Here is a 137,363-nt window from a genome sequence, read left to right as displayed (position 1 = left end):
GCGGTTGTCAAACGTCAGATCCTAAGTCAATCAGGTGCACCGCCTCAGGATACGGACTCCTTGGGTGTCAGGTATGGTTGTTCAGTTCAGCGGCCTGGAGACGAAGTGTTGGAGTGGTGTGCGAGGTGAAGTCTTGAGTTCGGGTAGAAGAGTGGCCCGAGCTACCCTAGGGTGGGCCAGTTCGGGTTGTCGGGGCTCCTTTTGGGAGAGTTCGGGCTCTTTTTGGGGAGCTTGGACCGCTGGTTCCTCCTCTCGGAGCTCGCGCCTTGAGCGTACTGCCGTGCCGAGTTGTTGCTTCTGCCAAGCCACCCTCGGTTGTTTCCATGTGTCGGGTTGTCAAGAAGTCGGGCCAAATCTCCTTCATCAGTTTCTGTGTTCTCTTGGGTCCAAATCCCATTTATTGGTGTGCTCAAAAGTAGAACACTGTTGATTGTTCCTCCACTGAGGCGGAGTATAGGTGTTTGGCCCATACTGCAACTGAGTTCTACTGGTAATGTTCCCTCTTTCGAGAGCTGTACATTCCTATCCTTGCACCACCAATAGGGGTGGCAATTTCTCATCCAACCTATTGAACCCACCCAGTATCTAATCCACCCAATACGTCTATTGATGTGGTGGGTTGAAAATGGGTTGATCACTCATTGAGTCAATTTAAATGGATTGGGTTGAGGTTGGGTTGTGGATACATTGGGTTAACCACTAAAGATACAAGTATGAATTCTTTAGCCTTTTTTTTATTTTTTTTTATTTGAGTGAAGTAATTTATAATTAATGCATTAATTTTCCATTAATTAATCATTAAAATTACTTTTGCCTCAAATCAACACACTTCACCCAAATTGACATGAATCCAAATCAACCCAATACGAGTTCGCATTAGTTCAATTTGGTTTGAATATGAACAGACTTGATCACCTTGGTTCAAGTCATTTGGGTCAACCAGCCCAGTCCAAAACCAACCAAATTCAGATGGGGCGATCTGGTCTGACCCGAATCCAAAATGGCACCAAACGAACTAGCTTGACCCAACCCCGGGATGATTTGACCCAAAATCTGACATGTATGCTTTAACCCTGGTTCGGATGAACCGACCCAATTTTGGACCGACCTGATCAGCTTCCCTTGACCCACTTTGGACAAGTCGGATTGGTTCCAAACTCGTGCACAATCCAATATGGCCGGTTCGAGTCAATCCACCATTGATTGAACCGGACCAGACCGATCTGAATCCAAACGGTTCAACCAATCTTGATGTGATTAGCTCGAAGACAATCCAATTAGATAGTTCAAGTTGGTCTACCGATTTATCATAATTGATTCAATCAAACCTAAAACCTGAACATACTCAAATGGCTTTGCTACTTATGTAAAAATAATATGGCATATAATGTGATTTGAACCTTTGCCACTTGTGTAAACAACAACTACTATTACCACCAAGCTATAACCATCTTATTTGCCAAGTGGGAGTTAATTTTTAGTTTTAACTACATAAATATAAGATTAATGGGTTTGGGTGGATTGAATTGGGTCAAAACGGATTTGGATTGAACTCCCATTTAATTTTATATAACTGAGTCATTAATGGGTTGGTAGGTTGGGTTGAGGCTCAACCCAACCCAACTCGCCCAATTGCCCCTACTAGACCACCAATAATTTAGTGTCACAATACAGTGGCCACTGCGCCAACATCCAATCCAGTGTTCCGTGCTCATTCAAAGCACATAGAAGTTGACTTCCATTTTGTCCGTGAAAAGGTAGTGCATAAGCAACTGGATGCATGTTTATCATGCTTTCTATGATCAAATTTCTGAACTCTTTACAAAAGGCCTCCCATTGTCACACTTGTTTCATCTATTGAGCAGGTTGAATGTTAGCCCTCCATGGCTCCACCATTAAGCTTGAGGGAGGATGGCAATGGTGATTCAAGACACGTACATGATCATCGAGGACCACAGCCATCCACGGCTATCACCAAGGACCGCGGATAACCAGTTCTCTATCACTAGGACTTGAGAGAGTCTAAGACTTGTACATCACCTTTGTAGCTTATCTCTTAACACAATAATCAAAACTTATCTTGTGTATTTATATAAATCATGTATTTCAACTCATAATATGAATATGATTTAATCAGCACCCTCATAATATAAAAAAATTGCATACTCTTATACTATCTGATCAGCACCCTCATGTTTCAGATATCAACCACATTTGATGCGATCCAGTTTCAAACACGTCTGATGCAATACAAAATGAGTTTGGGACAAATACACAGTTTTCACTTTTCAGCAACTTAGGGCCCATTTAGCAAGTCTTTTTGAGAAGATCTTCTTGTAGCTCTAACAGTCAATAGACGTATTGAGCTTTTGGCATAAGATTTGGGCAGCCCGAAGACCGTTTGGCAGACGTGCATCGTTTCGGGTCTTTCCACGCAAGATTAAAACGCAGAAGACGCGAGAAGCTTCATTTGGAGCTTCCCGAAATCAGCCCAAAATGGGCTTCCTACGTCTTTTAGGCGCCCTGCCCTGTCTTTTGGCGGCGAGATCTTCTGCGTGCCAAACGGGAATATACCGATTTTTGGTCTTCCCAGCTTGTAAGCAGCCAAATGACCGTGCGGAAAGACGCACCAAACGGGGCCTTAATAAAAATAAGGGTAAAATACAAAAACCTCCCCTGAAGTTTTTGATAATCATAAATACCTCTTATATAGTTTCATTTTAACAAATGCCTCCCTTAAACTTTTGAAAAACTTAACAAAAACCTCCCTTTTGTCACTGTTTAGATTGATGCACCAGTTTTTTTTTCCAAATACCCATTCTACCCTTTTATAAATTATTTTACATACAAAATTACTGAAATAACTCCATTTTAACTCAACAAAAAACATATTTCAGTAATTTTGTATGTAAAATTACTGAAATGATCGTTAAAATAGGTTTTTGTTGAGTTAAAATGGGGTTATTTCTGTAATTTTGTATGTAAATAATATATAAAAGGGTAGAATGGGTATTTGGAAAAAACCGGTGCATCAATCTAATGTTTTCCGTCTGGAACAGTGATGAAAGTGAGGTTTTTATTGAGTTTCTCAAAAGTTCATGGGAAGTATTTGTTAAAATGAAACTATAAGGAAGGTTTTTATGATTGTCAGAAACTTCACGGGAGGCTTTGTATTTTACCCTAAAAATAAAAAAGCAGCAGTAGTTAATGTTAAATATCTACCAAAATAGCGGAAAACAAATGTGATGGAATCCGATTTAAATGGCTTTATTTTCACCTTCCATTTTTGGGTAAAGTGATCACTTTTGGTGGAGCTACCAGAAACAACATGGCATATGCTGACTGTTTATACAGATGGAGAGAGTAGTCCAGTGTTAACTTTGGCTGTTAGGGCCCAACAACATTGGCTGTTGGGACAATTTATGGGTTGGGCACGTTCTGGGCAGTTTACCAATTCACGCCCATGCTTTGGTTTTTAGTTAAAATAAATTAAAATGTAATTACTAATTGGGAACACTTTCCTGTACTTCTCATGGGTAGATGTTTCCATTGGAATATGCTGTGGGGCATGCTCTATGGATTGTCAATGCAATGGGATTCGATTCCTGTACTTGTCATGGGTAGATGTTTCCATTGGAATATGCTGTGGGGCATGCTCTATGGATTGTCAATGCAACGGGATTCGATTCCATGTCAATGCTAGAACAAACCAGCTAACCAACCCTAATTCGTCTAATATGTCTATTAGGGAGGCTATGCAGCTGAGCATTTGAAATGCAAGTTACCCATGGTCTAATATATTAGTTACTCCAACTTCTGGCACTCAAACATGCAAGGTTAAGACTAGGGGTGCAAGTTAAATACTTGATTTGAAGAATTTACATTATGTCAGGTTTTTTGGGCAGAGCTCGTTCAAATCTTAACAATAGAAAATGGTTTCTAATTCCTTGAAATCGCTGGACTTCGGCTTCTATTTTCGGTGTAAGACCTTAAAAACTCTTAAAGTTTGTAAGCTTTTAGAGCCCATAGAACAAATCCCACATGTCAATATTAATGTTGCTACTACCACCACAAATCAAGATACGCTTTGATTAGAACATTTAAGTTTCAATAATTAAGCCAGCTAGCATATATGAGTGGGTTTCAAGAACCAATACGTATCATACCATTAGCACCAATACCTATGTTTGCTTTAAACCTAGCTACTAATAATATATCTTGTTTTAAATACAATATTTATAGTTTATATTTATAATAGCTTAACACAAGCTTTTTTCTTCTTCTTTTTTATTCTTTTATTATTTTTTTTTATTGTAAGTCTGTTGTAAGATAAAAAGCTTAACCCAAACTGATTGGAGATCGTAGACTCTCTCTAGCAAAATGAGATAGGCTTGAGGCTGAGGCTCAGCTCATTGATAGTCCTTCATTCCTTTATATGGGGGTTATATGGGTGGGTTTGGATTTTTGGTCTTTGGGCTGAATTTGGACAAAAAAATTCGGGTTATTTAATTATTTTTAGCTGATTTCAGGCCTAGGCCTTTATGTAACCCAAATCCAATCATGTCCAATTCAACCTTATTTCAATTCAAGCCTAGTCCGATTATATACATGTATATATGATTATATATATATATATATATATATATATATATATATATATGAATACATGTTGATATGCATGGTTTTTTAATAAATCATATATATATATATATACACATATATGTATTATCAATTTTTAGTGTGGGCTGATTTACCAACCCAAATGTATCAAATTTTGTGCAGGCCAGGCTTGGATTGGATGGTTTAGGCTTGAATTTTAGGCCCAATCTTAGGGATGGGCTTGGGTTAAGCTAAAACCGCCCCAGCCCACCCAACTTGCACCCTTACCTTCAGAGTTCGGATGTGGATGTAATAGCCTTCTCAAAATTGAGCCTGGAATATGAGTGGCAATGGGGCAGGAAGTTCCTATCGCTGCAAAAAACCCCATCCTGTCCCCATGGGGATCTCAGTGCCTGTGGGGATCCCCACTCCCTGCCATTTGTTTTTTTTTTCTTTTTATGATTTCATGTTCACTTTATTTTTATTTATATTTCATTCCATTTTTCAAATAAAATAGTTATAATTTATAATCATATTAAAACATATGCAATTATATTCAGTCATATTTCTAAAGATATTAATACAAATTCTTAACATAAATCCATAGGAATGCTCTCTTCATCCCCACTCCATCCGTGCCAATGGAAATGAAAATTTTCCCATCCCGATTCACATAAGAGAAAATCTTCCCACTTTTCTAGGAAACGGAGAAATGAGGAAAATTGCTATCCCTTGTCTGAATCTGCTACGTTTATATCACCTGTTAGAGAAAATCTATGATGTGGAAAAGATATGATATAAAAAGAGTTTTGACCAATCAAAACCCACTCATGAATTTTAATAAATAATACCTGATCGACTACCAATGATTCCAATTGATTGATCAAAAAATTTTCAGATATCATATCATTTCCATATCATAATCGAACCCCACTTGTTATCTGTTACCAATAACAATTTTATATATGCATAAAAAACATTATTGTTTACTCGTAATCGGTTATTTATCAAGTAATATACACAGCGGTGTGAGCAGTAAGATCTCTTAGTGTACAAAATCACCCTTTACCTTGAGCAGTATTACAGCCCTACTACTTTTTTTATTATCCACATTAATTCTAATTTCTATAGCTAAAACTCCAGCGCCACGCTCGGAGGATTTATCCATAAAATTAGAAAATTTCCGGTAAGTCTCCCTATTATCTTTTTTAGGCAAGGGTAAGTCTCCTTATCCAACCAACGTAAAAATTAAAACGTCATATTAATAATTCGTTCCTGTAAAGCCAATCAGTATAGATAGAGCAGATGAAAATGAGAGCCTTCATTGCAGTAACAGCAGAGCTCCGGGATGAGTAGGGGGTAAGGCCATTTCAGGCTTCTTGGTTTTCAAGTGTTAGGCCGGCCGGACGCCGGGAGTACTTAGGACCGGTGATGGGTCAATGCGCTTCGAGGCGATCGATGGACGGTGAAGGGTGGGACGAATCTCCGTTAGACAGACGTGGGTGTTGGGCGATGGCGAAGGAACGGCGAGCCAGATTTTACATTTTGAGGAAATGCGTGCTTATGCTTCTCTGCTGGCGTAATTACGACAAGTATGCCAAGTAATGACGTGTGTTTTGTTCTTACTATCTGGTTGTATATTAGAAGACTGAGTTAGCAAGATCTCGTGTATTTCCAATTTTCCATATGAAAAATGAAATTTACAATCTGTGATTTCTCCTTTTTCTCTGCCTTTCTGAGTTTTTCTTCATTTTTGAGTTGGTGTTTGAACCTTGAACCGAAGTATAAGTGGGAAAATCGACACACACCAGAGATGGTAAGGATTAATTAAGGTGCCGTTTGGCAAGTCTTTTAGGAAGATCTTCTATAAAGATCTAAATCGTTTGGTAAGTATCGTGGTCTGCCATGATCTGTTAAATGAAAAATTTTAGGTGCAGAAATATTATTCTGTGAGTTTTTTGGTTTCTTGTTTTTTTATTGCGAAATACAGAAAGGCCAAAGTTTGATCTTCCAACTTTGAAAATCTCAGAAGACCACACCAAAAGAATTATCAAAACGCCCCGTATCACTTTTTGAATACCTTGATTCAATAATTCATAAAAAAAAACAGAGATTTAAAGATGGATGCCACCCATTAAATCAAGGCAGGATGGACAAAGTGAAGGGTGTATGAATGTATACAGTCTCATGTGATAGTGTCAGCGCTCAACATTTTCACGTGCTTCTCTCAGGTTTCAGCTACTTGGGTTCTTGATAGGGACCGGCCACCGGGTGTGTATGGGCCCTAGGGTCAACGAAGCAGCGTATCAACTGTTAACCACGGCATAAACATTCGTTCTCAACGTCTTACTGTTGTATGGAAAATTTTGATTCAATCAAAATATAATGGGAGATGCAGATGAAAGTAAATCCTTTCTTGTCTCTACTGATTTTTACTTTGGCACTCGAAAGTCTTCAAAATTGGGTAATGGCCTATCAGAAGAAGCTCTCAGGCGTTCTATTACCGTCCCTCCTCAAATTGTCTTCACGAAAAATAACATATTATCATCAAATTCCAAGAGACGATTTCTCGCTTGCGCATTTCGCCTAACAGCTGATGCGCTTTAGCGAGCTCAGTGTCTTTGACGCATCCACCGATCATGGAGTTCCACGTAAAAGTGTTACGGTGCTGCATTTCGTAAAAAGTTCCCCTCGTTTCGTTGAGTCGAGCAGTTCGAATTCAATGGGAGATTGTCTACATCCATGGACGGAAATCTTGAATTTTCGGATTCCGAAGAAGTGACGAGATCTTATTAATTTTTACACGTCCATTCGTGTGAACGCATATAAAGAACGTTGAGAGCTGAGACATCTTATTTTCATGGTTGATTCACCACCGTGCCGACCCACCAGGGATGAACGAGTCACGACTGTCCACTGGAGTTTAGTGGACTCGGAGGAGTTAGGATTAGAGTACGTCCTATCATATCTCCTGTTTCTACGATTACTTTTACTTCTTCGTTGCTCATTCTACTGTCTACACGTACAAAACGTCATTGTAGCCCACGGCAACGCGCGAGTAGGAACGGTGGGTCCACCCAGAACTCGGTCATAATCTCGAGAGTCGAAACTCGAAACTCGAAACTCGAAAGAGAAATGAATAGTGAAAATGTCGCTTAGGTCGGTTGTTTTAAAATAGGGAGGGAAATACCGGAGAAGGAGGGAGACTTGAGAGTAGAAAGGGAGAATTGTGCTGGAATGTGGAGGGGCCATGGCGAACCTCTCCAGCCTCATTCACGAGCTACGCGAGCGCATCGCTGCTTCTTCCTCATCACCTCCAAACAACAATGGCGAGGATGATCCCTTGGAGAGCAGGTTCCGTGCAGTACTTCCAAATCTCCTCCAAGCCTACGTCATCCCTTCTTCCTCAGGTCTCTCTCTCTCTCTCTCTCTCTCTCTCTCTCTCTCTCCCTGAATTTCTAAGAGAAAAAGAAGAAAGTTCACTTCTGGTGTTTTGTTGCAGCCAAGGAGAGAGAGGTTATTGCAGTCCTGAAGCTCCTCTCTCAAACCGCGAAGAATTTCCCTGGAGTCTTTTTCTATGGCAAAGCCACTGCTGTCCTCCCAGTCGTTGGTCGTATCTTGCCCTTCTTTGCTGAACCTGCATTTCGGTAACCCATTTCTGGACATATTACCTTGTTTATCGGAAAATTTGACCGCATTTTCTTTTGTTGAGTTTGTGTTGGATGTATTGTGATAAAGAAATAGTATCATTCCGATAGATTCGAACTCTTTTTAAGTCCAAATTTAAATAATACAAATGATATCGGTGTTAATTGCGAGCACGCTTAATCCTATGGTCCGATGCAATTCCTTGAACATTCCATTCTAATATCATCTTTTACCCTGGAAAACTTTGGTTACTTTAGCTATTGCATGCTGAACGTTATTTGCAAGTTTAGGAGTTTTGTATAGCGAGATTTGACAATGTTAATGTATTTTATACAAATTAGACAACAGCCTAAAACTTACCTCAATGGGTCAATGTGTAGAGAATGAAGACCACTATTATGAATTTTGTTTATCACAAAGTAAATGTTAATTGACCTGATAAACTGCTTACCTAATTATTATGTAAGGTGTTTCGCCTTTTGATTTTCCATTCAGTTTAGTTGCTAATACTTTATGCAGAGGCTACTGGAATGATTAATTCCAACACTCTTTATTTTATTTGCTTTAGCAAGGACTGGCTGAAGATAAATGTTACTAATGAATCCATCAATAAACATAGCCTTCTCCTACCCATTTAGGGTCAGGTACAAAAATCCTGTTCCACACTTTGGCTCCATTCAGTGCAATATCTTATGTTAAAATGGCAGTTTGAATTGCATTTTAGAATCGAGATTCTGTCTAGAATCAGATTCTAGTAATGTGTCTGTTTTGAATTCTACATGTATATTCTATATCCAATTCTAACTTGGCATTATCCAGAATCCACCTGCAAGTCTGTAGTGCATTTCTGGGATTGTTTGGAAGTAGATTTTGGCAAATGATAAGAATCTAAAGAGTCCATGTCATATGGGATTTCTAATCAATCCAACCAGATTTTAGGATGTTATTAATATGCATAGTTGTCAAGACGTTGTCTTGGTGATTAGGCTTTCTTTTGGACTGCTTTGTGCCTTGCCTTGGTGTTTCCATATGGGAGGCGCAATATTTTAGGTACAGTGCAGCTAAACCATATCACGATACAACTAAGGTAGAAGGGTGTAAAAGGGCATTATAAAAGACATTTTCTTTTTCAATTTAGAGATACAAAATGGGCTTTGCCTTTTCTATTGTTCCTTTTTCTTTGTAAAATCCTTTGTAGTTACTTCTTGTCCTTTTCCTTGTGACTAGATTAGGGGCTCTGCCCCTTCATTTTCCCCCTTTTCTCTGCAATTGATGCATCCACATATTCTCTCCTTTATGTTGTTGCATTCAAAATGACAAGGTTCTGTCTCTTCATGTGTTTGTTTTCTTTAATTCTTTGATCTGACACATGCATATTCTCTCTGTATTATTCTCCTGTCTTACAGAACACAGAGCCATTCCCTAGTTCTTCGTAGGCTGTACTGTTGTTTTACACTTTTAGTTCTACTTTTAAATTTTCTCTTTACTATAAAAGATGTTTTGTCATTGCTACACAAACTAGGGAAACAAGCTAATTCATAAGAGAATAGGGAATCATCCAAACTTTATATATAAAAAAACGCCCAGTCACCTAAATCCTTTTTGGGTCTAGCCCTTGTCTTTGTCCACTACTGATTTTTTTTTTCTTGTGAGTCTCTTTTTGGATTTTTCTCACTATTAGGAGAGGGAAAAAGTTTTTCTCCTGGTACATGCAATCATGTATTTTCCTGTTATAAAATCATAACTTATAACTATGTTCTGCTTTATTATTCACCTTTTTATATTGCTACAATGTACAATAGAGAATATTTGTCTTTCTTAATCATCCTTTGAGGAATCATACAATTTGTTCTTCCAGCTCCCGCCATGGAGTGATTTTCGAGACAGTTGGTTCTCTTTTATCCTTACTCCGTACTGGAGAACGAGAAGCATATCGCCAGTTTTTCTTAGATGGGATGTCAGTGGTTGAAGGTATGACACCTTTGCAGTTATTCATCTAAAAAGACAGTAATCTTGTGTATTCTAATTCATTTCATAGTTGGTACACAGGCTCATGAAGGGCACAGTGTTGGAACTACCACATCATGAATTTCATGTGCTGATACTGTTCTATGAACCTAGATGGTTCTATCTTTCTGTGGCGTTTTTCTTGCAACCATGTTAATTGGGTTGGTTGCAGGCACCTGGTGCAGATATGTGTCAAGGAGTCAGATTTGTTTGTTCTCAAGTCTTGGAACATAAAGCTCTGCTATGTTAAGATTGGTCCACCAATGAATTCAAAAAACAAATGTGGTAAATGAATTTGTAACATGATAGTTCCAAACTATTGATAAAAAAAAACATGATAGTTCCAAACTAAACTATAATAAAGCATTTAGAGTATACCATCACATGACACTAACGGAGCCCTCCTGGTTGGGAATTGCATAGATCTAAATTTCAGTTTCTAATTCTGATATTCTTTTAACAATATGAATTAATAGTTAATACCAGATGGCAGTTGGCAGATGCATGCCAAATTAAGGTTTTACCTGCAGAATCTGTCAATTGTCAAACTTCACATTGGAAAAAAGGGTACAGATTTGGTGGTTTGAATACATATCCCATATCCACACTCACCTGTGTGCTTTGTTGTCCAGTATAGGTACTTGGGTAAAATGGAGTCAAAAGAGTGGGATTGGCTCAGAAGTTGTGCAATATGAATCTCATTAGGATTCATAACCATCCAAACTCCTAAATGGATGGTCATGATTGATGTGGCTTTTGGGTAGATGAACAACAGTTTGGGGGTCTAGAATATTTATTTTCTAGACCATCTGTATATAAAGGGCAGAAAAATATTTTTTGTCCAACCTTTAGCCTTGTTTCTCTTATTCATTTATTGCTATTTTTCTATTCCTTAAATGCTGGATAGTCATTAGTTAAGATTTTATGAAAAAAATTGTGTCCTTTACTCCTTGCTTGTGTGCAGATCTTTTATATGTAGCATCAGTGTGTGTTGACAAATCGAGTATCGCTGCTTCCACTAGAGTGTCTTTGAGGTGTTTCTGTGAGTCCCTTGCTAGAATTGCTAAAAATCCAGCTCTTTTTGGTGATCTTCCAACCTGTTGCAGACCTACAGATGGCCCTGGAATCTTAATTGATGTCACAGATAAACCAAGGTGGAAGCTTTTTGCCACATGGGCCATTAAGATTCTTAGCAAATGCCTGACTGATGGAACTCTATATGTGGAAGGACTCATCAATTCATCATTTGTTTCTGCTGCATGTGCCCTTTTATGTTATGGAGATGCTGATTTACATATGGTGGGTAGCATCTTAATTACAATTTAGGTGCTGGTTCTCTTTGTTATTTAATGGCTAATTTGTCATTTCACTTTTTTTTTTTCATATTTCTCTAATTTTATATCCTGTGTATCCTGTGGTAGGCTTGTTTTGATTTTGCCCGAATTGCAACAGCAGTGATGGATGTTGAGTTTGTTCCCTGTGAGAAATTTATTCGGTCAATCTCCACTATATTAGGTGAAAATGAGAAGGAGCTTTCAGAATTCAGGTATAGAATTAAAATGTAATCACTAATGTTTATAATCTCTCAAATTTGGATGTCATGCTGCTTAAAATCTAACTGGAACAAGTAAAGAATTAGAACCTTTGTCCCTTTCACTATCTCTGTCTGCCTGAGTTAGAGAGAGAGAACCCATTTTCTTTTGCAATCTGAAGCAACTTGCTTTTAGATCTTTGTGTCAAAGGTTGGTAAAAGAATTAACATCTGTATTTTCGTCAAGTCAGTAAAATTAGTATAGCTATTACGACGGGTAATTTATACTTAAAATTTAACAGTATTGTATATATTATCAATCAAAAATAATATTGTATATTTTGAAAACAAAATGGTTGGGATCTGCCATTCATTGCAACCAATTAGGAGATCTTGTAGTTCAAGTGAAAGTTGTGTTGTTGTACCATGTCCATGATTGCAATTTGTAGATCTTCACATTATTTTTGCTTTCACAAGATCTGGGAAATGGTCCAGGTAGACACATATGGTACATACTTTTTTTTGCTTATTTTCTTCTAGGAACTTATAATGGGCTTTAGTTGCAGAAGCACAGTTTATGATTCCTCCATGGGAGCATGCCTTCATGAACTATACTCTATTTGTTCGGATGATGTTGTTGAATGTACAGCTGGAGATATAATCAATATTTTTCCTCAATCATTGCAAAGCACTGAAAGTCCAGAACTTAAGGTTAAATTGATATCTCAATTGTGTTATTTTAGATAAACATTGTCTTTGTTTCTGTTCCATTCATTGGTAAATATATCTGTTGAAAGGAGTTAATTGATTGCTTTGACTTTCAGGTAGCCATGTGCAGTGCATACATTCGGATTGCTAAAACTTGCCCCATTCATGTATGGAGGCCAGAATCTCTTCTCAACATGCTTTGCTACTCAAATCCTTGTTTGCCATTGATAGATTGCATTTGTATAGTGGTAGATCTACTTGGGCCTGATCTTCTTGGAGAGGGAGCAACCAGTGATTGCAATATATCAGTTTCAAGTGGCAAAGCAAATAAAAGCTTGAAAACTGGAGAGAAGAGGCCTGGTCAGAACTTGGCCTCTATGAAGATTAAGCGCCAAAAAGTGGATAATGATATATTGGTTTCCAATCCTAATGCCCAAATGGGGTCGGCGCTTACTTGTAGATATACATGTGAAAGAGACAGAGATTATGCAGATTATATGCGGAGATTACTTTTTCTGTTTGTTGGCCTTCTAAAACCTCTTGAGGATAAAGCTGATTTGTTGAGACCAGAGGTTACCTTAAGGGCCCTTAGCATACTTTGCATTGTGTTTTGTAACTATCCGCAAACCAATTTGTCACTATGCATTTTTCAGCAGATGCACTTGTGGATGCCTTGGATATGTGAGCAGGTACACTGTGATTCCTAGAATAGATTCACTGGCTTGACTTTCACTTTTTTGCTAATGGAGAAATGCATTTTGTAGGCAAAGGAAAAAAGTTCGATCACATTTGACTTATCCATATATTTGGAAGCAGTTCACAGCATACTACTTTTGCAAAGTAAGAGAATAATCTAACCTTCATTTCATTCTGAGACATGATTTTATTAAAATTGAATTCACTAATGCCTCTGCTTGTTATATCATATTTTTTAAAGTCCTGTAAATCATATTTCACGGAAAAGGATTCAGACATAAGGTTCAGATTGAAACCCTTTGGATTTATGATTTGAATTGTTAATTGTATGGTGAAGTGTAACATTATGATATAGATGTATATGCACACACTCAACTAAGCCTTAATGCCAGTATGTCACCTATTTTGGGTTGGCTGCATGAATACTGTCCTGCCATTCTGCTCTACAAGAGCCATGTACCTTGCTCATTTATCCCATACTTTTTTCTGAGAAAGAAGGTAAAGTATTGTATTACTCGTAAAAACCACAGAAGTCAAATCTGCACAGAAAGGAGCTGTGCAGTGCCCAAGTTAATTCTGTTGATCTTCTATTTTGTGTATTCTGTGTGCATAGATACAAAAAAGAGAGCCAAAGTAGAAAAAAAGAGCTAAATGGCCTATTCCTGAAAAGTTTGTGTGTTCCTACCCAAGAATAGGGGTGTCAATTGGACTGGATTTGGTCCAATCTAATCCAATCCAATACTAGTCTATTACAGATGGATCAGTTTTAATCCAATCCGATGAATAGTCTGGACCATTTTGGACCAGTCCAATTCAATGTCTAGACCATCCAATCTGTTCAAATTGGTTCCAATCCAGACCTGGTCCATTGACACCTGTATTCTTATCTTCTATCAATGGACCAGATATTGATTCAACCCAACCCAATCGGCCAATCCAATATAAATCCATTACAGATGGACCAGGTCCAATCCAATCCAATAAATACTTTGGACCTTAAAGTCTGGACTGGTCTAATTAAATGTCTTATTGGTCTTTTCAATCTGTTCAAATTGATTTTGATTTGGATGGGGTCCAACCTAAAACTGATCCATTGACACACCTACCCAAGAATACAGCCTACCCAAAAAAAATTTCAGCAAATTTTCTTCTGTAATATATTTATTTTCAAACAATCTCTTAGTTTTTCCACCCAAATTGTCCAAACCACTGTAGCATGTCCTATCCCCCAAACAACCTTGTCTTCTTTTGATAGACCATTCAGCCTCCAACCCCATAACAATGCCATCAAATTTTCTAGAAAGCAAAACTGTACCTCAAACAGCCCCAGAAACTTTGCCCATAGACTCCTTGCAACTCTACAGTGAATAAACAATGATCTGAATCTTCTGAAGCTTCTTCATACATACATACCTACTGGGCAACCTTCTCAGACCTCTCCTTGTCAGAACATTCGCTGTTAAGCATTTTCCCAACACTGCAATCCATAACAGAAAAGCAACTTTTGGAGGTGCTACAGTGTTGCACATTTCAGCTTCTGGAAAGCCCTCCATCTCCACTTCAGCGAGTCTGTTGTAAATCTTCCTGCTTTGTCTCATTTCCAAATTTGTTTGTCCCTACTCAGATTATCAGTACAATGGCACCGATTTGCTGCATCAGCTCCAACCACTGCCCGACCTCCCAATCATTTAGGTTCCTACTAAATACAGGGCACCGAACTGCTACATCTCCTTCCCAAGAAACAGCCTCAGCTACCAAAAATTCCTTATTTTGTGCGATCTCAAAAAGGATGGGGAAACTCTCTTTATGCAGCTGATCTCCACTCCAAGTATCACACCAAAATTTTATCCTTGTACCATCTCCCACCACATACTTAATCCATTTATCCCATACCTGGTTGCTGATGCAGCATGTCATCATTTGGAGAGAAAGTCCTAGCATTTTCAAACATGAATCACGATTTGTATTCATATTGAATATGCTAAAGTTTTTTATTCTGGCTGGCATCCTGACACAAGCCTCTTTGATCCTGCTTGGGACTGTCGGTGTAAGACAAGCTAAAACTGGCAGAGTTATACATACATAATCTTTTAGATTAAATCTGCAACAATATTCCTTTAATTTTATTTTCTTGAAAAAAGCCTTATTTTCCATATTCCAATTTTGCAGTTTTCCTTTATAATTGTTCTGGGTTTTCCAGGTAGAATAAAAAAGAAAACACAACAACATCATCATAATCACTATTATCACCATAGCAATAGACAATGTTGTTGATCTTGATGACAAGATTTAAGACTGACCAAGTGTTGCAACCCTTTGAAATTGCCCTCTAATTAAACTTAGATCTTATACTCTTGAAACCTGTTATTTAAACTTACTTTTTATACGCTATGTTTTATGATTTATATTAAGAGCATTCTTTTTATTTAGGTTCCCTTCCTATGGAGAACAGAATTTTCAGAAATAAAGGTGATGATGCAGATCATATAATTTCAGTGCTAAAGCTTCCATGGACACATTCTCTTGCCATTCCTCAAGCTCATCCTCTTTGGAAGGCAAAATGTATCTCTATTCAAATTTTCTCCAAGATTGGCATTAGATTAAATACTGAAAATGACCTTGAGATTTTTGATTTGGCTCTTCATGATGGAGCTGAGGAAGTTAGAGTTGAAGCTGTTTTGTCTATTCCAATGATTGTCTTATGGTCTGGTTTTGACCTGCTAGTACATATTTTTGAAAAGCTAGAGTAAGTAAAATGGATTTCCACATGTTTATCCTTTATTTTGTAAGAGAAGCTACAATATTTAAGAGCAAAATATGTGAACATTTGGATGCTGATTATTTAAATACTTTATTCACAAATTACTAATATATAAACCTTATCTATGAGAAGTAATTTACAGTTAGTAATTCATTTTGTACATTCTATTTTCAAATGTTATATAAGAGCCAGTTGCTTCCCCACAGCTCCAGATAATGCTTCAGACTTAGTTGGATCATTCTGTCCAATATTATGTTGGTTTGTTGTCTTGTAAAATTTTCTTTTTAGTCTAATTTGGTTATTCCAGTCATATACCATACTAGGTACACCACTCTATTTAACCCCCCTAAACTAATTTTATGGGCAGTATCCTCTATAATGGAATTATGTTGGATTGGGTCGGGTAGAACAATTATCCAGTCCATGACAGAAGCTAAGGGTAGGGGTGTTGATGGATCAGGTTTGGGTTGGACACAATCTGAATTAAAACCAATTTGAACAGGTTTAATGGTCCAATAAGATATTGAATTGGACCAGTCCAATCCAAAATATTTATTGGATTGGATTGGACCACTATCCGGTTCATTGACAGTCTCATGTATATGAGTCATTTAAAATTTAATACAATACTTTACCATTTCTCAAAAAAAAAAAAAACAGAGATGTACTAGGGTTTCTATACTATGCTCAATATGAGAGGAAAGGAAAGGTTATATGAAAAAATCAAGAGTAAAGGAATGATATAATCTTTAGAGACAAAGCTCAGACCAAATAATTACTGATAGAAAGTGTTTCTGTGAAGGTAGCCCATTAGATGATGACATTGGAAGCCTTTGAGCCTTTCTCCACTGATGACATCATCCGGAATTGGCACATTATGACATTAGTTGTTGACTAGGGTGGTCACATTAAACTACCGGCTCTACCAAAACTAACTATTGAACTTTATTTCCTTGCCTTGTTCAATCGTCAGATGTCTATTTTGCTTTATTTGGATTTTAGTTAAACTATGTTATGATGGACGCATTTTCACATTATAATCTCAGACTCTAGGTGATATCTAGTGTGACATATAAGGGCATCTGGGTCCTGTCACCAGATGGTCTTCTAACTCATTCTTGTTCCTCCTTAAAGAGCAAACTCATTATTGTTCAATTTTGCAGGATCCTAGTGAAAGAAAAGCATGACCAAGTGAACAGAATTGTCCCATTTTCTATTGGGTTTTTGGCTTGTCTCTTTGGATCTTCTGATGCTATTGATGATCAAAATGGAGGAATGTGTAAATTGTTCTTAAGTGATGACAATGTGAGACATTATAAGACAGTTAATCACCTATTGCAAGGATTCTGGTGTCCAATGTGTGATAAAAGAATTGTACAGGATCATAAACAATGTCCTAAAGTCATTAAGTTGTCCAACATTCAAAGCTTGGAAAATGGTCTGGACTGTGATTTTGGTAACTTGCAGTCTCTATTTTTTGAACTTCTTCTAAATGAGTCATCAGAAGAGGTTCAAGTTGCATGTGTGGGAGTCATCCAAAGGATACTGATGCATGGGACCAAAGATATCCTGCTTAAAACAAGGTCTCAATGGATTCAATGCATTGAATTTCTACTCCTCAACAGGAAGAAGGCTGTAAGAGAAGCATTTTGCTCACAGATTAGTTGGTTCATTGAAGGCCCCATTTTGAATTGTTTGTTTGAGGATGGAGAGGCATCAAATAAAACAAAAGAACAGAAATTTCTGGACCAAATAAAGCATGCTTTGGCAGTGGCAGAAGATCCCCAGATCTTTGAAACTCTTTTGGAATCAACAGCTGAGATTATGAATGCAGTTGATATCCATGCACAACTTTTCTTTTTCTCACTTATTCTTTTGGTTGATCAACTTGATAATCCACATATTACAGTGCGGATAATTGCATCAAGGTTAATACATCGATCTTGCTATTTCCATCTAAAAGGAGGATTTGAGCTTCTTCTTTCTAGGGTTTTCCATATTCGCAATGAACTGTTTGATTATCTATGCATGAGGCTGGTGAACCGTCCTGCAATGGTAAGAGAGTTTGCAGAAGCTGTTCTTAGTGTTAAAATTGAGGAACTGGCCAAGAAAATGGTTCCTGTTGTTCTTCCAAAGCTTGTTGTCACTCAGCAGGATAATGATCAAGCACTTGTCGTACTGCATGAGCTGGCCATGCATTTGGACATGGATTTGGTGCCATTGGTAGTCAATTGGTTACCTAAAGTACTTGCCTTCGCTCTTCTTCAAGCTGATGGGCGAGAATTATCCTCTGCTTTACAGTTTTACCAAGCACAAACTGGCTCTAACAACCAAGAAATATTTGCAGCAGCATTACCAGCTCTTCTAGATGAACTTGTCTGCTTTCTGGGTGATGGTGATTCAGATGAGACCAACAGAAGGTAGGAGTACTCTGTATCAGTTTTCTTGTACTAGGTAATCTTAGACAGAACTTGGCAAACTTATATTCTGATCAGTTCTAAACCTATGCGGTGTCAGATCTGCCAAATCTATGCCCATTTTGAGTCCTATGTTCATTGAATTCGGTACATATCCGCTTAATTGGAATGTACCCAAAAATAAGTTATGCACTATTTGATTTTTAAATAAATATGCAATTCTCAATCAGTATTTTTTTCCAACTTAATGCAGTGGTTTTTTCTTTTCTTTTTTTGGTAGATATACAGTTTGATTTTCCTTTTAATTTGAATTTTCAAATATCATATTGGAAGTTTATTTATTTCATCTGAAATATAATAAATAACTTGTTAGCATGTTTGGCAATTAATATTGGTTATCCAATATACCATGTATTCATATATTCATATCAATTGGTGGATAATATATTGGTATAATGTCCTGGAAATCTAACCATTTTCATTAAATTTCTATTTGTAGGTTAGTGAGAGTTCCTCAGATGATACAACAAGTTGCAAGAGTCCTGACAGGTTCTGATGATCTTCCAGGTTTTTTGAGGAATCATTTTGTTGGTCTTCTTAACAGCATTGATAGAAAAATGCTTCATACAGAAGACCTATTTCTCCAGAAACAAGCCTTGAAACGCATAGAAATGCTGATTGAAATGATGGGTTCTCAACTTAGCACTTATGTGCCTAAAATTATGGTTCTTCTCATGCATGCCGTTCAGAAAGAAGCACTTCAAAGCAAGGGTCTCTCTGTCTTGCATTATTTCATCAAACAGTTGGCAAAGGTATCCCCATCCAGCACTAAGCATGTTGTCTCTCAAGTCTTCGCTGCTCTCATCCCCTTCCTGGAACGAAATAAAGACAACCCTTCTTTGCATTTGAATAAAGTTGTTGAAATCTTGGAAGAACTCGTGGTTGAGAACAGGGTTCTCCTAAAGCAGCATATCCGTGAGCTTCCTATGTTACCAAGCGTCCCTGTTCTAACTGAAGTAAATAAAGTGATACAAGAAGCAAGGGGATCAATGACTTTGAAGGATCAATTGCAGGATATGGTTGATGGTTTGAATCATGAGAGCTTGAATGTAAGGTACATGGTGGCCTGTGAGTTGTGTAAGCTGTTGAAATTAAGATGGCCGGATGTTGCAGCAGTGATTGCTGCAGAAACTAGCTCTGATCTGGATGTCTTAAGCTCTTTGGTTTCAACCTTGCTTAGAGGATGTGCAGAAGAATCAAGAACTGCAGTGGGACAGAGGTTGAAATTGGTGTGTGCAGATTGCCTTGGAGCACTTGGTGCAGTGGATCCTGCCAAGGTGAAGGGGATTTCGTGCCAGCGCTTCAAAATTGAATGCTCAGATGATGATCTTATCTTTGAATTAATCCACAAGCATCTGGCTAGGGCTTTTAGAGCCGCATCTGATACCATTGTCCAAGACTCGGCTGCATTGGCCATACAGGAATTGCTGAAGATTGCAGGTTGTGAGGCATCAATGGATGAGAATGTTTCAGCTTCTACCTCACAGGCACCAAAGGGAAAGGAAAATCTGATAATTGCCTCGTCTGGGAGTAGGAAAATAGATAATTGCAGTGAGATGAACAAGAGGGGCCAAAGATTATGGGGCCGTTTCTCTAATTATATTAAGGAGATAATTGCCCCGTGTCTTACCTCAAGATTCCAACTTCCCAAGGTTGCTGACTCCACATCTGTAGGCCCCATATACCGACCTTCTATGTCATTCAGAAGATGGATATTCTTTTGGATCAGGAAGTTGACTGTGCATGCAACAGGATCTCGTGTAAGTATTTTTAATGCATGTCGGGGTATTGTACGCCATGATATGCAAACAGCAATGTATTTGTTACCTTATTTAGTCCTTAACGCTGTTTGCCATGGCACTGAGGAAGCACGCCATGGCATAACAGAGGAGATACTATCTGTCCTCAATGCTGCAGCTTCAGAGAATAGCGAAGCTGCAGTCCATGGAATCACTGGTGGACAGAATGAAGTTTGCATGCAGGCTGTGTTCACTCTTCTTGATAATCTTGGACAATGGATGGATGATGTTAAACAAGAAATGACTCTTTCCCATTCTCTTCCTTATTCAGTTTCTAAACCACCCTCCAAGGCAAAAGTTCAAATTGCAGATCCTTCAATGGTTCCAGATCAACTCCTGGTGCAATGTAATAATGTGTTGGAGCTGTTGGCTGCTATTCCAAAGATTACCCTTTCCAGGGCTTCCTTTAGGTGTCAGGCTTATGCTAGATCTTTGCTATACTTTGAATCTCACGTTCAGGTGAAGTCAGGGTCCTTCAATCCAGCAGCTGAGAGGAGTGGGGTATTTGAAGATGATGATGTTTCATTTCTAATGGAGATATATAGTAACTTGGATGAGCCTGATGGCCTGTCTGGCTTGGCACATCTAAGGAAATCAGCCAACTTACACGATCAGCTCCTAATCAACAAGAAAGCAGGCAACTGGGCAGAAGTGTTAACTTCCTGTGAACAGGCTTTACAGATGGAACCTACTTCAATTCAGAGGCATTCAGATGTGCTCAATTGTTTACTAAACATGTGCCACCTTCAAGCTATGGTTACTCATGTAGATGGATTAATTTCTAGGATTCCTCAGTACAAGAAGACTTGGTGTATGCAAGGTGTCCAGGCAGCTTGGAGACTTGGTAGGTGGAACCTAATGGATGAATACCTTTCTGGAGCAGAGGAAGAAGGTCTACTTTGTAGCAGTGCTGAGAGTAATGCTTCCTTTGATATGGATGTGGCCAAGGTTCTCCAGGCAATGATGAAGAGAGACCAGTTCTGTGTTGCTGAGAAAATTGCCCAGTCTAAACAAGCTCTGCTTGCACATCTAGCTGCTGCTGGCATGGACTCCTATGAGAGGGCTTATCCTTTTGTTGTAAGACTTCACATGCTACATGAACTGGAAGACTTCCATAATCTCCTTGTTGATGATTCTTTCTTAGAGAGATCATTCCATCTTGACGACCCAGGATTCTCAAGAATAATAAAAGAATGGGATAATCGGCTTAGACTTACACAACCTTCGCTTTGGACAAGGGAGACACTATTGGCCTTCAGGAGGTTGGTATTCAATGCAAGTGGTCTTGATCCACATGCTGGGAATTGCTGGCTTCAATATGCAAAGCTTTGTCGTTCTGCTGGTCATTATGAGACAGCCAACCGAGCAATTTTGGAAGCCCATACTTTAGGCACACCAAATGTTCACATGGAGAAGGCTAAGCTCCTTTGGAGCACAAGACGATCTGATGGTGCCATCGCAGAACTGCAACAGTCTCTCCTCAATATGCCTGTAGATATTGTGGGTTCTGCAGCAATCTCATCAATTACTAGCCTCTCTCTGGTCCCTCTCAACCCACCGTCACTTTGTTTAACTCAAGTTTCAAATAAGAACCAAGATGTTGCCAAGACCCTCCTCCTATATTCCAGATGGATCCATTACACTGGACAGAAGCAGAAGGAAGATGTGATAAATCTTTATTCCAAGGTGAAGGAACTGCAACCCACATGGGAAAAAGTATACTTCTATATGGCAAAATATTTTGATGATGTGCTTGCTGATGCCAGAAAGCGGCAGGAAGAGAATCTTGAACCAGGAACTAGAATCACACCATCATCTTCTTTTGGTGCTAATATAAATACAAATACTGAGAGACCTTGGTGGTCTTACCTCCCTGATGTCATGTTAAATTATGCAAAAGGACTTCATAGGGGCCACAAGAATCTTTTTCAAGCTCTTCCAAGGTTGTTAACATTATGGTTTGATTTTGGGAGCAAATATCCTAGAGTTGATTCGTCATCCAATAAAGATTTGAGAAATGTCCATGGAAAGGTAGAAATGTCAGTGCCACAATGAATTTGATTCCTGATTTCACTGGTTTCTTTCTTTACTGTCTCGTTTATTCTTTTCTGATCCCTATTTTTTCAGGTCATGAGCATCATGAGAGGCTGCCTTAAGGATTTGCCAACATATCAATGGCTAACAGTCCTTTCACAGTTGGTCTCTAGAATTTGCCACCAAAATGATGAAATTGTCCGGTTAGTGAAACACATTATCACTTCTGTTCTCCGTGAATACCCACAGCAAGCTCTTTGGATGATGGCAGCAGTTTCGAAGTCTACAGTTTCTGCAAGACGTGAGGCAGCAGCTGAGATCATACAAGCTGCACACAAAGGGTCCCGTCAAGAAAATAGTAGTTTGTTTGTTCAATTCTGTAGCTTGATTGATCATCTAATCAAGCTGTGCTTCCATGGGGGACAGCAAAAGGCAAGGGCTCTCAACATCTCAACTGAATTCAGTGCTTTGAAACGGATGATGCCACTTGGAATCATAATGCCTACACAACAAGCACTTACTGTCGCCCTGCAAACATATGATACAAATCTGGCTGAACCACTTAAGATTGACATATTTTCAGCCACTGATCTTCCTACCATATCTGGAATAGCTGATGAGGCGGAGATCTTGTCTTCTCTTCAGCGACCTAAAAAAGTATTTCTTGCTACTATCATTATTAGTTTTCATTTTTATTAGTTTAGAGGTCTGGTTGTCATATACTTTTTATACCTTAATGGGTCCATCAAGGAGAGCTCTCTTTCTCTGCGTCAATATTTTAAAATGCGGAGGCATGACACAAGTCATTCCACTACTTGGAGGCCTGAGGCATAGTTCAGAATGTAAAAGCTGTAAGCCTCCTAATACCCCTAAACATAAGGAGGCTTACGCCTCCTTGTGGAGGGGGATGAGGATGGAGGGTGAGGAGGAAGAAGAGGAAGGAGGATCTCATCTCTCTCTCTCTCTCTTAATAAAGATCTTTCATATTAAGAAGAATGAAGATGTATAATACTTTCTTTCCCATTCTCTTTCCTTCCCTTCCCTTCCCTTTTCCTTCTTTCTTTTCTCTCTCTTTTTTTTTCTTTTCTTTTGTTTCTTTCTTTTTTCTTACCCTTCCTTTCATTCCTATTTTTCCTTTCTTTTGTCTTATTTTGTATGAGTGGGTGAGGAGACATAAGCCTCTTGCACCTGAGGGCGTTTTGGGGGTGCCTCACCTGGAGGTGTGCCTCTAGGCATATGCGGTATGCCTCCCACACCTTTTAGAACATTGCTCTGAATGTCTGTTTGCTTGGGTTGATGTATAACTAAATTGACCCATTCAGATGATTTTGCCCTTTCAGTCATACTTCTTAATTTCATTGTTTTTTTTTTTATTTTTAAGAACAAAAAAAAAATGAAGAAATATGTCAAATGTAGCTTCAATATTTTATTGAAGCCTTGGTGTATTTCAGCCAAACCGTTCAGCTTGAATTTTGATAGAACAAATAGAAAGATAAAAATTTTATATAAACATATTTATTTAAACCTTTTATAAAGGGTTTTTAAAAATTAGGATGAGAAGAAAATGGAATTTTGATTTTGTAACAAATGGTATAATGAAGTTATATAATATACATGTAGTAAAAATGTGCTGAAGCTTTCTTGAGATGTCTATCACACAAAATTTAAAGCAACTCTCTTTGTCAAAGTTCTGAAAAGCAAGACCATCACTACCAAGGTTTTATACAGATAGGAATGTAGAACTGATGGTACTAAGTCATGTCAGTTTTTTAGACCATTTTTATTTTTATTTCTTTTACCCTATTCTTTGATCTCCTTGGAGACCCTTATTGAATGGTTGGTTGTATCACCTATTAATCTTGGTAGATTGTTTTTATGGTCTATCAATTTGGTCCCAAGTTTCCTACGCATTAAAATGACTACTATTTTGGATTTTCAGGTGGTTTTTCTTGGTAGTGATGGTGTTGAACGTCCATTCCTCTGCAAACCAAAGGATGACCTTCGGAAAGATGCACGTATGATGGAATTCACTGCAATGATCAACCATCTATTATCTAAATACCCTGAAAGCCGTCGGAGGAAGCTCTACATACGCACCTTTGCAGTGATTCCACTAACAGAGGACTGTGGCATGGTAGAGTGGGTTCCCCACACCCGTGGGCTTAGACATATACTTCAGGACATCTATATAGCTTGTGGAAAATTTGATAGACAGAAGACAAATCCTCTGATTAAGCGAATATATGACCAGTGTCAGGGGAAAATCCCTGAAGATGAAATGCTGAAGACCAAGATTCTTCCCATGTTCCCTCCAGTCTTTCATAGATGGTTCTTAACCACATTTTCTGAGCCGGCTGCTTGGTTCAGGGCTCGGGTTGCTTATGCACACACGTCTGCTGTTTGGTCAATGGTTGGACATATAGTGGGACTTGGTGACAGGCATGGTGAGAATATCCTATTTGATTCCACAAGTGGTGATTGTGTTCATGTTGATTTCAGTTGCTTATTTGATAAGGGCCTGCAATTGGAGAAACCTGAGCTGGTACCATTCAGGCTAACGCAGGTAAATAGAAAAGCATATTTCCTGTGCCCATTCTGACTATAGAAGCATGAGTGATATGAGATTTTCATTAATATTATTTGATGGGGCATGCAGAATATGATTGACGGATTAGGTATTACGGGATACAAAGGGATTTTCTTGCGGGTTTGTGAAATCACACTTTCAGTACTAAGGACACACCGGGAGACTTTGATGAGTATCCTGGAAACTTTCATCCATGATCCTCTTGTAGAATGGACAAAGTCTCACAAGTCCAGCAGAGTAGAAGTCCAGAATCCCCATGCTCAGGTTTGAACCTTCATCCATGTGTTCTGGATTTAACCATACTTGGAAACATCATCTGGTCAATTTATGATATGTTTAGATTGACACTTAGGGGCTGTTCTTTTTTGAGATTTTGAGAGGGGGGAAAGTTGGTCAATGGGATTTTGGTTCCCATTGGCCAAGAACCCCATGTTCTTTTTTCAGATTTATGTGGGGACCAGGGAAAGCTTATTTTCCTGGGTACCATCCCCTAGGTGGGTAAATAACTTTTCCACCTAGAGGGAAAATTGCCAACACTTGAATGGGACAAATGCCCCTTTTAATAGTGGATTTTTATGGCTAAAATGGTCATTGCATTATTTACCTGGGAAATAAAAGAACATGGGTAAATGCACTTACCCGGGTAAATGTTTCCCAGAAAAAACTTACCCAGGTAATTGTATTTACCTGGGTAAATAACTTACTGAAAAGCGAACGAGGCCTTAGAAGACAAAATGGAATGGAAAGTGACTTGTTTAGGGTAAAAAAATTTGTCCCGATAAAGCTTCAGGGAGTTACTGCCTTGAATTAGGGTTGCCAACTCACTGAGTTGACAATGATAGTTCATGACTCGTACTTTTAGCATTTTTCGTTGCTTTTATGGAAAATGAAATAATGGTTAGCATTAGTTTGTATATTCTTCTTGGCAAGAATTGTTTTACATATATTTATTTCAACTGAATGAGATGGGAGTGCTAGAAGCAAATGCATGGAATGCACATTGATAACCCACATATATTGATTATATCATTCCATTCATATATGGTCATAATCCTTGTATTCCATTATCTGTGCTTAATGCACATTTTGTCAGCATTTCTGGATGGGATGTGTATCTACTCAATCTTTTTTTGGATCCTGTTTCCAACAGATTGAATTATAAGCAAAGCATTTATTGGGTTAATTAACTAGGAAGGTTGTGATGTTTGAACATTACAGAGGGCCATCAGCAACATTGAAGCACGGCTGCAGGGTGTTGTGGTTGGTGTTGGAGCAGCACCATCTTTGCCTCTAGCTGTAGAAGGCCAGGCTCAGCGCTTGATTGCTGAAGCAGTATCACACAAAAACCTTGGGAAGATGTATATATGGTGGATGCCCTGGTTTTAGGTCTTCATATACTAAGATATCCTGAATGTATCATCAGTGATTGGTATGTCGCATCATTCCATTGCCTTGGCATTTTCATGGCTGTGGTTGTGTTAGAAGAGCTTATGGTAGTCCATTTATGGAGGTGGCATTTTGGATTAACCATAGGATAGGTCTTCTCTTCTAATATGATGAACCAAAGCGTATATAATTTAAATATTGGTTGTTAGAAGCAACCTAACTAACTGATAATCCAAAAAAAAAGAAGCAACCTAACCAACTAATAATTCCAAAAAAGAAGGTTATCTTGTATGATAGAAGTCGAGGTGGAGTTTGCTGCCTACTTTAATACTAGTGTTGTGGATAGTTATTATGATCTAAAGCCAGTGAGCATTCAAATGTACATAGATATTGCTTTTGTGTTATTGAAACTTGACATGATCAATTTATCTAATCAGAAATTTAGTTTCCCTTTTTTTATCAGCAATTTTAGTTTCCTTTTAAATGCGTCTTTTTTATGTAATATTGCTATTTTCTTTTAATCAAATTTTAAACTGCACCATATCATTGAGTTATTGAACCTCCAATATTTGCTCATTTACCACAGTTTCTCTTCGATCTTGTAATTCCGAATCAGAAATTAGGTTTTCGAACACTCCTACCCAGTGATAGTCTGTTAACTGCCCCTCCGTTTTTTACCAGTCTTCCTCTTGTGCAAATCGTCAATATTTTGGTCAACAGGTTATCCTTTCGACTGGACATACTAGTTCACGGGCTACCCAATCGTATCAGGGGCTTCCCAATACGCCCCTACATGGGTGTTTCGGGTCAGACCATGGTTTCAGAGGGTAGCGGCCTTAAACTGACCCTCTGAATCAGATTGAACAAAAAAACTAAAAAAAAATGGACAAATGAGCCTTGATATATGGCCTATATTTTTTTTTATCAGTAACAGTGAAATTTTATTAATGATAAAAACACGATTACAACGGAATGGAGATAAAAAGTCTAAACTCCAGTTACCCAAGAACTTTCTGATCTTGTAGTGATTACAAAACAGCCAAGAATAATGTCTCTATTTACCCCTTTCCTAGCTAGACCGTTAGCCAATGCATTTTCACTTCTCTTAATCCAATCACATTGAATTTTCATGTCCTTGGTTAATCATTTATGTTTCCTCCTTTCATTATTGTATTTCCACATCATAGCACTGTTGTCTTCTGTTAGCCATTTCACCATCATTATAGAATCACCTTCTATAACCACCTTTTTGATATATGGCCTACATCGATATTTTGAGCATTGCTTGGATGGACTAGGGTCCAAAGTTAGTTCTCTTTTTTATTATTTATTTTTTGAGCAATAGAGTTTTGTTGATTGGGACTAGGGATGGCCAGGAGCGGAGCTTTTCACGAGTTATTCAAGCTCGATTTATGAGGCTCACAAGCTTAATTGAGCTTATATATATATAAAACGTTTGGCTCACAGTTGAGCTCAAGCTGAGCCAAGTTTGAACTTACACCTAATTAGGGCTGAAGATCATAATTCAATGTTAACCTGCAAAGCTGCAACGCCAAATCAACACTCAACTGCAATAAGGTCTTATCCCGTTCCCATCTATTTGTGATTGGCTACGTAAATCCTATGTTAGCATTTAACCTAATTGGTTACAATTAGACCTGGCAATTGGGTTGGGTGGGTCGGGTTTGGCTTGGGTCAAGACACTTCAGGTTGATTTCAGGTTGGGTTGCCAAATGCTAGACCCTAATCCTAAATTTTCAGGTTAGGGTTGACCCATGGGTCAATTCGGATCATCCTAAAAAATAATTAAAATTTATAAAATAAAGAATAAATATATGAAGAATGCCAAATTAAAGAAATTAATCTTAAAATTCCAAATATAAAATGAAAAAACTTGAGCATTTAACAATTCAAAGAGTAAAGACTAAATAGTAAAAATTAAAGAATGGAAACTTCTAACAATGCAAAAATAGTCCCAATTAGACCTAACAATTGGGTCAATGGGTTGATCCATGACCCAACCCAACCCAATCCAATTTTTTCCAAGTTGGGTTAGATTGGGTCATTCTCAAATTCAGGTAGTTCAATATGAGACCCTAACCTTATTTTTTCGAGTTGGGTTGGATCGGGTTCGTGGGTTGGGTCAACTTTTTGCTAAGTCTAATTACAATTGAAACTGAGACAATTCTTTCTTCACATGTAAGAAAAATATTATTTAATGGTAAATTAGTAATAAAAAGGGAAAATTCTCGATAGCTACTTTATACTTTAGGCGAAGTACCAATTTATTATCCAAATTTTAAAATGCGATAACCTAATACGCCTAACTTTCATTTTGTGACAATTTAGTACCTATCGTTATGTATATCACTTGACCTCACATGCAATTTACGACTTTTTAAAATGTCAAAATTACTCGTGAAAATAAAATACACTGTTCATCATTTGTTTCTCAAAAAATTAACAGAATCCAAAGAGCTTGCCGCTCTATTGTTGCGTATCGAATTTTTTATCTGCTCTATTGTTGCGTAGCAATATAAGTCTGCTAATGCTGCTTGGCGGCGTTTTTTCGCCTTCTCTTCGTTCTGGATAGGAGCACTAATGGACACGGGGAGGGAGCAGGCGAAGCGTGTCGTTCGTAATGGAAAGAAAGATATTTGCCTCTTTGTTGGACCACCAGCGCGAACACTGTGGTATCTGAAGGAAAAGAGAAGGAGTGCCGCCGCTGTTCAACGAAGGAGACGATGAACAGTCAGAAACCACGGGCGCAGGCGACCCCGACGAAACGAGAAGTGGCACCACTGTTCAACGAAGAGACGATGAACAGTGACGGTGAACATTTTAGAAACCATGGGCGCAGGCGACCCCGACGAAACGAGAAGGAGTGCCGCCGCTGTTCAATGAAAGAAACGATGAATAGTGGCGGTGAACAGTCCGGAAATCACAGGCGCACGACCCTGACGAAACAAGGAGTGCTGCCACTGTTCAACGAAGGAGACGATGAACAGTGGTGGTGAACAGTCAAGAAACTACGGGTGCAGACGACCCCGACGAAACGAGAAAGAGTGTCGCCGCTGTTCAACGAAGAAGACGATGAACAGTGGAGGTGAACAGTCCAGAAACCACAGGCGCAGGCGACCCCGACGAAACGAGAAGACGCCACGACGCCGGTGTTTTAAACCAAACAGCAGTTGATGTGATTTTTCCTTTTTTTTTTCTTTGAAACATTGGCGTAATCGCATTTTATTGAGGGGTGGTCTCTCTGAATTATCATCTAACGATCTTTTTGTTTTTTTTTGCATACTATTTTCCCTTGATTATCCAATAAATTTGAAGGCTTTTGTGGGTTAGGTCTACTTGGGAGTTGGGCTGAAATTAAGCCTAAAACGCAATTTTAAGGGCCGGATTTTGCATTTCGGCATGTTGAGAATCACACTGGGGAAAGGGAAATGCTTGACTTGAAGCCCTCCTACAACAGCAACTTAAAGTGTCTAAAACAGAAACAAAGCAAGAAAATGCAAAAAAAAACTAGCTTTGCTCTTCACAGTTCACACAATCGACGTACAACGGTCCAAGTTCTAGATTGTCTATCATGGAAGTTCCTTTAATAATTGAACAATTGATTTTTGTTTTTTTTTGTTTTTTTAGTAAATGAGCATTTTTCTTATTCTGTCATGGCTCAGAATATTCCCGATAATTCTGAACAGTGCATTTAGAGACGATGAACAGTGTCGTCTTCTCGTTTGAAGATGTTCATTGCCTTGAGGGGGAGTTGCTTACGGTGAAAGGCAATCTTATAGCCGGCCGTCGATTTTAATATCGTTGTGTACGTTTGATTGCTCATTTTGAAATTTGATAAAGAAAATTAGATAAAACTTAAGGGAAATTTGTGTCTTTTTTCATGACACTACCGTGAATTAAGTACTAGATTGTACCAAACTGAAAGTTCGGGTACTAAATTGTCGCATTTTAAAGTTCGGGTACTAAATTAGCATTCGGCCTAAAGTACAGGGTATCTAAGGGGAATTTTCCCTAATAAAAATGTTTCCAAGAGATTGAAATTCATAGGCAAGTAGCCTGGGGCGAAGCTAGGGGGGACCCAAGGGAGCCATGCCCCCCATGATCTAGAAATCTGCATACTGAATATATTTTTCTATGTAAGTTTCCTCCCTCCCCTCACTTCTCACCCAATGGTTGGCCCCCCATGGTCCATCCATAAGTTTTGGCCCCCCTCATAAAAAATTCCTAGCTCCGCCCCTACAAGTAGCCAATCATGTTGGTTTGGATCATACACAAGATCCCTCCACATGTAGGAAAATTATTTAAGAACCAGTAAGTATGCACGTGCGTTGGACATGACAATTTTTTTTTTTTTTTATTTATGATGAGGATAGTAAATGGTATGTTTCTAAAATTTTCTACATTTTTTTTATATTTTTATGTCTAAAAGTTTGATACATTTGTTTTTGCTTTTATTTAATGAATATATGATATTAAAGATGTGTCCAAATGTTTTCTATAAATTATTTTGTACTTTTTATGCTTTTGTGTGTTTTTATATATATATTTTTAATTTTTATTATTTAATTATAAATCAAGGGTTGACACATTTGGCCCAAAAGGTTAAATTCTTGACTTACCACCAAACAGAAAAACAACTCCCTTTTCGGGCCGGTTTTAAATTTGTATTTTATTTTCATCATCCATAAAATCAATTATTCTTTATCACACTTATTTTTCTTTAATATGGTTAATTAATATAAAATATTAGATATACCCAAATGTTTTTTCACATAATTTATATATTTTTTGTTTTCATCTTATTTTAATTTTTATTATTTAATTATGACATCATAGGTTGACACATTTGACCTAAAAGATTGAATTGTTGATCTACCATCAAATAGGAAAACAATTCCACTTGTGGGTTAGTTTTAAATTTTGTATTTCATTTCCATCGTTAAAAACAAGTTTTGTTTATTGTGTTTAATTTTTAATATGATTAATATAAAATATTAGAGATGTGTTCAAATGTTTTCTACAAAGTTTTTATATTTTTAATTTTTATTTAATTATGAGGTCATAGATAAAGGGTCGACACATGACCTGAAAGGCTAAACTATTGACCCACCACTCAAAAAATAATTCCATTTTTGGGTCATTTTAAATTTTATATTTTATATCCAACATCAATAAAATCAACTATCATTTATTACACTTATTTTTATTAATGTGATTAATTTAAATAGAATTTAAATTAATGAAAGTTAATTTAAAAATTAATAAATTTCTCGTAGAAAAATTAATTTTATTTATAAAACTAATTCTATTATAAATTAATTATATATATAATATTAGTAATTTAATGAGATTTTAAATTAATAAAAATTACTATAAATTATTATTATTAACAAATTTGAATTAATTTTTACAATTTTTGTAATTTTTAAATATGATTTAAATGAATGTTACCTGATTAAGTTAGTTAGGATTGTTTAACCACTTAAATAAGTTACCTAATTAAATAGGTAACTTAAAGCACGAGGTTGTTAAAAAATTTGCACTTAGAACTGTTGTATAAGATATGCATTAATTGGCATAAAACTAATGGACGCATATGTAGTATGGGTAAACTCAAAAAGGATCAATATCTAGGGGTGCAACTTGAGCGAGCCCAACCCCAATCCAGACCAACCCAACCTACAAATTTACACAGGTTGGGCTTGGATTTGGGGTCGTGGGACTAAATGTTTGGGCATTCTTAATTTTTGGGGCAGGCTTAGGCCTAGCCGTTGGGTAACATGAGCCCAACCCAACCTTATCCCAACTCGAGCCCAAGTATTTGAACATATAGACACATTATTTGCATGCATATACATATTTACATACATGCATACATATATGTTTAGGTTAAATTTTAGCATGCTTATTGACTAACCCAAGCCTGGTGGCCCAGGCACGAGCCCAACTTGAGTGCATCAAATTTTAGTGTGGGCTGGGCTCGGCTTAGACAGATCTAACTTGACCTTGAGCTCAGGCCTTAAGCCCAATTCTAAGGATAGGGCCTGGGTTAAGCTTAATTATTGTTATTTTAATTAATGTGAAATTATTTTAATTACTTTGATATTTTACTTAAATAATTCAGTGATTTACTTAACAAAATTATGGTAAATTCACTAATTTAATAGTATTTTACTATTAAATCATTGTCACCTTAATTACAAACGTTTTACTTAAATAATTCATTAAATGTGGTAATTTACTATTAAATTACTTTTTTAAACAGTTTGTTAACTAATTAAGTAATGTACATTTATATAAATTATGATAATTTTCAATAGTAATTACCATAATTATTAATTACATTTATACTTAACAATTTAAGTAATTGTCAATAAAAATTAAATTATAATTACTATTATTTTCATTACTATAAAGCAATTTCATAGTAATTTATAGTAAATAAAATAACAATAATTATAATTTACATAATTCATTAAATGTGATAATTTTCTGTTAATATTGTATTATGGTAATTGTCTGTTAATAATTCCTTTGCGGGTTAGGCCTAATTTAAGCTTAACCCAGACCCAATACTAAGAATTAAGCCTAATCAGTCCAATCTAGGCCTAATCACACCAGAATTTGATGCACTTGGATTGGGCTTGGGCCAGGGGTGGGCTCATGTTACTAAATCAGCCCATACTATAATTTGGCAGAAATGTATGCATTTATATGTGCATATACATATGTATATGCAAATATGTCTATATTTGTATATAGTTGGGTTGGACTCAAGCTACCTAAGGGCTAGGTTCAAGCCCAACCCAAAAAATAGAAAATGCCAAACTTTTGGGCCCACCGAATCAAAGGACTGAAAATCCAAGCCTAGGTTGTCTTAAATCGCAATTTAAGTCAATCCATGCTCGAGTTGGGTTCGCCTAAGTAGAACCCTATGGACTGTTGACCACTACTTAGGTGGAAAATAGTTTTCTTTACAAGTTAGTTTAACTTTCTATTCTATTTCCATCATTAAGAAAAATAACTTTATCTATCACACTTTTTTTGACATGATAAATTCATGTTCTTTTATTCAAATGTTTTCTTTACAAGTTAGTTTAACTTTCTATTCTATGCTTTTATCTTTTTTAAAAGTTAGGAAAATGGTATTTGATGATGCACAATCTGGCCGGTCTTAGCTGTTGATGATCTTGCCTCCGAAATGAGTAACAGGGACCTGAAACGGGAGGAGAAGAGAAGCTCCGGGGAGAACCCGGCGTAAGGGCTCCGAAGCTCAAGTTAGAATCCTTCAAAGGCAAGAATAACCAGATAGCGCGAAAGTTAGCATACCTCATCCCTGGGGGGTAGAAGCCTTTTATAACCACCTCGCGCACTCACTTCCAGGCCTCTGTCAGGTTGGACATGATTACTTCTGAACTCCTGCCAGTTCGGGTGTCATTTCCTCTGGTCGGACAGAACCGCCACTGTTCCTTTTGTCGGAGCCGTCTCTGCGGCTAGTGACGACGGTTGCAGGTGGCGGTGGCAGGAAGCCGTTTGAAATGCGGCTGTCAGGCGTCAGATCCCAAATCAGTCAGGTACGCCGCCCTTGGATAAAGACGTCTTTGGTATCGGGTACGTCTGGCTGGCCTGGTGCTTTGGAAGTGAAGTGTTGGAGTGGCGAGCGAGGTGCCTTGAGTTCGGTTTGGAGTGTTCCGAGTTGCCACGGGTCAGCTCGGGTCAGCTTTGTGAGGCTTGGGTCCCAGTACAGTTCGTGCTCCTCGCAGGGAGCTCGGGTTCTCAGGAGGGAGCTCGCTCTTATTAGGGAGCTCGGGATCCTAGTAGGGAGCTCGGATTTAGGAAGCTCAGGTTTTAGGGAGCTTGGACCTTTGATAGGGAGCTCGCTCTTATTAGGGAGCTTGGGCTCCTAGTAGGGAGCTCGGACTTAGGAAACTCAGGTTTTTTAGAGAGCTCGGGTTCTTTAGGGAGCTCGGGCTCCTAGTACCGAGCTAGGACTTGGGGAGCTCGGGTTTTAGGGAGCTCGGACCTTTAACAGGGAGTTCGCTCTTAACAAGGAGCTCGGACTAAGTACAGCACTCTGGAGTTCGGGCTCGGTAGTGAGTTTGGACTTGCTTTCGATGTTCGCTTTGGGTGCTCTACTGTCCCGAGCTACTTGCCTTTGCCACGTGTCGGGCGATTGCGAGGTCGGGCCAAATTTCCCTTCATCAATTGCCCCCCACTCCCTGTGACAACGGTTCCGTCTTGGCGCGGGGAGTTTGCAAGGTAGCGGGAGAGTTTTGGTCCGTGCTGAGCGCGCTTGCTCCAATTTGATTTTCAGAAAAGGGCGCGCGCGTTCCGAAGTCGTGACGGCAGTTATTCGGGAGTTGCGCTGCAGACGCTTTTATTGCGAGGGGACGTGCGCCGTTACCCCGTCAGTTTCGGGAAGACGCGTGCCGACACCTGTCCTCTGACAAGACGTGTGCAACGTTCCGTCAGTCTCTGAAAGACGTGCGCTGATTGGTCTTGGAAGACGTGCGGCTTAGCGCGACTGTGGGCCGTTGGATTGGCTTCGATCTGGGCCGTCGCTTTCCGTACGCTATGGATATAAATAGTGCGCCGGGGGGGGGCCGTCCTTGCTATCGTTGTATATCTTGAGCTCGCGCTTTAAGTTTCAGCTCGCGTCCAGGCTTTCCAGCTCGCGTCCCAGGTCTTGCTTTTTCGAGTTCTCACGGTCTGCTTCAATCTTCTTCCCGGGTGAGTGTTTTTTGGAATCCCGTTCCGTTTCACGATGTCTGGTTTGGAGGGTTCAGACTGTTCAAGCGGGTCTGATGTGGGTTCTACGAACCAGTTTGCGTCCCACGGTAGTTCAAGTGAGCCCGATGTAGGTCCTGAGGGAGGGGTCGGGCCTTCCACCCGAGGTGCTTCGGGTAGGTCGGCATCCACTTCCCGCCGTGGCCGGGTTGTAGATCAGTTCAGCCCTTCAGCCATGACGCTTGAGGAACTTCAAACCCTCGTAGACTACTATAATTTGCCCAGTGAGTACGGTTATTTTATCCCTACGGGGAGCTTTCCTTGGGAGCATGGTCCTGATGAGATGGTGATTTTCCGGGAACAGCTCGCCGTGGGGCTGCGACTGCCCTTCCACCCTCTTCTTGTTGAGGTCCTAAACCACTTCGGTGTGACGGTTGGCCAGCTTCACCCGAACTCTATTAGGAACTTAGTGGGAACGATCTCTTTATTTTGCGACGAGAACTTCCCTCTGGATCTGGAGATTTTTTCTTCTATCTTAATGTTGAAAAAGCAAGTGGGTCCCCTTCCTGGGCGTAGGCGGGCATACTACCTGTCCCCTCGCCCGGGCTTCAAGCTCTTACACGAACTCCCCAATAAGGTCCCGGCGTGGAAGCAGGACTATTTCGGGGTGCGAAGTGCGATGGGGTGGCCGTTTCAGACCGACTGGGGAGTGGCCGCTCTTGATTCCGGCATCACCCTTGATGAGGAGACGGCGAAGGGCCTCCGGCAATGGGCGCGGCTTGGGCTGGATTGCCAATGGTATCTGACGGAGGCCAAGCTTATTGCTGCGGGCCTGAGTTCGGGTAGGTTCTTTCCCTAGTGATCTTGTCTTGTTTTTCGCTTACGTCTTACTGATGCCGAACTCCTTTTCGCAGGTACAATGGATTCTCGAGGGTCACGAGGTGCGCACTTGTTCGAGGGGATGAAGAGGAGAAAGTGGGTGGCCAAGCGAGCTCGCGCCGAGCCATCCCGAGCTGCGGAGCCCGATGTGCCGGACTGTCCGGCAGAGGAGCCCGAGATGGTTCCTCCTATGCAGGGGCTGGCGGGGGCTCCTTATGCTGAAACCACACACACGGGGAGTCCCGCGTATTCCGAGTCCGCTCATATGCGAGCTGGGCCGTCGGGCTTGGAGGCCCCGGGGGACTTCAGGAGCGTGCTGTCGCCTGTGCATGCTCTTCAACGGAGTAAGGAGGCGATGTTTCCTGAGGAAGTTGCGGCGTGGACCGAGCTCCCTCTGCACCAAGTGGCCTGCTGTGTCGTTACTCATGCCATGGTGGTAAGTGATCCCTTCTTTAGAGCTCGGCTTCTATTTTTTCATTCATTTCCCTGACCTCGTTTTCCTTTGATAGGTGAACTCCTCCATTCACGCCTTGGCGAACTAGGTGGAGAAATGCTTGCGGCAGGCGCGAGCTGCCGAGAAGGCTGCTCGGACTGCCGAGGAGAATGCTCGTGCTGCTGGTGCTGCTGCTCGCCGTGCGCGGTCTAGGCAGGCGAGGTCTCAGAGGGATGCCGAGGCCATGGGGGTGGTGGTGCAGCGCATGGCGGAAATGAAGCTGGACCTGGAGCACCAGGTCGAGTATCTTCAGGAGGATATCAGGGAGAGGACTCAGATCTTCTCTCAAGGCATCGAAGATGCGAGGAAGAAGGCTGTCAGCGATTACATTGCTTCGCCGGATTTCGATGACCTGATGGTAGACTCCTACAGGAGGGGTTTCAAGCTAAGTCGGTGGATGATCCGGAATACGTACCCCGACCTCGATACCAGCGCCATATCCACTTCGCGCATCACTCCGGAAATGGCTAATGCCGCGGATGCCGAACCAGACTCCGAGGGGGAGGCAGGTCCTTCGGGCGTTGTCGGAGAGGCTTCTGATAACGATGAAGTAGCCCCGGGCTTGTGAAATGAAATGAAATGAAATGTACACATCTGTTTTGAAATGAAATGTCTTTTTGTTCATGTACTGGTGTCTTCGAGCTATATATATATATATATATATATATTTTTTTTTGTCGAACTGACCATTTCGGTCCGTCAGTTCGTTTTATGAAATGACTTCGGCGTACTTGCTTTGGTGGCCTATAGATAGTACCTTCTCAAGTTGACAACGTTCCATGCTCGGGGTACTTGTTTCCCTTCTAGGGTTCCGAGCTCGTACGCTCCCTCACCGAGTGTTTTCATTACTCTGTAGGGTCCTTCCCAGTTCGGTCTAAGTTTCCCTACGCCGGTTTCGGGCACCATGACCTTACGGAGAACCAGGTCGCCGACACGGAAGTTCCTCTTTTTTACTCGCACGTTGTAGTACCGAGCTACCTTTTGTTGGTAAGCCGCATTTCGGATGTGCGCGAGGTCTCTCACTTCGTCCAGTAGGTCGAGGTTGGTGCGCAACTCGCCCTCGTTTGTCCGTTCGTCGTACGCTTCTAGTCGTAACGTAGGCACTTCGATTTCCGCCGGGATCACTGCTTCGGTGCCATAGGTGAGGTTAAAGGGGGTCTCACCCGTGGCGGTCTTTTCCGTGGTTCGGTGTGCCCATAAAACACTTGGTAGTTCGTCTGCCCACAAACCTTTGGCTCGGTCCAATCGCGCTTTTAGTCCGCGGAGGATGGCTCTGTTCATTACTTCTGTTTGGCCATTTGCCTGCGGGTGTGCAACCGATGTGAAGTTCTGACTAATTCCCATACTTCGGCACCATTCTTGGAACTTGATGTCTTCGAACTGTTTGCCATTGTCGGAGATCAGTACCCGAGGTAGCCCGAAGCGACATACGATGTTTTTCCAAAAGAAGTTTTGTATGTTTCGGGCTGTAACTATTGCCAGGGGTTCGACTTCTATCCACTTTGTGAAATAATCTACTGCCACCACTAGGAATTTTCTCCCGCCTCAAACTGGTGGGAATGGCCCTAGGAGGTCGATGCCCCTTTGGGCGAAGGGCCATGGACTGGTGAGGTATTTGAGGTCGGCAGCGGGCTGATGGTGGATGCTGGCATGCTTCTGACACTTGCCGCATTTTCTGACGAGCTCGATTGCCTCTGTCTTCATCGTTGGCCAGCACTATCCTTGTCGAAGTGCCTTTTGGGCGAGGGCTCTGCCCCCCAGGTGTCCGCCACACAAGCCTTCGTGGATGTCGCGGAGTACCAGCTCGGCTTCGGCTGGGCGCAAGCATCGCAGATAGGGGAGCGTGTAGGATCGTCGGTACAACCGTTCGTCTATCATGACGTATTTGGCTGCCTGGCGCTGCACCCTCTTGGCTGTGTTGCGGTCCGCGGGGAGGGTTCCGTCTAACAGGAAGCTCGCGAGTGGGTCGATCCAGCTCGGCTCCGCTTCGGTGACGGGAGCGACCTCTCTTGCCCCACCGAGAATGCTGGGCCGAGGCAAGTCTTCTACGTACACGGTTCTCCTGGCGTTGTGGCTCGTGCTAGCCAGTCGGGACAGGGCGTCGGCCTCAGTATTCTCTGACCTCGGGATTTGCTTGATGAAGTGTGATTGGAAGTTGAGCAGAGCTTCCTTTACTTTTGCCAAGTACGCAATCATAGTGAGTTCGCGTGCTTCGTACTCGCCTGTAACTTGGTTGACCACGAGCTGGGAATCACTGCAGATAACCACGTGCTTTGCCCCGACCTTGCACGCTAGGTTTAGCCCGGCTATCAGTGCCTCGTACTCTGCCTCGTTGTTGGATGCCGCGAACTCAAAGCGTAGTGCGTATTCCAGTTTTGTTCCGCCCGGGCCGCGTAGCACTATTCCAGCCCCGCTGCCTTGTTGGTTCGAGGAGCCATCTACGTGAAGGATCCAGGGCTCCTCATCCCAGTTCGCGCTTGGTCTAACCAGGAGGGAAGCCACGCTGGCTGCTACTTCACGGGGCTCGGACTCGTTTGGCTTGAGAGCTCCGAGTTCACCCGAACTGGGGACCTCGGGCTCGACCAGTTCAGGGGGTCCGGGGTTGAATGTGCACTCTGCGATAAAATCTGCCAAGGATTGGGCCTTGATGGCAGTTCTTGGCTTGTACTGGAGATCGTACTCGCTGAGCTCGATGGACCACTTCGTCAGCCGGCCGGAAACCTCGGGTTTGAGTAAGACTTGCCTCAGAGGTTTGTCGGTTAGGACGATGACGGTGTGGGCCTGGAAGTACGGGCGGAGTTTCCGTGCTGCTATCACCAGGGCATACACTAGCTTTTCTATCTGCGGGTACCTTGTCTCTGCTCCCTGCAAGATTTTACTAACATAATATATGGGTCGTTGGACCCGGTCTGCCTCCTTTACTAGTACCGAACTGACCACCTCGTCGCTGGCCGAGAGGTATAGCTCTAAGACTTCGCCTTCCTCGGGCCGAGCTAAGGTTGGCACTTTGGCGAGGTAGCCTTTTAGCTCGTCAAACGCGAGCTGACAGTCTTGGGTCCATTCGAACCCTTTGCCTTTGATCGCTTTGAAGAAGGGTAGGCAGCGGTCTGCCGATTTGGACATGAAGCGGCTTAGGGCAGCTATGCGGCCGTTTAGCCTTTGGACTTCTTTTATTTTCCGAGGTGGTCTCATATCTAGGATGGCTTGTATTTTGTCTGGGTTGGCCTCGATGCCACGTCGACTGACAATGTAGCCCAGGAACTTGCCCGAGGTGACGCCAAAGACACATTTGTTGGGGTTTAATTTCATGTTATACTGACGCAGGATTTGGAAGACAGAATCTAAGTCTTGTATTAATTCTTGCGAAAACTGTGTTTTGACAACCATGTCGTCTACATAGCACTCTATCTTTGTGCCGATCAGGGGCCGAAACAGCCTATTTACAAGTCTTTGGAAGGTCGCCCCGGCGTTTTTTAACCCGAAGGGCATGACCTTGTAACAGTATATACCGAATTTGGTTATGAAGCTGGTTTTTTTCTCGTCGGACTGGTCCATCCGGATTTGGTTGTAGCCTGAGTAGGCATCCAGAAAACTTAGCAATTCGTGTCCCGAGGTCGCGTCCACTAGACGGTCGATCCTAGGAAGGGGGAAGCAGTCTTTCGGGCAAGCTCGGTTCAGGTCGGTGTAGTCGACGCACATGCGCCACTTGCCGTTCGCCTTTTTCACCAGCACAGGGTTGGCCACCCAGCTCGGGTAATGGACTTCCCTTATGAAGTCTGCCGCGAGGAGCTTTTCGACTTCCCCGTCGACCGCTTTCCAGCGCTCTGGGGCTAAGTTCCGTTTCTTCTGTCTAACGGGTCTGACTAAAGGGTTAGTGTTAAGTTTGTGAGTTATAAGACTAGGGTCAATACCGGGCATTTCGGCCGCGGACCATGCAAAAATATCTAAATTTTGGAGTAAAAAACTTACTAGTTCGGCCCGTAGGGGTTCCTTGACAGAAGCACCAATCTGGAGTGCGCGAGATGGGTCCGTAGGTAAGGTCGGGATCGCGACTGTCTCTTCTGTCGGCGAGGCTTGTTCTTCGCCTTGCTCCGTAGGCCGCTCCAGGTCGAGGTCACCGGCCGGCTTGGACTTGCCCTTTAGGGCGGCGACGTAGCACTTGCGGGACTCGAGCTGGTCGCCCCGCACTACCCCCACACCGAAGTCCGTAGGGAACTTCATTGCCAAATAATAGGTAGAGACCACCGCCCGCAGGATATGCGTGATTGGCCGTCCTATTATGGTGTTGTATGGGGAGGGGGTCGCGACCACCAGAAAATCGTGGTTGAGTCTGACCGCACAAGGCCACGTGCCGACTTCCACGGGCACCGTTATCTTTCCAAGGGGCCTGACTTCCTCCCCGCTGAAGCCCACCAGGGGAGTGCTTGCAGGTTTTAGTTCGCTCCTTGGCAGCTGTAGCCGATCAAATGCCGACTTGAATAGGATGTCCGCCGAGCTGCCTGAATCTACGAGTACGCACCTAACTTCGAAGTCGCTGATCCTGAGTTTAATGACGAGTGCGTCGTCGTGAGGGTAGCGAACTCCCCGCGCGTCGTCTTCTGTGAAGAGGATCGGCTCCTCGGTCTTCGGCCTCTTCGGGGGGTTCCGCTCCTCGAGGACTGCTTCGCGAACTGAGGTCCGAGCTGCCGCTGATGTGCACCCCGCCACCACTGAACCTCCCACAATTACATGGATGGTTCCCCGAACTGGCCTTTCTGCCGGAGGCTGTCGCTGCATCGGTTCGGCAAGCCTGCTACTAGTCTCCGGGGCGTCTTTTAAGTGTTCGCCCGGCTGATCCGCTTTATTGCTATTATTGTTGTGCTGTACAAAGTTTCTTAAGTATCACGATGGATGAGCCCCTTTATCTCGTCTTGGAGGTTATTACATAGCTCGGTGCTGTGACCGTGGTCCCTATGGAAACTACAATACAAATTCTTGTTTCTTTCGTTCGGATTTCCCTTTAGGCGAGGTGGCCATTTCACGAAGGGGGCATCCTTGATCGTCATTAGGATCTCGGTCCGCCTTGTGTTCAGTGGCGTGTAATCCGTCCGAGCTGGCAGGGGAGCTCGGAATGACTGGTTCGGTTTCGGGTCCCGGGCCGGGTTTTTCCGGTCGGCCGAGCTAGAGGGCTCGCCGTCCCTCTTTCTTTTCTCGTTTCCGCCCTCGGTTCTTTGGATGATTTCCTCCTCCGTCCTCATGAACTTGTCCGCGAGTTTGAGGAACTCGGCCACGGTCGCGGGCTGGTTAGCTACCATGTGCCACTTGAATTCCTTGTGCGTCACCCTTCTTTTTGCTGCGGCAAGCTGTACCGCGGGGTCTAACCGAGGTATCTGTAAGCATGCCTCGTTGAATCGTTTGATGTAGCCCCGTATGGGTTCTCCTTCCCTTTGGACTACTCCGAAGATGCTTTCCTCTGCTCTGGGGCACCGTTTGCTGGTAACAAAGTATGCAGTGAAGACCTGCACGAACTGAGCCCAACACTTTATCGATCCGGGGGCCAGGTTCCTGTACCAAGTGCGGGCTACCCCCTTGAGGGTGGTGGTGAAGGCCACGCACATGCATGATTCCCTGACCCTGGCGAGGTGCATTTGGGACTGGAAAGCGTCCACGTGATCGTTGGGGTCGAAGGATCCGTCGTACTTGTCTAGGGGCGGGAGCTTGAAATCTCTAGGCAAGGGCACTGTCAGGAGTTCTGGGGCGAGGGGGGAAGGAACTGAGAGAATCGGGGCGATTCCTACCTTGTCCGAGCTCATCTCGCCTTTGCCTCTTAGCTCGGATAAGACACGGGTGGCGGTTCGTCGACTTCGACGGCGTCTTCGCTGCTGAGTGGGCCTTGTGCTGGCGCTGCTAGCCTCCGTGTTGCCGAGCTCGATGGGTTCGGAGTTCTGGTAGTCCGCTGCTGCCAGTGCGCCGAATCGGTTTCCCACCAGTGGGGACTCCGGTTTTGAGACCCGAGGTGCTGACCTCGCGGGCGAGGTTCCTGATCCGCCTGCAAGCTGCGAGGCGGGGATGACCTTTCTTTCTCTCTGGCCTGGGGACGAGGCCTGGCTGTTTGGGGGATTCTGGGGCCTGGAGGCCTTTCCTTGGTGAAGGCGCCCATCCTGCGGAGAGGCCTTTACTGGCTTCGGGGCAGGGTGGCGAGGTGGAAGCAGTGGTTGCTTCGGTGTCAGTTGGGGAAACTGCTGCTGATAGTGGTATTGGGATAGGTTGTGCAACACTTGGTGTTGGTGAAGCTGGTGTTGCTGGAACTGCTGCATCTGGGCTTGCATTGCCTGCATGCATTGCATTAAATCGTCCAACCGATTTTGGCTAGCTGCCAGGGGGACGGCGGTCGGTTCAGTGAAGGTAGTCTCGATGGGAAGAGGGAAGGAGATGTTTGCGGAGGGCAGGCTTACAGGTGCCACTGCTTGTAGCGTAGTCAGACTGGGGATTCCATCTACCGTGAGGGGGATGGTGAACTGCCCAACACACACCACGGGAACTTGGAGTTGTTCCCCGGTGGTGTTTGTCTCTGTGCCGCGTCCGGCGTTGCTGGATGGGGCCATAAGTAATGAGTTTTTCAGAGAAGAAGGAAAGGGTATGAAAGTTTTGGAGGGAGGCTTTTTGAAGCGCTTTCCACAGACGGCGCCAATTGATGATGCACAATCTGGCCGGTCTTAGCTGTTGATGATCTTCCCTCCGAAATGAGTAACAGGGACCTAAAACGGGAGGAGAAGAGAAGCTCCAGGGAGACCCGGCGTAAGGGCTCCGAAGCTCAAGTTAGAATCCTTCAAAGGCAAGAATAACCAGATAGCGCAAAAGTTAGCATACCTCATCCCTGGGGGGTAGAAGCCTTTTATAACCACCTCGCGCACTCACTTCCAGGCCTCCGTCAGGTCGGACATGATTACTTCTGAACTCCTGCCAGTTCGGGTGTCATTTCCTCTGGTCGGACAGAACCGCCACTGTTCCTTTTGTCGGAGCCGTCTCTGCGGCTAGTGACGACGATTGCAGGTGGCGGTGGCAGGAAGCCGTTTGAAATGCGGCTGTCAGGCGTCAGATCCCAAATCAGTCAGGTACGCCGCCCTTGGATAAAGACGTCTTTGGTATCGGGTACGTCTGGCTGGCCTGGTGCTTTGGAAGTGAAGTGTTGGAGTGGCGAGCGAGGTGCCTTGAGTTCGGTTTGGAGTGTTCTGAGTTGCCACGGGTCAGCTCGGGTCAGCTTTGGGAGGCTTGGGTCCCAGTACAGTTCGTGCTCCTCGCAGGGAGCTCGGGTTCTCAGGAGGGAGCTCGCTCTTATCAGGAGCTCGGGATCCTAGTAGGGAGCTCGGATTTAGGAAGCTCAGGTTTTAGGGAGCTTGGACCTTTGATAGGGAGCTCGGGCTCCTAGTAGGGAGCTCGGACTTAGGAAGCTCAGATTTTTTAGAGAGCTCGGGTTCTTTAGGGAGCTCGGGCTCCTAGTACCGAGCTAGGACTTGGGGAGCTCGGGTTTTAGGGAGCTCGGACCTTTAACAGGGAGTTCGCTCTTAACAAGGAGCTCGGACTAAGTACAGCGTTCTGGAGTTCGGGCTCGGTAGTGAGTTTGGACTTGCTTCCGATGTTCGCTTTGGGTGCTCTACTTTCCCGAGCTGCTTGCCTTTGCAACGTGTCGGGCGATCGCGAGGTCGGGCCATCATCAGTATTTTTTGGGGGGCTATTTAAAATTTTGTATTTCATTTTGATCATTAATAAATTAATAAATTATTTTTCTTATTTATCATACTTCTTTTTAGTATGATAAATATATAATATTAGAAATGTGCTAAATTTTTTCACCTTTTTGTTTTTTATAATTTATAATTTATAATTTTATTTGTTTATTTTTTTATTATTTAACCATGACACCATGGGTTGATTCATTTAATCAGATGATTTAACTACTCAAGGGTGGAGCTAGGATTTTTTTATGAGGGGGGCCAAAATATAAAGTTGACTGGAAGATGGGGTAATAAATATTAATGGGGCCCATAGGGGGGGGGCAACCATTGGGTGGAGACCACTGGAGAGTAGGGGAGGATAAATTTTTACAAGACTATATTACAAATGGAGATTTCTAGACCATAGGGGGGCCATGGCTCCCCTGGATCCCCCTAGCTCCGCCCTTGTTACTACTTGCCATTTGAATTGAACAATGGTTTCATTTTCATGTAAATTTTAAATACATAAGTTTTGTATTGTTAAAATTATTGGATATTAATTTAATTAGTATAATTTATTAGTGGGAAATCAAAATACCTCAAATAAGGGTTATGATAATTGAGAACGAGAGTTAACACCTTAAATATTGGACTTGGAAAAATCCTTTATGCATTGGATTGGAGCTAATTTTTGATAGCCCTTTTATTTCAATCAATAGAGGCAATTTAAAAAGGGATGCCATGTTTAAGTGAAATTTCTCAAAAAAAATAAATGATATAATGATATATAATTTATCAAATTTAAATTTGGTTCCTTGAATTATTATTTGTTTTTGTAAATTTTGATCCCTTTGAGTGGGAGGAAAATTTAGATTTACAATGATGTATGTGAAGGTGGGGGTGTGTTTCTTTTTTATTGGGTGAATTTTAATGGGAGGATGAGGTGACATTTATTCACATAAATGACTTTTATGGTTCAAGAATGATTATTACAATATTAAATGTCTTAATTATGATGTTTTGTCAAAGTACACATTTTGTCCCCAAGAAATTCAGTGATTAAGGGGTAATTTATGTCCAATGAAAATTCCAGAAAATTACAATATTAACTATCTTAATTATGGTGTTTTTGTCAAAGTATACGTTTGTCCCCAAGAAATTCAGTGATTAAGGGGTAATTTATGTCCAATGAAAGTTCAAGAAAACTAGACCCTATTCGCACTTTCATAAGTAACTAGTAATTAAGCACATGCGCTGCACGTGAAAATGTTTTCTTCATATTAATTAATTGAATTTTAGATATATCATAGTTAAGATAGAAATTGAAAATTAACAAAAAAGTAACAATATGATTAAAAATAAACTTAAATGCTTATAGCAAATAACAATTATTATTATTATTATTATTATTATTATTATTATTATTATTATTATTATTATTATTATTATTATTATTATTATTATTATTATTATTATTATTATATTTTGTATTCCATTTCTATCATAAATAAAAATAGCTTTTATTTTAACAATTATTTTATTTAATACGATGAATATATAACAATAGAAATGTTCTCAAATGTTTTCGACAAAATTGTGTACATTTTCATTTTTGGTGTTCTATCTTTTTTTTTAATATTTATTATTCAATTATGACATCATTGTTTTTTTTTTTTTTGAAAAGTTTGATCATTGACCCACCATCTAGATAAGGAAATATCTTTGCTTTCGGATTAGTTTTAAATTAGGGAAATTATAGTCAGAGTTGTCTGTGCATTTAAAATTAGGCTACAGGTTGGTCTAGAAACCGACAAAACTCTGACAACCGGCTCTACATTTTCAAATTATAAAAACCCCCACCATGTCATCGGTGGCTTATGTGGCTATTGCCAACATGAGACTCTTAATTCATGTTAGACACAACAAAAAGCTTATACGGAAATTGCCCTTTAATGTTGGGTAATTGGAAAATATAAAAGGAGTTTTTAGTTTCTCTCCCACTTTCTCTCTCTCTATCTCCCTCCCACTCTCTCACTCTCATAGTCATCTCTCTCTGTTCAACGAATATGTGATTTGAAAATAAATAAAAATGGTTTTTAGTTTTTGTATTAATGTTCTCTCTATCAATTTCTCTTGTTCTCTTTCACTTTCTACCTATTGTTCTTCCTCAATCTCTCTCATTCTCTTTCTTGGTCGATCTCTCATTCTCCCTTAGGCTCCATTTGGTTTGTGGGAGGGGATGAGAAAAGGGGAATATTCCAAAAATATTCCTTTTTCTCTTATTTGTTTTGAGGGAAATAGAAGGATGGGATGTGAGATCCCAAAATCGTGGAATTGGGGTCGCACCAAAACAAAACGACCCCGGTGGAAAAACTCAAGTTTTCTTCATTTGCGGGATGGGCCTTCTTCTTCAACTATAGTAAGGTGACGAACCAATGACGACGAACGACAGAGGAACCATTGTTTTCTATTCTCCACTGTTTTCTTCAACTGGAGTAAGGCGATGAACCAGCGACGACGATGAATAGTGCGACCCGATCTATTCTCCTATGTTTTCTTCACCAGATACTGGCAAGGAACCACTATTCATTGCCTTCCCCATTCGAATAAAGGAGGCGGTGGTGGCAAGAGAACCAGTGCGAGGGGCAGCAATGATCTACTATCATCGAACAAAAGAGGCAGTGGCAGAGGACGCGACGGTGACAAGAGAACCAGTGCAAGGGGTACTGGCGATCTACTACCACCGAACAGAAGAGGCGATGGTGGCAAGAGAACCAGTGCGAGGGGCAGTGGCGATCTACTACCATCGAACAAAAGAGGCAACGACAAAGGAAGCGACGGTGGCAAGAGAACTAGTGCAAGGGGCAGCGGTGATCAGCTACCTTCTCTATTCGTTGTCTCTCCCTCCATTTTCCTCTTCTCTCTTCTCCCTCACCTTCTTCTTCCTATTCTTCTCATCTTCCTCCCTCACCTTCTTCTTCTTCTTCTTCTTCTTCTTCTTCTTCTTCTTCTTCTTCTTCTTCTTCTTCTTCATTTTACATGAATTCGGCGAAGAACCAGGTCGTGACAGTGCTTATTATTTTACCATATATAAAACCAAACACTGGAAAGTTAAATTTTTACACTTTCGCATCCCTTCCCACCCAAATCTTCTCACAAACCAAACAATGCCTTAATTTCTATCGTTCTCCATCAATTTCTCTCCCGCTCCCTTTCTCGTTCTTTTTTTTTTTCTTACACTCATATGGTATTAATCAGACCATATAAAAGAACATAAGACCAACTCGGTATGGTTCAAAAATCATTACGCCAATTTGATAAAAATTCACAAGAAACACTTGGTTGTGAAGTTTACACCAACTTGATAGAAATTTATAACTTGATTATACAAGTGGTTGGTCTCTTTAGTTCTTTTATACGGTCTAGTTAATATTATATATAAGTTTGTAAGAAAAATAAAAAAAGAATGAGAATAGAGTGAGAGAAAGACTAAGGGAGAACGATAGTGATTGAGGGAGAAGGAGATATTGATATATATATATATATATATATATATATATATATATATAGAGAGAGAGAGAGAGAGAGAGAGAGAGAGAGAAATAGAAGTATTGATTTGGCTACTGACCAAAGCTAAGAGAGTGGGAAAGATAGAGGGAGCGACAAATCGAGACATGACTGTGAGAGTGAGAGAGAAGGGATGGAGATTGAGAGACAGAGGGAGCGGGATAGAAACTAGAAACTTATTTTTGGTATAGGCTTTTTGCTGTGTCCAACATGCATTAAGCGTCTCATGTTGACAACAACCACATAAGCCTCCGATGACATGGTAGGGGGTTTTTATAATTTGAAATGTAGAGCTATTTGTCAAAGTTTTGTTCCCTTTAAACTATATATTTCATTTACATTATATAAATAATTTTACTTATTACACTTAATTTTTGTTTGTCTATGATATCATTTGACCCAAACCACTAACCATCATCCAAAAAGAAAAATAATTTAATTTCTAGGTAGATATTAAATTTTGTATTACATTTGCATAATTGATAAAATTATTTCTTATGTATAATACTTATTTTTGTTTAATATAATAAATGCATAATATTAGAGATGTACCCAAAATTTTATTGTATATATGTACCCAAATTTTTTCTATTTTTATTTTTGTGATTCTTTGTATTTTCTATTTTTAAAAATTTTATTATTTGACTATGAAGAGCCTTTCTATCCTAGTTATTTTTCCACAAGAAATCTCTCTACTTCTTTATGCACCCAAATTTTTTCTATTTTTATTTTTGTGATTCTTTGTATTTTCTATTTTTAAAAATTTTATTATTTGACTATGAAGAGCCTTTCTATCCTAGTTATTTTTCCACAAGAAATCTCTCTACTTCCTGTCTAATTCCTCAAGGGCACTTTTTGGGATTTTGAAAACCCTCATTATGTACTAAAGAACCATACTTGTTGATGCTTTTATGAGGGTGATTTTGCCAGCAAGGGACGGAGAGGTTTTCTTCCAACCAGCCAGCTTACTTGTGATCTTCTCATTTAGATTTACAATGATGTATGTGAAGGTGGGGGTGTGTTTCTTTTTTTTTGGGTGAATTTTAATGGGAGGATGAGGTGACATTTATCCACATAAATGACTTCTATGGTTTAAGAATGACTACTACAATATTAAATGTCTTAATTATGATGTTTTGTCAAAGTACACATTTTGTCCCCAAGAAATTCAGTGATTAAGGGGTAATTTATGTCCAATGAAAATTCCAGAAAATTACAATATTAACTATCTTAATTATGGTGTTTTTGTCAAAGTATATGTTTGTCCCCAAGAAATTCAGTGATTAAGGGGTAATTTATATCCAGTGAAAATTCAAGAAAACCATACCCTATTCGCACTTTTATAAGTAACTAGTAATTAAGCACATGCGTTGCACGTGAAAATTTTTTCTTCATATTAATTAATTGAATTTTAGATATATCATAGTTAAGATAGAAATTGAAAATTAACAAAAAAGTAACAATATGATTAAAAATAAACTTAAATGCTTATAGCAAATAACAATTATTATTATTATTATTATTATATTTTGTATTCCATTTCTATCATAAATAAAAATAGCTTTTATTTTAACAATTATTTTATTTAATACGATGAATATATAACAATAGAAATGTTCTCAAATGTTTTCGACAAAATTGTGTACATTTTCATTTTTGGTGTTCTATATTTTTTTAATATTTATTATTCAATTATGACATCATGGTTTTTTTTTTTGAAAGGTTGGACCATTGACCCACCATCTAGATAAGAAAATATCTTTGCTTTCAGATTAGTTTTAAATTAGGGAAAATTATAGTCAGAGTTGTCTGTGCATTTAAAATTAGGCTACAGGTTGGTCTAGAAACCGACAAAACTCTGACAACCGGCTCTACATTTTCAAATTATAAAAAACCCCACCATGTCATCGGTGGCTTATGTGGCTATTTCCAACATGGGACTCTTAATTTATGTTAGATACAACAAAAAGCTTATATGGAAATTGCCCTTTAATGCTGGGTAATTGGAAAATATAAAAAGAGTTTTTAGTTTCTCTCTCTCTCTATCTCCCTACCACTCTCTCACTCTCATAGTCGTCTGTCTTTGCTCAACGACTATGTGATTTGAAAATAAATAAAAATGGTTTTTAGTTTTTGTATTTACGTTATCTCTATCAATTTCACTTGCTCTCTTTCACTTTCTACTTATTGTTCTTCCTCAATCTCTCTCATTCTCCCTTAGGCTCCATTTGGTTTGTGGGATGGGGATGAGAAAAGGGGAATATTCCAAAAATATTCCTTTTTCTCTTATTCGTTTTGAGGGAAATAGAGAGATGGGATGAGAAAAATGTGGGATGTGAGATCCCAAAATCGTGGAATTGGGGTCGCACCAAAACAGTACGACCCCGGTGGAAAAACTCAAGAAAACTCAAGTTTTCTTCATTCGCGGGATGGGCATTCCTCTTCAACTGTAGTAAGGTGACGAACCAGCGACGACGAATGGCAGAGGAACCATTGTTTTCTATTATCCACTGTTTTCTTCAACTGGAGTAAGGCAACGAACCAGCGACGACGACGAATAGTGCAGCCCGATCTATTCTCCTATGTTTTCTTCACCAGATACTGGCAAGGAACCACTGTTCATTGGCTTCCCCGTTCGAATAAAGGAGGTAGTGGTGGCAAGAGAACCAGTGCGAGGGGCAACAACGATCTACTATCATTGAACAAAAGAGGTGACGACAGAGGATGCGGCGGTGGCAAGAGAACCAGTGCGAGGGGCAATGGTGATCTACTACCATCGAACAAAAGAGGCGACGATAGAGGAAGCGGCGGTGGCAAGAGAACCAGTGCGAGGGGCAACAACGATCTGCTACCTTCCCTATTCTCTGTCTCTCCCTCCATCTTCCTCTTCTCTCTTCTCCCTCACCTTCTTCTTCCTATTCTTCTCATCTTCCTCCCTCACCTTCTTCTTCTTCTTCTTCTTCTTAATTTTACATGAATCCGACAAAGAACCAGGTCGTGACAGTGCTTATTATTTTCCCATATATAAAACCAAACACTAGAAAGTTAAATTTTTACACTTTCCCATCCCATCCCACCCAAATCTTCCCACAAACCAAACAGAACCTTAATTTCTATCATTCTCCATCAATTTCTCTCCCGCTCCCTTTCTCGTTCTTTTTTTATTTTCTTACACACTCATATGGTATTAATCAGACCATATAAAAGAACATAAGACTAACTTGGTATGGTTCAAAAATCATTATGCCAATTTGATAAAAATTCACAAGAAACACTTGGTTGTGAAGTTTACACCAACTTGATAGAAATTTATAACTTGATTATACAAGTGTTGGTCTCTTTAGTTCTTTTATACGGTCTAGTTAATATTATATATAAGTTTGTAAGAAAAATAAAAAAAGATCGAGAGATGGAGCGAGAGAAAGAATAAGGGAGAACAATAGTGATTGAGGGAGAAGGAGATATTGATAGAGAGAGAGAGAGAGGGAGAGAGGGAAAGAAATAGAAGTTTTGATTTGGCTACAGACCAAAGCTAAGAGAGTGGGAAAGACAAAGGAAGCGGCAAATCGAGACATGACTGTGAGAGTGAGAGAGAAGGGATGGAGATTGAGAGACAGACGGAGCGGGATAGAAACTAAAAACCTATTTTTTGTATAGGCTTTTTGCTGTGTCCAACATGGATTAAGCGTCTCATGTTGACAACAACCACATAAGTTGAAAGGAATGGTAGGATCCATCGTATGGACGCCAAAACTATTGCGGAATGGGTGGGCGAATTTCAAAAATTTCCTACCTTCCTTCCAACTGGGAATCACATTCCCTGATTTTAGAATCAAAATTCAATGATCCTACTTGAACCAAAGCATACCAAATTTGAACCAGAAGAGAATGAAGTAATTATACCTGATCCAGAGAAGTAGTATCTCCCAATGTTGGTGTTCACGCCCAAAGAAGATCCCAAGATCATCTCCCACTGAAGATGACACAGTGATGATGGAGCCGAACCAGCAGTGTTTGTCCCACGAATCAGGTTCTTCTGAAGAACTCGATGGAAGACTGTGAGCACCACACGAACAATCAAGAACCTTTCTTGATTTTCTCTAACTGAGAACTCGAACTGGCAGAAAGGGTGGTGGCGGCTGCTGGAGGAGAATGCTAGAGAAGAAGGTGGCGAACTGCTATTTTCTTCTCTAGGGTTATCTGAGATCCTATTTCAAGAATGCAGAGTTGTCTGCTGAAAACACCTAGGGTTCGAATTCAAGTAAATCGAAATTAGGGTTTTCCTTCTCTTTCTTAATAATTAAGAAAACCTCCTAATCATATTAGGAGTTTCCCTTATCCAAATTTATATTTGGATTAGGACTCCTCTTAATCTTATCTGCAGATTAGATCAGCTTTTGGGCTTAACCTAATCTCAGATACGCCCCCTTAAGTGACTGATCAAATCAGCCCATATTGAAATGGGCTTTAGGCTCAATATGTATTAAGTGCTCAATAGTCTTTCAAACTGCTACCCAGTTGGGCTTCTTTGTATGGCGTGGGACCAAAGCATTGATCTACACACCAACCACATGGGTTCGGCTCAGCCTCTGTTACAAGGCCTAGCCGAATTCACTAGAAAGCTTAGTGAACCCCTTGAGCCCATCACATGGACCCCATGGGCCCAACACTTACACTAAGTGGTCCCTAGGCCAAGCCGTTTTATAAAAACCCAAGGACTGTGGGCAGATGCAAGATTAGCCCATCAGGTATTATCCTAAATGGCCTTACACTTAACCTCTCAGCCCATAATGATCAAGCACTGCCCGACAAGAGAGGACCTCTCCCTCGGCTGCAATGAATAGTGTTGCACTCTCTACTCACATGGATCCCGGGAATTAAAACCATTTGCAAACATTTTGAAACCATATATAAGTATATATCATATATATAAATTTTGCAAAGCAAAATTCCAACGATTGAAATCAACTGCCGGTAGTTTGGTTTCCATCAGAGAGAATGCATCCCCGATCATTACCTTTGTCTAACAAAGGGGTTGGTCCCGTTACTATGATCATCCACTCAGATGAATTCTCAAACTGTCCCAACATACTCAGGTTTTGACCCCCACTAAGGATCTCACTGATTGGCATATCAAAGACAACCCAATCCAACACCTAGTGCAGTACCATAATCGGGTCTAGGGGTCAGGTGTAACTTTCTAGTTTTGCCCATCAATCTCCAAGGTCCAGGGCAATACTGAAAATCTGGTCCGGTTCAAGGGTTCAAGTAATCCTACACTGCGTGTGCCTTGGGTCTCACCCTGGCGGCTGAGACAAGCCACCCAACAGTTGGCAACACACCAGTGTCAACCTTGGCAAAATAAATCTCTCCAGACTTATCCAATGACTGTGAACATTTAAAACTAACACAAGTCTCATTAAGTGTCTAGTTTTAGGGTCTTACACAGAAATAAACCACACAACATGAATCAAACATGTACTTTTATTTATTTACACTAAATATCAAAAGTACATCAAAATTGATTGAAGCTAAGGGCATACAAAACTGTCTAACATAAGCCTCCGATGACATGGTAGGGGGTTTTTATAATTTGAAATGTAGAGAAGTTGTCAAAGTTTTGTTGGTTTCTAGGCCATCCTACAACCTAATTTTAAATGTACAACTAGCTTTGACTATAATTTTCCCTTTAAACTATATATTTCATTTACATTATATAAATAATTTTACTTATTACACTTAATTTTTGTTTGTCTATGATATCATTTGACCCAAACCACTAACCACCATCCAAAAAGAAAAATAGTTTAATTTCTAGGTAGATATTAAATTTTGTATTACATTTGCATAATTGATAAAATTATTTCTTATGTATAATATTTATTTTTGTTTAATATAATGAATGCATAGAATTAGAGATATACCCAATATTTTATTGTATATATGCACCCAAATTTTTTCTATTTTTATTTTTGTGATTCTTTGTATTTTCTATTTTTAAAAATTTTATTATTTGACTATGAAGAGCCTTTCTATCCTAATTATTTTTGCACAAGAAATTCCTCAAGGGCACTTTTTGGGATTTTGAAAACCCTCATTATGTACTAAAGAACCATATTTGTTGATGCTTTTATGAGGGTGATTTTACCAGCAAGGGACGGAGAGGTTTTCTTCCAACCAGCCAGCTTACTTGTGATCTTCTCATTTAGAAACTTGAAAGTATTCTTACAATATCTGCTATTAAAAACGGGTACACCCAAGTACAAGCCATTTTTTGCTTATAGAAGGATTTTGAGCATTCTTGATAATATTTTCTACAATCTAGGATGAATACTTTATTGAAAACATGATATTCGACTTAGCAAAATTTAGAGTTTGCCCAAAGACTGGCAAAACAGAAAAGCAATTAGGAATGCAGCCTTTGGAGGAAGCCAAACTTTTGTGATTTATTACACATAAGCACCACTAGGCTTTACATAGGTAAAAAAGAAACGCAACAATGAAAACCTCAAATGATATTTCCTCCCAAAGTGAGCTTCACATAATCCAAGACAACATTATTACCTAATTAACCTACCAAATAAAAGTCAAATATATTTGTTTATACAGCGTTGATGTATCATTAAAACAGAATCATAAACACATGACACCATGATACTAAAAACTTACATAAACCATGATACTATCATAAACACTTGATAGTCAATCAAGTGTTATTTATCAAAATTCATGAATGGGTTTTGATTGATCAAAACTCTTCATATGAGTTTTCTCATCTAACAGGTGCCGTTTCGAGAGCAATTTGCTAGGTTGACTCGGGGAAAAGTTGGATATTTGAATTTGAGCGTTTTAAGTGAGATTCATAGTTCGCACAAGGTTTAACAAAAACCAAACTAACCGGTACAATATGGCTGATACATGGCGTGTAGTATCGGATTTTCAAGGGATTAGCATTTGGCAGAACGTCCTATCGGATTGTCATGGGATTTCATTTGGTAGAACCGCACAAGTGAAATACAGGAATCGGATGCTACAGTGCAACCAGAGAATCCCGGGTCATTGGATCTTTTTGAAATGCATCTGGATATTGGATCTCATTGATAAAAAATTCTTCAGTCCGATATCATAGTCGAATCCTATAACAATTACAGAAAGGTTTTTCCCTTAAAAAAACTCAAGAGGATTTTAATTAGGGATAGCAACAGGTCAGCTATGAGCCTATGAACCGATTGGGCTTTAATGAACCTAATCAAATTCATTTTCATTGATACCTGATCTTGCCCCGCTCCATGATTAGACAATAGAGAAACACCAAGCAGTGCCGTAGCATGAAGAGGGGAAAGGTGGAGCGAGATAAAATATAAACATACTAATAGAAAAAAAAACAATAAGAGAAAAAGTACGACACTTTAGGGGGCTTCAATGGGTCATGTCCATCCGATAGATTTGAACCGACTGAATCAATTATAATGATTCTGGTTTCATGATTTTGTCCAGATTAATAATTGGATCAATTCGACTTCCGATTCTTGTCCATCTCGAATAGATTCAGGCCCAGAACCAATTATTTTATTAAATATATAATACTTTATTAATTTTTTATATAATTTTTATCATATTTCAAGTTTAAAATGATAAATTCTATAGATAATAAAATTTATTAACATATAAACAATTTAGTATTTTTCTATCATTTCTATTAAGGTTATGTTATCAAAATTTAATTTTTAAGTTATTAAATAAATAAATATAGTTTTCAGTACATTTGGATCTATCAGGATTGAAGCTGATAGACCCAACTATTTAACTGGGATGGTTCTGGATCTATGATTTTGTTCCAATTAATAACCAGTTTGAGACTTATTCTACTTTAGACCCGATCACGGGTTGAATGACAAATTATGGGTGGCAGACACACTATACCATAATGAGAACCCATCACGGGTTGGAATCTATAGATGCCTGCCTATTTAGCTCTTTCACGAAAGTAGGCTGTAGGCACTTCCATTGTTGACGTGGATGTTAAAGCCATCTCATCTAACACTCAAAATTTTTTCAAAAATAAAGAGGCATAGCCTTATCATCAAGTTCACATTGGCAGCCCACAAGCGCCCCACATATGCATTGGGAACATCTTCTACACTTGTCATTGGGAGATGTTCCTAATATCCCAATTCCTAATACATGGTTGGGATGTGACGTGGGTGCCCATGGGGCGTGCTCTGTGGGGCATTGCCATTTATGCGAATTCCTTGTCATCCGGTGTGAAAAAAGTGGAAGTACCCAGTAAGCAATTGTTTTTATTTTTGGAGATTTTGCAACCTGAACCCAACAACACTAACATTAATATCAAACCGAATAGGAAGTGCAACACAACACTCTGCATGGACTTTTGGGAATGCAGCCTTTGGAGGAAGCCGATTTTTTAGCTTCCTCAGATACCCAAGCTACTCAGCCAACATATCATTGACATGTCATCATCCTACATGGATACAATGGTTATCATCAATCCAGTCCGGTGCATCGCAACCATACACAATCTCAAGAGCCCAATAAATACAAAACATGAAACAATACTTGGCAGTTGGCACTACCAGCTCTCCAGTCTTATTTAAGGTTTACCGTGCAAACCGGCCTTGCCATCCGTAGGAGGGCCGCAAAATTCCGAATACAAGCTCCGCCATCACTCAAATATCGTAGACATCTCTGTTTCATCTTAATCTCTTCTGTAGTTTACTAGATTTTGTTCAGTTTTATTATTTTTTTTTCTTGATTTTGGTTTCCCAGTTTTTGACTTTGCATTGTTTTCAATCTGGGGTTATAGGCGAGTTTAAGGCTGAACAATATTTTCTTCGACTGTCACAATTGCATCAAATCTAGCAGTCAATAATAGCCCTTCTTTGGCTTTTGGTTTGAAGTTTGATGTGAGGAGAAGAAATTGGGGATTGAAACGGTTGCAGGAGCTGTTTCTGAAATTAGTGACAAGAAGGGTGGGAGGCTGGAAGTATAAAGGATTTGAATCAAGAGGCTGAAAGATTTATTGCAGGTGAAGAAGAATATAATCAATTTGGCAGTTCACTGTTCTTAGTGTTTCAAACTTTTCATGAAGAATTTCGTGCTACTTTTTGCCGTGGTTGGTTGAGATGATTAGCAAGTTAGCTCTTGTATGAAAATAGTGTCATTGGTCAGACGGGCAACTTGGATTTTGAAGGGAGGATAGCAAAAGTCCAGGAGTTCGTGAAGAACATGGATGCTAGAACTAATGAGAGGGTAGCAAAAGTCCAGGTTCAGGTGGATGTGTTGGATAAGAAAATGAGAGAAGTTGAAGAGAGAGATGGGTGTTTTGCTTGATGGCAAGGTGAAGAACATGGATGCTAGAACTAATAGATTGGATGCATCATTGAGAGAGTTGAGGGATGCTGGTTTCATTACAAAGGAGGATTTCAATACATTTTCTGAAGTTGAAGGGTAGTATCAGAGAAAAGTGACAAGATTTATTTATTATGTATTTAATTTTTTTGGTAACAAGAAAAGTGACAATAAATGGAGCTTGGATGATACAAGGCTTCCGCAAGGGAAATTATCAAGAAAGAAATTGAAAAGAATGCAATGGATGTTTTATGTACGGATTTTTGTGGTGATGACCACTGTTTGATATACAAAAAAAAAAAAATCCTAATGGGAATATGAGATATGGATAAAGATCCTACGATTATTCTCTGAATTTCATGCAGGTGAATTATATTTGATGTCATTTAGGAACTGCTGTTATATAGGATCTAGCCCTCTCTACTAACTACATACCAACAGATACCATCAGGAATAGTGTTAAATTATATATTTTCAATATACGGCAGTCCAAGTTTTATGAAATAAATAATATTGTTAGTAAGAATACTATAGAAAAATTTATGAAATAAATTTCCAATCAATGAGAGACATTGAAAAGGAACCTTCACTGCAAATGGATTGAATGACCAATGAAAAGTGATGTACCCTATTTAGGTGTGAACAGTTTTAAGTGTTTCAATATCATCCAAACAGGTTGCAACTTTAAACATTGCAAAATCGCCTAATCAGCACACTACACTGCCAAACGTGTTTCAACCCAAAACGTCGACACATTATTGTAGGGGTTGTGGTACTGCAGGTTGAAACACATCAAGTGTAAATGCAGTAATGCCAAACGCCCACTAGGTGGTAGAACTCAATGACGCCACATTTAACAAGTAAAAAAAAGAGATGGTTATTCTTAGAAAATCAGGTCAAGGGAAAGACTTGCTAATAAATTTTATCGGATATTTCATTTACCAAGACATACATATTTTGTCAGAAAAGATGGATCACCCAACAACCTAGAACCAATAAGAGTTAGCATCATTTCATATTTACATGGTAAAAACATTTCTATTCATAGGAGCTGTACATACCATTCTCTGGAAGATACAAAGTGTTCTATCATGTTCTGCAGGATTATGGTTCCTCTGACTCCATTTAAGAGGAAAACACCCAATCAGAAACACAAAGTAATATGCACCTGTTAAAGTTGCAGATGGTAAATGCCAATAACAGTAGTCACATAAACCTAAACATCAACAACTACTGTAACAAAAAATTAACGTGATAGCAAGTTATATTAAAATACCATCCAAAACTCACCTGGTCTTCTCTGGACTTTTTCAAGTCTAATAATAATAAAAGAATGGAAAATATTGTAGCAAGCATGCAGCCAAATTAAATGTTTGTACCTTAGGACCTACCTAAGGTTCTTTGCTTGATGCCCAGAGCCTTGAGAGTCTGTCTCTCCACATTGCTGAAGGAACCAATAACCAATTATATTTATCAATAGTAGCTGATAATAAAAAAATTTATTTATCACTAGTATGACAGTGCCACATCAGTAACCATTTCCAGGACAATGCAAGATCAAAAGTAAGAATACAAGCAATGAAGCAATACCATCCCAGTTATGTAAAAAAGAATGGAGGCTATTTTATTTCTAATACCTGCATCTTTGTACCTTTCCTCTTTAACGGCTAAGTTCATATTCTTCACCATATTGAGTTCCCCAGCTAGTAAATCAGGACCATCTGCAGCACTGGAGAAGATATGCTCCATGTTTAGAATTAAGCCTTGTTCATATTTCTCACCAATTGAAAGCCTTAAAAGGCAAGCAGAAATACAGTGAACAGTTGTTAATTAGGGGGCATTCTACAACATGAATTATTTTTCTTGTTACCAGTTACAAAAACAAATCAAAACCATCTTGTTTGAAAACATATTGTTTCTTAAAACAAAAATATAAGAAACATGTTCTTGATTGTGTATGTGTTTTTTGTTTTCAGAACTGAAACCAAAAACACATTCTTGAATCTAGTTTTAAGAGCATGTTTTCATTTGATTATTCAATATCATGTTCCATAAATCATGTATTTTCTATACTAGAAAATTATTTTTGTTTTAAAAACCAATATTTTGTTGATTCCAAAAAACATGTATTGTTTTTTGAAACAAAATCAACTTGTTTTTTCCCTTTGAAAACAAAAACAGAGTTCAAGAACATGTTTTTGTTTTTTTGCTGATGTGGCGATTCCAAAAACAAATGAAAACAAAAACATTCATGTTGTAGAACACCCCCCTTAATCTCTCCAATAGAAATGCCAGACATTGTAGAATGGCATAGGCACACTTTCTGTCATATAGCTCTATAATTTGGTTTAGACCAGAAAGAACCCATAACAATTATAAAACATTTTCTGAAATTTAGCCACGTTGGCTGATTCGTTATCTAAGCAAGGGATAATGAGGGATCAGTTGTTTGGGCACACTTGTAAATTTCATGCTGTTTTTTCTTTAAGAGTGAGGCTGCAGCTCGCGCCTCCCTTTGGGATGCTTGTAGCAGTTGCTTATCCTTTTCTATATCAATGAAATTTTAATGAACTTTTACTTATCAAAAAAAAAAAAAGAGCCATGTTGGCCACCATGTCATATCATGCGCCATAGAAATGCTCACACTAGCAATTTTGACCAATATGCCTCTTGTTTTCAGTTGTTCATTCAACAAATTCCCATGTGCATTGACTACTCAAAAATGCGTACTTTCATATCACATATTTGGATGAACTAAAAATGATGTTGGAAGAATGACACATGAACTAATTGTGAGGATGAAAACTAGCTAGTTGGCAAAGTCTTTGGGGAGTAATTATTCCTACACCCTGGGATCAAATTTTGTCATTCTGTCCTTTCTTTCTAACAAACTGACTACTGCCCTGCTTGACCACAAAGGGGAAATGGTAAATGAAATAATCCATATAGGCATTTTGTACATTGATGCACATATTTGTTGTTCTGAAGGCAAAGGGAAAAAAGAACTGAAATAGAAGAAAAAAAACACAATAAAAGGCAGATATGCTGGAATTACAAATCACAGAAATAAGACACAGCAGCAATAGTGAAGCCTAATAATGATTATGTACCTGTCCAAGGATACATCATAAACTGATTTCACATTGTTTCCTCTTGGTGCTCCATAAAGAATTCTAATAGCATCAGACAAGACAATTTGTCTGTTTACATAAATTGGCACCTGCATTCAGTACAATTATAAGAAACCATGGTTATGAAGCAAATAAAACGTGTCCAATTTAAATTACATTACACTTCCAATTCGGTAAAATTTAGAAAAAAAAAATCAAGAGCTTCTAATATCCCTTTGAATAGTTTAACCAAGATGGTCTATAATTTATTATGCACTTGTATTAGGGAAGTTTCGAGAGTGGGGCCTTGGTGCAATGGTTGGGTTGCTCCATTGCAACCTGGGTGACCAGGGTTCAAATCTTGGAAACAGCCTGACTGTATGTGCAGGGGTAAGGCTGCGTACATCTGTCCCTCCCCAGCCCTGTTGGCAGGAGCCTTGTGCACTGGGATACCCTTTCTTATTTGAGAAGTTTCAGAATAGTAAGGTAGAAAATTATTTGAAAAATGACTACTATGAATGCATTGTCCAGAGTGAGCCATCCTAGTTTGTTAATGTCTTTTTTTTTTTTTTTGAGCAAAAGTAACTGAGATTTTATTAAAAGAAAAGAGGTACATGAGAAGATGTACATCAAGGTGCAAATCCAAAGAAAGCAAAAATTACAAAAGCAGAAAACTGTCACTAAACAAGAAGGCTCTATGAGCACCAGTTTTAGCTAGGCCATCTACTAGAGTGTTTTGTTCCCTGGGTTCCAACTCAGCTTCACATTCATTGAGCCAATGATTTCTCTAGCTACTGCTAAAAAATAAGCCAACATCCAAGGCACACCCGCTCTTTCCTTTAGCCATCTTATAGTATTAGAAAAATCACCCTCAATTGCTAGGAATGGCAACGGGGCGGGTTGGGCTGGGTTTTGGATGCCCTGTCCCCGTTCCCGAACTCAAATGCCCCGCCCCAAGCCTCATCGGGGCTAAAATCCCAATCCCATCCCCATCCCTGTCCCCATGGGGAATGGGGATCCCCAAATTATCCCTGCCCTACCCCAGTACTATATTATATTTTGTAATAATATAATATTATAATATAAAGTAATATATATTAACATATATTAACAATTTTATATATGTATAATGTAATATAATATAGTTAGGGCAGGTTCAGGGCCGGGGCCGGGTGGACAAATACAAATCCCTGCCCGGTCCCCAGTCCCCAGTCCTTGATCCCCAAAGTTTCGGGTTTTCCAGAAACACACTTTGGACCTTGATCAATGGTAAAAAACCCTGCATCGATCGAGGCAGGGCAATGCGGAGCCCCATGTGGATGGGTCAAATTGCCCTCTATCAATGACTAGAGAGGAAAAACCTAACATTTTAGCACAACGAAGCCCGATGAGGGCTGCCAAAATTTCTGCCTTTGTAGAATCAGAACTTCCTATCGGACCACTGAAAACCCAACAAATATTCCCATCTCTATCCCGGATAATACCTCAAATCCCTGCTAAACCAATGATCCCTTGGGTGCTTCCATCAAAACCTAATCTCGTCATGCCCTCCTCACTTGAAATGAAGTGGATATGAGCAGCATGACCAGGGGAAGACAGAAGAGTAGAGGACTTCCACTAAATTTTTATAGAGATCACTGAAAGAGATACCAAAAAACTCTTCTAAATTAACTGCCAAACATTACAAAGAAAGGTGATAGAGGATATCAAGTCTTCAACTGTTCTGGCTTTATTCTCAAAGGTCCTATTGTTTCTTTCTTCCCGCACACCCCACATAATTGCTTGGTCTACCAAACTTCAAATCTTTTTTTTTTATCAATACCAGCAACTTTTATTAAGAAAAGTACAATATGAAGGGAGGGGTAAAAGCTCTTAACCCTCCCTAACATTAAAGATCAGGTTACAACAATGCCCAAAAAAGATTTGCTCTTCCCACCCCTTGTTTATCCAAAGTGTCTGCCAGAGAATTAGCACTCCTCTTGGCCCACTGAACCTGAATTTGTGTGTTTTGAGTTAGCTGGTTGATTTTCTTTTTTTCATTGGAGAACTTCCACAGACTAGAATCTTCCTTCTGCAGCCAACTAACAGTCAGTCTAGAGTCGCCTTCCACCAAAAGTTTGCTGATTTTCAGCTGCTAGGCTCTTTTAATCCCTTCTAGAGCTGCCAAAATTTCAGCTCTCAATGAATCCCCCCAGCCTATAGGTCCCGAGAACATGGCAATTGTTAAGTTGACTGTTTTTATGTATTGTTGGTTCGGCTTATAAGTGTACATGTTAGTTAGTATTGGGTTTTAAGTTGTTAGGTACTGGGCCTTTGTTATTGGGCCTAAGTCTGTTTAGTGTTTTAGGCTGTCTGGGTGTCCCATCACTAATCAGGGGCATTCCAGACATTTCATGTAACACTGTATTGTAATCTACTATAAATAATAGTACTGTCGACTGGGTTACTCAGTTCGACATTCTCAGCACTTGTTTGCCTTCACCTCTCTTCTACTACTTCAGCTACAACCTTTCAGCAAACATGGTATCAGAGCATTGAGCGATCTTCTGGTTACAGCCGATGCCAACTCTTCTCTCTTGCTTTCTTTCTCTCTTTTTTTTTATCCTGGTTGCTGCGGAGAAACCCTAGGGTTGCCGTAGAACAGAACAAGGTTCGAACTTAGGGTTTCCCTTGGTTGTAGGACACAAGGGAAGTAAGACCCAGAAGTTGATGTCCTACTAGACTGCTTCTAGTAGTTAGTAGCCATTCGGCTGCCAAGAGAGGTCTTTATAGGACAGACTTAGATCAAGGACTGATTTCAACAGTCCTAGTATTGGTCGTAGGGGTGAGCACTCTCTACAGTAGCAGAAGTCGAAGCCCAAGAGAAGTCTGCATAGTGCAGTGGTGGAGAGCTCTCAGTTTCAGGTCGGCTACTAGCTCACAGAATTCTTCTTTCTGCTGTAACTGGTCCACTTCAGAATGTGACCACTTCGGCTAGTCTAAAACAGTGTTATCTACACAAAGTCTGCAACCAAGATGTCTTCAATATCCGGAGAGGTCTCTTCTAGGGATAACAGACCTGGTGGGAGGTCTTCAAATCTGGAGAACCTGAATCTGCACAGCTTGCAGATTACAAGTGTGTTGCTGGATGAATACAACTTCAGGGAGTGCTCCGTTTCTGCAATGCTTTTTATTACTTCCCGTGAACTCACAGGTTATTTAGATGGGAAGAAGAAGGAACCCAAAGTTGGCAGTGTGGAGTATGCAGTGTGGCGCAAGGAGAATGCCACAGTTATGTCATGGCTGCTTGCTTCTATGACTCCACGAGTTGCCAGGACTGTTCAACACTTTCCCACAATAGCTAAGATTTGGGAAAAAGTGTCAAAAACCTATGGACAGAAGAAAAACAATGCTAGAATTTACAGGTTGAACCAAGACATCGCTGCTTTAAGGCAAGGGGATATGACAGTTGCAACATATTTTGCAACTCTGGAAGGACTGTGGGAAGAACTTGATCATCACTTGATTCTGGATTGGGAGAATGCCAGGGACAAGGAGAGACATGATAAGCAGATTGAAGAGAGCAGAGCCTTTAAGTTCTTGGCTGGCCTGGACCCAGTGTATGAGGGCATAAGGTCACAAATTCTTGGAAGAGATGAAATGCCCGAGTTACATCATGTTTATTATCTGGTAAGGAATGAAGAGGTCAGGAGAAAGGAGATGCAAGTTGACACTCAGATGCAACCAGCTGAACAATCTGTAGAACATTCAGCCCTGATTTCTACAAATCAAAAGGGGAACAGATATCCAGACAAAAGGCATCTTAAGTGCACTCATTGTGGAGGTGAAAGACATGTAAAGGAAAAGTGTTGGGTCTTGTATCCTCACCTGAAGCCAGCTGCATTGAGAAAAGACAAGAAGCAACAAAAGGGTCAAGCGGCAAGTGGGAACCTTGTCACTAGTAACAATGGTGATAGCTCACAGAGTATACCAACAAGGGCTTCTTCTTCCATGGGGCAGGTTGCTAATTCCTCCGGAGCCGGTACCTTGGGCTTCACTGCTGGTGAGGAGTAACTCTTTTGCTTCCACCTCTCTTGCCAGATCAGGTATAGTCTCTGCCTTTAGTGCAACTAGTCCTATTGACTCTACTTCTTGGGTTATTGATTCCGGTGCAATTGACCACATGACACATATGTCCTCCTTATTCTCTTCATATCACTTGTTGTCTAGTCAGGATAAGAGGAGAGTTGCTGACGGGTCTTTCTCCACCATCTCTGGCAAAGGGGTGGTTAACCTAAGCAAGGACCTCTCTCTTAAATCAGTTTTGCATGTTCCTAGTCTTACCTCAAATCTTTTGTCTATTTCAAAACTTACCAAAAATTTGAACTGTAGCATAACCTTTTTTCCTACTCATTGTGTTTTTCAGGACAGATTGGCAAGGAGAACGATTGGGAGCGGTCATGAGTATGGAGGTCTCTACTATTTTGATGCAAACATCGGTTCAGCCTTACAAGCATCTGCTGCTAGTGGTCCGGAGAATGTGGAGTCAATAGCTAGGTTGCATCTATGGCATGCTAGGCTAGGTCATTTACCTTTTTCTTCATTAGAAGTGTTGTTTCCCGAATTGTTTAAGGGCATTTCAAGTCAGAGTTTAGTCTGTGAAGTATGTCAACTGTCAAAACAATGTAGAACTGTTTATCCAGTTTCCAGTAATGAAATTCAAGCTCCTTTTGATTTGGTTCATTCTGATGTTTGGGGCCCTTCACCTATTATTTCTATTGATGGCTTTCGTTACTTTATCAGTTTTAGTGACCACTACTCTCGATGCACATGGATCTACCTGTTAAAAGGACGAGATGAAGTGCCACAGATAACCATGGCATTTTGCAGAATGATCGAAACACAATTTGACAAGAAAATTAAGCAATTCCGGTCAGATAATGCTGCTGAATATTTTGAAAAATCCTTGAACTTGTTCATGGAAGATGCTGGCATGCTACATCAATCATCTTGTGCTAATACCCCTCAACAGAATGGGGTTGTTGAGCGCAAGAATAGACATCTATTGGAGACAGCTCGAGCCTTACTATTCCAGCACAAGGTTCCCAAGCACTACTGGTCTCAAGCAGTACTTACTGCATCATATCTGATAAATTGGATGCCATCTAAGGTGTTGGGTATGAAAACCCCTTTCTCTGTTCTGTGTCCTACCCTTCCAAACTTTCCTCTTCCTCCTAGGGTCTTCGGTTGTGTATGTTTTATACATGTAAAGGATCCAAAGAAGACCAAGCTGGATCCTAGGGCTACGAAAGGAATTTTTTTGGGGTACTCTCCTACACAAAAGGGTTACAAGTGTTATGATCATGTCACTAAGAGAAAGTATGTCACCAGAGATGTGGTCTTTTTTGAGTCTCAACCCTACTTTCAGTCTTCCCAGAATCCTCTTCAGGGGGAGACTAGTGGGATGGAAGAGGATTCTTATTCTCCCTTCTTTTTTGTTCCTCTATCTGCCTCGGGCCTTCCATCCTCTCCTTCTACTCCTCCTAGTTGTGGCATCCCGGGTGAACCTAGTGAGGCTCCCACTGTGCCTGCTACCTCTCTTGATACTGCAGATGTTCCTGAGGGCTCTAGTAGGCAACAAAAAGATATAAGAATCACCTACAACAGAAGAAAAAAGGGCCCTCAAACTCATGACAGCAACCAGTTGGACTCGAATCAATCTGTCTCCGCCATCCAAGGTAATCCCAACACACATACTTCTGATTTGGATCTTCCTATTGCTCTTTGTAAGTCTATCCGTTCTTGTACTACTCCTAGAAGAGATAGGCATGATAGGGTGTAAACCAGCAGATACTGTTATGGGCTCGCGAATAGGATGTCGTCACGGGTCGGTCCACGGGGAAAACCCTCTGTTTTCCCTTGTTCCTCCCTACTCTTGATGGACCTATCTAGGCGCCCTAATGGTGATTTGTTCAAGAGATCACCTAACTCTCCTTTACTCTCTTTCTTGACTGAATATTCGATATCCCCATTCAATAGCGGTGCCTCCTTAAATAGGAGATTACAAGAGTCCTAATCTTAGGGAGTCTCCTTGCTGAATAGGGAGACTTCCAATTCTATCTTGCTAAGGATAAGATAAGCTAATCCTAATATGATAATAAGATAAACTAATCCTAATCTGATAACAAGATAAACTAATCCTAATCTGATAACAAGATAAACTATTCCTAATCTGATAATAAGATAAACTAATCCTAATCTAATAACTTACTAACAAGATAAGATAAGAGCAATAGAATAAGATAAGAACAAGCAAGATGATCTAATCTAATCTGGTGGTGGGTCAGGTTCTTGTTGCTGCTGGCGGCGATGGTACGTCTTTCCGAGGAATGCATCCATAACAGATACTCCAATAGAACAGAACCATGGTCTACAGGAATCAGTAGGGGAGGACTACTGTGATAAAGAGAGATACCAAAAATTGGTAGGGGGAAGCTGATATATCTATCTCTCACCCGACCAGATATTGCTTATGTTGTGCATGTTGTCAGTCAGTTCATGCACTCTCCAAAGATCCCTCATATGAGAGCAGTTGAAAGGATTCTCAGGTACTTGAAGACTTTCCCAGGAAAGGGAATTCTGTTCAGAAAACACAATAAAATTTAAATTGAAGCTTATACTGATGCAGATTGGGCTGGGGACAGAAAATCAACTTCAGGATATTGTACATTTGTTGAAGGGAACCTGGTTACATGGTGGAGTAAGAAGCAGAATGTGGTTGCTAGATCAAGTGCGGAGGCTGAATATCAAGCTATGGCTCATGGTGTTGCTGAACTTCTGTGGCTTAGGACCCTTCTTGGTGAGCTTGGCATAAAAGCTGAGGGTCCTCTCAGGCTGTATTGTGACGACAAGGCTGCCATCAACATTGCAAATAACCCAGTGCAACATGACAGGACAAAACATATTGAGATTGATGAACATTTTGTTAGAGAGAGAATAGTCTCGGGAGAACTCTGCAGTCCTTATACTCCATCCGAGATGCAGATTGCAGATGTGTTGACTAAAGGGTTGGCTGCAACAAAATTCTTGGACCTTCTTGGCAAGCTAAACATGACTGACATCCATGCTTAACTTGAGGGGGAGTGTTAAGTTGACTGTTTTTATGCATTGTTGGTTCGACTGATAAGTGTACATGTTAGTTAGTATTGGGTTTTAAGTTGTTAGGTACTGGGCCTTTGTTATTGGGCCCAAGTCTGTTTAGTGTTTTAAGCTGTCTGGGTGTCCCATCACTAATCAGGGGCATTCCAGACATTTCATGTAACACTGTATTGTAATCTACTATAAATAATAGTACTGTCGATTGGGTTACTCGGTTCAACATTCTCAGCACTTGTTTGCCTTCACCTCTCTTCTACTACTTCAGCTACAACCTTTCAGCAAACAACAATAATTCGACCTTCTTCATCCCTGAATACTCCACCTATACCTGAAAGGCCTGGGTTTCCTTCATTGCTGCCATCAAAGTTCAATTTAATGAACCCCGAAGCTGGAGGAGTCCAAGCTGGACTAAGGGAAGTAGTCAAGGGAGCAGACCAAGCCACTTATTTCCATTTTCTAATGATGTCTCCTGCTGAATAACCTTCGAAGAGCATCATAGACTTGACCCAGTGAACCACCCTAACATAAATTAATTCAATGATGGCTTCCTTATTTTTTTTTCATGAAAAGTTCTTTGATTTCTTTCCTCCCACACTGTCCAGCATACAACTGCTCTAACACATCTCCACAAGATTTTACCTCTTTTTTAAACCCCTCACTGATGTAGAATTAAGCAAGATCTACACACTTGAAGGGGAGGGCCACCTGCAACCAAAATGAGAGAAAAACCAACACCAGATTTCTGATACAAGGGCAAGAAACTAATAAGTGATAACAGCTCTCACCACTCTTCTTACATAAAATGCACCAATGTGGGGATAAACACCAATTAGGCCTTTTCTTTTGAAGTAGGTCACAAGTGTTACACATTTCTAAGATAGCTTCCTAGCAAAAGGCACCTACTTTGGGAGGAATTGGTCTACCCCAAACTTCCAAGACTGGGAAAGGAGAACCAAGGACCGGATTGGATTGTCTTAGTTCTTTGAAAAAATAAGAGCAAGAGAAGATACCCGACAAAGCAAGAGACCAAACCCTACTGTCCACATTGGAGAGGTCAATAACTACCTCGTCCAAAATCTTAAGCAAGTTAGAGATGGAGTCCAATTCAGAATCTCTAAGAGCCCTTCTAAAACCCAAATTCCAATTAAAAGTAGAATTAGACAAGGTTAGGAAGGTGGCTACGGGCTCATTTTTAAACCTTGAGAGAGAACAAAAAGGGAAACTGCTCTTTCAAAGGAGTGTCTCCCACCCAAATATGTTCCTAGAATTTCACAAACATACCAGAGCAAAGTTCATACCTGATAAAAGGAAGAAAGGAAGGAAGGATAGCATGAATAGACTTCTAGGGAGAAGCTCTTGTAGCCCTAGATGAGATCCCCGTATCCCAACCATCTGCCTCTTGCCCATGAATACTTGGGATTATTTTAGCCCACAAATTCTCCCTTTCTTTAGTCAATCTCCATAACCATTTCCCCAAAAGAGCTTCATTCTTCTTCTATAAGTTACCCAAACCAAGTCCATCACTTTTGGCTTTTGTAACCATGTCCCACCTAACTCTATGGTCCCTTTTCTCCTCCCTTGATTCCCATAAGAAATCCCCCATTAGTTTTTCCAAAACCCTACATACTCCCTCAAGAATTCTAAACACAGACACAAAGTAAACCAGGAGGTTTGCCAAGGTGGACTTAATCAAAGTTATCCTACCACCAAGGTTTAAAGTATCGGAAACGTAAGGTGTATCAGAAAGATAATTTTAAGAGACGTATCGGGATACGCTTTGGATAAGTATAGATACGGACAAAAAATCAAGATATGCATAAATATGCTAAAAATCTCAAATAAATCCTAAAAATATATTAATAACGATAGTTACAAGTTTTATATGATTGTAAATAAGTTATTTAAAAGTAAAAAAACTGTAATTTAATGGTCTATATAAAATTCAAGATATCGGGACACACTTAGTAACTATTCACAAATGATGGACTAACTAAAATGTGAAAAAACAAAAAAAAAAAACTAAAATGTATATTGATATATATTAGTTTTAAAACAATCAATATAATTTATCTTTATATTTATTAATACACAAGTTTTAATAATTAATTCTAACATTTATTGATAAACACACACTAAGAAAAAGAGAAAATTTATTTAAAAATAAAAATGCATAAACCTATAACAAGCAAATGGGCGTGGCTTGGTGGTGAACCTCTAGTTATTAAAGCCTAATGTCCAAGGTTCGAATCTTGCTATTGCTAAGTTTGTAGTATTATACTAACAAAACGAATTTAATGAGAAAGAGGGTTATTAATTAATGGAATTAATGAGAAGAGAATTCCAATTAGGCACTAAAATTGAAATTCAAATTTAAAATTATGCATTAATTACAGGAGTAACTAACTAGTTAATGAGAGAGAAATTGCACTTAACTATAGGAGTAAATATAAAATTAATGAGAGGTAATTCGGCCCTAAATATAATTTAATGAAATTAATGATACAGGGCCCAATATAGACCGATACATACGAAAAGGAACGCTATAGATAATTTCTATGCGTTCCGTGTATCGGACTTATATCGGAACGATACGTATCGGCTGATACGGTTTGATATGTTGCGAAATTTTGAACCTTGCCTACCACCCAAAGAAAGGTAGTTTTTCTTCCAAGAGGCTAACCTTTTTGTGAATTTGTCAATTACCGGGTTCCAAAAGCTCCTCTTGCTAGGATTATCCCCTAATGGAAGCCCCAAATATTTCAATGGCCATTGAGCAATCTCACAACCCAAAACCTAATCCCTTTCTTCCACCTCTCCGACACTCATATTAATGCCAATCACACAACTCTTATCAAGGTTTACTTTGAGGTTAGTCACTTGTTCAAACACATTAATCACCAACTTTAAATTACTAACCCACCTAATCTCATCCCCACCACAAAACAGAATTGTGTCATCCACAAATTGTAAATGAGTGACCGGAACCCTATCCCTCCCAATTCTCCAACCACTTACCAAGCTTCTAGAATCTGCCCTCTCAATAAGCCTCCCTAAAACTTCAGCAATCAGGGTAAAAAGGAAGGGGGAGAGGGGGTCCCTTTGTCTAATACCCCTAATAGCTAGGAAATGATCTACCACCTTGCCATTCACCAGTATAGAGTAGTGGCATGTTCTGATACACCCTTTTATCCACTTACACCACTTACCAAACTTCAAATCTCCAATACAATTTGCCTCTACTTCCTAACCCTCTACCTTACCATTGCCACATAAACTCTACCACTCAACTGAGACCAACTAACCTGAAGAAGTGCACCAAATCCCCTTGGTTATAGAACAATGCAGAAGAAGGTGCTCAACTAACTCACCACCACCTAGACTCAGAGAGAATACATGCAGAGAGATACACCATCTACCTTTGTTCTTTTGTAACAGGCCACAAGTATTTATTTTCTTTAGGCGTGCCTCCCACACAAAGAAAGAAACTTTAGGAGGGATGGGAACACCGTAATTTTTTGATAAATAATTTAAGATTTCATTAAGAGAAAGAGACAAATCATTTTGTATTCTAGAGCCTGGTTCATAATGAGATTTTTGAGGAGCATACAACTCTGCTTAGGTTTTGAAAATTTGACAGAGACAAATGCAGATAGGAAAAGGATCATACCTGTATATCCCATTGTACATAATCATTTTGTACACGAGTTATGTTTATAAATAAGTATTCTCTTACTGAAAGATACACACATGCATACATTACATGAACATGACCATATATCCACATACAACACACAAAACACAAACAACACATCAACTTACACAACAAGTATCTAGCATTTTATACAGGGAGGGGGGAAGTTTATCCCTCCTCAGTTTCCCTTCCCATGCCTCTGTCCCTGACTAGAGCCAATTACTAAGAACTGGTAAGATCATGAAGCCTCTTGGCCTCATTATCTTGCTTTATTTCTTTTATCTTCTCAAGTTAACACATTGTCTCTTTCCATCAATTTTGTATATACACATGCTTAGTTGAGAGGTGATTTCTTTGTGTTGATCATTACCACACCTTAAGGAATTTAGGGTTACTTCACTACAATCACCAACTCCATATGGTCAGGACAAGGTTTAGTTGAGTTGAAGGTTACTTCACTACAGTGCTAGTGATAATTCAGTGATTCTCCATTGTTGGTTTTATTTAGTTTGAGGCTACATTCTTGTGCAATTTGTTTCGTTGAGAAATCAACCTTGGGAGTTCAAACTTTCTGCTGCAAACAAGCAGTCCAACCCTTTTTAACTGAACCACCACAGCTTCATATGAATCAAGAAGCATCTTTAGGACTCTGAGTGCTATTAGATAAGCATATCAACCATCTCCAGTGCTTCCAAACTTAATAACATCAGTGGTTTTCAAGCAACAGAAAATGTGCTATAAACATTACCTTGCATCTTTTTGCTATATTAATGGCATCTGATGGGCGTGCATCCACGCTTAGGAGCAGCTTTTCTCCTGGCTGCAGATATAGAAGCTTCATTAAGTTTTAAAAATAAAAATGAGATTTCCTAATTAAAATTCTTATGAAAAGGAAACTAAAAGTAACTGGTGCAAGGCAATTTCAATATCATGACCATGCCAACAAACTCTAAGAAACTTGTTTAGCAAAAGTTTTACATTTACCTTGCTAAAGTATATTCTGGCATAATAAGTATTTACAACCCTTTCAGTAATACGAACCATTTTTACCTGAAATTGAAGAAAAAATGAATTCAAAATAATAGAAGAGAGTACAGCATCTCATAGACATACTCAATACTCTATATAATCAAAACAATTATGTTCTAGACTCTCAGCAAATTCTAAATGTCTAGTATAGCTTGAGAAGTTTAACAAATTGTTGCCTTCATGCAATGCCTATGCTATAAATTGTTTATCAGTTATCAATAATTATGATAATCAGGTTCCCAACTTTGAAGACTCAGAATTATTGAAGTTCCAAAAACTAAGAAGTTTTGTACGACTGCTAAACTACTTTAAGACCAACTACAAAGTTAGCATTATCCATCATTATGTTGTATGTCTACTACATCATCACACCTATCAAGCATCAGGGCCAAAAGAATTGAATTTCCAATGCCATAGCAATAAGATTCTAAACCACCATCAGGCCTTAAGAAAGTGTACTAAGATGTTATCATGATACAAACCTGTGCAGCAGAACATTCAAACCAACTTTACTAATAGATACATAGTAATTTTCTGTAGATATAAGCATAAAAGTAAATGTTCAAATATTATCAGATAAAATCAAATTATATCAGATCGGATTGGGGTAGATCCATATTTGATAAACAGATCAAATTCAGATCACCTTAATCGGATTGGATTTGAATTCAAAATTAGAAAAAAGGATACTGATGAGGGGTAATTTGGCCCGACCTATCAACACAAGGACACGTGGAAGCGACCTGCAGACTGGACGACAACTCAGTGCTCCTTGCCACCTCAGCAAGCCAGGTCAGCTCGGGTACCTCAGGCACCTCGGCCAAGACCGAGGTCCGAGCAGCTTGTGATGGCCCGACCTGTCGAGGTGACACGTAGCCAACTTCTAGAAGCTTGCCAACTGTCTCCGATCTCTCTGGGATCATGTCGCACGTTTGCAAACCTTATCCTTATCCCACTCGGATCGGACGGACTCAATAAGCCTTATCAGTCCACCCGAAGTCCACCTCCAGGTGCGGAACGGATTCCTAGTAGCACGCGTCGGGGATCTTGGAGGTGTTTCATAATACCTACTACAACTCACCTATATAAGGGCACCAACCCCAACATCATAAGGTATGCGCGATTTTTTGCTCACTAGCCTTCTAGCATACAAGCTTTCAGCTCGCATACCGGATTACTAACTTAAGCATCGGAGAACCCACACCGGGTAAGCCACCCTAGGTCCTCTAAGCCTTCTTCTTTTGCAGTTCGACCGGCCAACCAAGCGGACTGACATCCGAGCTGCCCTCCAGCTAGGAGCATTCAGATCATGCACCATCAAATACCATTTGCAGCCCCTGACCCGATTGTCCTTTTCCTTGGGGCCAAACTATTTCACTGCAATTTAGAAAAGTATAATAAAATCATCAAGGCCAAAAGGCTACCTTGTTGTACTGATAAAAAAGAGGCTATCTCATGGTTGGTTTCAGCAGTTTCATGATTTCATGGGTGTCAAAGTTGAGAGGAAGGACCACAATAACATAAACAACCCCCAGGCTGATCCCAAACCAAGTCATCTATAAATATACTAATCCAACAGATCTACCCAGCAATCTAAAGAGTCTCTCATGTCTTGAAAAGATACTTTCCAAGGAACTGGACAACCTCAGAATTTAATTAAACAAGAATTTCATTCCAGATGCCAACAATCTTGCCTCCATGAAGTGATGTTGAAGATTGAAGACTTAATACTCTCTCTAGGCCAAAAATGTTGAAGACTTGATACTCCAGCCTTACAGGAGACAAATGGTCCCTTCCCTTACAGTCATACTTTGGCCCTAATATGGCCAAAGTATGCAACAATGACTACTCAAATGTCCCCAAAACGTTTCATGAACCTGTAATGAGTTTGGGGTCTCTAGAGAGCAACCATCAAAACTGAGTTTTAATCCAGCCTTGAGGAGAGAGGCCTCCCTTTGTACTAGTTTCCTATGACTAGAAAAATAGCAACCATCCACCAATCTCTCAAAATAGAGTAAAGGAGGAGTCCTCTAAACTCTTCTCTCATAGAGATCTGTAGAGAAGATGGGCCGAATGGCCCATAGGCAGTTTATCCTTCTTTATTTTTTATGTTCTTTGTTGTAATGGACCTTAATCTGGGCTTTATTCTTTCTTGTGTTAGTTTTATAATTTTCTGCCCAACTAAGGGCCTCTCTGTAAATTATTAAAGTTTAACTTAATGAAATGGAATTAGGAGTGTTAGAGAGAAGGTTATGTTCGAAAATCTCTCTCTAAACCCTAGTTGCCGACACCTTCTGCTTCTTCTTCTCTCTTCTTGAAACCTGATTTCTACTACTTTCTTTTGATTTTCTACAACTTTTTAAACAGTCCTTTCTTTTCAAAATGCAGTTTTTCTTCTTGGTATCAGAGCATGCTCGTTTTTACTACTTTTCACCTTTTTTTTCCCATACACAGTGTGTATGGAGAACTGAATTGTATGAATAGTTAAAGAAACCTATTTCAGCCCAGTTGTTAGTGGTTTCTGGAGAGAAGGGGACTGGTTTTGTCGTCCTCCTGACAGATTCAAGTGTGTTGCCCAAAACCCTAATTTTCTAGAGAAATCTGATTGCGGGCCCCACAGGGAGTTTGACCTGGGCTCTCAGTGACTGAAGGCCTTCTCATCCTTCATCTCGAAGATCGAATCAAGTGGATTGGTGTTCTGTGAAGTCTACAAGGAGCGGCTGAGATTTCACTGTTTTTCCCGGCTTTCGGGTGTGACGCAGGTAGCTGGTACGGCTACATAGAGGTTGGCTCACAACACAATTTTTGTTATGCCTTCATTTGTTGTTATTCGAAGCTGTTAGAAGTTATTTTCGAAGTATTTAAGGAGATGAACCCTTCAGAAGTTGAAAACAAGCATGTTGTTGAATCCGGACAGGTTCTGGGAGCCTCTATAGACTCTCTATTGGTTGTGACCACAGTCAAACTGGATGGAACTAATTATCTGGCTTGGTCACAATCAGTAAAAATTCATATCTACAGTAGAGGCAAATGGGGTTTTATCTCCGGGAGCAAGAAGGCTCCTTCGGAAGATGATCCATCATATGAAAAACAAATGCAAGAAAATTATACTGTTATTGGTTGGCTTGTGAACTCAATGCAACCACATATTAGTCAACACTATTTGTAGATGAATTAAACAAAGGAAATTTGGGATAGTGTTGCTGAAACCTATTCCCATAAATTAAATGTGGCCAGGGTTTACAAGCTGAGAAGTGATGTGAAGAATTTAAGACAGGGGGAGAAACCATTAGCTGTATATTTCTCAACACTGAAGTATTTATGGCAAAAAATAGATTTGATAGAAGCTGTAGCCTGGGACACCACTAATGATGTTGAGACCTACAGGAAACTTGTTGAGAGAAATAGGGTGTTTGAGTTCTTGGCAGGGCTGAATCCAGAGTATGACATCACAAAGCAAAATATTTTATCCAATGATAGTGTTTCACTGTCTCAAGCCTATGCCTTGGTAAGTAATGAAGAAAGCAAAAGACTTGTCCAGGTCCAAGGGGCTGGTCTAAATGATCACTTTGCTAATATGGGAGTGAAACCCAAGGGAGTTGCAAGGACTCCAAGTAGCTCAAGGAAGAAAAAGATTATTTGTGAGTAATGTAAAAAGCCAAAACACACTAAAGACAAGTGTTGGAAATTGCATCCTGAACTTCTTTCTCTTCGGTTTCATAAGAAGTCTAATAATATGAAGGAAGGGAGTGCCAATATTGCTACTGGTCCAAATAGTGACAGATACCAAACTGAAGAGATGACAACTAGTGAGCAGTTAGCAGCTATGAACGCAGAAGAATATGAGAAGTTTGGGAGGATGATTAGTCACCTAAAGGGTGTGGCCTCTTCTTCCAACCCTCCAGGAAATTCAACCTCTTCTGCATTTGCACATTCAGGTATACGGGCTTCTGCCAATCATGCAATTATTTCAGGTAATCGTAGGATCCCTTGGATTATTGATTATGGTGCTTCTAATCATATGACCAACCTTTCCACTTTGTTTGTTTCTTATGATTTACTTCTTGGCCGTGACAAAATCACCCTAGCCGATGGCTCTCTTGCCCTTATCTCCGGCAAGGGAACCATCAAGGCTACAGATTCCTTGGTACTTCCTTTTGCTCTTCATGTACCCAAGCTAAATACAAACTTGTTATCTATAAGTAGCCTAACTAAGTCATTGAACTGTTGTGTATCCTTCTTTCCTTCCTACTGTGTTTTTCAGGATCTCGAGTCTCAGAAAGTGATTGGGAGTGGCCATGAGGCGAATGGAATATATCTATTGGACACTCCTGGACAGAGCCATGAACAACCTAGAAAAGCTGCTTTTGGGTCTACATCTATAGAGTCCATCAGTCGAATCATGTTATGTCATTTCCGTTTGGGTCATCTTTCTTTTTCTGCATTAAGTCATTTATTCCCAAAACTGTTTAAGGGAATTAGTCTGTCCAGTCTTCATTGTGAGTCGTGTGAATTGTCAAAACATTGTAGAAACAGTTATCCTTTGAGTAATAAAAGATCTTCTCCTTTTCATATTGTGCACTCTGATGTGTAGGGGCCTTACCATTTACCTTCTATGGGTGGCTACATATTTTATCTTGTTCATTGATGACTTTTCTCGGTTCACTTGGATATTTTTTATGAAGTCCCGTGATGAAGTTCCCAGACTTGTGAGGCAATTCCATGAATTTGTCCTAACCCAATTTGATACCAGAATTAAAATTTTCAGCTCCGACAATGCAAAAGAATATTTTGAGAAAAACCTAACCGGCTATCTCATTGATTTGGGGGTTATTCACCAAAGCTCCTGTGTTAGGACCCTAGAACATAATGGAGTTGCTGAAAGAAAAAATAAGCATATTGTTGAAGTTGTAAGAAGCATTCTATTTGCCTCACATGTCCCTACAAAATTTTGGGGTAATGTTGTTCTCACTGCAACCTACCTTATCAACCGTATGCCATCCAGGGTTTTGGGGTTTAAGTCTCCCTTCAGTCTTCTTCATCTGGACAAGGATCTTTTTCCTATTCCTCTTTGTGTCTTTAGTTGCACTTGCTATGTACATATCCCAAGTGTCCAGAGACATAAATTTGAACCAAAAGCCCACAAGTGTATCTTCCTTGGTTATTCCCCCACAGAAAAGAGTTGTTGTTTTGATCCGAAGACTGGCACTCGGTATGTCTCAATGGATGTCACCTTTGATGAGCTCTCCTCCTTTTATGATTATTCTCAGGAGAGGCATTGCCCAAAGGGGGAGAATTTGTCACAGTTGTTTGCTCTTCCCCTTCCTGTCCTAGTTGAGTCTTTTACAGAGACTCTTCCTCCTTCAAATGAGTCGAGGATCAGTCATTTCACTCTCATTCAAGTGTTCTTATTCCTCCTCCTTTACCTCCTCGTCCTCTTTTTAATCCCAGGTTGTACCAACGACAGAGAACCAGAAATGAGCAGATTGTTTCCCCTACAACACATGAGCCTCCTGCACTTCCAATCACAAAAGAGACAACATGTACTGATACAACCCCTTTGGAGCCATCCATCCCAGACCTTGATATCCCTATTGCTATTAGGAAAGGAAAAAGGAAGTGTACTGCACATTGCATTTCCAAACACCTTTCTTAGAGTTTGCTCTCTCCTTCATATTTTGCCTACCTTTCTTCTATTGCTTCTAACCCAATTCCCAGGTCTGTGTCAGAAGCTCTTACTATTCCAGAATGGAGGGATGCTATGAGAACAGAAATTGATGCCCTGCACAAGAATGACATTTGGGAAGTGGTTGATTTGCCTGAAGGGAAGGACCTAGTAGGCTGTAAGTGGGTTTTTACTATCAAATATCATGTTGAAGGCACCATTGAAAGGTACAAGGCTAGGCTGGTGGCAAAAGGTTATACACAGACATATGGGATTGATTATCTGGAGACCTTTGCTCCTATTGCCAAGATGACTTCTGTAAGAGTTCTGTTATCTCTAGCTGCACACTTAGACTAGCCACTTTATCAGCTGGATGTAAAGAATGCATTTCTGAATGGAGAGTTACATGAGGAGGTCTATATGTCTCTTCCTCCAGGGATGTATGAAATAGATATGAAAGGAAAGGTCTGCAGGCTGAAGAAATCTCTTTATGGACTTAAACAATCCCCTAGAGAATGGTTTCAAAGGTTTAGGGCTGCCCTTGTTAGCTTTGGCTATGTACAGACACAATCTGATCATACCCTCTTTGTGAAGAGAATAGGATCCTTGGCCGTTTACCTGATTGTGTATGTTGATATTTTTGTGACTGGTAATGATGTATCAAGGATTAATGATCTCAAATCCTTCCTTCATACAAAGTTTGAGATCAAAGGTTTGGGGGAATTGAGATACTTTCTTGGCATAGAAGTTGCCAGATCCAAAGATGGGATACTTATCTCTCAAAGAAAGTATGTACTTGATTTGCTCTCTGAAACAGGGAAGATGGGTGTTAAACTAGTTGCTACTCCTATTGATATGAGCCATAAACTCTCTGCTTCAGATGGACTATTGTTGAAAAATAAGGGAGTCTTCCAGAGACTACTTGGAAAACTTCTCTATCTATGCATGACTCAACCAGACATTGCATATGTTGTCAGTTGCATTAGTCAGTTCATGCATACTCCTAGGGATACTTACCTGGCAGCAGTAGAGCGGATTTTGTGTTATTTGAAGGGTTCCCCTGGAAAGGGAATTCTATTTGCTAAGCATGGCCATATGAAACTTGAAGCCTACAAAGATGTTGACTGGGCGGAAAACATTGATGACAGAAGATCTACCTCTAAGTACTGTAGCTTGGTGGCAGGTAATATTGTCTCTTGGATAAGTATGAAACAATCAGTTGTTGCTCGATCTTCATCCGAAGCTGAATATAGAGCCATGGCTAATAGAGTTTCTGAACTACTATGGCTTAGATCCTTGATGGAGGAACTGGGTATTGAGCATGATAAGCCAATGATGTTATACTGTGATAATCAAGCTGCCATCAACATTGCTCACAACCCAATGCAACATGACAAAACTAAACATAATGAAGTTGATAGACAATTCATTCGAGAAAGAGTGGCTTCTGGAGAAGTGTGTCTACCTTTCATCACCTCTGAAGGACAGTTAGTTGATTTCCTCACCAAGGGCATTCCCAAGGCTAAACTTCAGCATGATATTGGTAAGCTTGGCATGATTGACATCTATTCTCAACTTGAGGGGGAGTGTAGAGAAGATGGGCCGAATGGCCCATAGGCTGTTTATCCTTCTTTATTTTTTATGTTCTTTGCTGTAATGGGCTTTAATTTGGGCTTTATTCTTTCTTGTGTTATGTTTTTTTTATTTTTCTACCCAACTAGGGGCCTCTTTGTAAACTATTAAAGTTTAACTTAATGAAATGGAATTAGGGGTGTAAGAGAGAAGGTTATGTTCAAAAATCTCTCTCTAAACCCTAGTTGCCGCCACCTTCTTCTTCTTCTCTCTTATTGAAACCTGATTTCTGCTACTTTCTTTTGATTTTCTGCAACTTTTTAAACAGTCCTTTCTTTTCAAAAGGTTGTTTTTCTTCTAGATCCAATGAAATACTCTTGCAGTGACTAGTCTACAAAGAAATTGCCTCCCCACTCCATATGATCACTGCTCTAGTGCATCTCTACATAACAATATAACATTGTATACAACATCTATTATCAGAGGAACAAAAATAGTTTCAATGGAAGTTAGTCTTGGAACTGATCTTTTTTCCATTGACAATAAAATTATCATTGAAAAAGAAAGAGCAAGCTACAACCTAGTACAACCAAAATCAACTATAATAAATTGATTTTGTCATCACATTATCCAACCTTGGAACAAGGGATGATAAGTTGCTCAAATAAAACCATGACTCCTTAAAATAATTCATTATGTAGGATAACCTCCAAAGGACCTATCTTTTTCCTTGGATCCCAACAAAATGTTGTGTTAAAATTGTTGTTGTTCATAAATGTGAACCCATTTCTAAGTTTGCGAATTTCTCAGCCTCAAGGATAAATTGGGATTTGGGATTTAGAAGAGTTCTAAGGGAAATGGAGTCTGATTCTCTCATCCTCCTTTTGGCCAAACTTGATTCCATTTTTTAGGATCAAAGTGATGAGGACAACAGAGTGTGATCCATTTCTTAGATGGTCAATGGTCTTTTTACTTGTGCATCCTTTTTCAACTTCCTAATTCAGCCTTCTGCCTTGGGGGTTGTAGTTTCTTGTGATGATTGAGAGAGAGAGAGAGAGAGAGAGGTACGGATGATAGAAAGGAAAGGCCAAAAAACTCCGTACTGGCAACCGCCAGTTTTCTATTTATATTAATCTTTATAAAAAGGCAAAATTACAAGTATGCCCCTGGCGGCATATCCTAGAATAAGAACAATAGGAAAAGAAAAAAAGAAAGGACTAGTAAAGTAACTGAAACTGTCCCACTAACATCAATTACAATGAACACTCAAGCTTTACAACACTCCCCCTCAAGTTGGGCTGAAGATGTCTATCATGCCCAGCTTGTCACATAGCTCATTGTGCCTCGAACACGGAAGTCCTTTTGTGAGGACATCAGCAAGTTGTTCCTTGGTGTTGACATAAGGGATACAAATTTCCCTTTTTTCCAATTTCTCTATTATGAAGTGCTTATCCACCTCAATATGCTTAGTCCTCTCATGTAGGACCGGGTTGCTGGCGATGTTTATTGCAGCCTTGTTGTCACAAAAAAGAGACATAGGGTTATGAACAGCAACTCCAAGCTCACCTAGGAGGTTCTTTAGCCAAAGGACTTCAGCCACCCCATGTGCCATAGCTCTATACTCAGCTTCTGCACTTGATCTTGCCACCACACTTTGCTTCTTGCTCTTCCAGGTCACCAGATTTCCTCCCACAAATGTGCAATACCCACTAGTGGACTTTCTATCATCCACTACTCCTGCCCAATCAGCATCTGTAAAGACTTCCACCTTCAGGTGATTGTGTTTACTGAATAGTAGGCCTGTTCCTGGATGTTTCTTCAGGTATCTAAGGACTCTCTCTGCTGCCTCCATGTGTGGCTTCTTAGGAGAATGCGTAAACTGGCACAGAACTCCAACTGAATAGGCAATATCTGAACGGGTCATGGACAAATAAATCAGCTTTCCCACTAACCTTTGGAACTGCTTTACATCTTTCAGAGGTTCACCAATATAGTCACCTAGCTTGTGGTCCGCATCCATAGGAGTGTCTGCCGGCCTTGCACCTAACTTACCTGTATCCCGTAATAGATCAAGGGTGTATTTCCTTTGAGAGACAAAGATACCCCTTTTTGAACGGGCAACTTCGATCCCAAGGAAATACTTTAGGAGTCCTAGATCTTTCACTTCAAATTTGGATGCAAGGAATTGTTTCAATTTCTGTATCTCTGAACTCCAGCTCCCTGTAATGATGATATCGTCTACATACACTATCAATACGGCAACCTGCTCCTGACATCTCTTCACAAAAAGTGTATGATCAGACTGGCACTGTTGGAACCCCATCTCTTGAACTGCCATGTGAAACTTACTGAACCAGGCTCTGGGAGACTGTTTTAAGCCATAGAGAGACTTCCGCAGCTTGCACACCTTGTTTTCACTTCCCTTGGCAGAGAATCCAGGAGGTTGAACCATGTATACCTCTTCTTCCAAGTCACCATTCAGGAAGGCATTCTTTATGTCCAGTTGATGCAATTCCCAGTCAAAATTAGCAGCTAAGGATAGGAGAACCCTAATCGAGTTCATCTTAGCCACCGGGGCAAAAGTCTCATCATAGTCAACTCTATATACCTGTGTGTACCCTTTGGCTACTAGTCTTGCTTTGTACCTTTCAACTGTTCCATTTGCCTTGTGCTTAACTGTGAACACCCATCTGCACCCCATGGGTTCTTTCCTCTGGAGGATCCACTAATTCCCAAGTCTGATTTTTGTGGAGGGCATCAATCTCCTCCTTCATGGCACCTATCCACTCAAGGAATTTTAAGGCTTCTGCAACATTCTTGGAAACAGGGACACAGTCAACTGCCGATAGGAAGGCTCGGTACACGGGAGAGATGTGGTCATAGGAAACAAAGTGGGTAATGGGATGTTTGGTAGTGCACGACCTGACTCCCTTTCATTGAGCAATAGGGATGTCTAAGTCATCCACAGTGGGAGAAGGGTTAGGGGTTGGACTTACCTCTTGGGATTCTGATGATGTCAGTTGCTCAGTGGTTGGCTGCTCCACATTTCTATCACACTGCTAATCTCTCCGATGAGTACATTGGAAGACACGGAAGGGAGTGAGGTCCGGAATAGAAGGAAGGGACACCTGAACCTGCTTCTCCTCTTCCACACTACGGCTCTCCCCCTGAGGAGGAGGGAAGAATGGCTCAGATTCAAAGAAGGACACGTCCATAGACACAAAATATTTACGACTGACTGGATCAAAACACTGATACCCCTTTTGAGAGGATGGGTACCCCAAGAAGACACAAGGAATGGACCGAGGGTCTAACTTACCTCTGGATGGAGACAAATCGTGGACAAAGGCCCGACAACCAAAGACTCTCATGGGGATGGAAAATAAAGGTGATTGAGGGTACAGTAACTAATGAGGAGCCATGTAATTTAACACTCTGGAGGGCATGCGGTTGATGACATACGCAGTTGTAAGTATAGCATCCACCCAAAACCTTTTTGGTACATTCATGTAGAACATCATCCCGCGGGCTATCTCAAGGAGGTGCCTGTTTTTTCCTTCTGCAACCCCATTTTGCTGTGGTGTTCTGGCACATGAGCTTCTGTGAATAGACCCATGGGAGGCGAAGAACTCATTTAGCACCCCATGGAAGTATTCCTTCGCATTATCAGATTGGAAGATCTATATTTCAACATGGAACTGTGTGAACACCATCCTCTGGAAGTCTTGCACTATCTTTGGAACCTCGTCTCTGCTACGCATAGGGATTACCCATGTATAGCGAGAGTAGTCATCAATCAGTGTAATAAAATATCGATATCCACCCTCAGAGGTTACATTTGTAGGCCCCCATACATCAGAATACACAATATGAAAAGGAACACTTGATCTTTTATTGCTGGAATGAAAAGTTGTTCTACTTTGTTTACTCAACTGACACGTTTGACACATGAACTCTGACACTAAACACGACTTAAATAAAAGTGGAAACAAACATTTTATTACTTCAAAATAAACATGACCTAAACGACTGTGCCACAACAAAATTTGACTCTTATTTGACTGACTACGTGACTGAGGATGACACAGAAAGACCAGCTTTGTTGTCAAGAATGTAGAGACCGTCTACCAGGCTTCCTCTACCAATCGTCCTCCCAGAAGTTCGGTCCTGAAAAACACATGAATCAGCAAAAAAAGTTACACTACAGTTTAAAGAACTTGTAATGCTACTAATTGAAAGCAAATTTATGGGAAGTTGAGGGACATGCAAAACACATTTCAGGTTAAGGCCATGGAGAAGAGATATCGATCCTTGACCTGCAATGGAAGAAAATGAACCATCTGCAAGTCTCACTCTATCCCTTCCTGACAAAAGGCTATAAGAATGGAATAGGTTAGGCTTACCGGTCATGTGATTTGAGGCCCCTGAGTCAATAATCCAAGGGGAATCTGTGGGAGTGACATGGAATGCAGAAGCCACATTACCTGAAGTGGATGCAAAGGAGGTAGAAGGAGTACCAGTGACTGAGCTATCCAATTGCCACAATGCCCTACCATAAGATTCCAGATGCTCCCTGAATGAATTCATTATATCCCCCTTGGGGTCAGGTTTATTAGGAGAGTCCCGGGTACTACCGACAACCTGAGTGTCTTGGGTTGCCACATGTGTTGCACTCGTTCTTTTCACGTGACCTTTACCCTGTTCTTGATTCTTTGCTGCCCACTTGGGTTTCCCGTGGATGTCCCAACAGGTGTCACGTGTATGTCGTGACCTTCGACAATGGGTACAAAAGAGTTTATCTTTATCATCCGCCTTCTTAGGATCACCTTTCTTCCCTATTGGGCTGTTATTCACCGCAGCCAAGGCAACTTGTTGCTCCCCCTCGGCTGTAACCATCACACTCCGCCTGCTTTCTTCATATTGGATGAGGGAGTATACTTCGTGTACTGTAGGCAATTCCTTGCTTCCTAGAATCTGCACCCTTAATGGTTCATATACAGGGTTCAGCCCTAACAAGAAGGCAAACACTCGCTGCTGAGAGATCAGCTTCCTGTAGGCCTTAGCATCATCATCGTGCTTCCACTCTATGGCCTGATAATGGTCCAACTCCTTCCATATGGAGGTAAGAGCCGAATAATATGAGGACAAGCTGCGGTTTCCCTGTTTACAGGTGGAGGACTCAGCTTGTAGTTGGTAAATCTTGGCATAATGCCTTTGCTCAGAGTAGGTACTTCTGGCCTGTTCCCAGATCTCACTGGCGGTGTCTGCCCACATAAAAGTCTTCTTCACATCAGATTCCATAGCTGCAAGGAGCCAAGACATCACCATACTGTTTTCTTGGTCCCACCTATCATGTTCAGTTGTATCACCCTTAGGTTCTTTCACCCTTCCATTGATGTAACCGGCCTTACCCCTTTCTGTTACATAGAGTTTTACACTCTTAGCCCACTCCAGGTAGTTCAGACCATTCAAGGGGGTGATTGGCATGGGAAAGACCATGGTTTCACCTCCCATACCTGCTGTATTGTGGGTTGAGGTGTTCCCTAGTGAGGACAGTTCCTGACTTGCCATTGGAAATTACAACCAACCAGTCCAAATACCACCTAACAGCACAGCTACCACAACTGGAATGTGGCAACTTAGGGTTTACTCCTATGGGTGTGAGCAACAAGCTATTCAATACTGCTAAGAGCACAAGAACTATTGCTAAGAATGAGAAATCAATCACTACAACGTCCAAACAGAGCAACAAGCTATTCAATACTGCTGAGAGCACAAGAACTATTGCTAAGAATGAGAAATCAATCACTACAACGTCCAAACAGAGCAACAAGCTATTCAATACTGCTGAGAGCACAAGAACTATTGCTGAGAATGAGAAATCAGTCACTACAACGTCCAAACAGAACAATAAAGGGTCCAGTCATCGGTTCAGCACCACAAATACAGACATTACTGTCAGTCCGAATGTGGTTCTCCCACTCCAACCATCCAATTATTCAAACTAGTAATCATATAATCAAAGCCTAAGCCCTACGCACCATTGGATAAAGGAGACTGAGAGAAACTGAAACTAAAACACACATGTTCAACACTAGATCAGAACCTGCTAGGGTTTCATTGCACCATCAACTCCCTCCTTCGATTAGGGTTTCAGCAGACCAGCACCATCCCACGGCCAGACACAGCTAGGGTTTTCAGCAACTATCGCATGAGTCCACTAGGGTTTCAGCAGAAGTACAGCCGCAGGACTGACTAGGGTTTCTGCAAGCACAGTAGGTTTCTGCAAACACAGTCACCAGAGAGAACAGTGGGTTTCTGCAACAGTCGCCAGAGAGAATTAAAAAACACAAGCCACCGCTAGTTTTTTTTTTTTTTTGTTCTTTTCTCCTTTTCCTTCTGAAACAAAAGTAGTCACGTCCAATCCCCTTCGGAAAGACTGATGCTAGGATCGTAGGTCTTCTCCATCCCAAAAATTCCACTCTGATACCATGTAGTTTCTTGTGATAATTGAGAGAGAGAGAGAGAGAGATAGGTACGGATGATAGAAAGGAAAGGCCAAAAAACTCCGTACTGGTAGCCGCCAGTTTTCTATTTATATTAATCTTTATAAAAAGGCAAAATTACAAGTATGCCCCTGGCGGCATATCCTAGAATAAGAACAATAGGAAAAGAAAAAAAGAAAGGACTAGTAAAGTAACTGAAACTGTCCCACTAACATCAATTACAATGAACACTCAAGCCTTACAATAGGGGTGAATTTCCCACTAAAAAATGTGGAGCAAGCAAATCCCTCCTAAGATTCAGGTCTTTTGTTGGGAAGTTTTCCTTGGAAAGATTAACACCAATGGCATGCTGCAAAAAAGAAGGCCAAATACATGCCTTTCTCCTCACATGTGCTTTCTTTGCAAGAACAATGGTGAAACTATTCCCCATATTTTCTTATCCTGCCCTTTTGTGCTTTGTATTTGGGAGCATCTTTGTTCTCTCTTTGGGTGCAGGTGGTCTCCTCCTCAGGATGCGGTAGGGCTCTTTGATCCAACCTCTTGAGACAATCAAAGTTTAGAGAAAGGCTGATGTGGAAAGCTGTGAGAGATGCATTGATTTGGACTGTTTGGGAAGAAAGAAATGGAAGGATATTCAATGAAAAGAGTAGGACAGAATTGGAAGTCCTGGAAAGACTAAAATAAAGGTAGCTCATTGAGTAAAGTCAATGGAGGACTTAAATCTCTCTCTACATGATGTTCTGAGAAAGTGGAAGGAAGTGGCGATGTCAGCTCAAAACAAGGAAAGAACAGTGATGGAATGGAGACAACCAGCAGCCAACTGTGTAAAACTCAACTTTGATGGAAGCTACATAGGCAATCAAGCTATAGCTGGGATGGGTGGGGTCTTTCGAGACTCAGAAGGGAAGGAGCTTGCATTATATTCAGGACCTGTAGCCAATGGTGATGCAGTGACAGTAGAGTTGTCTAGTCTTCTTCAGGGTCTAAAATTCGGTAAGCAGTTTGGGTTTCTTAACTTGGAAGTGGAAGGGGATTCACAAGTGGTTATCTCATGGGCAAGGAATAGTACCCAAATATCCCATGGGATTTCACAGGCATACAGTCTGTGAAATAGAATCCTTAGCAAGGGGGAAGAACTTCCCACCTTGATGTAATTCCTTCTTTTGATGTTAATAAAATTATATCTTTATTGATAAAAAAATGTTTTCGTTCACTAAAAGAAATTTATTTTTTCAAAAGATCTGTTAAATCCTTTTTCTTTTTTGTGAAACGGTAAGTAAAAATTAGAAAAGCTTGAGTGGTGCAATAAATAATATATAGAGAGATAGCTAGCTCCTTACTTCGTAATCAAGTTTCTCAACAAGATTTCTCACAAACTGGAACTGGTCAGGAGAATGCTGCACCAAGCCCAAAATTTAGTGCCAACTTGAAGGTCAAATAGCCAAAATTGTGCAAATTGGAAACTCAATTAACAATAAATGAAACTGAATGATGAAATTTTACCCCATTGATATCCTCCTTGAAGGCATCTATTAATTTTTCAACAGCAAATTCACCTGCACTAGTAGTCAGGGTTACCAATACATTAAATTTGCACAAAAAATGGTAATGAAAATACCAAAAGCAATGATTAATAGGCAAGATACTAAGACGCAGCAACATCATCTACATACCAACAATAATTGGCAACAAGAAGTCTCCATCACAAGAAACTTTTAGAAAAATTGTGGGGTTCTGAAAACGACGGAGAAACCCATGACCAACCAAATGAAGATCAGCTTTGGATTGGTTTCCTTTGATGGGGAAAGGAAGTAATTGACCAGATGATTGCCACTTTGTTTCTTCTACAAAACCCTGCCTACGCAACTGGTAATGCCTGGTAGTCTCTGCACTAGTTAAGGTAATGAAAAGGTGACTTTCAAGAGTAAAGAAATATGCCTAGAACTAAATGGAGGAAGAAACCTTTAATTATCAGTATAATAATATTCTAAACAATGTTAAATAAAAGAACGAGAAACTGGAAAAGAAAAAGATGGTTGATTTTTAAATAATTTCCTGAGGTGCTTCTTAAACAGTGCATGAAAGGTTCTGTCATAAGAAATCTTCCCTCTTTAAAACTTTCACAAACATGTTGTTTATTAGAGAAAAATATTTGTGACAGAAGAGTAAGAAACCACAGAAGTCCTCATGTCATATAAGGATAAAATGTAAACAGTTTTTTTTCTTGCAAATATGCTGGGTTATGGGTGTCTTATGTCTTGTCCTTCTGCAATTTCAAGGTTTCCATGGTGTTAATTCCTGTAACACAAGCATGAAGCCATTTATTAAGACGCCTTAGTTTCTCTAAAAGAATTATACCAATAAAGTAAAATAGATCTAGAAAACATTACTCTTTTGTTCATAAAAAGACAATTTGCAAGAATAATTACTCACCCTGATTTGTTTAAGATAATAGAAGATAATAGCAGATATTGATGCTAGAAATTTGAACATTATATTAATCTTAAAAACCTAAGTAGGACTAGTTACAAGGTGTTATAGATATATATATATGTATACACACACACAGACGCACACACGCACACACACACACACTCTTGTTGCTTCTGATCGAAACACCTTTGCTCAACCCCAGATTGTTTGGCTTCAAGTAGAAGCTCTGGCAACTTTGACCTGGGAATCTGCGATTCCGATGAGTCTGAATCCAAGTCTTGCGATTCCGCCCAAAAATAAGGGGAATCTGCAATTACAAGACGTGGAGAAAGCTTTCTTAAATCTGCTTCAGAAGTCGGAAGCAAAAGATACAACAAATATGATACTAGATGGTTTGTTATTTCAGTTCACCTGAAATCGACAAGATTGCCACACCAAATAAAGAAATTGAAAAAAATAGAGCTGGTGGGTCGCACAACAATTGTTTAGACTTCAGACCATGTCGGGGCGGGATCAGTCAAATGCTTACCACAGGGAAGAGAGGAAGACAGAACTAGACCTCCACTACTCGCCGGAAAGGACTGGATGACATGTTCTTTGAAGATCATCAACAAGTATTTCCCCCATAACTACGATAGACCCACAGATGGACAACTTCCCTTGTAAACCCAACCCACCTGTTTCAACCACATCGATGGCCTCTGCCAACTCCAAGGAGAAGAAGAGAGGTGGCAAGAGAAGCAAAGGAGTGAAGCTGTTGTCGGACCCACAAAGTGTAGCAGCCTGACAAAGGAGGCACCGTATCAGCGATTGCTTCAAGATCTTGCACAACTTAGTACCAGGAGGCACCAAGATGGACACCGTTTCCATGCTAGGGGGGTCCATTCACTATGTTAAGTTCCTAAAGACCCCAATATGGTTGCATCAAGCCATGTCAAACTTCTTAAATAACGACTCTTCTTCTTATTCTACTTCCCTCCTCTCTCCTTTAGACTTGGTGTATTCATCAGCTGCAGCCTTAGCAACAGTGCCACCACCACCACCGCCTTCGCCAGCTACCCCGTCTTTGCCACCACCCACTTATTATCAGCTTGTTAAGTTGTTTCTCAGAGCAAAAGACCGTGGCCGACAACCCGCCGACACCATGCCTCGTCAGTATTGTTTCTTGGAGACCCTCTCTCTCTTTCTCTCTCTCTCTCTCTCTCCCTTCCCCTATCCTGTGTGTCTCCTCCTTCCTCGTCTGAAATGTCGGATCTAAAAACTGACATAACATTTCCGCTCACAGGCGGTGATTCTTGCTTGGCTTACAGAAGAGGGACAAAGGGTAATCCTCTCTCTCTCTCTCTCTCTCCTGTGTGTCTCCTCCTCCCTCCTTTGAAATGCTGGATCTAAAAATTGGTGTAACATTCCTGCTCACAGGTGGTGATTCTAGCCTAGCTTACAAAAGAGGGACAAAGGGTTATAAAAAAATTTTATTCGTCATGTGGTGTCATGTGCATACGGATTTTGACGGAACATTAATGGACGCTAACAACAGGGGTAGGGCTAGTCAATTGTCAGAAATGGTAGGGGTGGTTTAAGACAATAGTTAAACAGTAAGGGTATAATTTGTCAATTAGCTAAACAGTAGGGGTAGTTTAAGAAATTTGTCCTATTCTTTATTAGGGGCTAATTCTTTTTGTTTTCATATCTTTACTTGTACCTGAACCCTTGTTTTACTGGTCATCCCCTTGTCTTATTAGAGTGTTTGACAGGGATATATAGGGATGTTTTCACTACTAATGCATTTAACAATGAATTAGGAGCATAAAACCCCCAACTATGCATTGTCTGTCAAAATCATGTCTTGTTAAGACATGCTGATGAGGTGTTTAAATTACTCTCACGTTTTATTATTAAACATTCTGTTGCAATAAATATATGACATCTCAGAAAGGTATTTTTGCCACATCAGAATGGTGATTCAATAAACTATTGAAGATTAATTAGTTTTATGATGTTTTTCTGAGTAGATGTTTTATGTTAGTTGTTAGATAGGGGGTGGGGACCACAATAGTTATGTGAGTCCAAATTTTATTATGTTTTTGAGTGTTATATAGGCTGTTTTATGTTTTGCCGCCCTATAAGGGCATAGTAGTCTTTGTACTATTCTATTATTTTAGTATAAATAATAAGCGAAGGGGGCGGCCAGATCACAACTCTCTTTTCTTTCCAACTTCTCTTCTTCTCTTCTTCTCCTTCTCTCTTCCTTCTCTCTTCAAGAAATTGCTTTTCTTTTATATTTTTTAATTCAGCAGATTTCTACTTGGTATCAGAGCATCGGCTAGGGTTTCTTGAAGCATTCTCATGCAGCCCTAGATCAGCCGACTGCATGAAGTAGTAAAGGGCTGATCGATCTGCTATAGATTACCAAGTCCTTGGAGTTTTTGGTGGGATCTAGTCATCAGGAAGGTGATCTATTGTTCGACATCAAAATCAGGAAGAACTGGAATACGGGGAAGAGTCCCAAAAAAGTTGGATTCTTTGTTTTTGATCTGATCTTGGGCGCCTAGGTATTGTTAGTTTTCTTTTGATTTTCTGAAGAGGGCGGTTTGGTTTCTGGAATTTTTTGGGTCTCCCGGAGTGATCAATTCACTTTTCTCTCTGTTGGGAGGCATGGGGAGGAGAGAGATTTCCCTCTAGCTAGGGCTTTCTTCTTTCGGAAGGGTTGGTTTCTGTGTGTGTGATATTAAATTATTTTTTGAAGGTCTCCAATCTATTTTTTTCCTTACTGTTGAACTGTTTGAAGTAAGATGGAGAGTTGGAATACCGAGATGAAATCTACCGGTACTATGGGACTGGGTGTTAGAGGTAGTAGTGATATTTTTGGGTCTGGTATCATTACTACAATAAAACTTGATGGTACAAATTATTTGGAGTGGGCACAATCAGCTAAGATGGCTATTGGTGCTCGTGGAAAATTAGGGTATCTCACTAGGGAGGAGAAGAAACCTGATACAGACTCTTCCCAATGGGTGCAAGAGAATTACATGGTAATGTCCTGGCTGTGTAATTCTATGTTACCTCATATTGCAAAAAATTTCCTATGGGCTAATATTGCTAAGGAGATTTGGGATGGAGTGATTGAAATATACTCTTAGAAGCAAAATGAAGCCAGAGCCTATCAGTTAAGAAATCAGGTGATAAGTATGAAACAGGGAGAAAAACCTCTTGCTATGTATTTCTCCATGCTGAAAACCCTATGGCAGGAAATAGATCACTTAGAAATTGTGGTATGGGAAAGTGTAAATGATGCAGCAACTTATCACAGATTGGTAGAGAGGAATAGGGTTTTTGAGTTCTTGGCAGGGCTGAACCCTGAATTTGACATTGCTAGGCAGCAAATTCTTTCTAGGGAGGGTGTGACACTCTCTCAGGCCTATGCCTTTGTCTCTGGAGAAGAGAGTAGGAGGAATGTAATGCTGAGACAGCCTGGGACTGACCAGTCGGCTATGGTTGGTACAACAAAACCTAAGCCGAATGGAGACAGGGGGAGTAGTGAGACTAGAAGGGAAGGTAAGAAGGACTTGGTGTGATTATTGCAAGAAGCAGAAAGAAAAACTTTATTTCTAAAGTTGTGGTGAATGGTACGACCATATCCTGACAGGGTGAGATTGGCTAGGTTTTTGTGTATCACTTTAAAGCTATTTTCAGGAAACCTCTGAATGAGAAAATATGGATTGAGGGTCTGGAGTGGTCAAGATTAGAGGAGGAGTGGATTGAGAGAAGGTTTGAGTTGAATGAAATCAAGGAAATTGTGTTCTCTATGGATAGATCTAAAGCTCCTAGATTGGATGGTTTCACTATGGCTTTCTATCAAGATTGTTGGGAAGTATTGAAAGGTGATTTGTGGAAGGTGTTTGAAGAGTTCCATGATAGGGCAGCGATTAATTCAAGGCTCAACTCAACATTTATTGCATTGATACCAAAAAAGATGATGCTTTGCACCCAAAGGATTTCACACTAGTTAGCTTGGTTAATAGCTTATACAAGATCATTGCCAAGGTTCTCTCTCGAAGAATTAGAGTGATCCCCCCTCACATAATCTCACAATCTTAAGGGGCCTTTATAAAGGATAAACAAATCATTGATCAAATTCTAATTGCCAATGAAAGTATTGAGGAGATGAGAAGGACTAGAAAAAAGGGCTTCATCTATAAATTGGATTTGGAGAAGGCTTATGATTTGGTGGATTGGGGTTTTCTGCTTGAAGTAATGAGGAATTTTGGGTTTGGTGATGGATGGTGCAAATGGATCTTAGGGTGCATGAAGACTTATTATTCGATTTTGGTGAATGGATTTGTGGTGGACCACTTTCCGGTGCTAAGAGATCTTAGACAAGGGGATCCCTTGTTGGCCTTTTTGTTCGCATTGATTGCTGATGTGTTTGGAAGACTTGTGACTAGGGCTAACAGTAGGAACTTGGTGAGGGGTTGGAGGGTAGGTAGGATTGAGGTGCCTCTTACTCACTTGCAGCTTGTTGATGATACTATTTTTTTTTTGTGAAGGTGGTAATCTTGGGCGGGTAAGGAATTTGAAGATGTTGGTCCATGTTTTTGAGTGGATGTCTAACCTGAAAATTAATTTTGATAAAAGCTGCCTTGTGGGAATGAATTTGAATGAGAGGGAGATAGATGAAAATGCTCAGGTTTTGGGTTGTGAGGTGGCTCAATGGCTTTTGACCTATTTGCAAGGTTCAAAGTATCGATATGCCCCTGTGTATCGGTACTAAAAAATCACTGCTCAATGTGTTTTTTTTTTTCAAAATTTGATTTTTGAAGATGTTTTCTAAGTGTTTTTTTACTAAAATAAATGAGGGTCTTGAAACACTTGTAAATAGGTGTATCGAGACCAAAAGATACGATGCGGTACACCCGATACGGGGTGTATCATATTGATACTTTGAACCTTGCCTATTTGGGGTTACTGTTGGGGGGATAATCCGAGGAAAAGTAGTTTTTGGAATTATGCTTATTTGTGAAAGATTCACAAAGAATCTGGCGTCTTGGAAGAGGAGTTACTTATCTTTGGGGGAAGAATTATGCTTTTTAGGTTTACTCTTGCTAACTTGCTGGTGTATTTTTTGTTAGTGTTTAGGATTCCTGAAGGGCTTAGTAGAAAAATTGAAAAATTGATGAGAGACTTTCTTTGGTAGCCGGGTGAGGAGAAGAACCATAGAGTAATGTGGGAAGTGGTTAGTAGAAGCAAGAAGTTTAGTGGATTAGGGTTAGGGAACATCCAAGAAAGGAATGCTGCTTTGTTAGGGAAATGACTGTGGAGATTACCTAAGGATAGCGACAAGCTGTGGACTAAAGTTATCATCAATATTCATGGGCTTGCAGCTGATGGTTGGAATTCCCGGATCTTGGCTGGGGCCTCTAGAGCTTCTCCCTCGAAGTCCATCCATGTGATTTTACCATCCTTCTTGCCATTTGTTAGGTATAATCCCTATTCTAGAAATTTTTTCAAATTCTAGGATCATGCATGGTTGGATATTTCTCCTTTGAAGGAGCAATTCCCCTCTCTTTATGCCATTTCCAATCATAAGGATGAGCCTATTTCTTCTTTCATTGTTCCTTCTAGTTTGCATCTGGGTTTGATTGGGACTTGGGATTCAGGAGAGGGCTTCGTGAGTTGGAAATGAGTGCTGTTGTGTCTACTCCAGAGGTTGGTTGGGGTTTTCTTGGATCCCATTAAATGGGATAGTCTAATTTGGACTCTTAGTTCTTCTGGGTCATTCTCTTGTGCCTCTTTCGTTTCAGCCTTAGTTCAGCCAGGAGATAGTTTGGGGACGCCTTTTCCTATTAGGGAGGTTTGGAGCAAGCCTATCCTACCTTGTGTGGGTGCTTTTTGTTGGGAAGCCTATCTGGAGAGAAATAACACTCTCAATTTGCTTTAAACAAAAAGAAAAAATTGGTGCTTATCCCCTAACCTGAGTTCTCTTTGTAATGTGGATGGTGAGTCTTTCTACCACTTATTAACTCTTGCCCTTTTATTTCATCAATATGGGAATGGTTTCTCTCTTTGTTTAGGTGTAGGTGGAACCTCCCGCCAAATGTGTGAAGCTTGTTTGCCTCTACCTTTTTTAGTTAGCCGAAGAAAAGGGGTAGATATTTATGGAGATGTACAAGGGCAGCTGTGTGTTGGACAGCATTGGAAGAAAGGAATTAGAGGATCTTTCTTGATAAGTAGAGAAGTAGGGAATCCCTAATTGAATCATTACAATTAGGGTGATCCATTGGATGAAGTCTCTTGATCTTTTTGAAGGAATCTTGGCAGATGATTTGGTGAGGAATTGGAAAGTTGTTGTTGATTCAGCTCCTAGTAAGGTTATGGTAAGACCAACTTGGTTGCCTCCTCCACGTGGCTTTATTAAGCTGGATTTTAATGGGAGGAGTGATGGAGATCCGGGTCCCTTAGGCATAGGAGGTGTCTTTAGAAATGAGGAAGGAAGAACCATTACTGTCTACTCAGGATCGATTAGTGTTGGAGATTCTTTGAGGGCTGAAATAATGGCTGTGATGGAAGGTCTTCAAAGGGCTAGAAGAACTGAACATTCGGAAGCTAGTAATTGAGGGCAAACTTAGTTATTGAGTGGTTGAAGAAGGAAGAGGAGAATGGATGGTGGTGCTATATTAACGAGAAAAGGAGTACTTGGCTGTCTTGGGGAATGGAAATCAATGTGCAATAGGTGAAAAGAAATGCTAATTCATTCGCTGATACATTAGCAAAGCAGGGGGTGGGAAGGATCATTTATTTTGAGCTGTATTCTAAATTTTCTGTTTGTATTTGGGAGAGTTAAGAGAATTCCTCTCCCCTTATCTCCTTTGTACACTTTCATTATTTATTATAATAAATTAGTTTCTGTTATTCATATAAAAAAGATGTGATGTACAGGGCTGATTTGTATTAGAGGATTGAACAGGTGGCCAATTTGGAGGGTCCTTTAATTGGTTGACAACTGGAACTGGCGACATCATCCCTCCATGTGGCAGAAATGTTCCCTACTTGACCTGATGAGGGAACCTTTTTCATATGTATAATGCTATCAGGAAGCTCAGCTACTTTTTCAGCCTTGCAATAGACAGGGTTAGCGCAGGAAAAGTAATATTTTAGTTGTCTTCACATGGGGCTACTTTGTGTTAGCAGGGTTACAAGGTGGCTGAGTTGCTTACTGGCATTTCATGTCTTTTGTGTGTTTCGTAGGACCCACGAAGTTGTTCAATGAGGGGATTCATAACCAAAGAGGCACTTGTTGTAGTTGCAACCACTACAGCATCTGATGGTGACTCATAGAGAATGACAATGCCTCATCCATGATAGAGAAGAATGATTTGATCTAATCTACTTGTTGCTTCCAGACCAATTGTGTTTCTGCGACAAATTCTAAGGGTTGTATGAACAAGATGATGGTGATCTTATTTTCAACATATTTTGATCAGATTAAGTAGAGAATAACAAGATCTAGAGAGATGAGGTGTTTAAATCCATCGCTGAGTTTAAATCCTTTTTTGCTGCTGAGTTCAAATCTGCCGCTGCAACGAGTTGCAGTGGCGGTGATGAAATAGGGGAAGGGAACGATGGAGAACAAAGGGGAAGGAGAGAGAGAGAGAGAGAGAGAGAGAGAGAGAGAGGGCATAGGTGGAGGGGGTTAACGCATCGCCGCCCATCTCTTTCGAAGAGGAGGGACTACCGGAGATCTAGCACCGCCACCCGTCTCTTTCAGTTTGTCGCTGTGCATCTAGAGGAAGGGGAGAATGAACAGTAGAGACCAAGGGAAAAAAGGATATTTCATCTTTTCTGTTATAATTTAACGACGACGACAATTGTCATAAACAGTAAAGGTGGTTTAAGACAACAGTTAAACAGTAAGGGTACAGTTTGTCAATTAGCTAAGCAGTAAGGGTAGTTTAAGAAATTTGCCCTAAAGAATAATGTAGGAAAAAGATTCATGAATTTTGTAAGTCTTAATAACTACTTTTTACATACTCAGAAAAAAAAATCATGTAGCACTTGTCCCAACACAGAAATGAACTAAATAATGATGGCTACACATTACTGTATAAAGATTTAAAAGTCCTTGTACAGGTTACGTTTTTTTTTTTTTTTTGATAATTGAATTATAATTTCATTAATCAGAGAATATAAGCTATTACAAGCATCCCTTGGAGAGGCGAAAGTTGCAACCTCTCCTAAACATTACAGTGAAAACAGAATAAACCAGAAAAAGTTACAGACTTGCCCAGAATAGATCTTTCCCTAGATACCCCTTGTTTGGCAAGAGAGTCGATGAAAGCATTTGCCGACCAACCCACACATTGGACTCCAATTATCATGTGTCAAGTCAACCATTTAAATTTTTTTCATGAAATTCCTATAGCTCCAAGTAACTGAGTCAGAGTTCTGCAACCAACCCACAATCACCTTAGAGTCCCCTTCAATCATTAACTTCTCTATCCCAAGTTGGTTGGCAAACTGAACTCCTTGTACTGCAGCCAACAATTCAGCCCTTGTAGAATCACCCACTCCCACCAGGCCTGAAAACATAGATAAGATATTACTTTCCTCAGTTCTCAAGACCCCTCCAATTCCTGACAAGCCCGGACTGCCCCAGCTGCTCCCATCAAAATTCAGTTTAATAAAACCTTCCAAAGGAGGTACCCAAACTGCTACAGATTTTTTTTTTCTGAGAAGTCGTGTTAGCTATTACAGCCTAGTTTCTCCAGAAATCATCAAAGGAAAAAGGAGTGAAGGAGTCTAGGGTTCTCAACCAGTGTATAGCTCTAGTTAATATACACTCCTTCACTACCGGAAGGGTTCTCTCCTTGTCGAGAAAGATTCTAGAATTCCTTTCTTCCCAAATAGTCCACAATGTAGCTGCTCTAATGCGTCTCCACATGCATTTCCCTTTTATTGTTGGCCAAACAAAGATAGACGAGCTTAACAACAATTTTACTTCCGATGGCAGAATTCACCTACCACCAAACAAATCAGAAATACAATCCCACAGAACTGTAGCAAAGGGATAGGAAATCAGTAAGTGGTAGCAGTCCTCACTATAGGTTTTGCAAAATGTGCACCAATTTGGGGATAGACACAAGAAAGGCCTTTTCTTTTTCAAGTTTTCCAAAGTAATAATCTTAGCACGGTACACCTCCCAACAAAAGACAGCTATTTTAGGGGAATAGGTTTGGTCCAAACTTCTCGCACAGTGAAAGACCAATTAGAAGAAAAAGGGTCCAAACAAACCTAATCGAGAGAAGAAAGCAACTCAGTGACACAAAGAAGTTCAGCCTCCCGCAAACCTCTGTGTAATCAGAAGTCCCCGGTTCGAAGAAAGAGGGAGGATTGTACAGGTTACGTATAGATGCAGGATATTAGAATGTGAACGGCTGAGTTAGATTTCATTTATTCTTTTGGGTGCCAAAGCTGAACTTAGAACAAGCAGTCTCATGGTTGATGCGGTACAGCAACCTTTTAAGCTATGGGCTACAGCACTCAGAAGCTTATAGTAGCATGATGCTTGGGGGAAAAGGACAACTTGAAGTTAATCCAGGATGCCAAGAATTTACAATTTATTTTCGCGTCGACAAAGATGAAAATGAATTTGACAAGAAAGGATAAATAAAGTAAGAGAGGTTGACAGTCGTTTCTAATGTGCATGACTACAAAGAGAGACTAAACAAAGAGAATGTTTCCAAGAAAAGACATAACAAGAAAATAAGCAAATAGTGGTATGCGGCATTAAGCAGAAACAGAGCGACTGTAATCAATCCAACAATCAATTGATGACAAAAATAGATGATGACGATGGTGATAAGAAGAGGAGGAGGAGGAGGAGGCATATCACAGAACAATAACGACAATAAATAAATAATCAAATCATGCCAATTACCTAATTTCTACAGTTGTTTACAAAATTGAAGATAATTAATATTAAAAGAATGGAAAGAAGTTAGGGAAAAGAAAAGGCGAATTCGGACCTGAAACCATGATGAAGGCTTCGAGGTATTCGCCATCGCGTTCTTTGCCATCATTGTTGGATTTCCCGCCAAAGCTTCGACGAGAAGCCTTACAATAAATGACAAACGATTTGGATCCGTGAGATTTTCTGGTCTGGCATCCTAATTGAAATGAAAGGGGAGACGAAGAGCAACTCAGCGAATTCGAAATAGAACGACCTGCATTTGCTTGATCGATTGAAGAAGCTCCCATACCGAAGAGCGTACGAACGTGGAATTGAATTCCGAGCATTCTCTTCTCTTCTCTTCTCTTCTGATGACAGCGGCAAGACTCCAGGAGACTCACGACAGACGGGCAGAGCTCAAAAAAGCAGTCGTGGAAGATGATCACAAACGAACAGAGAAGGGAGGAAATGGCCAACTGAATCCCGCTTTTTCTTGTATTTTATTTATAGGAGGGGGAGGGGGCCGAAAACTCCTGATTTAATTTTCCATCTTCACAAAATCACCCCTTGTCCCAGTCGCTCTCAGTCACTGCCTCCTGCTAAGGTACACGTGTACGATAAGGACAGGATGAAAGAGGCTACAGCTGCTTGGATTGGAAAGAAAACCCTCGGCCAGTCATGTTCAACAGGCCAAGCAAGCTACTTGAATAGCAGTATAGCACAATAGCAAGCTACTTGGATCGGGTTATATATGATTCCTTACCCGATAAATTCGGGTCAAATCAGATCTGCCCGATCCAGATTTCCTCCTCACATCAATTGCAACTCTCCCCACGAAGGAAAACATTATGGTAGATGTTCCCGAATTCTGCGAAGAAGAAATCTGGATTTGCCATGAACGCCGAGAACAAGCTCAGATCTGCCACCCACAAAGACGTTATATGTACCCATAAAACAACACCATTCATATGGTGGGAATATTTCCACGAATGACAACTGAGATGTTCCGAAGTATAGCTATAGTGTTTTTGAGTATTGTTGTGGATGGCAGATACAGACTCCCAATGACATTCCCACAAACAGCTCGTTTTAGGACCTTGTTGTGATCGTAATTTTTTCCATGGCCGATGGGGACCCAATGCGATTGGGGATGGGATTGTTTTGGCAGGGCAGGGACGGGGACGAGGATTAATAGGAATTCTTGATCGGGTCAGGGTCGGAGATGGGATTGAAGTCCCCGCACCAACCTCAATTATTTCTATTAAATATATATATATATATATATATATATTTAAAATATTATTTATATTTTAAATTTTTTATTTATTTTAAGTAAATTTATTTTTCAAAAAATATTATCTAACAAAATTTTAGGGATTCGGGTCCCCATAGGGAACCCGTCCCCATCAGGGATTGGGGATGGAGGACAACTTTTATCTCCGATAACGGGACGGGGATTAATTTCATAATCAAAGTTGGGGACAAGGAATATGATCCCCACCCCATTGCCATTCTTACAATCATTCATATTTTCTATCATTCTCACTTTTAAGTACCGTTTGTCTTTCAGTATATCATAGGGGTAAGTTGGTCAATTGAGTAATTGATTACAAACCTTGTATTCTTATGCCACCGTACTGAGTTCCATGAAAAGCAAATTTTCCACAGAGTATCAGTTATCTGAGTAATTGATCCTCTCTTAGAGGGTGGGTAAGTTCTTTATCCGCTTGCCAAAAATGCTAATCCCCTCCCACCTCTCTCTTTACTTGGTAAGTGAAAACGCACAACTGCACAAGAATGCTAGTAATGAATTTTCTTGGACAACTTATGCCAAGGAAAACACTTGTCCAAGTAAACTTACATACCCAAATAAGTGAAAATTACTCAGGTGAAAATGAAATGAGCCTTAGTAGGGGTGAGCATTCGGTTTATTAGGTTAAAAACAGAATTTATAAAATATAAAACCAAAACCAAATTTTTCGGATCGGTTTTCGGTTTTCGGTTTTTCAGTTAAAACGAATTTTATTAATATTATACTAATACATAGTATATATTATATATTAATATATTTACATATACTATAATATATGTATATGTTAATGTATTTTATATACTTTAATATTCTATTTAATATATAATACACATATTATAATATTATGTATATAATAAATTTTGATTAAGTTGGTTTTTTCGGTTAACCGAATTTCCAATCCTGAAAACCAAAATTCTTTAAAACCAAATTAACAGAACCAAACAAACCGAAACTGAAAATTTCAGTTCGGTTTTTCAATTTTAACCGAAGAATGTTCACCCCTAGGCCTTAGAGTTAAAACAGAAACTCAAATTAGTTCAATCACGAATTTTCTTAACAAAGTGGTCTCCTTTTCTACTAAGCACTCGTTAGCTAGTCCAAATGAGATGCACTGCATGCTCAATGAATCTGGCCTTCAAAACAAACTAGGATCATCCAAGTATGTTGTGGTTTCTTGGACAAGACCCATTGAAAAGTACCGGCTAAACAATTGCAAAATGCAAGTTCGTGATGTCTACTCAGTATGCACAATCAAACAAATGTTTTATGGCTGATATATTACACACAAGTTTTCGCCCCTTTAGCCTTTTGAACCCATTCATTCGATAGTAGATATCCATCCTGTACGTAAAGTAGAAAAAATAATGAAGGAGCCATCCAAAGCTTTATTGGTTAAAGAACCTTTAATTGTACCACTGCTCTCGGTTATGTATTGTCCGTGTGCATTCACCAAATACGATCACAGCAAAAAACCAACACAAGCACAAATGAGCAGATATGGCCGACTTTCATGTATCAACAGACCAAGGCCATATTGCCTTTGGGCTTCACATACACGTCAAACACAATTGCTATTACCTGAATGATGTATTTTCTGTGAGAATAATAGCATGAATAACGCAAAAAGATACAATATGGATGCTCAATCCTTCAAATTCCCTTAAGTTCATTATAATTCATATAAAATAAATGGCATAAAAAGATCCACCCAGAGAAATCCCCATTTTGCACCCTGATATCCTTTACAGTCAACCTCTTTCCAGTTTTAATGGACGAACAGACTGTCTTCCATCGCACAGACCTGAAGATCCATAATGGTTGATGGCTAATTCACACCTTGACAGTTGAAGCTTGATCAAACTCAGGTTGCGGTGTTCAAAATCATTACTAATTGCCACATTGCCTGCAGGAACAAAGTTTCTCTTCTCCCATCTGGCATGTCTTTCACACCATTAACTTGAGTGATCCAGATTGATGAATTGGCGGACCCATTAAACCAAGGAAAGATGTAATGTACAACCAAAGAACTCTGCAATGTTGGAACAAAGATATACATGTTGAATTTACACATGAAACAGAGTGCCTGAAGCATGGCTAGTTGTCAAAACTGGTCACTGTGACTTGGGTAGCTGCTTCAGTAACTTGATAAGCTCATAAGTCCTCAGGTCTCGACCCAAATAGAAACAGAGATCAAGAGGGGTTAAACCATCCTGAAAAACGAAGTTAATGTCAATTATACAGTATTTTGCAAGAGACTGACTCTATAAATACATTTCAAGACAACTGATCCAGATCAAGGTAGAGGGATCTCCACCCCTATCATGTTTAATTGATGTTAAGGTGCCTACACTAATTATACATGCTGGATCACAGAGCAGCAGTCCAACTTTATAGCATAATAAAAAATGAAGTAATAAATTATAAATATTATATATCCAGACATGAGACATTACAGCACTTGTGAGAACAACCATAATTATATATAATATAAAGATGCACTTAGATGGGTTTTGTATTCTCCAATCAAATGGTCATCAACCAGACACTTTATTTTGGTAAGGCATCAACCAAACACTTAGAGAAGAGTTATTGTGCCACGTACATGGTCTGCAAATAATAAATGCCATAATTGTCCACAATAAATGACACCATATGCTGTTATCATTTGGCATATACATAGAACCAAGAGATGCATATGCTGAGATGGATTAGTGGAAAAACTAAAAAGGATAGGATCAGAAATGAAGTCATTCAAAAGAATGTAGGATTAGCTAAAAAAGGTGATGAATGAGAAAAAGTAGACTAGGATGGTTTAGTGACGTGCATAGAAGACCACCAACAGCACCTGTGAGAAGAAGTGATTTGTTGCAAATTGAAGGGTTAGAAATGATTTTAAGTGTCCATGATTTAACAATGAATATGGCTTTAAACGGAATAGAATGGTGAAACAGGATTCATTTAGCCAACCCCATATAGTTGGGAGAAGGCTTGGATGATAATGATGACGATGATGATGATGATGATATCATGATAGACCAAGAGGGAATAAAAGACTGAATGGACCTAATCACATGATAAAGACACCAGTAAGTCATTACCTGGTTTTTTAAAGTCTTATCAGCTCCTTTAATCAACAAAAGCCTCACCAAATCTGTTCTTTGGGTTTGAACAGCAAGATGCAATGGTGTCCAACCATCCTGCACATAACAGAAACAGGTAATAGGCATATTTTCAGAAGAATTGTTGCAGCTAGAAAAAGTGATTTCAGGGCCAAGAAACAACAGAAGCGTACATCATCTGGAAGGTTTATGTCAACATTATACAGAAGAAGAATTTTAATTGTCTGGATAGATGCAGTTTGGACAGCATAGTGCATCAAAGTGGCACCCTCCTGTTGTAGGCAAAAATTGGAAGTGAAATAAAATTAGTAATCCTGCAAACACATCACCTTGTTCAACTTCGGAGTTCAATACAGGATGACTATTACCCATTACAAAATTCACCAACAGCATTGATATTACCAGGTCTTTTTACATTAGAATGTCAAGGGAAGGGCTTATCATGAGATGGCATGGTCATAGCAGCATTAACACTTAATATTGATGTATCAAACACAAATTAAGACAGTGTGGTAGACAGGTAGCTGGTGGCAATTATTGCCCTCTATTATGGGAAGTAACACAATTACAGCGTTTACACTTAAAACTGATGTTCAAACACAAAGAAGACATACAGAGGAGTCAGTATGGACTCCATTTTGAGAAGGAATAGCAGAAACTAAAATAAAAAGAAAATTTCAAACTAAACCAACCCTCTTTCACAAATACAAAAATAGATTCTCGACCTTAAAACAGGTGCTGAGTTTTGAATTGACAATTCTGTCAAAGGATACATAATTAATCATTAAGGAAGTGCATAGAAATTGGATAGAATTTTGATGCTTAAATGGATCTCATAAAATTGATACTCACTTTATCTCGGACAAAAGGATTTGCAGATTCTCTCAAAAGATAGTTGATAATTGCTTGCTTTTTGCAAATTATGGCTCTGTGCAATGCAGTCAAACCATCCTGTATAAGAACATAAGAGAGGAAACCATCTCTCAAAGCTCAAGGCAAGAGGGAATATACTAAAATAAGCAGAAAATAATAATATAGATTTGGTCTCATTAGATTGTGATCATAACTAATACCTTATCAGCAGCATTGATATCAACATTATGTTTCAACAATGCATCCATAAGGTAAAATTCTCCTGATGCAGCAAGGGTATGCAGAGGTAGCCATTTTCCCTGAATTGTAGACCATCTTAGTTCAAAGCCAGCCAAGACATAGAAGAAACTAAAGCACATTAACCACAAAAACTCTGGAACATATAAGGTATAAAGGTTTATCCTTCATGAGAATAGCATTCTCTGACAGTCCAAGGATTGAGATGCACATCAACCAAAATGTAGAACTCATTTACCATTGGAATGTGGATGTTATCACATTTCATCAATAACTGAGCATATCCTTTCAATACTGAACCACAATATTTCACATCTGTGCTTCCATAAAAGCTCTATAAGGAGATCTACCTACAAGACACTGACTTTCCTGGGTTACACAAAATTCCTAATTCACAGATTGGTTAGAGAAAATTGCACAAAATTGTTTTCTTGTTAATTGCTTGCTTAATAGAAATACTGTGTATCCTAAACACAACCTGGGTATACATGGTCAATAGTTGAATCCTTTCTACCAAAAAAAAAAGGTCAGTAGTTGTACTCCTACTTCTTGTTAATAATACAATACTTTACCTTATCAAAAATTTAAAAAAAAAATGCACAAATTTTGTGCATTAATAGCTGCTGCTTAAATGACATCTTTGTTGATTTCCAAATAGCAGGTTAATGACTAGCAGATAGTTCAAATATATGAAACTTTGACTGATCATCAAAGTAAAAGTGACAAAGTTATCATTAAAATTTATAAAACACAAACATATTGTTTTTAGTTTCTTCATATTTTATTTACTACAATCCATTAAGTATTATGAAATAAAAAAAAAAAATGGCAGAGTAACCAGATCTTGTCCTTCTATAATCAATGTGAATGTTAAGAGGTAAAATGGCCTATGCATTAAAATGCCACAGAACTTCTGCCATGAAAGTAAAGTAGCACATATCTGCTTATTGCTAGCTATGTGATTAATGAATTTGCTTTGCCTGGTTATTTAGTTAATGTCCACGGTGCCAATAGAATCTATTGACCATATATAAAAATCGGAATGGAAAACAAGAAAATCATCGAACAGCCTGATTTGCCATTTCCAATAATACCCCTTGTAACTGGAGTAGAGCCTGATTTTACTTTCCATTTTTACCCTTTATGTTTTCTGTTTTCCCAGCAATTGACCAATTATGGGCCTGTAATGTGGGACACTTGTTAGGAAACCGAATAAAAGCCAACAAGTGTTCTCCTGTTCAAGAGGGAATATATAATAAAACTTTCCCAACATCATCTATTTGGCACTTGTTCTTAGTTTACCAATATCTGAAGGTCTTCTCTCCGATCTCCCTCAGACTCTCACTGCAAGGTACTCTCCAATCTTTACCACTATGTTTATTTGTTATACTTTTCTTTAGGTTTCAAGAATCAATATGATTATATCAATAACCTAACAAATGTTGAAGTGTTAAAAGAAATATTGGAAGAAGGTACTAAGAAATTCGTTGTTGCTATTATCATTTTGTAAGCTGCTTTGTAAGGTCTCTCTCTCCCGCCTAGGGACAGTACAATATTCCATTTCAGGTCTAGACCAGTTGAACATTTTAGTTGTTTTACTTCGAAATTTCAGTTTCGCCAGTGTGGTCTTCTTTTATTGCTTTATTGGGTTGCTCCATGGGGTGAGTTTGGCTTGCCTACTTTGTTGGGTTGCATAATTTGATGGATCATTTATGCGGCCCTTTTGTCAAGGTTATTTTTTTGTAGAAATTGGTTATTGCTTTAATTGCTTTTTTTTTTGTTCTAGGAGAGTTTATACTTTCATTTGCTCCTTGAATGACTTTGAAATTTATATAATGAGTTGGTGGATTTTAGGGGTTGTAGTCTTCTATTTTGTGAGAAAAGGGATGAACCTAAATGGTTATTGTTTTAATTCATTCTTTGTTTATGGTAAGAAATTGGTTGTTGTTTTAATTGGGTTTTTGCATTTAAATTAATAGTATTATCTGAATTTGTTGATTTCAGGAGTGTTTTGACTCCTCTTTGAATACTCCTCTTTTAAATTTTTCTTGATGGTTATCGGGGCTTTTTTGGCAAAAATTTCTTGATGGTTATCAGCTTAAGATCAAATTTTGATTTCTATTTGGAAAGCTTTTGATTGGGGTAGTGTGTTTTCTTATTAGTTTGGAATTGTATTTTCATTTTTAATTTTTGCTTGAACTACATCTTGCAATGATTTCTAGGAGTCCAAGTATGATTCTGGGCTTCTCTCTCTTGTCATTATCCTTTCTTTTATGGGTTCTTCTTTTTATTATTCATTTTTTTATGAATTATTCTTTTTATTATTCATATGTTGAAGCTTGTTTTGATTGGTACGATTTGGAGATGGAAATGCTTTTAAACAAAACAAAGGGGTTGATTTCTCATTGCAACCAAGAAAACGTTTTTCAGGTTCTCTTACAAATTTTAAAATCTGTAGTTTCCTCATTCTCTCTAAATCAGTGTTTTCAGCAAGAAACATATTCCAACCTCAAAAAACTCCTTTTATTCCTAATTACACCCTTCCAATTTTCTTTATTACATGATTTATTTTGATCGTTTACCTCTTATTCCTATCAGTTTTAACTATTATTTTGTACTCATTAGAAGCAGAAAACTGTTGAAAAACCAAAAGCTTCCCCGGTGACACTTCCAATACAGACTCGATGATATATTTGTTGCTAGCTTTGACAAAAGTTTTGAAGAGCACCTAGCTATCTTGGATTCAGTTTATTTGGATCTAAGGCTCAGTTTGGAGGAATACAAATACAAATATGTAGAGTGCAAAACCTTACATTTTGTATTATTTTGTATGTGTTTACACTGTACATGTTTGTATTTGTACTCTTTCCAAACTAAGCCTAAAGCTTTCAAAAGCCATGGAGTTAGTTGATAGACACTTACAAGTGAAATGATGAAGCTGCACAGTCATTGGTTGATAATTCACTTTTATCTTTTTTGTCTTGTTGATGTATGTATGCCTCCAAAGTGTGTAAAAAGATGTAGAAGAAATCTCTTCATCTACTCAATATGACAGGGAGGAGCAGTTAATTATCTATCTCCCCATGATTTTCATGTTTGTTTGTCCCTCTGCACATCTGTATGTGTGGAGTTCAATAACTTTTTATCAAAATCACAGAAAGAATTTCTTTTGTGCCAGCATGTTTATTTTCTAATTGCAACTTCCCGAGAGTTTTCCCTTTTTTAAGTATATAGATGACAAATATGAAAACTAAACAAGGAAAATATAATTCATTACTACTATAACAAATCTCCATTTAGACTAACAAGTTTGCACGTGATGTGGCCGAATAGAAGGTGCCCAAGCTAAAGGGATTAGAAGCATGAGCAGGCAAATAAAAAAGATCAGCTGACCTAAGGCTCATAATCTAATAATTGTTATGGCACTTTAGAAAATGGAATGGCAAAACAAGATTTGGGAAGACAACTCTGTATGGTTGGGATAAGGTTTTATTGAGTTGAGTTGTATACAAGTTCTGTCTTTTTAATAAGAATATTTTTTATGGATCAAGTTCATAACATATTACCATTCTATGAATGGGAAAAGAAGAAAAGATACCCAATAAAACTTATGAACAATAGCACTAAATCATGGTAAACTCATGAATGGTGACTACCAGTCACATCCATCCTTTCTAAATGGTTGCTCCTTGAGATCATCGGTCACATTGTTGAGCTCATGATGGATCCTTTTGGGAATTACTTGGTCCAGAAGCTTTTTCAAGTTTGTGATGAGGACCAGAAAGTACAGATACTCCATGCAATCACTAAAAAAACTAGAGACCTTGTTAGAACTTCTTGTGACATGCATGGATCAGTTCATCTTTTCTTGCCTTGTTATGCTTTTGGTTTGTTTTTTCAATATCTTTTAACCTACACAGAGGTTTTTCTCCTCACATTTGATATCTTTCCAAAAACAGAATTTGGACTGTGCAGAAACTGATTAAAACCCTTAAGACTCTAGAACAAGTTTCCATGGTTCTCTGCTTAAGTAGTCTATTTGTACCTCTAATTTTATCCATATATTATAATTCAATGAAGATTTCTGATCTCTTGAATGATAACCTATCCATTTATCTATCTAGATTTCTACATAAATATTGACATCATTGGTCACATTGTTGAGCTTCTTGAAGTCTGTGATGAGCACCAGAAAATCCAGATACTCCATACAATCACTAGAAAAACTGGAGACCTTGTTAGAATTTCTTGTAACATGCATGGGTCAGTTCATCTTTCCTTGCCTTGTTATGTTTGTGGTCTGTTTTTCCAATAAAGATTTCTGGTTTATTTCCACAGAATGTGGAACCTGAACAGCTACCCCCCCCCCCTCCCATCACTCAACAACTGAAATTGCATTCATGATATGACAGCCATAGAACCCAAAGCCAAAGGGTCTAGCCTTAAACCCTGAATAAAGGATAAGATCTCAGCCAAATTGAATCCCCAAGACATATGGAACCTGAATAGCCCAATTATGTGTTTACCTAAAGCTAATACAGAACCCATAGATCTAAGATATCAAATATAGTACAAATAAACAAGACAAATCCTGAATTGTTAAGAGCTTACTATTTGACAGAAAACATGGCTCTTCAAAGGGAGCACAATGACATGATAGGAGTTGAGTTGAAGTGCCCAATTTTTCTTTTTTTTTTTTTTTGGTAGTAGCCCAAAATGGATATGGAGTAAATATAAGGTATACATGGCTAACCAAGATTGTGCTTCTCTGGTTAAAACTGTTGGATTAAATTTATGACTTCGGGGATTGATACGAGACAATAAGGTGAATATTTATAATACAGAAAAAAAATCTTGTATTAAACCTTGTATCTTGGTTTACAGGGGACTGAAGATCCTTTCTCTGAAATACCATCCAATGGTATGGTTTTAGGCTAAAAAGTAAGCATAGAATGTGTTCCATTCCCAAAGAGGATGTTATAATGTCCCTATAACATATGCTATTAAGAGATGTTTTGCCACGTTAACATCAAAAGTGCCAAACTTGTTCAAATATTAGATAACACCAAAGATGCTCTATTTATCTACTCAAGACCTCGAGCATCATGAAGATATTATCTTTTTACTGTTTGTTCATTTCGGTTAGCATCACAATTAATTACACTTTTCTTCTATCTGTTGAATACCTAAACTGCATAATTCCATTTATCAAATCTTCCATTATGTTGATAACTTTACATCCATTTCTTGGATTTTTTTTCTTTTTTTCTTTATTTTTCTGATCTCATGGCCCAGCCCCTGGTTTAGATTTTGTATGACATCTTATAATTCTTTTAAACTTTTAGTTACATAATTATACCTTTATGATTTTTTAGGACACATCTCCATTTGAATGGTAAGCATCTTCTGATTATTTTGTGGTATTTGTGGGACAAAATTGTTTTCTGAGTACAGATTGGTTTTCAAACCATAGCAGAAGGATTGGCAGCTACTAAGGCAATTGTTGCTATCACTACCATAGTTGCTGGTGAGCGCTTCTTAATTTTCTACATTAAGATATTGCCTCTGCATGAGTAATGGTTCATAGCTTTCTTCTTATTTTGCATTTTTAGTTATAACATGTTAGAACTGTTCTTTGTATCCTTTAAATTAGTATGAACTAAAACATCATGAAAACTGAATTTTGAATTAAGGTTAAGATTAGAACTGTGCCATATGTTCAGATTTTCTTAATTTATTTGAGTCCTGGTTCAAATATCACATGGGCCATTCTACTAGTTTACCAAAAATAAGCAAAAATGTAACAAATCTGAATATTCAACAATCCAAGGCACTGGAACAAATATATTACCAAAGTGATCACCGCGATCCAACCAAAACTTAACCATATGGAATTATGTTAGGGCCCAGCCCAACAGTGGGCATATATCAACAGAGGCCCAAACCAGCTCAGACCCAGTGCAGCGAGTCTTTCATCGCAGGCCACGTCAACCCAAGAACCACTGAGACCATGATTGTTCACAGATGCCTTTTTTATTCTGTTATTGCCATTAGTCTGTTATGTATCCTGCCAATCATGGGAGAGAGCTCCTATATATAGCCTACCCCCCACGTATCGAAGGAACAAAAGAGAATTACCCCAATCCCCTTTTCTTCTTCTCTAAGGAGGCTGATCTCCCTCGAAGAGGCTCCTGTGTTGGGCAGTAACCCAACATTTGGTATCAGAGCTCGGTTCTGAGCTACCATCATGCCAAACACCAGAGGCTCTTCAATGGAAGAACGAATGGACAAGATAGAAGTAGAAGTGTGCACAAGGTGACCTCTGAGCTGAAGGAAATCAAGGAGACGTCATCTGCTCTTGTTCTGTATCGGGAGAAGGCCTCCACAGCAGCCAGTCATGAATCAGACATGGAGGAGAGCAGTCAGGGTAGCATTCAAAGAGGTAACTTCATTCCAGCTGCCTTACTAAAATAGACTTTCCTACTTGTGCTAGAGAAGATCCAATCACATGGATCTACAGGACGGAGAAGTATTTTGAGTACCATGAAACTCCTGGACACCAGAGAATAATGATTGCTACCTTTCATTTAGAAGGAGCTATTTTTATAGTTCCAGTGGTTTCAGAGGTCTCACCCGTAGATCTCCTAGGGCTTCACCAAGGCCATTTGCCTTCAATTTGGACTGACTGCTTATAAAGACTATGATGAAGTCCTAACAAAAAATAAGCAGGTCGGGAATATGAGACAGTATCAAATGAAGTTTGAAAGGTGGGCCACCCAGGTTCAAGGCTGACGAGAAAAGGCCCTTGTAAGGTGTTTTATTGGAGGGCTTCGGGAGGACATCAGAGTAGAGGTAAAGGCTTTGCAGCCAAGCTCAGTCATGGTGGCTGTGGGACTTGCCAGACTTCAGGAACAAAGATTGGGCTGCCTAAAGCAGACCAACAAATCCATGGGCCCGATACTCAAAACCCCAAACCCTAAGACTGAATCAGTCTCACCTGGACCGAAGCCCCAAAATATGGTGCCCTTCAAATGCCAAACATGGGCTGAGATGTAGGTCCGGAGGGAGAAGGGGCTCTGCTATAATTGTGATGACAAATTTGCCCCGAAACATAGGTGCATTCCTCTTATAGTGTGAAGACTCAAAGGAGAGGGGGAAATAGAGGTAGGAGAACCCAAATTCAAAGAGGCCAAGGAAAGCCCGGAAATCTCATTCACACCCTGACTAGGGACCATGGGCCAAAAACTATGAAGGTCAAGGGACAATTAATGGGTAGGACTGTTACCATATTGATGGAGATGTAAATCAGTCCTCTAATATCAAGATTAAACTTAGTGATTAGCAGAATAAAACAGGTCTGAATAATTGTATAAGAGAGGAAGATGGCGAAGAGAAGAGGTAAGAGAAGAAGAAGTCGAATTATTCTCCCTTCTCCTCTAACCCTATTTTATTAATATCTAAATATTTGATGATGACAAGAATACCCTTAAGTGGGCGGCCAACTTGGCAGTTACATAAAGAAAATAAAACAAGAATAAATAACAGGCCCATTAAGTGAGGCCCATCAACATAAGATAAAAGATAAAATAAAAGATATCACAAGAGAGGCTGTTAGGGCCCATTCGGCCCAATCTCTTTACACTCCCCCTCAAGCTGAGCATAGATGTCAATCATGCCCAGCTTGCTTATATAGTGTATCAATTTCCCCCTTGGAACTCCCTTGGTCAAGATATCAGCCAGTTGCTCTTCTGATGTGATAAATGGTAAACAAACTTCTCCTGAAGAGACTCTTTCCCTTATGAAATGCCTATCAACCTCAATGTGCTTAGTTTTGTCATGTTGAACAGAATTATGTGCAATGTTGATAGCAGTTTGATTGTCACAATAGAGCATCATTGGTTTCTCGTAGTCCACCCCCACTTCCTCTAGAAGGGATCATAGCCATAGTAATTCTGACACACCATGAGCCATTGCCCTGTATTCTGCTTCAGCTGAGGATCTAGCAACTACTGATTGTTTCTTACTCCTCCAAGACACAATATTCCCAGCAACCAGAGCACAATAACCAGAGGTGGACCTTCTGTCATCAATACATCCTGCCCAATCTTCATCAGTAAAGGCTTCCAGCTTCATGTGACCATGCTTAGCAAATAGAATACCTTTCCCTAAAGTACCTTTCAAGTAGCACAGGACCCTTTCTGCAGCAGCTAGATGAGTATCTCTGGGAGAATGCATAAACTGACTAATAACACTTACTGCATAGGAAATATCTGGCTGAGTCATGCAAAGGTATAACAACTTCCCAAGCAGTCTCTGAAACACTCCCTTATCAAACAAAGGTTCACCGTCTGTGGCAGAAAGCTTATGATTAGGATCAATGGGAGTGGAGATGGGTTTAGCTCCAAGTTTACCAGTTTCAGCAAGAAGATCAAGGATATATTTGCGTTGAGATATGAATATACCATCCTTAGATCAAGCAACTTCAATGCCCAAGAAATACCGAAGATCTTCCAAATCTTTGATTTCAAATTCAGAATTGAGAAATGCTTTTAGTTTACTGGCCTCTTCAATGTCATTACTCGTGACCACAATATCATCAACATAAACAATCAAGAAGGTCACCAGAGAATCATTTCTCTTCAAGAACAGTGTATGATCAAATTGTGTTTGAATGTAGCCAAAGGAGACAAGAGCAGCCCGAAATCTCTCAAACCAAGCCCGAGGAGATTGTTTGAGACCATAAATAGATTTGTGTAGTTTACACACCTTGCCTTTCATTTCTTTTCCATACACTCCTGGAGGTACAGACATATAGACCTCTTCATGTAGTTCTCCATTCAAGAAGGCATTTTTAACATCAAACTGGTGTAGGGGCCAGTCAAAAGTAGTTGCTAGAGAAAGTAAAACCCTGACTGAAGTCATCTTAGCTACAGGAGCAAATGTCTAAAGATAGTCAATGCCATACATTTGGGTGTAACCCTTAGCAACCAACCGAGCCTTAAACGTTTCAACAGAGCCATCAGAGTGATATTTAATGGTAAACACCCATTTACAATCCACTGGTTCCTTCCCTTCCAGCAAGTCCACAATATCCCAGGTATGGTTCTTATGCAATGCATCAAGTTCGGTCATCATAGCATCCCTCCATTCAGCTTGAGATAATGCTTCCAGTACAGACCTGGGTATCACATGGGAAGAAACAGAGGCAAGAAAAGAGTAATAGGAAAGGGAGAGAAGGTTGTAAGATAAGTGTTTGGAGATACAATGGGTTGTACACTTCCGCTTGCCCTTGCGAAGAGCAATAGGAAGGTCAAGGTCTGGAACAGTCAGAGATGGGTCAATAGAAGGCTGACCTGTTTCCTCGGGAATGATGGGAGTGGCAAGGTGCTCTTCTGAAGGAGTGGAAACAACCTGCACATGTCTGAATCTCTGCCTTTGGTACCACCTTTGGAGAGCAGGAGCAGAAGCAAGAGGGGGAGCAGGGATATCAGGGGTAGGTCCAGTGGAAGAGGTGGACACCCCATGATCGGACTCACAAGGGATGGGAAGAGGAATAGCTGAAGACATAGCAAAGTACTCATCAGATTTCTCCCCCTCAGGAGGAATACTAAAAAAGGGAGTCAACTCGGCAAAGGTGACATCCCGAGATACAAAGCGGGTGCCACGAACTGGATCAAAACAGCAATAACCCTTCTGTGTGGAAGCATATCCCAGAAACACACACTTATGAGCCTTAGGTTCAAACTTGTGCCTTTGATGACTATGAATATGCACATAGCAAGTACACCCAAACACACGGAGAGGAAGAGAAAAGAGATCCTCATCCGGGAAGAGAAGACTAAAAGGTGTTTTAAAGCCAAGGACCCGAGAGGGCATATGGTTGATCAGAAAGGTAGCAGTAAGAACAGCATCTCCCCAAAACTTTATAGGAACATGGGATGCAAATAGGAGGGATCTGGCAACCTCAACCACATGCCTGTTCTTTCTTTCCGCCACCCTGTTTTGTTGTGGAGTGTAGGAGCAAGAACTTTGATGAATAACCCCAAAAGTTTCAAGATAGGTGGAGAGGGTTCTCTCAAAATACTCCTTAGCATTGTCAGAGCGGAATATTTTGATACGGGTATTAAACTGGGTGATGATGAGTTCATGAAAATTTTTCACAATAGCTGGTACTTCATCCTTGGATTTCATGAGATAAATCCAAGTGTAACGTGAATAATCATCAATAAAAAGGATAAAGTACCTGTAACCCCCCATGGTTGGCATGTGATATGGCCCCCACAAATCAGAGTGAACAATATGGAAAGGAGAAAATGATCTTTTATTGCTAATTGAATAGGAATGTCTACAATGCTTTGCCAGCTCACATGATTCACAATGAAGACTCGATAAAGACACTCCTTTAAACATATCGGGGAACAGATGACTCAAAGCAGAAAAGGACAAGTGACCAAACCGAAAATTACATAATAAAATTTTGTTAACAAACTCTAACACAATTGACTCTAAGGCAACTCCATGAGGTGGTCCCAAAGCTTGATCTGGTGTGTCCAGCAAGTATATTCCGTTCGCCTCAAGGCCACTCCCAATCATCCTCTGAGACTACAGGTCCTGAAAAACACAATGAGTGGGAAAGAAGGTTATGCTGCAATTCATTGACTTTGTTAAGCTACTAACAGATAAGAGGTTTGTGTTAAGCTTAGGGACATGAAGAACAGAAGATAAGAACAGGGTGTTAGAGGTCTTTATATCACCTTTACCAGAGATGGGGGCAAGGGACCCATCGGCAAGGGATATTTTCTCTTTCCCAAAGAGGAGGTGATATGAGCAAAAAAGGTTAGATAGGCTGGTCATATGGTCTGATGCACCGGAATCAATAATCCAAGGGATTTTATGATTACCTGAAACTGAAGCATGATTTGCAGAAGCACGAGTACCTAAGTGAGCAAAAGCCGATGAAGATGATGTACTGTTGGAAGGGTGAGTTGAAGAAACCGTAGCTTCCAGGTGATTTAGGAGCCTCCCATACTTCTCAAAATCCAGCTTCATTGCAGCCAACTGCTCAATGGTTGATTTTTCTTCACTCTCCTTACTTCCCCCTTCAGGCACTGTAGCAGCATTAGCAGTCTTGGATTTTCCCACCTGACTGCCCTTCTTAGGGTTATTATTGTTCTTAAACCTATCTGGAAGAAGTTCAGGATGAAGCTTCCAGCAGGTGTCCTTTGTATGCCGTGGTTTCTTGCAATATTCACACACCTGCTCTCTTTTCTCAGTAGGGCCCTTTAGTTTCATTCCCGCATGTGCAAAATGTTCTGTAGGTGGACTCTGCAACTGCACTTGCCGCCTACTCTCCTCACCACTTATCATAGCATATGCCTGTGAAAGTGTAACCTCATCCCTGGCCAAAATGTTCTGTCTGATAATATCAAACTCAGGGTTGAGTCCAGTGAGAAACTCAAACACCCTATTTCTCTACACTAGCTTTCTATACATTTCAGCATCCTTTTTACTCTCCCATACCACTGTCTCCATAACATCAATTTCCTACCATAGGGATTTTAGTATAGAGTAGTAGATTGCCACACTCTTCTCCCCCTGTCTCAGGTTCTTCACATCACTTTTCAATTTGTATGCTCTGGCTACATTCAGTTTCTGTGAATAGGTCTCAGTTACACTGTCCCATATCTCCTTAGCCGAAGGCATCCAGAGATAGTACCGGCTTATATGGGGTTGCATAGAGTTGACTAACCATCCTATAACAGTATAGTTTTCTTGCATCCATCTTTCAAATTCAGGGTCTGTCTCTTCGAGTTTCACCTTGCTGCCTGTGAGATACCCGAGTTTTCCTCTACTACAAACATAGATTTTTATAGACTGTGCCCAAGCAAAATAGTTCGTCCCATCTAGCTTAATTGTGGTAACACCAGTCAAAACGGAATCTACTGAAGCAGGTCCAGAAATTGGCACCTGCTTGAACTCACTTCCGTATGCCTCCATTAATCAAACGGAAACCAAAGAACAGAAAATTTTGACTATGTAAACTTACTTGAAGTCAAACCAGAACTTGGGTGCTTGAAAAACTAGGGTTTTGCTCCGTCCAGCAGATGGGAGGAAGAGAGAAGATACTGTCGCACCTACCAGACTGACCCAAACTCTTCCAAACCTGAACTGCCCTCCTTTAGCAGTCACAAGACACCTTCCAAGCACAGAGCACCACACCCAAGCTTTACCTTTCCTGGTAACCTCGAAAATCTCTAGTCGGCTAGGGTTTCGGGCAGCAGCAGAACAGCATCACTTCTTGGGTGTGGTGCTCTCCAAACCCTTCTACCAACTAGGGAAGTGATTCTCTATACTATAGAGAACCTATCTCTCCATACACTCTCTTGATTTTAGAGTGTACAGGAACAAAGAAAAAGAAGGAAGAGGAACTGAACCCGCTCTGATACCACGATGTAAATCAGTCCTCTAATATCAAGATTAAACTTAGTGATTAGCAGAATAAAACAGGTCTAAATAACTGTATAAGAGAGGAAGATGGCGAAGAGAAGAGGTAAGAGAAGAAGTCGAATTATTCTCCCTTCTCCTCTAACCCTATTTTATTAATATCTAAATATTTGATGATGACAAGAATACCCTTAAGTGGGCGGCCAGCTTGGCAGTTACATAAAGAAAATAAAACAAGAATAAATAACAGCCCCATTAAGTGAGGCCCATCAACATAAGATAAAAGATAAAATAAAAGATATCACAAGAGAGGCTGTTAGGGCCCATTCGGCCCAGTCTCTTTACAGATGGACAGTGGCAGCACCTTTAACTTCATAACCACCATTTTGGCTCATCAGTTGGGCCTGACAATCCAACCCATTCCACATTTTAAGGTGCAAGTGGCGATGGCAACATTCTAGGCTATGAGGGAGTCTACCAAGGGGTGAGAATTAAGGTCCAAGGACACCAATTTCAAATGGATCTTCACCCATTGGAGTTCAGGGGAGTGGACCTGGTGCAAGGAGTACAGTGGCTATGCTAGTTTGGGCATGTAGTTTGTGACTGGGCCCGATTAACAATGGATTTCCTAGTGGATGGACAGTCGTGCCATTTTAAGTGGGGTTAATCCCAATTCCCCTCATATTGTGGGCTTGGTTTCCATCATTAAGGACTGCCTCTATACCAATCAACCTATTCTAATACACATTTCAGCATCAAAGAACCTTCTTACCACACCACAGAACCAGCAGGACCTTACCCAGCTCCTACAATAGTACCAAGATGTTTTCTCTAAACCACAAGAACTACCACCAATATGCAGACAAGACCACCGCATACCCACCCTACCAACTCCAGACCCTACCAGTACCCCCATTACCAAAAGGCTGAGATAGAAAAACCTGTTGATGAATTGCTTACCAAAGGGTACATTCAACCGCCCACCAGCCCTATTCATCCCCCACCTTATTGGTTAAAAAGAAAGATGGCACATGGAGATTCTGCGTAGAGTATTGTTCCTTGAATAAAATTACGATCAAGGACCACTTCCCCATACCGGTAGTGGATGAGTTAAGGGCAGCTGCAGTGTTTTCTAAGCTGGATTTGAGGGTAGACTATCATCATATACAGGTGCACCCTGAAAATGTGCCCAAGACAACCTTCAAGACTCACAAAGGACACTACGAATTCTGGAGATGCCCTTTGGTCTCACCAATGCCCCTTCAACTTTTCAGTCATTGATGAACGAGATCTTTAAGCCATATTGGTGTACAGCCCAGATTGGACCCAACACCTAGAACACCTTGCCACTACCTTGTACACCCTCAAGCAATACCAGCTTTCTTCTAAGCCCAGTAAATGTGTATTTGGATAAGGGAAGGTCCATTACTTGGGCCACATTGTAGAAGCAGGAAGGGTACATGCCAATCCAAAGAAGATTAAGCACATGATTGATTGGACCCAACCCACCACAGTAAAGGGCCTACATGGGTTTCTGGGTTTAACCGGTTATTATTGTCGGTTTATACAAGGGTACGACTCCATTGCTGCCCCCCTCACATAGTTGTTAAAAAAGGAAGCCTTCACTTGAAACCCTCAAGCTCAATGGGCCTTCGAAGACCTCAAGCAGGCTGCCACTTCACCCCCAACACTAGCATTGCCTGACTTCACTAAATGGTTTGTGGTTGAGTATGATGCCTCTGGAATAGGTATCAAGGTAGTTCTGATGCAGGATGAACATCTAGTTGCCTTCCTCTCACCTCAAGCCTATGCCCAATCCTCATATGAGAAGGAACTTCTGGTAGTGATGTTAGTGGTTACTGGGTGGAGATCTTATTTACTAGGTTGGCGGTTCACCATTAAGACCGACCAATGAAGCCTTAAGTATTAGTTGGGCCAGCCCTCTCTCAATCCAAAACAGCAACGTAGGGTGGCGAAACTCACGAGGTTCGACTATAAAATAGAATATAAGCCTAGGCCCACTAATAAGGCCACAAAGGCTCTATCACGGGTAATGGAATTGAACCAACTCGCCATCACTGAGCCCATCTACCTATTGGCTAACCAACTCAAAGAGGAAGCCTGAGTCAACCCAGAACTTGCTTGGATTTGTAAAGCCTAGGGATGGCAATTTCTACCCTACTCAATGGCTACCCGCCCTGTCAGGGAGGGTTTTGGAGCGGGGACAGGTTTTAGGATTCTACAACCCGTACAAGTATGGGTAGGGTACAGTATTAAGCTAAACCTGACCCTCCCAAACCCGCATATTGTTGGAAAGCATATAAATTTTATGTGTTTTTTACATCTCTTAATCAAATGATTGGAAAATTTGTTGTTGGTTTTTGTTATTTTATTTATTGCTTATATATAACAAGAAATAATAGGAAATTAGATACAAGTTCTAAACTCAACCCACCCCCACCCTTGAATGTGGTGAGGAACTGAGGATAGGGTCGAGGAGGTTTTGCATTTTCATGTGTGGAGGAGGGTTTGGATTCTCAAAATCCAACCCACTATGGGTTTTGAGGCAGGTAAGGGTTGGGAGGTTTAGGGAGGCAGGTACAGTCTAGAATTTACAAAACCTTCCCCGAACTCACCCCATTGCCATCCCTAGTAAAGCTTGGGCCCAAGACCCCTAGTCCACTCCTAGGTATAAGGTGCTTCAAGAGGATTTATTTTACAAGGGGTGCCTAATTATCCCTAATTCACCTAAGTATATATCAAAGCTTCTCCAGCTATTCCACAGTTCACCATTAAGCGAGTACTCTGGCATACTAAGAACCTATAGACACTTTGCCTCTCATTACTTTTGGAGAGGGATGAAGAAATTAGTCAGAAATTTTGAAGCCATGGCCCCAGCAGGTTTACTTTAGCCTCTCAATATTCCCGAACTGGTATGGAATGAAATCTCCATGGATTTCATAACCGGACCCCCCAACTTCAAATGGTAAGTCAGTGATTTTAGTTACAGTTGATAGACTTACAAAATCTCACTTCTCAGCTCTTCCTCATCCCTACACTGCACCGCATGTGGTTGAGGTCTTTTTGAGAGCCGTAGCCAAGATGCACGGCACTCCCTAGTCTAAAGTATCAAATAGGGATGCAACCTCTATGAACAGGTTCTGGCAGGAGTATTTTTGCCTTCAAGGAACCAATCTCCACAGTTCCACCAGCTACCACCCTCAATCAGATGATCAGATAGAGGTGGTTAATCACTGCCTGAAGACCAACCACAACCTCAAGTGCTTTCTAGGAGATGGACCCAAACAATGGGCATGGGTGGAATACTGGTATAACACCACTTACCAGTCCTCGGCAGGCTTGACACCCTTTAAGGCATTGTATGGGAGAGAGGCCCCTTCTATTGTTCTCCATGAGAAAGGAGCTACAGATGTGGCAACAGTGGAGGAACAACTCCTAGCCCAAAATGAGAGTTAAATGTTTGAATTCAATCTACAAAAAGATCAACAACAGATAAAGAAGCACTATGACAAGAAGAATCAGTTCCTTGAGTTCCAAGTGGGGGAACAAGTATATCTCAAGCTTCAGTCTCACTGCCAGATTTCCATTTCTAAGAGGGCTTGGCAGAAACTTTCCCCCAGGTATTTCAGGCCATACACCATTTTAGAAAAGGTTGGGACAGTTCCTTACAAACTGAATTTACCCCCCACCTCAAAAATCCACCCAGTCTTCCACATCTCCCACCTTCAAAAAAGCCTGGGACCAGCTAATGTTGCATGCCAAACTTTGCCCGCATTCACTGAGGAAGGCCAGCTCCTAGTGGAATCCACGAAAATCATTGATTTTAGGTGGATCAGATCAGGGTACAAGATAATTCAAGAAGCCAAGGTAGTCTGGTGTAACTTACTGGAGGAAGATACAACATGGGAACCATACTTACAGTTACAGAGCCAATTCCCTCATATAGACCTTGTGGTCAAGGTCCAACTCAAGGGGGAGAGACTATTAGGGCCCAGCCCAACAGTGGCCATACATCAACAATGGCTCAAGCCAACTCAGATCTAGTGCAACAAGTCTTCCATCACAGGCCACGTCAGCTCAAGGACCACTGAGATCATGATTGTTCACAGATGCCTTTTTTATTCTGTTATTGCTTTTTGGTTACTTTTTGTTATTGCCTTTAGTCTGTTATGTATCTTGCCAATCATGGGAGAGCTCCTATAATACAGCTCACTCCCACCCTATCAAAGGAACAAGAGAGAATTATCCAAATTCCCTTTTTCTCTTCTTCTCCAAGGAGGCTGAGCTCCCTCAAAGAGGCTCCTGTGTTGGGAAGTAACCCAACAAATTACAAATCTTAATGATAAATTTACTATGAACATTCTTAGACCAAATAAAGTATCAGCATCCAATGAAGATGCTCACAAACAAAAATTGAAATAAAGAATGAAAAACAGAAAACACTTAAAATTTCTGGAGGAGTTTGGCTACATGGAAAACTTACAGATGTAGCATCAGTCAGTGTAGGTGTTCGCTTATTCAGAAGAACCTTTTCCTCCTTGGTGAACAACTTACGAGATCCTATTCATTTAAGCATACAATAACAAGATATTGGAAATTCATATTTCAAATATCACATACAATAAAGACAATAAACCGATTTTAGAAACTTAACCAGCAATTAAACTAAGGATTTCTAATGCTACACCATAACACTAGATTTATATACATATATATATATATATATACACATCAAATTATTTGTTAAAAAAGCAACTTATGTGCTCCTTTTGTTGTTGGGGAGTTAAGATAGTTTACCTCCCCCTTTTGTAATTAAAGTTTCACAAAACTTATTCATTAATAAAGCTTATTGTTATTGATCAAAAAAAAAAAAGCAACTTATGCGCTCATTAAGTGCATAATAGTGATTTATGTTATTTATCAACAACAAATATTCTAGGAGAAAAAAAAAAAAAGAAAACATAAGCACAAAGTCTTCATTCCCCAAAAGCAAAGGATATCCAGATATTATAGAGCCATTATGTACAACAAGCCATGACAACCAACCCATTAAAAAGTGGAAATAGAGAGGATACCAAAGGTGAGGAGGAGCAGGCAATGGCTCCACAGTTTCATATTAGGGATTTCCTGAATGATCTTCACCGGATCATGTCAGGAGGAACAAGCAATGGCTTCACAGCAGCCAAAGAGTGGCCTCTTTGTGGGATTGAACAAAGGTCATACTGTAACAAAGAAAGAATTGGCTCCACACCCATCTGACAGAAAAGGAAAAACAAGTAAGAGGGTACACTTCGTGAGGAACCTGACCAGGGAAGTTGCCGGGTTTGCACCTTATGAGAAGAGAATTACTGAACTTCTCAAAGTTGGGAAAGACAAGTGTGCCTTAAAGGTGGAAAAGAAGAAGCTTGGTACTCACAAGAGAGCAAAGAAGAAGCATGAGAAAATGTCAAGTGTCCTGCACAAGATGAGGTCTGCTGGTGTTGACCACAAGAAGAAGTGAGAGCATGCATCAGCTGCAAAAATGACTAGAACAAGTAGAGTTCAACTGTTTTCTGTTTTGATTCCAATGAAAGTTCATTAGTTAAGAGGTGTTTGGTTTTTGTCTCTTGGATCTGAAGTGAAGATTTAAATTTTGTGCTTAACTTGTTTTAGTCTATATTCAGATCCAATTGTGGACTTCTTTAGATGGCAAGGGAAAATTATTAGATTCTATCTTTACATATCTTTCGTGATAGAATGCACCAAGTGGTCTTACAGCTCTGAATGTGTGAACTAGAGTTTGCATGTGTTGTTACTGGACTGATTATTGGTTTATGATGACCTAATCCATCACAGGATTTCATGTATTAGATTCTATCTTTACATAAGATATAATTATGGCCTTCTTTAGATGGCAAAGGAAAATTATTAGATTCTATCTTTATATATCTTTTTTTTATCAGTAAAAATCTTTCATTAATAACAGAGAGATTAAGATACAATAGCTAAAGATTGCATAGGAAATTGCAATCTCCAGCAATCAGTTACAATTCTGCCCAATACAATGAAGATCTATTTTCCCCTTGTTTTGCTAGGGTATCCGCCATCCCATTTGCATCCCTTTTAACCCAACCAAACTGAGAGTTGAACTTCCTTGCAAGTGTGTCAATTTCTCTGAAAATAAACTTGAGCTTCCAAGGTGCTGATGTGATGTTTTTGGCCCAAGAGATGACCAATAGAGAGTCTCCTTCAATTTCTAAGTCCGTTGTTCCTATCTGCTTAGCCATCTTTAGACCTTGAAGTAGGGCTAGAGATTCAGCCTGTATTGAGTCACCATAACCTATTGGTCCAGAGTAGAGTGCCACCACCACACCCAAATAATTTCTAAACACACCCTCTATGCCTGCCCTTCCAGGGTTGCCAAGAGAACTCCCATCGAAATTCAGTTTTAGTTTGTACCATGCTGGTGGCTTCCATTCCTTGCTTACAAGAACTTTGGGTACATCTGTTCTATCTTTATATATCTTTTGTGATACAATGCACCAAGTGGTCTTACTGCTCTGAATGTGTGCACTAGAGTTTGCATGTGTTGTTACTGGACTGATTATTGGCTTATGATGGCTTAATCCACCACAGGACTTCAGTAAAAAAAAAATCATCATGAGTAACCTTGGGGAGTTGGAGCAGAAATTAACAGATTAAGAAATGCTGCTGCAGAAAAATCACATGCACAGCAGCTTTACCTTGATACATGGCATGGATGGTGCCAAGTACTCAAGTGTCTAAAGATGCCCAACACTTCTAGGGGCACGCTGATAAATAAATACTAAATCATTATAAATATTGCCAATAAAATACTAAATTATAATAAATAATGTTAATATATTAGTAAAATAGGAAAACTAATCAAAAATATTGAAAATCAAACCACTTAAAACTCATTGAATGTGTCATCTTTTGCGACACATTGTGTAACAGTGTTTTTCTTTTTTTTTGGCTGTGTAACAGTGTGAAGTATGAAAATTCACGGCCAACTTCAGCTTGGATTACTATTAGCATATCATCCCAAGTGTTGGCACAGTCTCCAAGTGCCAGCAGAACTAGACTGAATAGCTTTGGCATGCCTTGATTATACTATACATCAGATACATCACAGAAATGGGTAAACTAATAATCTTTGAATTAGTTCTCAACATTAAGCAGATATTTTAATAAGAAATGGCACCAAGCATATACAAAAAGCTAGTTGGGTTTGGAAGCTACAAGGTAAAGGCACTATTAAGGATAATGTACTCTAGGATGCTTATCCTCATTGAGAAATAGCAGACCACAATTGTGAAGTGAAATGCGGCAAGGTTTTCAATTAGTTTTCAGTTCTACCATCACTTCCTTTATACCATCCTCACGTATTACAGCCGCAGCCACCAGAATTCCCCACCCCCACTCCCAGAGAGAGAGAGAGACTTTCAGAACAATAAAGTCTTCTCAAAAGAGTCCTCCATTTATAAGTGAAGGAGATATTGATTTTTGTGACCAAATATGTAAATTAAGCAGCATTGTCTTTCCAGTTAGAATTATGCCTTGGCAATTAGTAGCTTCATGTCTATAAGTGCCCCAACCTTAAATTCTTTCTCTACAAAAATAAAGATTATTGAAATATAACCATAGATTCAAGGTCCATGCTGAAATTCACTTACAACTATGATGTCAACAATAAGGCTATGTTTGGTTTGAAGGAAAAGGTAGGGAAAGGAAGGGAAAGACAGGGAAACCTATACAAGGTTTGTAAAGGTTTCCTTACCTTTCCCTACCTTTTCCTTCAAACCAAACATAGCCTAAAGGAACGAAAACCACAAAATAACGCATGCAACATCCAAAAGAGAAGTTACCTTGGGATTTCTTGCTAGAGTTTTCCCCTGGATTATATTTCCCGCTATTAAAAAACTCTGAAATGTCCTCCAGTGTTCCCTTATAAACGGCCAATCTGGGATTCCTAGGCGCCACTCGACTACTCGAAGGAAATTCAGCCTCCCCCAGTTGATTCACTTCTTTATCCTCCTTACCCACCTCCTCTTTCACAGGAAAAGTAGGATTGTCAAGAACCACCGGACTCAGCTGTGACAACTTGGCATCCCGATATGCCAAGTTCTCCTCCATATCCTTGAAGTGGGCCGCCGCCGCCTTTTTCTTCTCAATGCGACTTCCAAATTCCAATTTCTGAGCAATTTTACGCTTCTCTTTTTTAGTTATATTGATTTCTGCCTGCAATTCCTTCCACTTATCAGGAACCAAGTTCTCCGGCTTCGCCACTGCAGTTGGCTTCTTCTTCTCATCGAATTTGTTTTGAAGATAAGGGTCTTCGAAGATGCCTTCCTCGAAAACAACACAATCGCCAACAACAAGTTCATCTTCGTAGTCGCCTTCTACTTGTTGCTGGGATGACTGCGAGAAGGAAGTAGAAAAAGCAGAGAGAGAACGTGATGGGATGTTTCTTGAGAAAGTGAGGGTTTGGACTGAGAGACGGTCAAGAATGGAGAGGGAAAATGGAGAGTTGGGAATTGAAAAGAAAACTCGGGGGAATTGAGGTTTCAGTGAGAGGTTGGGCGGGGTCATCTTCTAGTTCTACGACTTGTTTCGCAAAAGAACGTTCGGTTGCTATTCGTTGCTAATAGCAACACGACGCAATATAGCCCAATTCTAAAAGGATCAAGGGTACCCCTTGGACCGGGATGATCGGACTGGTTTCGGTCGAGCCAGATTTTTTGGTTTAAACTGAAATTTATGGGCGAGGATCGGGATGGATGCTTTGGTTCCTATGTATATGTTCTATAACCACATAATTCGTTCTATATATTAAAATGAAAACTAGTGTAAAAATATCTGAAATATTGTTCTTCTCTCAATGGTTGTGTGGTTCGTGATTGCTCTATGACCATTGACCAGTAAACTGATACTGAATGAATTTGGATTCTCGAGTTTCAGTGGTTCAGCCAAGGGGCGTCAATGGATCGGTTTTGGGTTTGACCTCGTCTAAATTAAAATCAATTTGGATGGATGGTCCAAGGTATTTTATTGGACGGACCAATAAGATATATTTAATTGGACCAGTACAATTAATTGTCCAATGTGTTTATTAGATTGGATTGAACCTGATCCATCCATAATGGATTTATTTATGCTGGATTATATTGGATTAAATCAATATCTAATCCATTGATAGAAGATAAGAACATAAGTGTCAATGGACCAGACTTGGGTTGGAAATCGGTACCAATCTAAATTAAAACCAATTTGAATAGACTGGACGGTCCATCCATAATGGATTTATATATGTTGGATTATATTGGATTTAATCAATATCTGGTCCATTGATACAAAATAAGAATACAAGTGTCAATGGATCGGACTTGGGTTGGAACCAATCTAAATTAAAACCAATTTGAATAGATTAGACGGTTCAAACATTGAATTGAAGTGGTACAAAATGGTCCTAAGTATTCATCAGATTGGATTGGATTTGGACCTGGTCCGTCTATAATACTCATATTGAACCGGATTGAATTGGATCAAATCCGGTTCAATTGACACCTCTGGTTCAACCTATAAAGATACTCAATACGTGGGCTTAAGGTTTAAATTCTAACACTGATTGAACACCATGAATCCAACCCGGTTACAGTACAGCCCTACCTACCCGGCCACCCCTTAACCCCCGGCAATGCGTAATATATAATACCAAAAGAAAAGGAGTAGAAAACATAATTTAGCCAAAAGTAGTGTTTGCGAAGAATTGCTCTTAAAAACATTACAATGTGAAGTCAAACACTTTTAATCCATTTTTCAACGAAAAAAAAACACTTTTAGTCCCACAGCAAAAAGGTAATTGGGGCTTTGTACTCTTGAACTTTAAAATCTTGAAGCCCATCCAAGCGCAACCTTAATTAGTAATGTTGAAACGGACTACTTGTAAGGCAGCAAAACCCATACAAACGGAAGGCCCTGAAGGTTGTAGAAGACGAGACAATGGCGTAAAATAAGAATCAAGTAGAAAAGAAACCGTCCTAATGGTATTATTGTCATTTACCAAAGCAGACTATATAACCTATCAAAAAAAAGAAAAAAAAAAGACTATATAAAATATTCACCTTGCTTGCACACTTTGGCAATACTTTAATGTGCTATTGAAGCATCATATCAACCAAGGTTCAAGGAATTGACATGCATCTTATTAAGAGCACCCCAATATGCCCCTACAGAGGGTGTAGAGCCTTAAACCAACCCCCTGAACCGGCTTTGAAAAAAATTAAAAATATATATATATCGGATATATCGATATTTAGAAACTTGGTATCAACAGAGTTCCCAGAGAAGCAATATAGACAGACCTCCCAATGAAAAGTTGCGCAGTAGATGGTGTGGTTAAGAAACAAATTCAAAAGATAAGTTTTTCTTTTGTTGCAGATGAATGGGTTTGAGTTTCTCAAAAGTCTCCTCACCCTTGCTCTATGGTTCTCTTGTTTGCTTTCTCTATATGCAATAGGAATGTAGGATGGCGATAGCAGATCTAAGCCTCAGTGAACCTTGCAGGCATGTGACAAGTTCTTTGTAACTATCAATAATCTCCATCCAGGAATCTAAAGTTTATGAGATCAGTATCAGTGTTGTTTAGAAAGAACGAAAGAGAAATAGAATCAAGACCAGATGGACATTTTGCTTTTGCCCCCACCTGTCGCAACAAGGCAGCAACACTATCTAATTAAAACTACATTACTACGCCAACTGAATAGTGGCTTGGTTGATACTTAGTCCAGGTAGACTGATGATCATGTCAATGACACAAAGAACTCATCCCACAAAACAATTTTTAGTGATTAAATTTGGCCAAGAAAAAACCGTGATTAAAAAGAGATATAGTCCACAAGCTCCTCATCCTTCTAGATCCAAAACCATTACGATGAGATAGTTGAAAAGGAAAATGTCTCTAACAACGGAAGATGGAATACCAAACTTGCTTAAATTTATACTAAACCCAAATTCAGAGCAAGGAGCGTGAATCTCTGTAGATGTGTCAAACCCTTAACTAGGTGTAGTTTTTATCAATCCCTCAAATAGGAGTCATGAGACATGAGAACCAACTATCTTGCATAAACATTCGGTCGACGGCCATAACCTCTTTCTGGGCTACCATAAGGAGAATAGGGTAGAGATCGAGAGCGCTCTCTTTTTGATCTGCCTCCATAAGGTGAGCGTCGAGGAGAATAATCACGGCCTCCTCGATATGGTGACCGCCTTGGAGACCGCCGGTACCCATAGTCATCACGACCACGGTATCTACCACGATCACCTCGATAGCCTGACACAGACCCAATAACCAAAACAAGGAGAAAAACTTGTGATGACACAAATAAGAAGCAACATCACATTGATACTAGAATCCAAGAATAAAAATTGATAAACTAACCTGATTCTCTGCTGCTTTTCACCCCAAGATAGTTTCCAGGTGTAGGTGTCCTTGGGCGCTTCCTCCTTGACTGAAAGGTAACAAAGGAACCTCAATTCTCTATTTTTCCCAACTAAATTTCAGGTTCAGCAAAGTATTTGCATCAAAATAATAGATCAATAATAAGAATTGCATGCACCAGAGGCACCACCACATCAAAGACAAGGGTAAATTAAAAATAAGTGCACAAGTATAAATAACTAAACCTAACTAAGGGGAACCCGTAGTTATCAAAAAAACCACCAAGGGGAACCCGTGGAAGACACAAGAAGGCCAAAGGAAGAAAAGAGGACAAAACAAACGCACAAAACATACTCAGGCACAAGAGCAATAGCACCATTAAATGAATGCCAGGTGTAAGGTACCATAAATGCCCGATTAGAGAGAGTTGGTGGTATTGTCCGTTGATTAGTTGATAGAGTTGGAGGTGAACCCTGAGGTTGTTTAGTTGTTGGGCTATTGTTTAAGCTGATCAGATGCATGAGAAAAGCTGTTAAGCTGGCCACTGATCAAGCTGTGTGACTTAAGTTGAGATGGATGAACTCATCATCTTTGATTGCTGCCAATAAAGCTGACGCAATGTCTTCTGAATATAATCAACCAAAAACCTCCAAGTCAAAACCAATAAAAATTCATCACTCGATATTACCTCCCGAACCGAAGGTACAAAAAGATTTACCTTCTCAACAGTTATGTACCGGCCTTCCAAAACTGACTGGTTCAAATGCTTGATGCAGCGGTCCGCATCCTCGATCGTGTCCATAGTAACAAAGGCAAAACCCCGTGATGCACGTGAACGAGGTTCCACAACCAGACGACATGAAATTACCTAACAGAAGAAAAGAAAACAATTAGAACAGAGATTATGAAATAATAATAGGAGCAGTGCTTATGCACACTTTTAGAGACACACCTTTCCCTCTTTTGAGAAATGATCCTCAAGCTCTCTTTCCGTGACCCTTGTAGACAGACCAGTCACATAGAGTGTATTGCCAGGATTTGAAGCATTATCCCTGCCATGTAGTTGCTAATTATAGTTGAATGTTCCTTAAACAACAGTATGCTAGCTTATAAGAAATGATTCCAAAAGTGAAACAAACCTTCCACGACTTCCAGACCTTGATCTGGACTGGGATCGGGACCTAGGCCTTGACCTAGATCTGGATCTAGACCTTGATCGTGCTCTCAAAGGGGGGGAAGGAGATCTTGAATACCTGTAATATCCAGAGCACTAAAAACGTAAAATGAGGATATAAAAGTATACAAATATGGAAGACAGAGAGAGAGAGAGAGATGCTTTAATGAAATGGTATGACAGTTTCCATCTGGGTTTCATGATGCATCTTCATACATTGGAAGTTAAGCCTAGTTTGCTTGCAATACAATGTGATTTGCAGTGGTGCAAAAGTCTGGAAGTGCAAATGAGTTGAATGTAAATTCTGATTTATTTTGTTTTAAAGTTTACTTTGATTTGTTTGATTGGTATGTAAATGAAGTAAAATAAAACCCAAAGTAAAGTGAAGTAAAATCCGAAGCAAAAGTAAATCAGAATTTACACTCCACCCACATGCATTTGTATTAGTGTAAATGAAATTGCTTTGCAAACAAATGGAGCCTTAACTGTGTTAAAAAAGGAAGAGCAAAAGGCCAAAAAACATGGTCAGTTCGAGGCATATAATTCAAGTTTGAAGGAAGAAAAGCCTCATGCCCACCAAAATGTAACAAAATTGGAAAGAAAACTTTAATAAAATAGTGAAATCTGGTAATACTTGTATAGAAGTGCATGTATGATATATGAATGCGTGCATGTAAAGCTGAAATGCATATTTATCATGTGATACAATGAGAGAGACAGAGAGGCCAATAGGATCAAAAGATGATTTCAACTAAGATTTGTTTTCTGTCTGCTATTCTGCTTACACACCAACAAGAAGAAGAAAATTGTTTGGCCATGCAATTGCAAAGAAAACAAAGATAGGTTATAAATCACCTTATCCTAACCCTAAGAAAAGTTTTAAGAATTTGGTGTTGTTCAAATATCTTCAAATAGATGACGGATGATAGAGAATTTATAACTAACTCCATCCACCATATAGGCCTTTTCCCTTTTGAAATCTTGGGCATATTACTTCGAAATGGTCCAGCATACCGCAAAACAGAGCAACCTCCACAAAAAATTGCTTCTTGCATCTTTTTAATAACACTAACAAGAATCCTATAAGGCTTCCACACCAACTATACCTTCATTTCATCTTCCAAAGTGCCTTTGCTTTTTTGCAATAATCCAAACCACATTTTCTTCTGAGGTTAATAAAGAAAGCAACTCCAAGTGATTGCACATTCTCTAAAGAGTTTTTTTATTGTTTTCTACAGAGAACCTATTAAAACATCATTTATAGTCCCTAAAAACCAATATATAACGCACCTAGAATAAATTTAAAAGTTAAAACCAAATAATCTAGCCCACAGTAAGGACTTGGTACGACACCAAGCCTAGACTAAGAATTTTAAGTAATCACCAGAATCCACTACTCACTTTGAAGCATCCCAGTAACATAGTTCCTAAAATCCCAGTGCTTGTCCCTAACTCCTAACTTCTAAGAAACCACCCTGTCTCTAGAGAAAGCAGACCGTTCTAAGACCTCAAAAGTACAACTAATGCTTATGACTGTTAAAAGACAGAGAAGTCTTAACTGCCAAGTTACTATTTTAGTAGTTCAACGAAAGGGTAATGTGAGACAGAACACACATAGTAAAAGATGGATACACCGTAAGCACACATTATTAATTCACCAAACATAGAAAATCCAACACAAGTCACCCAACTAAATGTTTATTACATGATTACTCAGACTGAAATCTTTCATTGCAGCTTCGCGTAACTGCAATTCTATTGTTCAGTGCTTTTGGAGCTTTACTGGCGAATACTTAACCTAAATGCCTTCACTCTAAAGCGTGATAAGATAAATTAAATAGTCATTCTCGTGGTGATCGTAACCAAGGTTCTTTTTCTCTGTCGGGCCAAAAACAACAAATTACCACCAAGGTTACGTGAATTTGCAGTTCAATCTAGAACACCCGATCTTTCGCATCATATAAACCGAAAAACCCTAGATCCGTGCAGAAGAAGAAAAAAAGATGAAATGAGATCGGCATATTAGCAGCATGAAGGATGTGAAAAATACCAACAAACAACCCTAAGATTACAAACCAAATAAAGTGGAGCTTTGTTTCAGTTCAAACTGCTCTGGGTACCAGAAGAAATAGAGACCAAATAAAAGGCTTCTTGGTGGTTACCTTTTACGAGGCGAATCGGCCTGCGGCAAGAAGGAAAGAAAAATAAAGGAATACAGAGTCAAACGAAATACGTTACAAAAGAGACGGTGATTAAACAAAAAAAGAAGTAAGGCAAATTGCAAAGAGAGAGAAGGAAAAGGAGCTTGCCATCTTCAGAGTTCAGACGAGCGCAATAAAACCCTAGAATGCCAGAAAGGAAGCTAGGTTTTTGCTACAGTGCGCGCTCGGTGGGTGTTTTGCACGCCTGGATCAGGGACTTGCTCTTTACCCGAACTTTGCCTACTAAAAGCGACAGGCTTGTTTAGATATCGAGAAATCGCGATCGGCTTCTACCCGGTCCAACCTTGCATTCAAATATCTACGCATGTAATAAAGCACTGGAGATATTCTCAATACAAGGCAGTAAAGGCTGCAAGCCTTAAGTGAAGTCGAATGATACGAAAAGCGTGCAAATTAAATGGTTTGCCTAGTGACGATGAACCCTTGTATCATGGGGTTGGGGAGATTAATAAATCCCATTAGTAGAATTATGAATTGTTAAGTATTAAATGTGAGCCTAATAAACCTGAATGAAGGATTCGTAATTCCTGATTAGTATCATGTACTTTGGGCTTAATGTCATTTTGGTTTCCGAGACAATTACTTTGGGCTTAATGTCATTTTGGTTTCCGAGACAATTCAGTATTCAAACTTTTAAAGCATGATATGATAATCCAGTACTTATTGTTAATTAGTTGTTAACCAATCGTTAAGTGGCATTTGAAAAATACATAAATGTCATTCGAGTATCATCTAATTTTCTTTATCAACCATCCAAACATTGACAAAAAACTAACATTCTCAAATCCTTGCCTCTTCTATTCAAGAAAGATGGGGTCACTAGAATGTCCACTCAAATGCGACCCCAACTTTCTGGAATGGAAAAGGCAAGGATTGGAGACTGTTATTTTTTTGTCAATGTTTATATGGTTGATAAAGAAAATTAAGTAACACTTAAAGGGCATTTGTGTCTTTTTCAAATGCCACTTAACGGTTGGTTAACAACTAGTTAATGGCAGACACTGGATTATAACATTTTAAAAGTTTGGGTATTGAGTTGTCACATTTTAAAGTCTGGGGACTAAAGTGGCACTAGGCCCAAAGTGAAGGGTACTAATCAGGAATTTTCCCTAAACATTAATCCTACTTTTACATGATTGGGCCCTGGCAAGATGCCGAGAGGATCGGACAGCTAAGAAAACTCGCGCAAGGGGGGTTGGACGGTGATTTAGGACAGTCTGCCATGAAAATGAAACAAAGGTTTCACACCATAGAAGAAGCCAAGAGGGGGCATGAAACGTGTGTGTGCTTTTTGAAGGTATTTTCCAGTAAATGTAAAAAAACATTTTGTACATATATAATGATATGCATGTATCTCTGTTTGTATTGGGTAGGGGTGGCCACAAGTTGAGCTTCTCATAAGTTATTCGATATCAACTCATGAAAAGCTTGGCTCAACTCAGTTATTCGAGTCAAGCTCAAGCCCAATATATAGGCTTGTTTGCTAATCGAGCCGAGTTCAAGTCAAGTGAAGCCTAGCTCGTAAAAGCCTAATCGAGCCTAGTATAACAAAAAATTAATTTATATATGCATATTTATATGTATATGTATACATATACATACATACATATACATATATATATAATAAATGATTTTTATTATATATAATAATAGTTTTATTTTTTATATATAATAGTAAAAAAAATTATAATTCTTAATTTTTTGTATGTAAAATAACAAAATTATTTTTATATGTATATTTTTTATTTTTTATAAAAAGCTTGACTTGTAGTCGAGCTTGAGCCGAGCTGAGCTCAAACTTGCAAGCTTTTGAACCGAGCTAAGCTCAAGCTCAAGTCTAACATTATTTCTACAAGTCGAGCTCGAATAGCCAAGTATTCAACTCAGCACAACTCGAATCCACCCCCAATATTGGGTGTCAGTTTAAGCTAATAATATGCATATGGTAAATAATTAGATATAATTTGAGATGTATATGGTGGTGTAAATATGGAATATATAAATACACAATATATATATACATATAATGAAGCAAGACGGTCCATGTAAGCAGTCCTCTCCTTTTAGTTTCATCATAGGTATTTATCTACTTTGGGCAGATTTCTTAAACTACCTCTACTATTTAGCTAATTGACTAACTCTACCCTTACTGTTTAACTATTGTCTTAAACCCCTACTATTTCTAACATTTTTTTTAAAAGGTAAATATTGTATTAACAAGAAGAAAGAAGTACAAATTCCTTTACCCTAGGTATCCCATCTTAATAATCATTTAATACAAAAGATGATAATGAGTGAGATTTAGCTATTTGGGACACCTTATGGGCTAGACTATTTAAAGTTTCTATGTAGAAAACAGAAATTAACTTTACTAAAGTTCAGAATTAGGTTCCTAGTCCTAAATAAAAGCCAATGGCAAAACCAAGGAAGATCTGTTGCTTTTTGCAAAGCCCTTACAACTTGTTGGGCATCCGAACATATACAGAGTACTTCTCCAAATTTTCAGCACTGAAGCTCCAGTAAGCCCTGCATAATCACAAATAGTTCAGCCTAGACAACATAAGTAACTTGATTAGTTCGACCTCCAATAATTTTTAAACAGGATAAGTTTCTTGATAGGATAATGAAACCATAACTAAATAAAGAGTCAAAAATTTTCCCTACATCAGTAAACACAATTAGATCAGTAGCAAGAGTTATGGCTAGGAAAAATTTATCTTCTAAAAGGTGAACCCTAGGAGCTTCAATAGCATTCAAACTACTCATGGACTGTTGGAAAGATTGGTTGACTAGGTTGGTACTTGCTAGAGGTAAGATTTGACTATTTTTAAAACATTTTCATTCTGAGCATACCAAATATAATAGCAATTCATGGCTATCCATCCCAACACTCTCATAAAGAGAAGATTATCAAATATTTGGTTATACAAATTTTGTATACATGATATCCAAGAACCTTGAAAAATATTTTGCAATTAAAGGTTCCACGTATTACCAAATAAAACTATTTGAGCAAATTGGCAATTAATAAATAGATGGGCTGAGGATTCCACATCTGAATTTCAAAAACCACAGAGTTTTTTGTTGTCTTTCCACAAAAAGAAACTCATTTACTGGAATAAAATCATTAAGAACTCTCCAAAAAAATAATTGGAAATGAAGAGGAATAGCTAGCTTCCAAATCTTAGCAAAGCAAAAGCTAAAACCTGGAGAGATATTTGGAAGGGAAGTTCATTGCTTAATCTTGTATTCCTCTTTAACCGTATATTTACCAGAATTATGATTTGACCAAATCCAAGATATTTCATTGTTTGGTGGGAAGATGGGAGTTCTCAAGATTTTTGACACTTCATCTGAGGAGAATAAAGAACGGATTAGATTGATATTCCATTGGCCTGAGAGGAGTAATTGAGACATATTCAAGTCCCCAAGATAAGGAGCTAAAGGAAAAGAAACCCAAGAAAACTTGTTATCCGATTGAATCCAGAGTACTTGGGAAACATGAAATAAAGAGTTCTCATTTACTAAGTGACCACACTCATAAGCTAATTCAATAAGTTTAGGACAAATTGCTTTCCAGTAGATGGAACCTGAAGAAGCAGTGGAGTAGGGAATAATATTCTGGTTTCCGAGATATTTTGATTTCCATATTTGGGCCCATAACTTATGTTGTTCATTAAGAAATTTCCAGGCAACTTTTATAAGGAGGACTTGATTTACTAGATTTAGATTTTTAAATCCTAGGCCTCAATGAGATTTTTAAATCCTGCCTGGCTAATTGCCAAAGCCCTCCAGTTATTCAGTTTAGCTTTGAGATTGTCTAGAAAATAAATCAAATGAGCATGCTTATTTCTAGACCAAAATAGGGGAAGACCTAGATGTTTAGAATTTTTATTAAGGGGCCCTTTGTTGATTTGTCTTCTAATCATACGTTGAAGCCTAGGATGAATGTGTTTGCTACAGAAAAACCCTAGATTCTTCTATATTAATCAACTGACCAAATGCAGCCTGGAACTTAACTAAGATTTGATGTAAATTATCTATTTCTTCCCTATGGGCCCAAAGAAATAACATCACATCATCAGCGAAGAATAAACGGGAGATTTTTGGAGAGGAAGGGGAAAGAGGGATGCCTTGTAATTTTCCTTCCTGTTCTGCATAAAAAAGAAGTCTAGAAAGACCCTCCATAGCTAAGATGAATAAATAAGGAGATAACGGATCTTCTTGTCTAAGTCCTCTAGATGGGCAAAAATGTCCTTCTGAAGTACCATTGATAAGGACTGAAAAGGAGACTATGGAGATACATTCTTTTATCAGAAGGCAGAAGTCTTCTGAAAACCCAAGGAGAGATAGGACTTTGAGGAAAAAATTCCATTCCAATCCATTATAGGCTTTTGACATATCTACCTTGAGAGCAATATAGCTTGTACCTCGTTTTTTGTGTTTTAGGAAATGAAACATCTCTTGGGTAATGATATAATTGTTAGACATTTGATGACTTGGTACAAAAGCCACCTGGTTTGGAGTAATACACTTATCCAGGATAGTATAAAGTCTGCCAAGTATCAGCTTAGCTATTACCTTACAAATGACATTAATGAGGCTGATAGGACGATAATCTTTTCGTACAATCTACCTTTTTTGGAATAAGTCAAATAAAAGTATGATTCAATCTTTTCAAGAGTTTCTTATTCTGGAAAAATTCCTAGACTACTAGTAATATTTCTGAGCCCATCATATCCCAGTATTCCTTGAAGACAATGGCTAGCATGCCATCTGGACCCGGGGATTTGAGATTCCCTATACTAAAGAGGGTTGATTTGACTTCCTCAGTTGAGGGAATATTTAGAAGCACAATGTTGTCTTCCTCAGTAATTACCAGAGTCATTAATTGTGACATCTCCTCTAACTCTTTAGGGTCCTGGGTTGAATAAAGATTTGAAAATAATCTATAAAAAATTTAGTTATATCTTTATGAGAAGATTTCCAATTATTCTACTCATCTTTGATGCCATCAATATGATTCATTTTCCTCCTAAAAAGGGTACTTTTATGAAAAAGTTTATGTTTTTATCTCCCAGATGTAACCAAATGTGGCGAGAATTTTGTCTCCAGTAACTTTCTAATTGCCACTTAGAATTTTCATACTCCTTGTACAGGCTATTCAGATTGTATGGATTCCTCAATTGTTCAACCTGTAAAATTTGAGCTTCCAAGTTTTTGAGTTTATCTTTCAGTTCTACAAAGGTTTTCCTCCTCTAGAAAATTAAATTCTTCTTTATTTTGTCCAATTTTTGGGTTAACCTATAAGCTACATATCCATTGATTTGATACTTCCAACCATCTTCTATAACTTGTTTACAAGAGCTATCGGCTAACCACATTTCAAAGAATCTAAAGGGTTTTGGGTGAGTGGGTTTAAATTCATAATGAGAGGTTGATGGTCTGAGCCCCATCTAGACCCTAAAGAGTGGGCTGCATTAGGGAAGAAGTTAAGCCAATCAGGGGAGACTACTACTCTATCAAGAGTTTGTTTAATATGACCCATACTTCTTTTATTGGTCCAGGATATTCCTCCTCCTTGAATGCTCAATTCTAACGGGTTTTGATCAAGAATAAAGTTCCAATACTATCTAGATGTTAAAGAAGAAGCATGAGTAGAAGTAGAGGGGTCTAAAGAATCCAAAGAAGTAGCTTTATTAAAGCCCCCTAGTAATAATTAAGGAAGAGATAAAGTTTGCAACCACGTATTCAAGTCTAGCTACAATTTATTTCTTTGATATTTAATTGAAGAACCGTAGATAAAACCTAATAACCAAGAAAAGAAATTTGAATGAATCTCAAGAAACACATACCTTGAAGTCGATAAAACCACTGACACCCTAAAACCCACTTTTTAAAGCACTACTAAACCGTCAACTCTCCCTTCATGAGTGATTATAACACATTTAGGGTAGCGTAACTTATTAATTTTATCATATGGGATTTTTGTCTCACATAAAAATATCTGGGTTGATCCCGTGGACAAAATCCCTAAGTCCTTGAACTGCCTTGGGGCACCCAACCCCACGATAGTTCCAACTTAAGATGATCAGTGATAAGGGTGGGGCTGATAAGGGCCAACCACCTCCGCTCATAGGATATCAAAGTAACAGGATAAGAAGATATGCCACATACCTACCATATTCTGATCTTTTGAGTTACAATCAGAGTCTCAGTTTTCAACAAGATCAATAGGAACAATATGTTCATCCAGATTTGAAGGCCCTGGAGATTCTAGTTTATCATAGATTGGAAGATCGGGAGAAGAATGGTCGATCTCTAGATTTGACATTAAATCCAATCTTGGTCTTTTCCCTCATGAGGTAGAAGAGGGACTAGGAGGATCCTCCATCAAATGGTTTAGAAGCGCTTGGGTGTTGGTAGCTAGGTGGAAGGTTTCAAAAGAC

General features: G+C 39.6%; 4 protein-coding genes and 1 pseudogene across 12 annotated transcripts; 2 read left to right on the top strand and 3 right to left on the bottom strand.

Annotated features, from left to right (window-relative positions):
• Positions 1-6,816: 6,816 nt before the first annotated feature.
• ATR (Ataxia telangiectasia-mutated and RAD3-like protein) lies at positions 6,817-26,699 on the top strand. Of its 5 annotated transcripts, none has more exons than XM_088890156.1 (15): positions 6,817-8,009; positions 8,102-8,246; positions 10,106-10,218; positions 11,219-11,553; positions 11,676-11,800; positions 12,355-12,496; positions 12,610-13,182; positions 13,258-13,333; positions 15,620-15,935; positions 17,114-18,370; positions 18,867-22,257; positions 22,354-22,917; positions 24,200-24,823; positions 24,917-25,111; positions 26,066-26,699. In XM_088890156.1, the coding sequence occupies exons 1-15, from the start codon at positions 7,850-7,852 to the stop codon at positions 26,231-26,233; spliced, it is 8,184 nt and encodes a 2,727-aa protein (XP_088746282.1). In that variant the 5' UTR covers positions 6,817-7,849; the 3' UTR covers positions 26,234-26,699. The 5 variants fall into 5 exon arrangements, with proteins under 5 accessions (XP_088746282.1, XP_010266921.1, XP_010266920.1 ...); XM_010268619.3 differs by having other exon boundaries at positions 6,818-8,009; positions 12,352-12,496; XM_010268618.3 differs by having other exon boundaries at positions 6,819-8,009; positions 12,346-12,496.
• Positions 26,700-57,892: 31,193 nt separating this feature from the next.
• LOC104604321 (bifunctional nuclease) lies at positions 57,893-98,624 on the bottom strand. Of its 5 annotated transcripts, XM_010268616.3 has the most exons (11): positions 98,347-98,624; positions 98,149-98,236; positions 87,367-87,579; positions 87,197-87,249; positions 87,034-87,090; positions 71,906-71,971; positions 71,670-71,741; positions 60,094-60,203; positions 58,635-58,712; positions 58,375-58,427; positions 57,893-58,151 (listed from the first exon to the last, which is right to left on the bottom strand). In XM_010268616.3, exons 1-11 carry the CDS (start codon positions 98,350-98,352, stop codon positions 58,003-58,005), a joined length of 945 nt encoding a protein of 314 aa, XP_010266918.1. In that variant the 5' UTR covers positions 98,353-98,624; the 3' UTR covers positions 57,893-58,002. The 5 variants fall into 5 exon arrangements, with proteins under 5 accessions (XP_010266918.1, XP_010266916.1, XP_010266917.1 ...); XM_010268614.3 differs by having other exon boundaries at positions 98,149-98,615; XM_010268615.3 differs by having other exon boundaries at positions 58,621-58,712; positions 98,149-98,590.
• Positions 98,625-100,938: 2,314 nt separating this feature from the next.
• AKRP (ankyrin repeat protein) lies at positions 100,939-124,736 on the bottom strand. Its single transcript, XM_019198943.2, has 7 exons — positions 123,947-124,736; positions 120,562-120,638; positions 103,577-103,675; positions 103,356-103,454; positions 102,677-102,775; positions 102,483-102,581; positions 100,939-101,594 (listed from the first exon to the last, which is right to left on the bottom strand). The coding sequence occupies exons 1-7, from the start codon at positions 124,668-124,670 to the stop codon at positions 101,496-101,498; spliced, it is 1,296 nt and encodes a 431-aa protein (XP_019054488.1). The 5' UTR covers positions 124,671-124,736; the 3' UTR covers positions 100,939-101,495.
• Positions 121,018-123,920, top strand: LOC148791110 (large ribosomal subunit protein eL36x pseudogene; annotated as a pseudogene).
• Positions 124,737-126,918: 2,182 nt separating the features above from the next.
• Positions 126,919-131,169, bottom strand: LOC104604387 (RNA-binding (RRM/RBD/RNP motifs) family protein). Its single transcript, XM_019198944.2, has 7 exons — positions 131,002-131,169; positions 130,855-130,874; positions 128,658-128,771; positions 128,471-128,570; positions 128,237-128,386; positions 127,519-127,588; positions 126,919-127,410 (listed from the first exon to the last, which is right to left on the bottom strand). Exons 1-7 carry the CDS (start codon positions 131,002-131,004, stop codon positions 127,193-127,195), a joined length of 675 nt encoding a protein of 224 aa, XP_019054489.1. The 5' UTR covers positions 131,005-131,169; the 3' UTR covers positions 126,919-127,192.
• Positions 131,170-137,363: the final 6,194 nt, after the last annotated feature.

The sequence above is a fragment of the Nelumbo nucifera genome, chromosome 6 (assembly GCF_055504915.1).
Source record: "Nelumbo nucifera cultivar China Antique chromosome 6, China Antique-T2T, whole genome shotgun sequence".
Classification (NCBI taxonomy): domain Eukaryota; kingdom Viridiplantae; phylum Streptophyta; class Magnoliopsida; order Proteales; family Nelumbonaceae; genus Nelumbo; species Nelumbo nucifera.
Note: the sequence above shows the minus strand (reverse complement) of the source record. Positions and strands in the feature narration are given on the sequence as shown.

Excerpts from the sequence above, each read along its gene's own strand:
- ATR (XM_010268618.3), top strand. The coding sequence starts at position 7,850 with ATGGCGAACCTCTCCAGCCTCATTCACGAGCTACGCGAGCGCATCGCT. Across the intron at positions 10,219-11,218 it reads TGGGATGTCAGTGGTTGAAG|ATCTTTTATATGTAGCATCA; the intron begins GTATGACACCTT and ends GCTTGTGTGCAG. Across the intron at positions 24,824-24,916 it reads TACCATTCAGGCTAACGCAG|AATATGATTGACGGATTAGG; the intron begins GTAAATAGAAAA and ends TGGGGCATGCAG.
- LOC104604321 (XM_010268614.3), bottom strand. The coding sequence starts at position 98,419 with ATGCTCGGAATTCAATTCCACGTTCGTACGCTCTTCGGTATGGGAGCT. Across the intron at positions 60,204-71,669 it reads ATATAGCAAAAAGATGCAAG|GTGCCAATTTATGTAAACAG; the intron begins GTAATGTTTATA and ends TACTGAATGCAG. Across the intron at positions 58,152-58,374 it reads CATCAAGCAAAGAACCTTAG|GTGCATATTACTTTGTGTTT; the intron begins GTAGGTCCTAAG and ends CAACTTTAACAG.
- LOC104604387 (XM_019198944.2), bottom strand. Across the intron at positions 128,571-128,657 it reads AGGTCTGGAAGTCGTGGAAG|GGATAATGCTTCAAATCCTG; the intron begins GTTTGTTTCACT and ends ACTACATGGCAG. Across the intron at positions 127,589-128,236 it reads GGTACATAACTGTTGAGAAG|TCAAGGAGGAAGCGCCCAAG; the intron begins GTAAATCTTTTT and ends GTTACCTTTCAG.
- AKRP (XM_019198943.2), bottom strand. The coding sequence starts at position 124,670 with ATGACCCCGCCCAACCTCTCACTGAAACCTCAATTCCCCCGAGTTTTC. Across the intron at positions 103,676-120,561 it reads CACTGACTGATGCTACATCT|GGAAAATGGCTACCTCTGCA; the intron begins GTAAGTTTTCCA and ends TCTACAATTCAG. Across the intron at positions 103,455-103,576 it reads ATATCAATGCTGCTGATAAG|GATGGTTTGACTGCATTGCA; the intron begins GTATTAGTTATG and ends GTTCTTATACAG.